This window comes from Pinus tabuliformis, chromosome Q (genome assembly GCF_031772625.1).
Source record: "Pinus tabuliformis cultivar Carrire ecotype Pingquan chromosome Q, CPIR1, whole genome shotgun sequence".
Lineage (NCBI taxonomy): Eukaryota > Viridiplantae > Streptophyta > Pinopsida > Pinales > Pinaceae > Pinus > Pinus tabuliformis.
Window position 1 is genome coordinate 902,738,005 of NC_142296.1, and position 144,179 is coordinate 902,882,183.

Genomic DNA, 144,179 nt, shown 5'->3' on the forward strand with positions numbered 1-144,179 from the left:
TGTGCACCATTTCTATTATCCAACCAGATTGGATAAACGAAGCAAGGGAGGAATGGATGAATGACGAAGAAGTGTGGGCACTCATTCAAAAGATACAACAAGATCCTAGTACATCTGATACATTTAGCTGGAAAAATGATTCGTTATGGTACAAAGATTGCTTATACCTATGTAATAATTCCCAACTCAAACAAAAGATTCTTATGGAATTGCACACTTCTCCCTTAGGAGGGCACTCAAGATTTTTAAAAACTGACCACAGGGTTAAGAAGGAATTTTTTTTAGCATGGCCTTAAATCGGATATTCAAAAGTTTGTGGTAGAATGTTTGGTTTTCCAACAAAATAAAGTTGAAACAATTAAGACCCCAGGTTTATTACAACCTTTATCCATTCCAAGCCATTGTTGGAAGGAGGTTTCAATGGATTTTATCACAGGTTTACCCAAGTTCGAGGGAAAGAGTGTTATGAAACCAGCTCAAGAAAAGATAGAAAAGATAGATCAATGCCTTAGAATTCAGCCTCTTCGAGGGGGCAACCTCCTTTACATTACATAAATGAACAATTCTTGGATGATACAAATGAAAAGACCTCCTTTCTATATATAGGATTCTAAGGGGTTATAACATAATTAGAGCCGACATAACAATAATAATGTAAGGGCATAATAATAACAATAGTGGGCTTCTATGTGGCACAATAGTAACAATATGGGCACTACATGGGTACATCAATATAATAAGTGGGTTATACTAACAACAATAGGGGGTTACACTAGTAGTATAGGGGCCTAACATGCCCCTCTCCTTCAAAAAGCGTTGTCCTCAACGCTTGAGTAGTTCTTGATGCTTCTGTATAAAATTCTTGTCCTCCCATGTGGAATATTCAGCGGGTAAGTTCTTCCACATGATGAAATACTCTAAAATTGATCGATTTCGTAGCTGTCGGGTTCTTGTTTCTGTGACTGCTCCAGGTTCCAATATGATTTTTCCTTCCTCTTCAATTTCTGACAATATTGCTTGAATTGGGATCTTTTGCAACTTTTGAATAAGTGGCCATACTTCTTCGTCCTTCTTCCATTCATCCCTTGCTTCGTTTATCCAATTTGGTTGGATAATATAAATAGCACAAAACAATGCTTCCACATCCTCATCCTTGAAGCATCTTCCCATTCGGTAAGGTCGCCATTTTTTAAGTGCATGTAGTATTGCCAACATTTCCTTCTCATAAATAGCTTGCTTGAGATGTAGCAGTAAAAATACCCAATCACTTACATCAAAACATTTTTCACTACGATGTTGATCTACCTGTTGTTTCATTTGATTTTGCACCGAAGTGGCGTTATCCTTTAAAAGTTGGAGAACTTGCTGTTGATGCTCGATATGATCTTTCTCTTCTTGAACCTTTTTCTTCTTGATATGTCCTTCTATCTTTTGAGGAGTGGTAATTTCTTCCAGTCCTTTACAAGATATGGTCAGATTCATTTCTTGATGCTCGATGTGATCTTTCACTTCTTGAACATATTTCTTCTTGATGTGTCCTTCTATCTTGATAGTTTGAGGAGTGGTAATTTCATCCATTGAATTACAAGATATGGTTGGATTCATTTCTTCTTTCTCGATGTGATCTTTCACTTCTTGCAACTTTTTCTTCTTGATATGTCCTTCTATCTTGAGAGTTTGAGGAGTGGTAATTCTTGCCAATGCTTTACAAGATATGGTCTGATTCATTTCTTCTTTCCCTGGGGTGGTGTCCTGACGTATATCCTCTTCTTTTGATGTTTCTTGATCCTTTTCTTCCTCCTCTTCATATTCTATGTAAAATAATTTCTTCTCAGCACACCTATGACCTTTAGTGCATTTTCTATCACAATTGTAACAAAGCCCTTTTTCTCTTTTTTCTTCCAATTGTTGTGGTGTAACCCTTGTAGGTTGTGGAAGGCTGGGAGAAACAACACTTCCATCTTTATAGTTGTGAGGGGTATGCTTCCTGGTTTCCATAATTTTTCTTTCCATTATGTCACAAAGCCCTTTTACTCTTTCCAATTGTTGTGGTGTTGCTCTAAAGAAGGTGTTGCTCTTTGTATCCTCATAATGTGCTATCATTTCCTCCGTGAAAATTGACCACGTAACAAGTTTTTTATGAGAACAAAGCCCTTTGTACCATAAAAATTGATCTGGTTCTAAATATGAAGATGCAATACATACCTTTTGTAACAGTTGTACACCATGTATATAAAAATATTTCTCCATCTGAAGTATCCAATTTACCGGATCCTTGCCATCAAACTTCCTCATCTTGCTTTTTCTTGATTTTAGGAGCTCTACCTTGAAACGACTGTAACTCTGTACTTTCGGATCTTTAAGTTCTGAAATTGTGACCTGTAGTAGCCCTTTGTGTACTCTTTCCAATGCCACAAGTCTGATCCAAATTGGATTCTCCAAGAAAGAGTTATGCACAATCTCCCGCAGTGACCTCATTATAGACTAGTTCAGTAGAGCGAACTTGTATGAAGTGTCACGTGTCACTGTTTCAACCTTTGACTCTGAAAAATATATAAAATGAAACTAAAGTTCGTCCTCTTTCTGTACCTTCTTACGAAATTTCAATCCGATGCTCAGAAAGAAAGTTATGACGATTTTCCCCAGGTCACCTGTTTTGAGTGTAATTCAGAAGTCTGCAAAAAGACCAACTTCCTCAGATCATATCTCCGAAAATATCATGTAAACATATCTGAAATTCAGACCCAAGGTTCAGCGTCAATTCTTCTCAAATGGGTTTTTTTTTAGACTTCTGAAACGTCACAGAAAAAAAGTTATAGCGAAAATGCCACGATGACTTGTTTGGAGCAGCGAAACCCTAGAATCCAAAGCTCTGATACCAAATGTTATGAAACCAGCTCAAGAAAAGATAGAAAAGATAGATCAACGCCTTAGAATTCAGCCTCTTCGAGGGGGAAACCTCCTTTACATTACATAAATGAACAATTCTTGGATGATACAAATGAAAAGACCTCCTTTCTATATATAGGAGTCTAAGGGGTTATAACATAATTAGAGCCGACATAACAATAATAATGTAAGGGCATAATAATAACAATAGTGGGCTTCTATGTGGCACAATAGTAACAATATGGGCACTACATGGGTACATCAATATAATAAGTGGGTTATACTAACAACAATAGGGGGTTACACTAGTAGTATAGGGGCCTAACAAAGAGTGTCATCATGGTGGTAGTTGACAGACTTACCAAGTATGCATACTTTTGTCCATTATCACATCCATTTTAAGCCAGTATAGTTTCTACTGCATTTATGGAAACAATTCAAAAGCTACATGGAAAACCAAAGATTATTGTAAGCGACAGAGATCCCATTTTCACTGGAAATTTTTGGACAAAATTATTTTCTTGTCTCAGTACTCAGTTAGCTCATAGCTCATCTTATCATCCTTAATCTGATGGAAAAACTGAGATAGTAAACAAATATTTGGAAGGATATCTTCATTGCTTTGTATATGATAAACAGACACAATGGGTCAAATGGTTGCCTTTGGCTGAATGGTGGTATAACACTTCCTTCCATACTGCAGAAAAAATGACCCCATTTACGGCACTATATGGATATCATCCACCATCCATCACATCATATTTAAGAGAAAATTCTAAGGTTCAAGTAGTGGAACATCACATCGAGCATCAACAACAAGTTTTCCAACTCTTAAAGGATAACCTCACATTGGCGCAGAATAGAATGAAACAACAGGCAGAGAAACATCGTAGTGAAAGAAGTTTTGATGTAGGTGATTGGGTATCCCTACGGCTACAACCATATAAACAAATGTCCCTAAAGCAAGCTAAGAAGGATAATAAATTATCGCCATAGTATTATGGTCTGTACAAGATGTTATAAAAGATTGGTACTATGGCATACAAATTCGAGCTTCCTGCAGCTTCTTGAGTGCACCCAGTTTTCCATGTTTCATGTTTAAAGAAGGATATAGGTGACAAGCTCCCAGTTCAAACAATATTGCCAGAACTTGATGAGGAAGGAAAAAACATCTTGGAACCAGAAGCAGTGACAGAAATAAGAACTCGACAACTACGAAATCAATCAATTTCGGAGTATCTCATCAAGTGGAAGAACTTATCTGCTGAAGATTCGACATGGAAGGATGAGAAATCTATACAGAAGCATCCAAAAGTACTCAAGTGTTGAGGACAAAACTTTTCGAAAGGAGAGGGGCATGTCAGGCCCTTATAATACTAGTGATTCCCCCATTACTATTGTCATTATATCCCCTATTGTTATTTTTGTGTGCTTATGTTATTACTGTTATGTTTGCTTGATTATATTATGACCCCTTAGATTCCTATATATGGAAGGGAGGTTTAGTCATTTGTATCATGCAAGAATTGTTCATTTGTGTAATGTAAAGGAGGTTGCCCCCTCAAAGAGGTTTATTTATAAGGTTTACGTCTATCTTTTCTATCTTTTTGTGAGCTGGTTTCATAACAGGGAGTGTGACAAAATATTGTGTAACAATTTTTCCCATTATCTATTTTATATTATTAGGCCACCATCTCATATGTAATTTGTCTTATTGTAATAAATGGTATGTAATGAAGTCCAAGGCACACATGTGAAATGTGAATAGACAGATATGAAATGTAAATGATTCATTAATAGAATATAAATAGTTATAGAAGTCAAAGAGTCATGAGGAAGCTAAAAGGTCATTGTTATTTGTTATAAATAGCTCCTGATAACTCAAGCTAGGGGTTTGAATTATTGGAGTCTTGCCTTGGCTTCTCATTTAGTGCATAGGATATAGATTTTTCTTTTGAGAAGAAAGTTGTGGCTTCATGTTCCATTACTGGATATAGTGTTTCATTCATGTAACAATGTACTTACGATATTTCATTCTTAATTAGAAGATTGATGAGCAGACACTTCTTCATACATGTATCGTAGATATAGTAGGAATCTTGTTATGTTTATGATATATGTTTCTTTAATCACATAACAATTTAATGAACTAATTCATTTCTTAGATGTGGCTATTATTGAATGAGTGTTGTTATGCTTTAATGGTTTATTTTACTATGTCAATTAATCTGCAGGTAATCAACAAGTATTTCTCTTCATTCTCGTGTCTCCCCTTTTGGATAATACTATTACTTTTCTAATTAGTGTTCGTTTTCCCTACCAGCCATGGAAGTCCCCTCTTGTACACCTTACATTGGGTGTCTCACAAATCTCATATACTTGTTTTCCCCAAAGAAGTTTTGTGTTCTCTTATGTGTAACCATAAGCAAGGCATATATTTAAAACCTTTCTGACATTGGTTGGACTGCATGACTGGCTGAAAATCCTACACCAAACGATGTGAGGTCTAATTGGGACTTCACATCATGGATATCCCCTTACAATGTTTGCAACATGCCACACCATCAACAGTACCAATGAATATCATAGTAAAAGCTCTAACGTAAGAAAGGAAATCATAACACTAGGTGTTGATTTAGAGGATGGAATTAAAAGAACAAAAAAATTCTATTCAAAATAAGTTAATGAAGAGAAAATTTGTTGTTGGTGTCCATACATTTCAACTTAATGCCATTCAATTCTATAAGTCAGATGAAGGACAATCTAAATATTAAATTATAAAGCCACAACACCTACATTTTCATAACTTTAAAACATTGATTAGGTACAATCGATATGCACATGTGGTTGATTATGTGGTTCTTGTTGATCTAGTTGAAGTTCCCAACAAAGAGGCAATTTATAGGTCAATATAATGAATACAAATATTATGTAATTAGGGAAACTATTCTTTAGAGGCTAGAAGGAAATTGATGGAGCAATATCCCAATAACTCACTTTTTGAAACAATCAAATGTATCATTTATGTTGGTTTAATAGATGACCTGCATCCATGGACTTGGTAGCAGCCTGGTAGACTACGTTATTTCCGATCTCCCATTATACAACGAAATAATAAAGTTTGACATCTTAAATGACCACGAACCTGACTCTCATCATAGGCCTTTACTTATAACTCTCAATTTTGTCATGCATAGAGTTCCCTTACATAATACTTATAGCCAACAGAACTTAATATTTGATAGAAATAAAAATGATCTCTTTCTAAGTGAATTAAAAAATAATTTTCTTCCTTTATCTAGTATAGACAACATAGAAGACCTCTATCATAATTTTACTACAACCCTCTCATATTCTATTAACAAGTTCTCAATTGAAGTTTCAAATAATAAAAGAAATAGCAAAACCAATCCATGGTATGACAAAGATTGTAAAACTGCGAGGAGAGCAATTAAGGAAGCCGTTGATGAATCTCTTAAAATGGAAAAGATAAAAATATACAAAGCCCTAACTAAAAGGAAAAAGAGGCAGTACATTCGTCAAAGACAGGAGAATCTCTTACACCTCTCTAAGGTAGATCCTAAGAAATTTTGGAGGTAGATTCTAACTAGGAAGACTAAGGATAATAATAAAATTTCTCTTCACGATTGGAATTCCTATCTTAAAAAGCTTTATGAATCTCCAAATGTCATGGATAATTTGGAAACCCTTCTCACAACGAAAGAAGTTTTCTCTTTAGAAGACATTAAATTTGGGGTTAATCGCCTCGCTAATGGGAAAGCTAAGGACATTGAAGGTTACCAAGCGGAAATCCTAAAAATTGGAGGTCCTCTCCTCATCCCCCACATCCACAAGCTTTTCAATCAAGCAGTCAAGCAAGGGTTCCCTAAACCTTGGACTGAGAGCCTCATTATCCCTATTTTTAAAAGTGGGGATACAAATAACCCCTCTAATTATCGAACAATTATGATCAGCCCTCTCTTAGCCAAGTTATATGGTAGTATTTTGGAAAAGAATTTAAGCATATGGCTTGAAAGTGAAGGTAAGCGAGCTAAAGGCCAAGCAGGTTTCAAAAGGCATCACTCAACAATAGACCACCTTGTTACGCTTAGGATCATTGTGGAGGAATGTCGTAATGATAAATCCAATTTATTTTGTTGCTTTGTGGACTTTAGAACGCTTTCGATACGGTTCCTAGATACAACCTTTGGAATAGATTAGAAGAGCTAAAGGTTCCTCTCGAGTTGAGAGTTGCTGCTATAAGGTTATACGAGAATGTAATTGCCAAGCTAAAGAGCAATGAGGGGTGGTCGAAAGATATTAAGTGTAACATCGGAGTTAAACAAGGTTGCCCCCTCTCCCCTACCCTATTTGGCATTTACATCGATAAGCTCGAAGGCTATTTAGAGGAAGCAGGATGTGATGGCATGATCTTAGCTGGGATAGTCATCATCCTTCTTCTTTATGCTGACACTATTGTTCTTTTGGCAAGGTGCCCATCTGATCTTAATAAGCAACTCAAGCTTCTTAAGGATTTCTGCTCTACCATGGGTATGACTGTTAACACTGACAAAACAAAAATTATGATTATCAAATCCAAGAAGGACACTTACGCTAATTTTATGTATGACAATAATAACTTGGAGGAAGTGTATTCTTACAAGTACCTAGGAATTGATAATCATCACAAGCTCAACTGGAACCATAGCATTGAGAAAAGGATTAATGGGGGGTGGAAAGCTTATTTTGGTCTTGAAAATAATTGTAAAATAGAAAACCTCGTAATGTGGGATAAAAAGAAGTTCCTCTTTGAAACTTTAGTCACTCCTGTTATCTTATATGGCTGTGAGGTTTGGGGTTGCAGCATCTCCAGAGAATCATGGAGAAAGATTGAGCAAATCCAGAAGCGTTTATAACTTATAACCTGAAAATTAAAAGTAATACACCCTATCCTATTCTCCTTATAGAAGCAGGTCTTTCGCCTATTGAGAGCCTAGCTATGCTTAGGTTTCTGTTGTACAAGCACAAAATCAGTAACATAGACGATCATAGACTTCCTAAGCTAGCTTTAAATTCTAGCCAAAACCACCTAAGGCTCAATTGAGGGTGGCATAAAGACACAAGGGCCTGGTTAAACTATTGGGAGATCAACGAAAATGATGCATTGCAAAACATAAATAACATTAAAGATATTGTTACCTCTAAGTTCAAAGAAAAAATGTGGTGTGAGAAAGATTTAGCGGCTAAAAGAAAATTAAGTTATTATAAGAAGGTCATCAACCCCACCCTAGAAGATCAAAAGTATCTCTCTATTTTAACTAGCTCAAAGAAGAAAATTAATATAGCAAAGATTAGAACGAATTCTCATGAGCTCCATAGTGAAACAGGTCGTTGTGCAGTTCCTAAAACGCCATGGATGGAAAGGATCTGCCATATATGTGAGAATATGAACATCGAGGATGAAAACCACTTCCTCTTAGAGTGCCCCGCGTATAACCACATTAGATCTCAGTTTCACAATCTTTGTTACAAGACCGACCTTCCTAGCCTTTTACAATGTCAAAATTATAGTGAGCTCAGGAGGCTTCTCTCCAAGCTTTTTGAGCATAGGAATAAAATCTTAAATCAAAATAAATAATTTGTTTCTTTAGGTTCGATAGACCATTGTTTGGTCTCAGCGGACGTTAACCATCATCATCATCGTCGTCATCAGGAAAAGTTATTTGCATGGGATCATAATACATACGATGAGTATAAGATGTCTATGAACTTCATCCAAAGGGTTAGATTTATTCATAGTAAATTTGAAGAAAATTGTGGTGGGGATAAGGAAAATGTTACTTTAATCTTTCAGAAGAAATGTTGTATGGAAATAGGTTATCAAATTGAAGAAAACATCAATGAAAAAGGTGGAAAAGTAAGTTATGATGCATTCATAGGTATGGATAACCTTTTCCTATTAGAATTTATAACTTAGGAGATATGGTATTTGATTGATGATATTTTCAACATGTTGGATAATATTAGCATAAAAAGTAAGAAGATGAAAAAAATCCAAACTCTTAATATATACCAGAAGTAATATAGGTCTTGAAATCAACAATCTTCCAGATGATATGACTATCACACCTTGGAGAATAATGAAATGAGTGAAGGATGGAAGACTTACCAAATCAATATTATCTCATGTGAGGTGAAGTGAATTATCATTGGATGAAATGTATGAGGAGTTTCAAAAGTAAGTTTGCTGAACTATTTTTACTTATTTTTGGATTATAATTTTCTTTTAAATATAACATATTGTTGTTGGTAGTATTTGTTATATTACTATATTAACATTTTTTTCTTTATTTATTCCATCATAAGGTTTATATGAAAACACAAAAACATATGGTTAAAATGTTGAATGGAGGGAGTTGGGATGATTTTGTATGAAACTACCCAAATTTAAGTTCTACAACAACACTAAAAGTTTTGTATCTTGCATTCAAAAATGTATGTTAATTTATACATTCATTTTATTCATATGTAAACTATTTTTATTTTATTAAATATGTCAAAGAAGGATGCAGATTCCATACCGAATAATTTTGAAACCTTTATTGAAAAAATTATGTTGGAAAGACAAAGAAAGCAACATCTTTACAATGTTGAACTTGATCCTCATCTTAATCATTACATTTGAAATGAGCTCGACACTGTCCAATATCAAATACTATTAGGTGATTGTTAAAACATTGCAAATATCATACCTAAAAGGGAATATTCTCTACTTATTGCAGATATTCATAATGGTTTCAATTTCCCAAACATTGGATATGATAGTGAGCCTTATAATTTTGAAGAATTTAATAAAGTGGCTATAGGATTTAAAGAAGTCATAACATCACCACTTTGAATATTTGTGTCATTTCATTTAGATACACAATTTGGAATGATATTATAAATCTTCAAGGGAAAATAAAACTTAAGGATGCCGCTTACAATGTAAGACATTTAAATTATATGTTTAATTAATGTTAAAAAAATATATATTTATGTACAATTTAATTGAATTTTTACTATTTCATGTTACATCCAAATGTCAAATCTTGTTGGTTACAAATATTGACCAATTATAAGTGATTGTGAGTTCATTCATGTTGAATCTTGGACAAAAGATGATAGCTATAAGCCTATTCTTTTGAATCTAGTAGATGGAAAGAGTCATAGACAAGTATTGGTTTGTGATGTTGTTGTAAGAAAAATAACATATGAGGATAAAGATGAAAAAGGAGAGATAATTAACATTTATAAAAAACCATAGGCATTGAGTAACTATCTTATAGATTTATGTTCAAATGAAGGATATTGGGTTTTGGATTTGTTCTTAGGTTCAGATAAGATTTATTATATAAAATTGAATTTCAATATTTTGTTTTTTAATTTTTATATGTTTATAATAATTTACTTAATTGTTTACTTTCTACTTGATTATTAAGTACAACACTAGCATGTTTCCTACAAAAATGAAGAAATTTCATAGCCATTAAAAAGACTTACTACAATGCATTTTTATTCAACAAAGAATTAATGTTATTCAATTTTTTCCAAACACAATGCATGAAGTTAGTTTGTGGAAAGGGAATTTTAATGAATCATGTGTGGAAAAAAAATAAAGGAACATCAGCCATCGTTAGATGGAATGTTTGGAAAGGGATACTTTTGGATATTTGCAGACATCAAAGATCCACCAGAAGAGGAAAATGTCCAAAGCGAAGAACAAAATACTATGGAAGAACAAAATAGTTCTTCTTAGAAGATAATGAGCATGGATTATATGATATTGTTGATTAAATTTAAGTTATGGTTACAAATCAAGCTCAATTTTGAGAACTATTCATTATTTATACTTTCAATGTTTTAACTTTAAGATTTTATGAAAATAATACATATTCAATTATTGTTGTTATATGTTTAATATTGGCGCTTATTTGATTTTCACTTTCATTTTTATGTGAATCATTATTTAAAAAAAAAAAACTAAGAATATTATTGTTTTCTGACCTAAAATTCATAAAAAATGTTATTTTTCTTAACTTTTTTTGTAAAAATTATCTCATAAAATCAATTTATTTGGCATGTCAATTTTAGCAAAAAAAAATTTCAAAATGTATATTTTTTTGTCAAATCTTTAAAATTATTGCTTTTTTAGTGACAATTATTTGATGTACATTGAAATATTAATTAGTGATGCATAAATATATAGAAAATACTAACTTTAAAATATTGACCTTTTTCCTTTAACTATGCAAAAGAAAAATGAAGATTTCATTACAAAAAAAATTGAAAAGAAAAATAAAAAAACACAAACCTGAAAAAACTTGAAAAATAAACATCTTAGGGAAGAAGAAGAAAAAGAAAAAGAAAAAGACTACTTATAAAATTATTAAATTTAAAAATAAATTTTCATACTTAATACATTATAAAATTTTAAGTGTCAAAAGTAAGCCCCCAAAAAGAAGGGGTTGATGTTGTTTCTGGCTTCCCAGAGTCACACTATGTCATGATGTAATGCAAAGCCTGGGAACATCTACGGGGAAAATTTTAAGAACCACCCTAAATTTATATGTATAATAAATGGGCAAATCCCCATGATACATAGGAAAAATGGAAGGTGATTTTATCAATAAAATAATATGTATATATAATTTTTTTGGTGAATCTCTCATCGAATTATATTATCTTGTAAAATCATGGAAAATCTTTCAATGAATTATAAAATCTTGTGAGATCTTGGTGAATATTTCACTAAAGAATAAAGGCTTTGTAAAGGGCTAATAAAGTTCATAATGAGTATTTCTTGTAATGGCTTCAAGCCTTGTTAAGCAATCCATCAAGAAGCAAAACAAGTATATTCCGTATATTGAATATAAAGATAGTTCTCATGGAAAGTCAATTAGGTTTATCACAGGTGGTAGGGAGAAATCCTACATATGACAATGTGTTGAACCCATAATGAGTATTTCTTGTAGTGGCCATGAGCCTTGTTGTCTAAGAAAGCCCTTGAGGACTGAATCTATATATTCCTCATATGGGATATAAACACATTTCTCATGTATTGGGATATAAAGATATGAGTGAGGAGTGGGAAATGAGCCACAATAATTCTTTAGAAAATTGACAGGAAGAAGATAAGTGAAAAAAAGGGGTGAAAAATGAAAAAAGGGAGAAGAAATACAGGGGAAAAATGGTGAAACAACAAATTCATAATCCATGGAAGGAACAATAATTAGAGATAGTGAGGAAATATTTTCCCTTAGCCTAGGAGTAACACTGGTAGACATTAGAACTCTTACTTATGCAAGTGTAGTTAAACAAATATTGAGCTCTATGCCAGTCATGAGAGGGAGGAAATCTGGGAAAGAAATGCGAAAACACGAATTTTAATGGAGCAAAGCATTGAGATTACAATCCTTTCTTAGTGAGTTTGGCTACTTCCTTTGAGGCCTATTGAAAAATTAGATATGATCTATCTATGTATCTTGTTATGTAATTGGTTTGTAAAATAGTTTCCAAGTAGCTATGTTAAAGCATGGAGTTTGTGAAAAAAAATTCACCTTCCTGGCCATCTTGATATGGAGATGGACGGATATGAGTATTGGAGATAAAATTCTCCCATTTTTTTATTGTAACAAGTTGTATAGGTAGATATAAAACCCCCTAATTTTAGTTCAAACAATATCCATTGGTGTGAGAAAAGATGTTTAAGGTTTCCACCTAGCCTTCTTTTATCCCTATCAATGTTTAATAGATCCAAGGATAAGATGGTTTTACGTTAGTTTATAGTTGCTTAAAATTTAAATATAGAAATTGAAATAAATATGATGTAATTTCATTTTTATTTTATGTTTAATTATTTAAATAAATAAGACTTCGGGTCCTTTTTTCACTTTATTATACTAGTGACACACCCACACATGGGGATCTCCCCCACCCTAGGCTATCAAGAACACTTCTTCTGTTGGCGCAAAGAATAAATATGGAATGAGAAAATTCTAGTTCTTACCCATTTTGAACTTAGAGGTAGGTTACAGTTAATAAAAAAACATTCAAACTCTTCTAGTTGATTATTTGTTTTTCATCAACATATTTGCATGTTGTAACACCCTTTCTTTACTTTTTAAGCAACCATAAAGGTCCTGACAAATTTCTATGTGAAATGAACTCTCCAAAGGTCGATGATAGGAATATTATTATAGACTATCCATACCCTTCAACGATTTAAATATTTTAAGCTGAACATAAACTTTTGATATGTTTCATTAATTTGATCTTTTTCTCCCAATATTCCATCCCTCCACTTGACATACTTCAACAGTATCCTTTATGTTGTTATAGAGTTAGGTGTTTGTGCTTCAACTTAGATAGCTAATTTTTTATTTTAAGGATATGTCTTCTTTTCAATTACATTTTTATTGTGCTCTTAATGTATTTTAGAATCTTCAACAACCTCCTTTGTAGATTTCTATAGCTAAGTGTCTGTGCTTAAACCTAGAAAGCTAATTTTATGTTTGGAGGATATGCCTCATTTTTTAATACATTTTTATTATGCTCTTAATTTATTTTATAATCTTAACAATACTTTCAACTTTACTTTCTAACAAAGAATTAATTTAATTCAAAGTATTTATTGTAGTTGGTGCTAATGTCATATTAACATCTGCATGGATTTAGAAGTTTCTTACACTTGATTTTGAATTTATATCTGTTGTAACAAGTATAAGTATGTAAGTATTTTTTTATTTCTCCCTTTTAAAAATTAATTTGTTTTACTTTTGTCTACTTGCAGTCATCCAGGACTTGTGGAGACAGCTGGAAAGACATTGATACAACACAGGTCAGAAGTGTCGTGCCAGAAATATTATTTTTTCATAGTTGATCATCTTGGTCATATATATTATTTTAGATAGACTCAAGAATTTATTAAGAAATATGACACTATAACCTAATCCCGCTTTGTAGTTCCTTGTTCGATGCATCCTGAATTCTTTGCATTTTTTAGGTAGGCGAGTTAAAGTGGAAAACGTTTGCAACTTAGACCCTAAAAATTCTGAATTTTATGAACTTTTATCAAGCATTCATGATGCAGATGGTAGGTGTCATAATGCAAAAAAAGTCAGAATATTTAAAAGGCATTTTATTTCAAATGACATCAAGTTGCAGTTTGGTGGAGTTAAATGACAATTTATACAAATTCATTGTGGGAGATAAATTAACACCTTCAATTTGAGGTTTTTTATAAAAAAATTTACAATATTGTTTGGGCATATATGGAGGTGGTATGTAATGTTTAAAAAAAAATATCTACACTGCAGAACATGAAGAGGTTAAGGAATACACGCTCAGCAGTAATTTACAATTTATGAAGACAAAAACTAGAATGCCTATCTGATTCTGAAAAAGCTTTCATTTATGTAGTGACACCCATAGTGGTAAGTTAATCTCAAAAACGTTCACTCGAGAAATTATTGCAAGGGAGAAACACTTTCCATCAAAGCTGAATCTACTCTTTTGTAGACTAGTACCCTCAATTTTGTTGGGTATTAAACAAGGAGCCCTGAAGCAAAAACCCTTCTTTTTTCCTTGCAAGATTTGTAGCCTTTAGAGGTTAGGATGCCAAATTGGTGCCTTATTTGTCCACTTGGAAAAATATCATTTGAAGATTGTATTTCGAGGATTTACATTTGATGGGCCATTGGTGGCTGGATACTTTCAATTGAATATAGGAATATGCCACCAAAAACTAATATCTCAATCAATATAATCAATATACCAAGATAGGTCACATATCCACACCATGTAAATGGTCAAAAGAAAGAGGGGTTCCATGCACTAACAAGATAAGCACAACAATTTGAAACAAATCATGGAAGGATCTAATCACTACTAAATGGACCAGAAATAATTGAGACAATTTTTAAAAGAAAATGTAAAATATCAAATATCATGTAGCTCCCTTAAGTATGAAAAAGGAACACCAGAAAACTTTATCTTTATATGTTATTTGCACATGGACAAAGTATGTTGCTAGTTGTTCCTGAAGAGACAGTTTTTTTTTTGCAAACGTGATTGTTTGTCAATGCCCATGGCAATGTCAGCCACAAAAAGCATGTCAGCAACAACATGCACTATCTCTGATGTTGAAAATCGTGTTACAGTGGGATCATATTTTTCCTTATTACAACAAAGCACAATTAGCACAACAATATGTATACAATCAAACTACTATGTGAATAATTCCACTGCATTGCAAAAAACGCCAGACAACTCACCTGATTTTGAATGTTGACCTTAATATATTCAACATTAGCCTTTCTAACACCTTGAACCCTCTGTATATGTTGGTTTCCATATATGATGAAATCTTCCCTATTTTCAACATCCATACAAGAAGAACTTCATGCTTCCATACTCCTAAATGAATTGACATTAGTTGACAAAATAATCTCAATTTTTCCTGGAGTTGTTTCTATTTTAAGTCTATACAATGCTTGACTAGGTGATGATCGCACATCCTCTAGAACTTTACCATACTTGAGCTTTAATCCTTCTTCACTTTCCAAATTCCATGCAATAAATTCCCAGCATAAAATGATCTCACAGGATGAAACTGTACTTGCATGGCATCTAATGGTATCAATTCTTGACCTATTAAACTAGCTTGGTGTAGAGAACTTCTCCAATGACCCAATGAATTCCTGCTGAGAGATGCTAACCTAAGAAGATCCAAATCCATTACTTCCATGACAATTGGTCCATTAAATAAGGTACTAATTGGCGGGCATAATGGTGAATCTAAGAGTCGGCTCACAATAACGACAAGAATATCTGAGACAACTAGGGGGCTCTCTAACCAAGATAATTTTCTTAGAGCAGTCCAGAAATTAGAGGACTCGATACCAAACTTTATTTCTCCATTCTTCAAAGAGTCCTTGTTTCATGTTGGGAACATTCAAATTTATATCAACTGATGATGGGAGCATTATAAAACGTGTATAAATAGAATGGACAAACTGTAACTTTTTTGCAGCAGATTCTAGGACTTTGGTAACATCATCATTGGTTAAATATCTTAAAGCAGGGACATGCTCCTTAAAGTTATGAATAATTATCCAAAGTACACTTTGGAATGACTGGTTGAGCATCTTGCTGGAAACCATTTTCAGAAAAAATGACCCCCCAACTACTAGCATTTCGAAAGACCAACTTTGATCAAGTTCCTATTGTAAAAAACTAACATGTAATTTAATTGCTTAACTATGATGGTTTAAACTTTAAATTACCTAGACTCTTCAAACTATAGTTTCTTATATTTCATGTAGAATGTTCCAATATCAACAAAATATAAAATATACCAAATCTTACCTCAACAACATCTGATAACTTTTTTACTCCAATTTGTACACAAAGTTCTTCAGAAAGTTGTGGATTGACAAATCGTAACCTGGACGTGTCAATTTCACTTAAAAGACAAGATCCACGAGGATCAATATAGACACAAGCTCTAGCATGTACCAATATGCATCCTTCATTAGGAACAATTGCATCATGTGCTGGGAAGAGAGTTCCATCTGATTGTGATTTCTTTCATTCGCCACATATAAATTGTAAAAGTAGTAAAATTGCACACAATTCATTGGGATTAAGATGTTGATACCCACTTTCCTACTGGATTTGTACCAAGAGATTCCTTTCATTGTCAAAAATTGGATTTTCCTATAGTCCAATCTCTCTTAAAACCCTGACACGTGGAAGATACAAACTTGGGAGTTCAAAGGAAAATGGGGCCAAGTTCACTCCAAGCCGCACATAAATAGCACTTGATGTAACAAGCCAAGTTCCATTTGCAACTGATATAAATGAAACCTTTTGTAATTCCATGATATCTACAAATAATAGATAAATATTCTAAGGATAAAGATAAAGATAAAGATACTTTGTCCATATGCACACTCATACACATGGAAAAAGTATCAAAGAGTAAAGAGGATCAAATTAAGTGATGTTATGGAAATACCATTGTATTTGCTAATGCTTCAAGCAAAGAGTCTCTGTAACAATAAGAATATCGGGTAGCCTCCAAGCATTGGTTATCAGAGCCAATGTAGTCCTTGTGGCTTGTAGAGAGTCTTCTTTCTCTAACATCAGGCTCTTCAAACCAACTCTGCACAAGGTCATTACAAATGTAAAAAATCAGTAAGACACAAATTTGGTAGTTAATATGACCAAAATAAGAACTATTTCAAACAATTTTCACAATCCCGCTTTTGAAATATTAACGAAATAGGAACATGAAAAATTAACCTTCACCTAATTGAATAGTTCCATGTGAAGAGGATTGTAACAATCATGGAGTTGAAATTGAACAAACAAAAGAAAAAATACACTCTGTTACACTATTCCATTCATAGTGCAACATCAAAACCAAAGTTACTATAACCAAGCTCAATGATGTCAAAGAGTGAGAAGTGATTCTAAGTGGCAGTTGTCTTGAGAAATTATATATATATGAGATAAAATATATGAATATGAAAACCTACAATGTCAATATAAATTCAAATTTTCAATATTAATTGATTTCAAAGTACATGATGATACTACATAATGCAAAATTCCATAAGACTCTAGACATTTGACAAGTCTGTTAGTTGTCTACTGTGAAATATGGCCATGAAAATAGGAAAAATAATTTTTTTTGGCTTTTGTTTCTTACCTGTGTTATATAGACAAGATGCTTCCTTGAGTCAATCTAATTCACTTGTGTTTGCCTTGCAAGTCTAAACCATATTTACAGGTCAAGATTGCAACTATGAATTAAATGAGCTGATTTGGCTTGGTATTCTAAAAGAACAAAAATATGAACTCTAGAGTTAACAAAGAAACCAAGAAACCAGTAACACTGATTGAACTGTTTCTGAAAGAATTTATGAGAAAAATTGTCACTCATACCTCTCAAGCCACAACAAACTCATGGAACTCAACCTATTTGCAAATATTGATCTTAACCAAAACTTGGGTGGTCAACAAGGTATCTAGGTCGCTAACTATTTATTCCTATAAGGAGATGGAGTTGTTGCAATCAGGAAAGACTGTCGGAGGAGATAAAATTCATAGACATGGATTTATAACCAAAACACCAGAGTGCTTGGAACTCATAACCTTTTATATGTAGATATAGATTGTTAACAAAAATATCATAACACAGTATTCTACAATAAACCCACCTCATTACCTTTCAATTCATATACATATAATTGTCATAATAAATAAAGACACTTTTTAAGTTTAAATAATGAGATTTTCCATTTCAAATACTAAACTATGAATGGAAAGTGGAATAGTTATTTTACATCTATTATTTCAAAGTATTTAGGAGCTCTGAAAGCATTATCACAAATTTTAAAGGTAAGATCATTACTGAATCTTTTCATGATCCCATTGACCTATACCAACTGAATGGATAAAAATTTGCAGGGAAATGAACATAAGAATAAATCAAGTACCTATGAAGGGAAACTGTAGTGGAAAGCCCTACAATTCCACCACCCACAATTACTAAGTCTTCACATTGCTCATTCCTAATATTGTTGTTGTTGCAGCATGCTTATCTTCCTACCTCCTCAAACTTAAATCTAATTGGGTATTTGAAAGGTGGGTATGAGTAAGGATATTTCTATGACTTCCTAGGAGTTCCATAAAATAAATTGTTGTTAAAATTCATAAAATAAATTGTTGTTAAATGTCTTGCGTACTTGTCATATTTGATGAGAAACATATCTAGTTATAATATTGGGTTACAAGCATAACATCTTAACTAATTCACCCTGCATCAATCGGTAATCAAGGTTGTGGGACATCTAATTTTATCCTAGGTTGTCTTCACAACTAGAGTGACAATTTTGTCCACGATATAAAAATTTTGAACATGTGAGATTTTCTAGAAGAGAAATATTGAAACAACGTTTGTAATAACTTCAAAAAATAATTTTTATTCATTTAGAGTAGTAACTATAAGTATGAGGACGCCACCTCTACTCCCAGGAGCTATGACACATGTGAAGAAAGATGAATCTCTTCATTCAAACAAAGTTGATTGCCATGGTAGAGAACTAAATTTCACAAAATGACAAAAGGCTTCAAAGTCAGCAACATACAAGGTTATTCCTGGCACAAAACCTGATAGAGGTATCAAGTACAAATACCAATCCCATGTTGGATATTGTAACATCGTTTAAAGGATATTCAATCAACCTACCTAGACTCTAGTTTACAATAGTCACCATATCAACAATGCTTCTAAACATTTAAGTATGTTCTAATGATTAAATCTAAAGGCAGGAAAGGAATCGATGAAATTGATAGAAAATGGTCTCAAGTATACATGAAAAAGGGAAACATGGGAATATTTTAGCATACAACCTCTGAACCCTTCTAGATCATAGAAAATCTCTTTAAATGATCAAGTTCTTAGAAATATAGATAAATTTTCAAATCAGGGTTACATTCATTACAATTAATTGTAGGATGAATGCACTCATTTTTAAGGAGAACCCATAAGTATAGATCCATCAGGATCAAACAAACCACAAGTCAATGGTTTAGTGCAACAAGCTATCTTTACTGCACGTTTCTCTCCATTACGAGGAAATGCAAATACAAGCTTCCTTTGTAAAGCACTAATCAATTCCTATTACAAATATTAGAACCAGTGATACCCATAAAGTCAAGCAGATCAATTGGAAATGAAGAGATTACATCATATGTCATGTAAGATGGCCCATTAGAAATGTGGTTCACAACTTCCTTAGAAATCTGGTCTTCAACAAGCACAACAAAATTTTGGTTCCAAACATAAAAGAATAATGCTTGGAGTAGACATAGAGGGAATATTAGTAATGTTGAATGATTCATAAGAAAAGGTATCAGACCTATACAAACATAAATACACAATGGTGTCCAATATCAATGCTCTTCAAGTGACTTCAACTTTAAACCAACACCCCACCAATTGTGTTCTAAGAATGGTATGGTAGGTGTGCAATCGAATATGTCTTCAAGGGCAGTGTTGATATGAAATATGTTGTTGTGGGAAAAGAACTAGTTTTCATGAGTTGTAATGGAGACTTTCAAGAATTTGTACTCCCTACAGTGCTTAACATTCATGAGGCCTGAGAAAAGGAAAACCTTGCTAGCAATACTTACTGATATAAGGAAGTTTAATGAGGTAGTTCAGCCATGCAATAGAAAGTTTCTACAAAAATGGTATTTGTTATGTTTGATCCTAATGAAGAAATGGATGATTGACATGTCTTAGTTTCTCATAAGAACCAATTTTTTTCCCAAGAATTACAACCAACTACACCATGTAATTTACAAATAAAGACCTTTGATTGTTAAGGTGATAAGCCCGTGGTTTCAAGTTGTTTGCTACCAGTTAGAGGATGGCCTCTTTCAACATTATTTTAAGGATCTACTTGCTCACTTTTCTTTCAGTTGAACATAATGGTACATGTTGTTTTCACTTAGAAATCTTCCTTGGAAGTTTTCAAAAGAAGGAAAAATCCGAGGTAACCACAAACCAATCTTTAGACTCAGGTTCTAGCCAACCTAAGTCTAGAGAGGGCTCTCTCTTTATAATTTAACTTTGTTTGGGTGGGATTTTAGGCTAGTTCTTAAAGCTCATGAGGATTTTGATTTTGATTTAAAGTTGGGTGGTGGAATTCTTGGAACAGATGGATAGAGCTAGGTCTTTAAGTCATTAGGCTATGGATTCAATCAAAGGATAGCTTAACTAGACCAGGTCATTAAAGGGATTGTTTACAGGGTAGACTAGCAAAGGAAAAGGCAAATCTTCAAAGGGATGATGAATGGAATGATTCCAACCAGGGTGAAAGGGCAATGATGAATCCTTAGACTTGGATGAGAATGAGGAACAGAGGGTGATCATCGACAAATAGCAATTAAGAATTATTTGCTACATATACCACAAAGAGAAACTACGGAAGTAAGGGAGCATTTAAGAATTCCCTAACTAAAATAGTTTAGCAGAAGACATTAAGAAGGTAAACAGTCAAAACAGAGTGCATTAAAGCAAGTTCTGAAATATCATTCCTAGTTTACCATTCAGATTTAATAGAAAACACATATGATTATTAATAAACATAAGGAAAAATAATAATACACATGAGAGAATACTTATCTGATTTTCACTTTACACAAGAATCCTGTAAAATGTCTGAATTTTATTCCATGATCCAGCAAGCCAATCCAGTCTTGATACAATAACACTTTGATTTTAGATACAAGTCTACAGAAATGTCTTTGAATCCACCCTAAATACTTCGAAATGGGAAATATTTGTACAAAAAATATTACAAAATATCTCATAACAGTTTGAGATTTAATTAAGAAAATAAAAATATCTTCAAGCATGAAGATAGAGACAGATGGAAAACTGCATCATGGTGTCCCTCTTATTGTGGTAGTGCTAGTTGTTGTAGTTGAACTTGAGCCCTTTTAATCTAGCTGATATTTGTACGCTGAAATCATCTTTGTCTTTCATCTTTCACTGATACTCTTTAACCTGTCACTCTTTGACCTTGTTCACCTATTTCATCTGGCTGCCATTCAGATTTACTGTGGTAGCTTACAGTAAATCTATCATTGTTTTCCACCATTCATCCTCAGGTAACTTTACCTTGACCATTCTTTTATAGATCTCATCAACCTCAGTATATTTGGAAAAATTAGGCTTGGTGACAAATAAATGTTTCACCTCATGCTCCAGAAAGAATAGATCTTCTAAAGTATCATACAATACTATTCCCATTGGCAAGGCCTTGATACCTGAAGTGCTTTATTGATCTTTGGACAACTTCCTTAATCTATCAACATAGTCCAATTGGCTCATAAGTTTGTCATGGATAACCATAGGACTTGGAAGGCATTTATTCCTCAAAATTTGAAACTTTTCCATGAATCTGTCAATGCCCACCTGCATGTTGTGGCATTTTTCCTCCAAGTTAAGCATAACATTTCTTTTAGAAAGAAACTTTTTGACTTCTATGATGGCTTGAGTTCTATCCTCTACACCAATCTCATTAAGTTCATGCTTGTTCTTGCTGTTCAAGAAATGGATGAGTTAATTAGCTTCCTCGGGCTAGTATCCTAAAACTTCTTTTACTTTCTTAATAACCTCAGTGGCTGCTTTCACCAGTTTTGTTTGCTCAAATATTGCTTGAATTGATGGCAAAATATCATTGACGGAGTCAATGATATTAGCCCAGAGCATCTCCTTAGTCTTTCCTAGTGGCTTTTGTAGAGTAAGATCTTTTTCTAGGACCTTAATCTTCTCACCCATCCTTAAGGCTTTCTATGTTTCTCCTCTTTGTTGTATTTGGGCAAGCCTGCAACTAGTTTCTAAGCTTGCCAATTTCTCCTTAAGCCTTTTGAGTTCTGTTTCCTAGATGGACATTTCCTCCATGGCTTTCACTAACTCTGCTATCTTTTCTATTGAAGTACCTAGTGTTGTTGACTCAATTGTGACTGGTAGTGTTGTGGCAGGTGGAGCTGTTGGTGCCAAGGATGCTGCCAGTGTTGAGGGAACTGTAGTTGTTACTATGGGAATGGAAGTTGTAGAAGTAGTGTCCAGTTCACTTTGCTTGGACTGAATCAATGTGTCCAATTCTTTCTCTGTTTCTTTCAATTGGTCATTTAGATTTACGACCAAGTCCATAAGCTCCTCTTGTCCTTTTCCGGTTTCTAGGACCCCTGCTGTCTGTGGGTGATGCAGTGGTGGAATCTTAATTTGCTTCTTCAAAGAAGTTATGTCATCGTTTTTCTTATTGATCAATCTTTCAGTGGCCTTCACATCTTTGGGATTGTGTCCCAACTTAATGATTAAGCCCCCCAAGGACTTGATTTTGGTGTCCTTTTCCTTTGAAGAGGTTTTTTCCAATTGAAATTGAGCTGATATATTATTCAGCGAGTTCTGCAATTGGTGGGCTACGATGGCTTTCCCTATCAAGTTGGAGTAAATCATCTCCCTTGTTTGTTTGTGCAACTCAATCTAGTCTATAGGATGTATGTCCTTCACCAGTACTTCAAAGTCTATCTTTTTATAGTTAGCTGCTAATCTTGGTTGCTATGTAGTGGGCTTCATAAATGTCATCTACATTTTTCCTTCTTTCACATCATAGGCTGACATCATCTTGGTCTAGTTGGTAGGTGCCATCTTTAAGTATTGTGCGTAAGTTTGGGCCTTTAGCCTCTCATTCCTAGCTTTGATGTCCTTGTACCTTTCTCTGATATCTTGATCTTTTTCTGCTGGCATCCTAAATGAGGGCACTTCGACACTCTATTGCCTTTCCAACATCTGAGTATGAGATGTGGAAGGTTCTAGTGTGTCCCGAGAAGGAGTAGCAGGCCTACTTCCTTCTCTTTCTGTGCTAGTGGCTCCTACTATTTCTTTTATGAATTCCTACTCAGAGACAAGATTTAACCTTTTCCTTTTGACCAGGCTGGTTTTTGCATATGTTTGTATGGTTGCTTTATCTAATGTAGTTGCCTCTTCCCTATTTCTTTTCAGGCTTTTCTCCTCATTTAGAGGAATTTGCAAGTTAGGGGGAGTACTCATTGTGGGCTACTGTATACCTATTTGATTCAATTCCTCTGATAGGTCTAGTTGCTCTGACTCTTCTTGCACTTGGGATTCTTCTTCTATATGTGATTCACTTGGTGCCTTAGATTCTCCCCGTGCTTGTGATTCATCTTGGATTTGGGACTGTCCTTGGACTTGAGATTCTCTTGGCACCTGCAGGAAAAGAACCTTCATCAAGCCTTTTCTCTAAATCAATTAGATCGTTTTCAACTGCTACTTCAGTGCTATCCCTTTCTATTAGAGTATTCTGAACCCATTCCAATTGGTTTGCATATTTATCTATCTCAGGGATTTGGTGGTGAATGTAGGGAGACATTTTGTTTTTCTGTCTCCTGTTGCATATGAAGTCCCAGGGGTCATATCTCCACATGAAGCTTTGTTTTAGTTTAAGTCTCTGAAGGATTTCCTCTGCTTCTTTCCCAGCTTCTTTGCTATTACATACAAAGGGGCCTAGTTGATCTTTGATTCTAAGTTGGGCCTTCATTTTGGCCTTAACAAAATGAACCTCATCTGAGTTGATTATCTACCTGTAGTACTCCAGAGCAAATAACTTGATTGGGAGGTATCTGGGTAACTTATATGGGGCCAACTCACAACCATATATCCTAATTTTTGTGTGATTTTGATACAAGTACCAATCTCCCACTTTGTGTTGTTTTGATAGCTATAGGATCCTCCTGATATCTGCACTGATTCTTGGAGGAGGACTTCCTAGCAGCATGGTCATTATAGGATGTACAAAAATATCTATGAAATCTGTGTATGGATATGGGGAATCATGTTTATGTATCAAATGAGTCCATAAAATGACTGACCTAGGATGACCTTTAGTGTCCAACTTTTGTAGAGTGAAAGGGAACTTGTCAGCTTGGTAATATAAGAAAAGGTGGTAGAAAACTGAAGAATACTTAAATACTCTTTCATTACTCATTCTAAAAAATTGTTCATGCATCCTATCAGCTATGTACTTGGCATAATCATACGTGACAACAGGGGGTTGTCTTGGAGTAAAAATGGACATGAAGACTAAGATGATTTCATCTATGTATTCACTGGTTGTATAGCCTAAGATACAAGAGAACATTGCTACTATATCCTAACCAAATGGGGAAAATATGGTAGCCACATATGGGGGAGGGTCCTTTGGGATGTGCTTTTCCTCCCTGATGAAGGTTTGGAGCATTTGAGCAAGCTTGGCAGTGGTAAGCTTGGGAAATTTTTCTAATAAGTCTCCAATGGAAATAGGGGTTAAGTTCTGCCCTGGTTGTAGTTGCATCATTTCATTGATTGACTCAGCAGTGATGGTGAAAAGGATGGTTTGGTTAGGGGACATCGCTGCTCTTTGATTGGGAATGTAGTTTGCATGGAAATAACATACAATCTCTCAAAAGATGTGCACCTCAGGGAACTGATACTTGGGAAAATTAGACTCCCAAAGACCTATTTTGTCAGCATGGTTTAGGTATTGGTCTCTGTATCAGCAGTATAACTTAAGGGGGGATTCATGGACAGAGGTGTCCTTGATTTGGAAGTATTTATTAGCAAGAGGAAGGTGGTCCAGGTCCAGGTGAAGAGTAGTAATTGGCCTGACATCCATGGCAATTACGACAGCTATTCTTAGTTCTTATGGATTTAAGAATGGGGAAAGTAAACTTTCAGTCTTTGAGGTAATGGAGGTTCAATTCCAGGTGGGTTTTATGTTATTAAAGTTCCCTTTAATTTCAATTAAGAAAGCTTAGAGACTGGTTCAGAATTAACAGGGCTTTCAATGGATTCTGGCTTAAATACCTGGAATTGAAGAAAACGGGGTGTGAACCAGGTAACTGGAAATTCTGAACAGTTGAAAAGGCTTCAATCAGGCTGGAAGGCAATCTGGGAGCTTTTGGCATCTTCAGAGTGCAGGTGTACATGGGTTGACGTCTTTCAATGTTCATAGGCATGTGCATGGAAAATTATAGTTAAAATGATAAAAAAATTATTTGGGGCTTTTTTGGATTTATGCACAAAAAATCAATTTGGCAGGTACGGGTGAATAGTGATCGTTTTGGTGGGTAGCAGGCTGGTGCTAAGTGGTTTAATTTGTACAACCTTTGGCCGCTTGGCGGTATTGGGGGGAGGCCACCTGATTCCATTCATCGAGCGCCACATAGCTTCAAGGGCCCAATGGAAAACAACCCATTTTAGGCGAGTAAAGTTCAGATTTTGGGCCCTTCTAAAATCAACGTGAGTCATTGGATGGACAGGGGGGAGATCGTGCGATGGTCAGACGCAGGAGTTGCATGGACGATAATGGAGGGGCTCGACGGTCGTTTAAATGCGATGGTTTGAGTTTAATGAGCTGTTAAGGCGGGGATTAATGCATGGGGCATGATTTGATTGGTTTGACTTTAATTAATCATGGATTGATTAATTATGTCTTTTGTCGGGTTTTGGGTGACATAAAGTTTATATTTCAAACTTGGGGTAAGGGTTAATATTAAGGGATTTAATAAAATATACGGGAAAAGGGGTTTTTTCGGGAATTAAAAAATATAAATAAAATTAGAAGTTAATATGAAAAAAGGCAGAAAATGGATTTGCGCTAAGTATAATGTGTTTTTAAATTTATTTACTTTTCACATGGAAACATTATAAATTAGGCTAAGTGAATTTTTGTGGCTTTTCATAAAAAAGTGTATTCATGGGGGTGATGGCTTTTCCTTAGGAAAAATAGAGTTTTAACCTTGGGAAAGGGGATTTATTAGGGAAAATGAATGAACTGAAGGGCAGTAAATGTTTAGGAGGGGATTTTAGTACTTAATATCTATAAGTCATTCGGCCGAGGGTTCGGTCCCTCCAGAAGTCAGAGAAATTCTTTGAGCCCCTTTGACTTAAGATTTTGGGTACTTTAAACTTATTGTGGGAAATTAGTTAAGTAAAGGGTGAAATGAGTGAGGCAAAATTAGTTAATCTTGACTTTGTGAATTTTATGCCAGTCCCATTTCTCATTCAAACAGAGAACTTTCATGATCAGGGTGATAAATATGTTTTTGTCTAACAATAATCACAATTCTGCAACCTTTCTTCTACTTACCCATCTACTCATCCTACCATTTTCACTTCTCTTTATTAGGGTGCATTTAAGCTAGCAAACCATTATCAAAACATTTTTCTTTTCTTTACAATGGGAATCTAACTAAATCTAACCTTATTACATCCAGGGGCTCAGATTAAACAGTTGAGCTCCTTTTATTTACTCCACCTAATCTACTTATATTCCAAGGTTAAATAGTTTGGTCAGATTTTATTCTCTATCTATGAACATGAAATTGAAACATGAAATAACCAAGTTTAAACACTTTGACTATCATGGATTGTGGCAAATATTACAAGCAACACACAATCATTTATTTTGCACAAAAAAGTAAATAGTAGTGGCATTTTGACTTGCACACTTTCATGGTCTTTTCTTTTCTTTGGGTTCATATTTTTCATATTTTATGACCTTTTTATTCTTTTTGTCCTTTTATTTTTCTTTTAGGACATACCCTCTTTACATTTTTTAATTTTTTGATTATGGAAAACATTTTCAAAAAGCAAAGGTATGTACATATTACAAGTTTAAACTCAGCTGTTCAAAAATTATGAATCCTATTGGTATAGGAACCTAATAGTGCCTCCACTTGGGGATGGCATTTCCTAGTGAAATTTCAAGAACTTGTAGATCAATGGCCTTTTGAATTGCTGTGATGTTCTGCTCCAACTTTTCCCTTTTCACTTTTCTGCATTATTACTATTTATGACAGTAAAACCTTTGAAGCTTAGGGCCTTCTCTTCGGCTTCAACTCCAAAGAATCACTATCCAATCAACTCTTAAACTTTGAAAAAAAGAATATGTAAAAATGATTAGTAGAATCAATAACTAGGTTCAATGTAGTGTTTAATAATTCTACCATTAACTGGTCCTCCTTCTGCTTCTGTGCCATCCATCTCTTTGAGGAAGAAAGCATTATTACCTCTAACTGCATAGATGACATATGGGCCTTTCCATAGGAAATCAAATTTCTCGTGTTTACCTTTATCCTCTCTTCTTGGGTCCCATTTCAAAAATTTGTCTCCTAGGTAAAAATCTTCTACCTTATTCCTTTTATCAAAAGCCCTCTTGATCCTTTCCTGCACAACTTGAGATATGATGTACACTTCTTCCATGGTTTGCTATAAATGAATTGTTTGGTTGATTCTTCTTTGGATGTCATTTGGTTCAACCTGCAACTCTTGGAGTAGCTTCATCACTGGTGTTCCCAAGGGAGATGGGAAAACAACTTCCATTCCATAAACTAATTGATAAGGACTAGTACCAATGGAGTTTTTTGGGGTTAGTCTGTCTTATAGGAACAAGACTATAAACTAAACTCTGGTTAGTCTGTCACTAAACTCTTGTTTGATGACTCTACTAGTCCATTTCTTTGGGGGTAATAAGCTGTGGAATGGCCCAAAGTTATATGGTACTTATTACAAAAATCAATCATTCTCTTAAATTTGAAGGTTGTTGCATTATCAGTGATGCTTTTGGCTGGGCACCCAAATCTATATAGGATTTTGGATTCAATGAAGGTTATAATAACTGTGTTAGTTGCTTGCCTTGATGGTATGGCTTCTATCCATTTCGTAAAATAATCTGTAGCAGTGAGAATCCATTTGTGTTGTGCAAAGGAAGGTGGGTGGATTTCACCAATAAAGTCAAGACCCCATTGTTGAAAAGGTGCTTCAGAAGATATTGGTTTCAGGGGTAGTGGTAAAAGCTTTTTCTTTCCTTCAAAAATTTGGCATTTATGACATGAGGTTGCAAATTTTTTTACATCAGAAAACAAAGTGAGCCAATAGAAACAGGCTCTAAGAATCTTGTCAGCAGTGGTTTTCTAGGAAAGGTGTCCTCCACAGTCACCTACATCAAACTCTTGTAACACCTTGTTAGATTCTACTTTCAATAAACAATTGAGAAGTATACCTTCATGATTCCTCCAAAACAAAGCATGGTCAAGTATACAAAATTTTAAAGATTTCATTTTTAAAGACCTGCTTTTGTCCTAGATAATTTAGGAGGAGGTTGTAAATTTTGTGAAACATATATGATATCAGCATACCATGGTGATTCAATAAAGGCCTGGCTAATTGGTGGAGTCACCATCTCCTCTCCATTATCCATTTCTGTAATAAAATATATGTCTAAGGCCTAACAGTTTTATTCAGCCATGAGCTTGGCTAAACCTTGGCCTTTGATTAATTTTGTTGGCTTGATTTCTAGGTCATATTCTAATATAGTAGTAATCCATTTCCCTCTTTTTCCGTCTAGACCATCCTGAGTTAGGATATCCTTGACTGCTGAATTGGGGACATAGGCTATTATATGAGAATATAAAATGTAAACTCTAAAATCTTTGATAGCTTTGACCAGAGCAAAGGCTTGCTTTTCCATTATATTGTATTTTAAAGGGGCATCTCTCAAGGCTTTGCTAAAAAAGGCAATAGGTTGTTCATAACCCTGATCATTCTTCTACAGTAGGACAGCAGCAATTGTATGTTCTGACGCAAAGGAAAATATGATGAAATCCATATTGAACTTTGGACTCACCAAAATTGGTGTCTTTGCTAAGGCTAGCTTTATATCTTCAAAGGATCTATTAGCTTCAATGGTCCATTTTATGGTCGAATCTTTTTTCAACATGTTATTCAATGATCTAATTAGTTCTGCCAAGTTAGAAATAAATCTTCTAAGAAAGTTTATTTTTCCTAAAAAGGCTTGTAATTCTCTGATGCTCCTAGGATGTTGTATCTGTAAGATGGCTTCAGTTCTTGCAGGGTCTATTAGGACACCATCTTTAGAGATTATGTGGCCTAGCAGTTTACCCTCTTCTAACCCAAATAAAGATTTTTTAGGGTTCAAAGAAACTCCATACTTCCTACACTTGATGAAAACCTGCCTTAGATGATCTAAGTGTTGTTTATCAGATTTTGAGAATACATTGATATCATCTAATTATATTACTAGGAAGTCATGGATTTCCTTAGCAAAAGCTATGTCCATAGCTCTTTGAAAGGTGGCCCCTGCATTCTTTAATCCAAAAGGCATTTTCAAATAAATGAATGTGCCCCAAGGAGTAGTGAATGTTGTTTTATCCTGGTCATCTAAGTGAACTAAATTTTGATTGTAACCAGAAAACCCATCCAATAATGAAATTCTGGTTGACCCTACTATCCTTTGTAATATGTGATCCATTTTAGCAAGAGGGTAATTGTCTTTGAGTGAAACTTTATTGAGATTCCTAAGGTCAGCACAAAGTCTAATCTCACTAGTCTTTTTCCTTGTTAGCACCAAATTTGAAACCCAATCAGAGAACCTAATTGTTGTTATTATCTTGGCTTCATAGATTCTTTTGATTTCCTTTTCAATAGAAGGCAATAGAATAGGATTAATCCTTCTAAGCTTTTGTCTAAAAGGTTTTGATTTTCTTTTATGGGGATAGTGTGTTGTATTATGCTGGTGTCATAGGACTTGAGGTCCTCATAACTCCAAGCAAAGACATCTTGGAATTCCTTTAGAAGTTCAATGTATTTTACCTTTTCAGTAGGAGTTAAAGACTTTGAAAGTTTTTGCCAATGTTGGATTTTCCTCAGTCCCTATGTTGCACTCCTCTATATCAAATTTCAAGAGTTCCATCTTTGGTTTTCTAGGGACATCATTTGAATCATACAAGTCTTCCAAAGGAGTTAATCCTTTGGGAAAAAAGTTGTTGTTGAGATTAATGATTTCAGAATCTTTGTTAATTATCTCTTCGATTTCAACTTGCTTTAGGTTTTGAATATCTGATTTTGTAAACTTTGTGGGATGGAATCTATCTATATCTTCATCTTCTAATTTGTTAATCTTTATTTTATCTGTAAAACAGGGATCTAATGTTATGTCAGTGTCTATATTGCTATTTACAAATTCTTCCTCTAAAGTTAAAAAATTATTTATCTGTTAGTTATTAGTGAATACTTGCTAGTTCTTTAAGTTATCCGAGATAGCAGGTCTGTGCCTAACCTCAGCAGTGTACTGATGGTTGGGTTGGAATGGTAACTTACAAGTGCTGACAAACATTGCTAAACTATGAGCCTGCATATTATGTTTTCTTGGAATGAATGCAATTTTAGTTTCTAGAAAAGTGTTCAATATTTCTATAATTTTTCCTCTATAAAAACTTAATCTAGGGTCTTTGGTCATATATACAACATTTATTTGTTTTATAACCAACTCAGAATCTCCCATAATAGAAACTCTTATAGCTCCTAACTTTTTAACCAATTTGAGACCTAAAAGAAGTGCTTCATATTCAGCCATGTTGTTGGTGCATTTGAAATTCAATCTGTAAGTGTGGCCCTTTGAGCAATCATTCTCTAAATTATAAATCCATACTCTTGCTCCTGCTCCCAACTTGTTCACTGATCCATCAAATTCAAGATGTCATAATATTTCATGTTCATAATTCTTACTGTCTGGGGGGATAAAATCCTCTTTAATTAAGGTATCTTGATTATCTTTTTTATCTGAAAGCTCTTGGGTTTGGACAATTTCAGTTTGAGCCGTAACTGCTTTTGGTTCTAAAATAATGTTGTTTGAAGCAATTTCTTGTGTTTGTTCAACATTGTACAGAATAAAAGAATCAATGTCAGAATGCATGGAATAGATAGGAAAGTTTTGAGGCCTAGCCTGGCTACTCACTACATATTTCATTACAGTCTCTCTGTATAGTTTTTTAGGATGTCCAAAGACTGAAATTGTGGCATATGACATGTCAATTTGTAAAGGTCCTTGGAGTTTAGACCCCCATGATCTAGACAATAGCATGCCATATTTAGGTGGTATATCAGCAACAACTATGTCCATGAGAATAGTCTTATATCATCAACAACTATGTCCATGAGAATAGTCTTAGCAGGGTATTGTACTAGGGAAACACAGAGGTCTTTGATCAGCCCTAGGCACTTGACTCGAATTGAATCAAATGAAAACAAATCCTTGTAAGGCCTAGTGATATCTAAGTTCAATTTTTCTATAACATATTTAGGCATAAAATTGTGTGAAGCCCCAGAATCTAACATTTCATTGTGTAAAACCTTATCATGAATGTTAAGGCTAATATAAAATGGTAGTATCCCTCCTTCTAATGGTTTTCCATTAACATCAGGACTGAATATAAGCTCAGGTTGATCATCAAACAAGTTAACAGAATCTTCATTCTCAACAAAGTTTAAATATTTACTTATTTGAGATTTATAAGTTTCATTTTTAATCAATTCTGTTAAGGGGACTGAGATTTTTAGCTTAGCCACCTCTGCTCCCAGATTGAAATCCAAAGGGGTCTTCTCTATTTGAGGATTTGGTATTTTCATAGCAGGGTTTGGAGTAGGTTGGTCTTCTTTTTCTACATCTGAAGTCTCTTTCTGAGGATTTTCTACTGTGATGTTTGGAGATTCCTCCACTGTCTCCTTGGAGGGGATTGAAGTGGATGGTTGATTATCAGGGGGTTGGTCATTGGTTATATCTACAATGGTGGGACCAGAAGGATTCTTATTTGGTCTAGAGAGGATTTGGAGAGTTTTTGTAACTGGAACTACTTTGATTTTCTTCAGTTGATTTGGTATTGCTTTCTTGTTTTGTTTAGGAGGATCAATGTTCTTTTTACTTTGTGCACTTTGAAGATAGTAGAATCATAACCTTACTTGTAATCAATTGATTCTCTAGATTGGGTCTGTAATCGCTGAAGCATATGTAATTACTGATCATCTTGAGTCAAGAAGGCAGTTTGCTCCTCATCTAATCCCGTTAAGTTAATTTGTGTGTCTTGTTCAGGATCTTCTGAATAGGAAGTTTCAACATAGTTTTCTTGAAAAGGAGGCCTAATATTCTAATCAGGTCCATTTTTTCTAGTGTTTTGATTTTGATTCTTTCTAAAGTTTGGATTTATCACTGGAGGTGCTTGCTGATTATCCCAGTGAGGCTTCCTTTCAATATTCTCTATTGTATCCATCAATTTTTCCATTCCTTTGGCTAGGGCATCTATTTTAGGGTCAGAGGTTGAGGCTTCATCTTTCAAGGGTACTCTCCTTTCATTCCTAACCCTAGCTCTTTTTGCTAGCAAATTAGCTTCTACACTAACTGCTACACTCTGCATGTTTTCTAAGGTTGGAGGATTTCTCTCTCTCAGTTGAAATGCCATATCAGTATCAAACCCATCAAGAAACTTTATCAAAGCTAATCCAGGTGGGGCTCTGAGATTGACTAGTATTGCATTGTATATATTGTTGAATCTAGTATAGTAATCCTGAACCATTTCATTTGGTCCTCTCTTGATTTTTTCATATTTTGAAAGGATCTGCAGAGGGTTCTTTTTCTTTTCCCATCTATTTAAAAATTGCTAGTAAAATACTTTGAAAGTGTCTATGCTATTAGCAAGTAAAGATCTAAACCATGTTCTTACATCACCAGCTAGAGACTTAGCAAAATGTCTCATTTGGACATCTCCAATATCAATTTCATGTAATTCAAAGAAGTCTGTCATTTTGTTTGTGTGCTATTGTGCCGTGTAGAACTATGTAAACTTTGAAACGGGAACTATAAACTCAAAACGGTAACTCTGGCCAAAAAACCCCGAAAAAACATCAAAAACAATGCTAAAAACGAAAAGTGTTGATGCTGGAATAACACCTTTTTTTTCTGGGGTAAATTTTCAACATGTTTTAAAAATGGCAGTGAAAACCAATTTTTTGTACAAAAAATGTCCAAAAAACACCTTCAAAATGAAAAGTGTTGATGCTGGAATAACAAAGTTTTTTTCAAGGGTAAAATTTCAACATTTCAAAGTAATAGCATAAAATATTTTATCATGACCCTAAAAAACATTAAAATTTCAAATAAATAATGAAAACATAAAATAAAAATAAAAATTAAATAAAATAAAATAAAACAATGAAAAAACACAAAAAAAAAAAAACAAAACATAAATAAAAATATATACTAAAAACAAAACATAACAAAACAAAACAAAATTAACCTATAAGAATTAGAAACTAGAAAAAAATTACAAATTATAAACAAATAAATGGTAAAAAAAAAACATATTAAAAAAAAATTGAAAAAGAAAAAAACAAATATGTGAACCATAAAAAAATTTAGGAAAAGAAAAAAAAAACACATTAAAAAAAACTATAAAATTAAATAGGTAAAAATAGAAAAACTAAAAAAAAAGCATTAACAAAAAACTAAAAAAAATATTGAAAATTAAAAACAAACTAGATTTTAAAAAAAATGGAAAATTAACAAAAAAAATTAAAAACCAGTGAAATTAAGATAAAAATGATGATTACTTAAAGAAATTGATGTAAAAATATATATATATAAAAGAAAAAAAATAAATAAAAATTGTTTTAAAAAAAATTGTTTCATAAACATAAAAGAATTTGAGAAAAAAAAAAACCAAATTAAAAAATTTATATATATAAAATTAAGGAAAAATAGAAAGATTAAAAAAATCATTAACAAAAACTAGAAAAAAAAATAAAACAACTAGATTAAACAAAAATAGAAAATTAACCAAAAAAAAAAAAAAAACTAGTAAAATTAATGTTAAAAACATTTAGAAAAAACAAAAAAGAAAAAATTAAGCTTAAATTATTAAAAAAAGAAAAACTAAAAAAATATGAAAATTTTTGAAATATATGTTTTTTCCAATTAAAAAAAAACAGTTTAAACTTACCAAAAAATAAATTTTAAATATAATTTTTTTTTTAAAACGAAATTTTGTTTTTTGATTTGAAAAAAAAATAAATTATTAAACAATTTTAATAAAAATTATTAAACTAAATAGAATGTATTTAATAATTTTTAAAAAACATATTTATAATTAAATATTTAATTAACATATTTAATAATTTAAAAATATATATATATTAAACAATTTTATTTTTAAGGAGTTTAGACTTCTGCGATCCATAACATTGTATAGATAATCTTCGGCAAAATCACATAATCAATATTTTGTCGACGCATTTCGAACCAACCAGTGTGGTTCATCGTCAGGACAAGTTGAAGACCAATCCGGCTTAGCTTGATTAAATAGAGTGTGCAGAGACTCCAACAGCTATAATGCTAACGGCAGTTAGGAATAACCGAGGAATCTCTGCAACGCTTAAGAAATACCAGATCAGACTTCAACTTAGTAACCTGCATGCGTGACCGCTCGAATAGATGAACCTTCTTAGCAGCGGCTTCTCCGTGCAGGGAAATTATTAAGGAGTTTAGACTTCTGTGATCCATAACATTGTATAGATAATCTTCGGCAAAATCACATAATCAATATTTTGTCGATGCGTTTCGAACCAACCAGTGTGGTTCATCGTCAGGACAAGTTGAAGACCAATCCGGCTTAGCTTGATTAAATAGAGTGTGCAGAGACTCCAACAGCTATAATGCTAATGGCAGTTAGGAATAACCGAGGAATTTTATTTTTTATTTTTATTTTGTTTTTATTATTAAAAAAAAATTGGCCCACGGCAGCCCCAAATTAAACATTTTTAATTTTTAATTATAAATATGTTTTTTAAAATTGTTTTTATTAAATATTTTTTAATAATTTTAAAAAAAAATTATTAAACAATTTTAATTTTTTTTTAATTATATATATATATATATATATATATATATATATATATATATATATATTCATTCAGCCCACGGCCGTGCCACCACCGACTGCTCGCCATCCGGTGGTGGTGCAGCAGTGGACTGAGGGCTATGTAACGGCCCGCCTGCCGCCCGGTGGTGGCGCGGCCGTGGGCCGAGGGCTGCGTGCAGCACCTCCGACCACAGCCGCGCCGCCACCGGGCGGCGGGCGGGCCATTGGGCAATTCCGGGAATCGCCCAACGGCTCGCCCGCCACCCGGTGGTTGGCCGAATTTTTTTATTTTTTTTTTTTTTATAAAAAAAAAATTTAAAATTGTTTAATAATTTCTTTTTTTAGTTATTAATAAATACTTAATAAAAACCATTTTAAAAAACACATTTATAATTAAAAATTATAAAGGGCTACCATATATATATATAGATATTTAATTAACAAAAAAAACTAAGATTAACTTTAAAAAAAAATTTAATAATTTTTTAAATTTTGAATTAAAAAATTAAATTTGTTTTAAAAAAATTAAAATATTTTTTTATGATTTTTATTTTTCAATATTAAAAAAAAAATTATATATATATATATATATATATATATATATATATATAAATATTTTTTAATAAAAAAAATTGTTTAAAAAAAATGTAATTTTTTTTTTCTTCAAATATAAAATGTAGGTTTAATTATTTTTTTATTTTAAATATAAAATGTAGGTTTAATAATTTGTATTTTTAAATTAAAAATAATAATAATAATAATAATTTAAAAAAAAATTATAGTTTTCTTTTCAATAAAAAAAAGATTGTTTAAAAATAATAATAATAATATTTTTTTTATTTTTATTTTTTTTAAATAAAATATGTAGGTTTAACAAAAAATAATTACATTTTTTCTTTATTTAGTAAAAAATACGCATTGTTTTGTTTTGTTTTTTTTAAATTTAAATTTATTTTTGTTTTTTTTTATAATATTAATTTTACCAATTTTGTTTTTTTTTTTGTTATTTTTTTATTTTATTATTTTTTTTTAACTAGTTTGTTTTTTATTTTTTTTTTTCCGAGTTTTTGCTAATGTTTTTTTTTTTTTTTTTTTTAATTTCTCTATTTTTACTTCGATATATATATATATATATATATATATATATATATATATATATATATATATATATTGCCGAATTCTTTTATGTATTGTGAGATAATTTCTTTTTAACATTTTTTTTTAATATTAATTTTACTATTTTTTTAATTGTTTTCGTTAATTTTCTATTTTTTTCCTAGTTTTTGCTATTTTTTTTTTTTTATTTCTCAATTTTTACTTATATATATATTTATATATAATTTTGTTTTTGTTTTTTCCAAATTCTTTTATGGTTTATGAGATAATTTATTTATTTTTACGTTTTTTATTTTTTATTTTTGTCTTTTTTATATATATTTTTATATTTGTTTTTTAGAGACAATTATTTCATGTGGATTGAAAAATTAGTTAACTATGTATAAATATGTAGAATATCTAAAATTCTAAATATCGATCTTCTAATTTAAAAATGCAAAACAATAAAAACCTCACTAAAAAAAAATTATGAAGAAAACGACCACTTCAAAAATTATCAAATTTACAAAATAATTATTTACATTTTATACATTAGAAAATTTAAAGCCAAAAAAAAGGTTTTTTAAAAAAATGGTGTGATGCAGAATATCACTTTTTTAAATCAGCATGAAAATCACTACCATTCTAAAATGTAATGTACATAAAAAGAATTCAAGTGCCAAAAACTATGCTCTAAAAAAAACATGTGTGTTTTGCATCACCCCTTTTCAAAATCAGGTCACTTTTTTGCTATCTCTACGAAATGGGTAACAGTATCAGTTCCCGTTTCAAAGTTTACATTGATGTAGGTTCCCACGCCATCAAATTGGACAATTTTGATGTTCTGGTAATCATGTGGCATGCCACCTCATGGAGAAGGCAACATAAGAGGAGCATATCTATCTGCCATGGCTCTAAGTTGGGTAGGACTAAGAAGTGGGGTTTGGGTACCGGGAGGTGATACAGTGGGTGATGGGGAAATGGGAGTAATGGGTGACTGATGTGTAATGGTAGGTTGGTGGGGAAGTAAAGGTATAAATGGAGGTGAGGAATGAACTTCAGAGATGGAAGGGAATAATGGTGAACTAAAGGGAGTTGAAACTGTTTCAGAAAGCTTAGGAATATTAATAGTAGTAAGGGATGACTGAGGGGAATTTAGAATGTATTGATCAATTGACAAGTTTGCAGACTTCAATTTCTGCTGTAAATTCTAGATCTAAAACTATGTCATCGAGTGCACTCTCCGACTTGGTTCTAAATAGGGAAAGGTCAAATGACTCGTCAAAGGGGAGGTTTTCTAAAAAAAACCACTCATTAGGGTATGAATATACTTTAATTGAAGGTGTAGGACTGACTGAACTTTCTTGTCTTCTAGATATTTTGGAAATTAGATTAGGATTATCAAATACTTGGGGAGGATTTGGATCAGGGTTGGCCCTAGTATAAGGAGTTCTCCTTGAAGCCAAAATTTCAAACTTCTCTAGTTACTTTCTTTTTATGAAATTGTTATAGATAACTTCTAATAAACCCTTCAAGAGGATTGAAATAAAGATTTGAAATTTCTCAAAGGTTTATTAAGACTGAGGATTTGAGTCCCCAGTATGGTCACCACTATGTTATCACTTAGAAGTCTTCCCTAGAAGTTATCAAAAGAAGGAATAATCTCAAATAACCACAAACCAATCTTCAGACTCAGGTTCTAGCCAACCTAAGTCCAGAGAGGGATCTCTCTTTATAATTTAACATTGTTTGGGTCTGATTTTACAATGGCACGGAACTGTTAACTTCACTGAAACAATCCATGTCCACATATATTTCTGAACATATTCACGAATAGCAACGTAGAAGGCGTTTAGTGAAAGTTTTCATTCTGGATCAAATTTTAGCGGAATGGTTCATTAAATCATTGTTACCTAAAATCACTGAAGATGTAGCTAAGGGAGGAGTTGTTACTGAAGAGCAAATCATTTCTCAAGCTCAGTACCTTGACCTCGTTTATACGCAGTCAGGTACTTTACATGAAAAAATCCCTGATCTTCCAAAACAAGGTCAAATGACTACAACTCCTTCAGGGTCTAACAATGTAAACTTTGAAACGGGAACTGATATTGTTACCCGTTTTGTAGAGGTGGCAAAAAAATGACCCGATTTTCAAAAGTGGTGATGCAGAATACACATGTTTTTTTTAGAACATGGTTTTTGGAACTTTAATTTTTTTCATGTGCATTAAGTTTTAGAATGGTAGTGAATGGTAGTGATTTTCATCCTGATTTTAAAAAGTGAGTATTCTGCATCACACCCTTTTTTTAAAAGACCTATTTTTTGACTTTAAATTTTCTAGTGTGTGAAATGTAAAAAATTATTTTCTAAATTTGATAGTTTTTGAAGTCGTCATTGTATTCATATTTTCTTGTTCTCTATCTTATTTTTATTTATTTTTAGTGGGGTTTTTATTGTTTTGCGTTTTTAAATTAGAAAGTCGATTGTTTGAATTTTAGATAATCTACATGTTTAGACATCCTTAATTAATTTTTCAATCCACATGAAATAATTGTTTCTAAAAAACAACATTTTTTAACAATGGACATAAAAAATAACCATTTTTAACATAAATATAACAAAAAAACTAAACGTTTTGATAATTTTTTGCTAGAATTAACATGTCAAAATCACAATTTTTATACAAAAATATTAACTAAAAATGGTCAAATAATAGTTTTTTTTATGAATTACATGTCAAAAAGATAATAATAACTACTTTTTTTTTCAAAAAATAATGATTAACTTAAAAATCAATGCAGAAATCACATATTACCAATATTGAACATATAACAACCCTAATTGAGTGTTTATTCTTCTCATAAAATGTCAAAGTCAAAACATTGCAAAGCTTGATTTACAAGCATAACTTAAATTTAATCAACAATGTCACGTAATCCAAATAAATACCCTCTAAATCATTCTAAGTATATGTGAAAACATCTACAAACTCAAAAAAGTTTAGGATTGCCTCAAACTTAGTCTTACAAATCTTATTGGCTCAATTTTAGACCAGGGTTCACACTAGTGTCCAATAAAAAGCGTTTTTGTAATATAATCGTTGGAATATTCATTAGACACCTTTCACCCTAACATATTATGCAAGCTCTGTTACACCGAAACACATACCCCAATATAGCTCTGTTACACCGAAACACATACCCCAATATAGCTCTGTTACACCGAAACACATACCCCAATATGAATGTTGCCTCTGACCAAAGAAAGTTGTCATATAGTCTGCTACAGGATCATGAAAAGTCTTGAACAAAATATTGTCTTGGTTTTGAAATAAAATAGGACCTTTGGGGTTAGTTTGCAGTTAAACAATTACTTTATTTTTTAGGACAAACTTTTTGGAAATGTAAATAATGTCATTTTAAAACCTAGAAAAATATAATGCTCAAGGGTGAAAATAGAGAGGTGAAAATGTCATCGTGAAGAATCAGCTCTGAAATTTTATGAAAACCTAGTGAAAATTTTCAACTTCGTCCCCATCCATGGCACCAATTGATGTTGACATCTACAAGAACTGATGAAGATTTTAAATATATGGTTCATAAACCTATCATTCAAAACCAGATTGCACCAATGAAGATTACAGGGTTTTGAACTAAAAAGTTGACTAGAAGAAAAATAAGGAAGGAAGGGGTTTAAACTTGGGCATTTAAGAATCTGAATTCAAAGTGTGAAAAGACTAAAAATGTGTATAGATTCCTAAAAGTAGAGTGCCCATTAAGGAATTTAAACTAAAAGATGACTACTATTTATGAATTAAATTCATACTCCCAATTTAAAAATCTTTGCTGCTACATACATTTATCTAAATATAAGAAAACTTAATTAAAATGACAAACGAGAAACAATACTACAATTTACCCAAAATCTAAAATCAAAACTAACTTTCTTATTCAGTCTCCTAGAAATTTCTCCGGTCTTCTCGGTTCTCATAATTTGTGGACTCCAAACCCTTACAAAATGTTTATTTCCTATTTTTATTCTCTACCCTAACCTAAGTGTTCTCTGATCAGTTACAAAACTAATTCTTGAGATAGTTACGAATATTTTTCTCCCTTTTCTTTTTAAAACTGAGTATAACTAAAATTACAATACATTTTTAAATAAGCTCTCGCGAAATAAAATATGGAATTTCAAAAAGTTTTAATATCATATATATATAAGTGAAACCACACTCTGCCAGTTACAAATTTTAGAATTGTTCCGAGCTTTTCTAGGAATGTAGAGTGGCTATATTAAAATGGATCAATGCGCTGGTTTTCGTATTAAGACAATGGGAGGTTTTCAATTTTATAACCGATATAAAAATAATATGTGAAATTTATATGGAGGTTGTACGAGCCCAGGCTTCTCTCATCCATATGCCAAAAACCATTTGTAGTTTTGGGAAACTGCAAACCACCTCCAGCCACTTCCTAGCGATTTCTGGAAATAGAAACCATTTGTGGTTTTGCTAAACCGCAAACCACCTCCTGAAACTTTCTCTAGCGGTTTCTGGAAATAGAGTGGGTATCTGTCAGGATAAATCGTGGTCGTAGATCACTTGATAGCCAGTTTTAGGAATCTGCTTCCCCCACAGCTCCCTTCAGCATAACCTTCGTTCACTTCATATTGTCGAGACTAAGTTAATTTGGGCAAAGAATATTCCAAGTCGTCGATTGCTAGTCAAAGTGTTATTCTATATAAGCAGAGTAATTAAGTCAACTCCAGTCCTTCCAGCGACTCCTTTTTCTATAACTCTAAACTGTCCGTGCATGAAAGGACTCCCACCATGTAAAATATTCAAAGGCTTCCTCCTAAAATAGCTAAAGGGACTGCGCATTAGGTATATTGGTAGGGACATACCATCTACATGCATCTCACTAAGTTCTCGACTAAGACCAACTGCACAGTTTCTTTGGATTTCAATTACTGGTTCTTGATTGACAAGTTCATTAAGCTTAAAGACTTCGTGAGATTTACAGAAAAAGTCTGACACTGACCTTCCGTTCTTAAATTACCATGGGAAGAAATACTTTGAAAATCCTTACCATACTTGAAGCATTTATAAAAAGATACTTTTCATTATCAGTCCAATCTATGTTAATGTCTTCATAGCATAATGTTATGGAAATGCAGGTCTCAAAATCAGTTTCATATGTTTAGACCTGCGCAGCGCCACCCCCGGGCCGCCCCGCCCCGCCTGAGGGGCGGAGCGTCGATTCCAGGAATCGATGCTCCGGCAATTTTCTTCGTGCTGCAGAGGATTTAAGTATTGGATATGGACCGGAATCGACGCTCCGGCAATTTTCTTTGTGCTGCAGAGGATTTAAGTATTGGATATGGACTCTGTTGGCACATTTACAATGTGCAATGCTGCATTGCAATATTTAAAGAAAGGTGGACTTGGAAAGTCTCCTTCAGAAGCTGGTGTTATTTTGAACATAAGTGTGACATTGCATTATACAGCAGGATGGTATCAAATTCATGTCTCTCCGCCGGCACAGGGCCACCCCCGGGCCACCTCGCCCCGCCCGAGGGGCGGAGCGGGGCGGCCCGGGGGTGGCGCTGCGCGGGGCGCCGCCTTATAATAGCACCATGTTTATTCCGCTCCTTACAAACGTCTCTGGATGAACATGGCGGCCAAGTGACTTAAAGCGCATTTGTCATTGTTTTGAGTGAGATACCTAACGTGTCCAAGCTGGCCTATCTTTATGTGGGCTCTCCAGCCGCGTCTCTGCTTTCGGTAACATCAGGGATCTGCGAGCACGTTGATGCTGATCCCTCGGATCGAGACTTGGAAGACCTGTTATGTTCAGTGACAATGACGTCAACCCGGCCCGATTATTCTTGCTCAACATTGAAACAGATTTAGGCGTATACGCATATGGCTGGTATACGCATATTGGAATAGGCTACATTTAGGATTCTAAGACATGTGGAAAAGAGTTTTTCTAACCCTTTGAGGCATGAGCAATTATCACTGGGAAAATCAGATAAAAGAAACACTAAAATCCCAGCTCAAATTTATATAACGATCTTGACTACTTTTTAGCGTACAGGATTTGCAGAGAGAGCGCGTGCACTGGGGTGTTGTTTCTTGCCACGTGAAAGACATGTCATCCAGTGCTAAAGGTACAACCAGAGGAATTGGATCCAGAAGGGCCTTTATTAAGGACAACATGGTAATAAAAAAAACCTTTGCGACACATGCTCCAAGAAACAAGTGAGTGTAAATGACGAGTAAGGCGAATCATTTAGTGTCACACTACGCCTTCCACAGTGATCTTGTGCGGTAAGTGCTAAAATGCCTACATGCAGGTGAAGTAAGAACCAAATCTGGAGTATGAATCTAAAATACCATAACTAAATTCATCTTTGAAGGGGGTTTTTGTAAATGAGTCCTTCAAATCCATTTATTGTGAATCCAAGAAAGTAGAAGAGATCACATTATTAATTTGTTACGTGGCTTTAATGTAAAAGGTGTATACGATTTTATCTAATTGAGTAATGAGTTTTTGAAAAGTAAACATGGTAGTTTTATTAGCGGTTGTGTATTTCGTTGGATATTTAAAACTGCGGATGGCTCATTAATTTTACTTTTAAATTGGTTTTAATTTGTTTTTAGATTTCTTAGATATATTGCCACTCTATAAATACTCGAAATTTTAATGAACTCTTATCACGTTTCATATGAAAGTATTCATATATCCATTCTATGCTATTATATTGTAGAAAGAGTGATCTAGGGTGCCAAATCCATGGTATCTCTCTCTCTCTCTCTCTCTCTCTCTCTCTCTCTCTCTCTCTCTCTCTCTATATATATATATATATATATATATATATATGCCATATCTTCCACTACTTCTTGGCAGGTTTCCGGATGGATGAACATTTCAGAGCTTTCACACATAGATATGGTGTAGGTAGTCAAATATTATGATTAGAGTATGCAATATCAAGCTCGGTAATTTAAAGGTGCTTATTAGATATTTCTGGGCGTGGGGGGCGGGTGGAAAATAAAAAAAATCTAGTCTAAATTACCCTTTGTTATATTCATTGAATATTAAACTTAAAGTTTTCTGCCAAAATAATGAGTAAAAGTTATTGATTCCCAATTTATTATAATGCATCATCAATTGTGCGTTGTAATAATTTTTAGAACATTGGTGTTCTCAAGTATCATGCATTCACTGGCACAATAATTTTTTAAAATATTATCTCATGGTGTTTTTTTTATGTCGTGGAGCACCACCAGTAGTGCATCATAGAAATTAAGGGCACATCAATACGGCCATGAAATTTGTTTATTAATGTACTTAAGATCTATTGGAGCATTGTTAAAGGTGCATTACTACATTTAATAATAATAATTGACCGACAATTGCAGGAAATTTTAACTCAATAGCGAGTTAAGATGTACCAAATCACCATAAATGGTATGTCCTTTCTTTCTAAGTATACTAACAAGCATAATAAACCAACAATATGGAAGAATCATTTATTTATTCACTAGTGATGATATTATTATCATCAGAATCAGAATTGTGGGATATTATTATCAGAATTGTGTAGATCTAATTTTAACCTAGTATTTTGGGACAGGTTATAGCTTCTATTATAATCTTTATAAATCTCATACTCCATAAAATCTAAACTTATAATTCGGTAAAAACTAAATTTCATATAAATCAAATTCCCTAGAGACTAAATCCCATATAAACCTATAAATCAAATTCCCTAGAGACTAAATCTCATATAAACCAATTGATCTACAGCTCAAGCCATTTCTTAAAATTTTAAATCCCATATAAACCTATAAATCAAATTCCCTAGAGACTAAATCTCATATAAACCAATTGATCTACAGCTCAAGCCATTTCTTAAAATCCTAAATTTTCTAGATAATTTTCTAGATCTTCTAAAATGCAAAAGCCGATGATATTAATGCGCGAGATTGAAATTCAAAACCTCGATTTCAAAGGCTTCGATTTGTAGACCAAAAGTAAAATCCCTGCGCCGGTTATTATTTTCCAGAGGCTTTATACTTCACTCTTCTCATCATAACTTCGAACGAGTACGATTGGTACATTGCTTCCACAGATCCGGAGTTCGAATTACCTGGAAATAAAGTCGCCTCCTAATTTGTATGTAGCTCGGTCAATTCCATTAATATAAAATGTGGGATGAACTAGAGCTCACAAGCTCCGAAGCCGGTACGGGTCGATTCCCGGAATCGACCCGCCGCCGGTCGGGCGGGGCGAGGCGCGCGGGGGTGGCGCAGCGCCACCCCCGCGCCGCCCCGCCCCGCCCGACTGGCGGTGGGTCGATTCCGGGAATCGACCCGTACCGGCTTCGGAGCTTGTGAGCTCTAGTTCATCCCACATTTTAAAATCCAGCACCAATTTCTACCAATATTGATTATAGTGATGACTATTAGTCCAATTGATTATAGTGATGACTATTAGTCCAATTGAACACCCGTAGTTTTCAAAGTTGCTGGTAACAATGATTCCTGACTACGATTGTTTGGCGCTTGATTGTTGTTTTTATTGATATCGACGATAACGATCCTTCACTTAAAGGTGATTATCAAAGCTGGTCGAAGCCATTATTCCAGAAATTGATTTTTATGCGCATTAAGCCAAATTACATCCTTGACCAGGAAAATTTTGATTACTTTCACAAAGGAATATTTCAATGATTTGTGCGCTACAGAGTTCTTCCGTCGAAGGTGCGCTCCACGACCACCTTCTGTCAATGGTTAGGACGTCTCCTGTTTTATAACAATTTCTTTCGTCGACGTGCAGGCGTTGGGATCGACTCGAAATCACTAAATCTCTTCTCTGACATATTTTTTGGCTGAATGCAGGGAACTGGCTGCTTCAATTCGACTGAAATTTGTTGAGATGGATACAGATAAGGATTTGGATTGATTCGGCTCCATGCCTACGGAAAGCAGTGGTCGTTTTTAACTCGTCATCTGTCGTTCCAAAAAAGCGGTGATTTTAGAGGTCGGCTTTGGAGGCTTTCATTTATCGAAGTTTAAGTTCAATTGAAACAAAATTTCCGACGAATCTTCTTTGTTTTTCCAGCGAACTTCTTAGAATCCCTGAAAACCTATAATCTCAAGAGTTGACGTGGGAAGCTTTCTTAGGTCTCGAATTCGAAATTACTTCAAACAATTTTCTCAAACAGTTAATGAGGTCTGGCTCAGTATCGATATTGATGGAAGAATCATTTATTTATTCACTAGTGATGATATTATTATCATCAGAATCAGAATTGTGGGATATTATTATCAGAATTGTGTAGATCTAATTTTAACCTAGTATTTTGGGACAGGTTATAGCTTCTATTATAATCTTTATAAATCTCATACTCCATAAAATCTAAACTTATAATTCGGTAAAAACTAAATTTCATATAAATCAAATTCCCTAGAGACTAAATCCCATATAAACCTATAAATCAAATTCCCTAGAGACTAAATCTCATATAAACCAATTGATCTACAGCTCAAGCCATTTCTTAAAATCCTAAATTTTCTAGATAATTTTCTAGATCTTCTAAAATGCAAAAGCCGATGATATTAATGCGCGAGATTGAAATTCAAAACCTCGATTTCAAAGGCTTCGATTTGTAGACCAAAAGTAAAATCCCTGCATGAGAGAATTCAAATAGGAGGATTCTCATAGATATGATTGCGCTTAGTTAAAAAACAACCGTGCATATTCATTGAACCCTTATGCTTTGGAACAATACAAATATTAGGATTGGATAAGTTCTTTAGTGATGCATACGCCCTTTGGTTGGAAGTCCTCACATGTATAGTGTATTTCAAGACCATATTACACTTCATGGACTCTTAAAGACTATTGTAATATATTGTATTTTATTATATGATACTGTGAAGGATGCCTCTTAGGTCAGCAATGGTCCAAGTAGCATGTTTTTGAAAAATTAATTGTATATATTAAATTTGTTATTTATTATGTGAATGTTTGAGCAACGATATCTATATTTGTTCGAGCTCTATTATTTTTTCTGTACTCCAATTATATATAGTTAGCATTATAGTTTTGATGAAAATTTTAAGGTGACGTTAGGTTGCCTTCGCATCCCCGACTACAGGTTTCGAGGGTGGACGTCAGCTTGTATGTGCGATACAACGGACAGAGAGACAGTACGCGACAGAGAGACTCGGCAAAGTGAAAAGATGCAGACATTCTCCATTGACGGGCAGCTTGGGTTTTACCAATTCCACGCATCAAATGACGATCCACATTACCAATTCCACGCAGCGGCACCCTTGGGCCGCCCCGCCCCACCGGACCGGTGGCGGGTCGATTCCAGTATCAACACTTTCGTTCTGAAGCTATATTTTGCAGGAAAATTTCGTAGAAAATTTCGTAGTCACTGCCATTTTTAAAACAGCCGCAAAATTGACACCTAAAAAAAAAAAAACATCGTTCCAGTATACACACTTTTCGTTTTGAGCACTGTTTTTGTGGTTTTTTTGGGGTTTTTGGGCCAGAGTTCCCGTTTTGAGTTTATAGTTCCCGTTTCAAAGTTTACATTGTTGTCTCATGCCGCTGATGGTATGATTGGTTCACTTAGCACTAAAAGTAAGAAGAAATCTTCAAAGAATTCTTCTTCTATAATAACTTTTCTTGATTCCCCGACAGGAGAGTCTTCCGCTGAAATTTCTACCGACATCCATGTCGTAGAATCATCTACGGCCAAAACAAAATCTGGTAGTAAAAAGAAGAGGAAGAAGAAAAACAAACAAAATTCAAAAGATAAAATAGATAAAAATGAATCTACTGACAAAAAATGCAAACCTCGATATCCTTGTTTCATTTGCGACGAGGATCATTTTACCAAACAGTGCCCACATCGAGCAGAGGTTTCGAAAATCGTTAAAGGTTATCAAACGCCTATTATCTTGAAGGATCTTTTTCCTACTCAAGATAGTAAGATGACTGGTTCTTCCTCAAATGCCTCAGAAGAACCCGTTATGATGATGTCTCATGTTAGGATTGTGACGCAATCACAAGATTATGGTAGTAAAAATCTTGTTGGTGGTAAAGAAGTAGAATCTTCTAATTCAAACACATCAACTACACCTCCTCCTAGTTCTGGTCCACTACAGATCGAGAAACCCAACCCTGACTTAGTAATCAAACCGCCTGCTAAAGGTATACTTCGAAAATCAGCTTTCAATCCACATGTGAGAGCTGCTCAGAATTATAACATTGTTGAAGACTTAACTACTTCCCCTTCAGCAATGTCAGCTTTGGAAGTGTTGCAATCATGCCCAGCATAGTGTAAATTACTATTGTTTGCTATAGGAGCTATCGATATTCAAGATTCAAACCTAATAATCTTTGAATTAGAGAATAGTACACCCCACCTCCCTCATCAAATGGCTTTTCAGATTCTAGTTTTAGTAAAAAACAAACCTTGCTTTCGGACTGTGATTGATGAAGGGGCTTCTATATGTATTATGTCGATCTAGTGTTGGAAATCGCTTGGTTCTAACACACTCAATCTGTCTCTGACAATTCTAAAGGGGTTAGCTCCTTAAGGTATGGAGTGCATGAACCTTAGAAGAGCGAACTTGCCACCTCAAGATTCCTTCCAGAAGCTTCTAGAAATGATTGAAAGTGAGTTTTTTAGAATGTACTCGCGCCTTTTTAACTTTTACAGGGGTCCACACCCATAACACAGATATAGAGCGGTCAGGTGCACAGGGGACATGACCATTAGGTGCGGGACCGCAGGTAATGCAAAGAGAAAGTGTGGAACCAGAGCTTTAAAGACTTTTAGGGCTTTTCTCTTACTTTCAAGGCTTGATATGAAGAACTGAGGCTTTAGACTTGCAAAGGAGGAAAGTATGAGTGGTAATGGACTCACATAGATTGCAGAATGTCAAGGTGACAATTTTTAGTGCAACACCCTTCAAGAGGATTGAAATAAAGATTTGAAATTTCTCAAAGGTTTATTAAGACTGAGGATTTGAGTACCTGTATGGTCGCCACTATGTTATAACTTAGAAGTGTTCCCTAGAAGTTATCAAAAGAAGGAATAATCTGAGGTAATCACAAATCAATCTTCAAACTCAGGTTCTAGCCAACCTAAGTCCAGACAGGGTTCTCTCTTTATAATTTAACATTGTTGGGTCTGATTTTGGACAAGTTCTTAAAGCTCATGAGGATTTTGATTTTGATTGAAAGTTGGGTGGTGGAATTCTTGGAACAGATGGATAGAGATAGGTCTTTAAGCCATTGGGCTATGGAGTCAATCAAAGGATAGCTTAACTAGACCAGATCATTAAATGGATTGTTTACAACGTAGGCTAGCAAAGCAAAAGGAAAATCTTCAAAGGGCTGATGGATAGAATGATTCTAACTAGGGTGAAAGGGCAATGAAGAATCCTTAGACTAGGATCAGAATGAGGAACACAGGGTGATCATCAACAAAGAGCAATTAAGAATTCTTTGCTACGTAGACCACAAAGAGAAACTATACAAGTAAGGGAGCATTTAAGAATTCCCTAACTAAAATAGTTTAGCAAAAGACATTAAGAAGGTAAACAGTCAAAACAGAGTGCATTAAAGCAAGTTCTGAAATATCATTCCTAGTTTACCATTCATATTTCATAGAAAACACATATGATTATTAATAAACATAAGGAAAAACAATAATACACATGAGAGAATACTTATTTGATTTTCGCTTTAAACAAGAATCCTGTAAAACGTCTAAACTTTATTCCATGATCCAGCAAGCCAATCCAGTTTTGATACAATAGCACTTTGATTTTAGATACAAGTCTATAGAAATGTCTTTGAATCCACCCTAAATACTTCGAAATGGGAAGTATTTATACAAAAAATATTACAAAATATCTCATAACAGTTTGAGATTTAATTAAGGAAATAAAAATATCTTCAAGCATGAAGATAGAGACAGATGGAAAACTGCATCATGTTGTCCCTCTTATTGTGGTAGTGCTGGCTATTGCAATTGAACTTGAGCCCTTTTAAGCTGGCTGATATGTGTATGCTGGAATCATCTTTGTCTTTCATCTTTCACTGATACTCTTTAACCTGTTACTCTTTGACCCTGTTCACCTATTTCATCTAGCTGCCATTCAGATTTACTGTGGTAACTTATAGTAAATCTATCATTATTTTCCACCATTCATCCGCCAGTAACTCTACCTTGACCATTCTTCTATAGATCTAGTCAGCCTCAATATACTTGGCAAAATTAGGCTTGGTGAGAAATAAGTGTTTCACCTCATGCTCCAGAAAGAATAGATCTTCTAAAGTATCATACAATACTTTTCCCTTTAGCAAGGCCTTGATACCTGAAGCGCTTGCTTGATCCTTGGACAACTTCTTTAATATGTCAACATAGTCCAATTGGGTCATAAGTTTGTCATGGATGACCATAGGACTTGGAAGGCCATTATTCCACAAAATTTGAAACTTTTCCATGAATCTGTCAATGCCCACCTGGATGTTGTGGCATTTTTCCTCCAAGTTAAGCATAATGTTTCTTTTAGAAAGAAAATTTTTGACTGCTATGATGGCTTTAGTTCTATCCTCTACACAAATCTCATTAAGTTGATGTATGTTCTTGCTATTCAAGAAATGGATGAGTTGATTAGCTTCCTCAGGCTGGTCTCCTAAAACTTCTTTTACTTTTCTAATAGCCTCGGTGACCACTTTTACCAATTCTATTTGCTCAAACATTACTTGAATTGATGGCCAAATATCATTGACAGAGTCAATTATATTGGCCCAGAGCATCTCCTTAGTTTGTCCTAGTGGCTTTTGTAGAGTTAGATATTTTTCTAGGACCTTAATCTTCTCACCCATCATTAGGGCTTTCTGTGTTTCTTCTCTCTGCTGTATCTGGGCAAGCTTGCAGTTAGTTTCTAAGGTTGCCACTTTCTCCTTAAGCCTTTTGAGTTCTTTTGCCTAGATGCACATTTCCTCCATGGCTTTCACTAACTCTACTGTCTTTTCTGTTGAAGTACCTGCTGTTGTTGACTCAGTTGTGACTGGCAATGCTATGGCAGGTGGAATTGTTGGTGCCAAGGATGTTGCCGGTGTTGAGAGAACCGGAGTTGTTACTGTGGGAATGGCAGTCATAGAAGTAGTGGCCAGTTCACTTTGCTTGGAATTAATCAATGTGTCCAATTCTTTCTCTGTTTCTTTCAACTATTCATTTAGCTTTAGGACCAAGTCCATAAGCTCCTCTTGTCCTTTTTGGGTTTCTAGGACCTCTGCTGTCTGTGGGTGATGCAGTGGTGGAAGCTTAAGTTGCTTCTTCAAAGCAGTTATGTCATCATTTTGCTTCTTGATCAATCTTTCAGTGACCTTCACATCTTTGGGATCGTGTCCCAAATCAATGATTAAGTCCTCCAAGGACTTGATTCTGGTGTCCTTTGCCTGTGAAGAGGCCTTTTATAATTGAAATTGAGCTGATATATTATTTAGGGAGTTCTACAATTGGTGGGCTGTGACGAATTTCCCTATCAAGGTGGAGTAAATCATCTCCCCTGTCTGTTTGTGCAATTCAATTTGGTCTATAGAATGTATCTCCTTTGCCAGTACTTCAAAGTCTATATTTTTATAGTCAACTGCTAATCTTGGTTGCTGTGTAGTGGACTTCATAAATGTCATCTAAATTTTTCCTTATTTTATTTAGAGGAGTTTGCAAGTTAGGGGGAGTACTTATTATGGGCTACTGTATACCTGTTTAATTCAATTCCTCTGATAGATCTAGTTGCTCTGACTCTCCTTGCACCTAGGATTCTTCTTCTATATGTGATTCACTTGGTGCTTGAGATTCTCCCTGTGCTTGTGATTCTTCTTGGATTTGGGACTGTCCTTGGACTTGAGATTCTCCTAGCACCTGCGGGAAAGAACCTTCATCAAACCTTTTCTCTAAATCAATTATATCATTTTCAACTGCTACTTCAGTGCTATCCCTGTCTATTAGAGTATTCTCCACCCATTGCAATTGGTTTGCATATTTCTCTATCTTAGGGATTTGGTGGTGAATGTAGGGAGCCATTTTGTTTTTCTATCTCCTGTTGCATATGAAGTCACAGGGGTCATATCTCCACATGAAGATTTGTTTTAATTTAAGTCTCTGAAGGATTTCCTCTGCTTCTTTCCTAGCTTCTTTGCTATTACATACAAAGGGGCGTAGTTGATCTTTGATTCTGAGCTGGGCCTTCTTTTTGGCCTTAACAAAATACACCTCATCTGAGTTGATTATCTCCCTATAGTACTCCAGAGAAAATAACGTCATTGGGAGGTATCTGGGTAACTTATATGGGGCCAACTCATAGCCATAGATCCTAATTTCTATGTGATTTTGGTACAAGTAACAATCTCCCACATTCTGTTGTTTTGACAGCTACAGGATCCTCCTGATATCTGCACTGATTCTTGGAGGAGGCTTTCCTAGAAGCATGGTCATTACAGGATGTACAAAAGATATATGAAATATGTGTATGGATATAGGGACTCATATTTATGTGTCAAAGGAGTCCAGGAAATGACTGGCCTAGGATGACATTTAGTGTCCAACTTTTGGAGAGTGAAAGGACACTCGTAAGCTTGGTAATATAAGAAAAGGTGGTATAAAACTGAAGAATACTTAAATACTCATTCATTACTCATTCTCATAAATTGTTCATGCATCCTATCAACTATATACTTGGCATAATCATACATGACAGTAGGGGGCTGTCTTGGAGTAAAAATGGACATGAAGGCTAAGATGATCTCATCTATGTATTCACTGGTTGTATAGCCTAAGATACAAAAGATAATTGCTACTATATCCTGACCAAATGGGGAAAATATGGTAGCCACATATAGGGGAGGGTCCTTTGGGATGTGCTTCTCCTCCCTGATGAATGTTTGAAGCATTTGAGCAAGCTTGGCAGTGGTAAGCTTGGGAAATTTGTCTAGTAAGTCTCCAATGGAAATAGGGGTTAAGTTTTGTCCTGGTTGTAGTTGCATCATTTCATTAATTAACTCCGCAGTGATGGTGAAAAGGATGGTTTGGTCAGGGGACATCACTACTCTTTGACTAGGAATGTAGTTTGCATGGCAATAGTGGACAATCTCTGGAAAGATGTGCACCTCAGTGAACTGATACTTGGGCAAATTAAATTCCAAAGACCTATTTTGTCAGCATGGTTTAGGTATTGGTCTCTGTATCGACAATATAACTTGAGAGGGGATTCATGGATAGAGGTGTCCTTGATTTGGAAGTGTTTATCCGCAAGAGGAAGGTGCTCCAGGTCCAGGTGACGAGTAGTAATTGGCCTGACATCTATGGCAATTAGGGAAGCCATTCTTATTTCTTGTGGATTTAAGAATGGGGAAAGTAAACTTTCAGTCTTTGAGGTAATGGAGGTTCAATTCCAGGTGGGTTCTATGTTATTAAAGTTCCATTTAATTTCAATTAAGAAAGCTTAGAGACTGGTTCAGAATTAACAGGGCTTTCAATGGATTCTAGTTTAAATACCTCGAATTGAAGAAAACGGGGTGTGCACTAGGTAACTGGCAATTCTAAATAGTTTAAAAGGCTTCAATCAGGCTAGAAGGCAATCTGGTAGCTTTTGGCATCTTCAGAGTGCAGGTGTAAGTGGGTTGATGGCTTTCAATGTTCACAGACATGTGCATGGAAAAGTACAGTTAAAACAATAAAAACAATGATTTGGGGATTTTTTGGATTCATGAGAAAAAAGTCAATTTGACGGGTATGGGTGAACAGTGACAGTTTTGGTGGGTAGCGGGCTGGCGGTAGGCAGTTTACTTCGCACAACCTTTGGGCGTTTGGCGGTATTTGGGGCAGGCCACCTGATTCCATTCATCGAGAGCCACGTAGCTTCGGGGGCCCAGTGGAAAACAACCCATTTCGGGTGGGTAAAGTTTAGATTTTGGGCCCTTCTGAAATCAACATGAGCTGTTGGATGGAAAGCGGGGAGATTTTGCAGTGGTCGGGCGCGGGAGTTGCATGGATTGTAATGGAGGGGCCCGATAGTCGTTTAAATGTGGTGGTTTGAGTTTAATGAGGGGTTAAGGCAGGGATTAATGCATCAGGTGTGATTTGATTGGTTTGACTTTAACTAATCATGGATTGATTAATTATGTCTTTTGTCAGGATTTGGGGGACATAACGTTTATATTTCAAACTTGGGGTAACGGTTAATATTAAGGGATTTAATAAAATATATGGGAAAAGGGGTTTTTTCGAGAATTAACAAATATAAATAAAATTAGAAGTTAATATGAAAAAGGAAAAAAATGGATTTGTGCTAAGTATACTGTGTTTTGAAATTTATTTACTTTTCACATGGAAACATTATAACTTAGGCTAAGTGCATTTTTGTGGCTTTTCATAAAAAAGTGTATTCATGGGGGTGATGGCTTTTCCTTAGGAAAAATAGAGTTTTAACCTTGGGAAAAGGGATTTATTAGGGAAAATGAATGAACTGAAGGGGGGTAAATGTTTATGAGGGGATTTTAATGCTGAAGATCTATAAGTCATTGGGCTGAGGGTCCGATCCCTCCAAAAGTTAGAGAAATGCTCTGAGCCCCTTTGACTTAAGATTTTGGGTACTTTAAACTTATTGTGGGAAATTAGCTAAGTAAAGGGTGAAATGAATGAGGGGAATTAGTTAATTTTGACTTTGTGAATTTTATGCTAGTCCCATTTCTCATTCAAACTTAGAACTTTCATGATGAGGGTGATAAATATGCTTTTGTCTAACAATCATCACAATTCTGCAACCTTTCTTCTACTTACCCATCTACTCATCCTACCATTTTTACTTCTCTTTATTAGGGTGCATTTAAGCTAGAAAACCCTTATCAAAACATTTTTCTTTTCTTTACAATGGCAATCTAACTAAATCTAACCTTATTACATCCAAGGGCTCAGATTAAATAGTTGAGCTCCTTTTATTTACTCTACCTAATCTACTTATCTGGGAAGATTAAACAGTTTGGTCAGATTTTATTCTCTATCTATGAACATGAAATTGAAACATGAAATAGCCAAGTTTAAACAGTTTGAATATCATGGATTGTGGCAAAGATTACATGCTGCACACAATCATTTATTTTGCACAAAAAAGTAAATAGTAGTGGCATTTTGACTTGCACACTTTCATGGTCTTTTCTTTTCTTAGGGTTCATATTTTTCATCTTTTTGACCTCTTTATTCCTTTTGTCCTTTGATTTTTCTTTTAGGACATACCCTCTTTACATTTTTAAATTTTTTGAATATGAAAATCATTTGCAAAAAGCAAAGGTCTATACATATTACAGGTTTAATCTCAACCATTAAAAAATTATGACTCCTATTGGTATAGGAACCTAACACATGCTAGGCTGATCATTTCTATGCTTCAAGCTATGAGGAGATCAGTAAAGAGGATCAAATTAACTGAGTTATGGCCATACCATTGTATTTGTTAATTCTTAGAGAGAAGAGACTCGGCAACACCAAGAACATGAAGTGCCCTCCAAGAATTGGTCATCAGAGCTAATGTAGTCCTTCTGCTTTATAGAGAGTCTTCTCGCTCTAACATGAGGCTCTTCAAACCAACTCTGCACAAGGTCACTACAAATGTTAAAAATCATCAAGGCACAAATTTGGTAGTCAATATCACCAAAATAAGAAGTAGTTCAAACAATTTTCACAATCCTTCTTTTGAAACCAACATTCTAATCTCCTTAGCATTATGATCAGCTTCCATTGTTCTTCCCAAGTCAACGAACTTAGCTATGCCTTGGAATCGAAGGTGTAATTGCATAAAAGAATGTCACTCTCATGCCAATAAGTCTCCTATAGTGAATGCATAGGAACCTAGTACATAGACCATTTTTCTCTTCGCTTAGCTACCCAGGGCTTATTTCCCTTTCCAAATATCAATAATTACTTTCCAAAAAAACATCAAATAAGAATAATATTTTACTATATTCTAAAAGGTGAAGACGTTGAAAGCATGCCACAAAGTGAAAGGAAATAAAATATTTCTCCTCAAACCACCAAATATATAAAGAAAATAAAAAAAATTATAAAAATAAAACTATATCTATCGATCTATGCATGAAATGAGAACTATAAGCATTCAAGGGAATAAAAAAATCTTTGACCAAAACAAACCAAAAATTTCAAACTTCACAAAATCCTCTAAACAAGAAGCAAACAAACCACTAAAATTTTCTAAGATATCAAAGCTAGACATCAACACAATTACATGTACTTGAATAAGCCCATTGTTGCTTAACGTTAGACTGCTTAAATTGCTTAACTGTCATCTTATCTCTAGTTTGATAAATTAGATTTGCAAGCTTCTTTTACTTCCTGTAGTTGGCCATTCATATGTGTTTATATATGCATCTACTGGTATAGTCGGTATTCTCCATCTATTCATTGAATTTACAAACTATCGTTCATTAGTGGTCTAAAGCCTTGTAAAGTTGAGGGTGTTCATGCATGTCTTGAGTGAGAATAGAGCTGAAATGGTTATCTGACTTGATCCAAACAATCATCCATTCCAATATTTCAGAGAAAAATATTGAAGATTATATGTTACCAGGCATCTCCGAGCTGCAACCTAGGACAGTTTCCTAGAGTGATAACATAATTGGCATCATTGCTGGGGAGAGGAAACTGAAGCTCAGCTTACCTGGGAAATGACATAGATCCAACTTTGATGATAGACAAAGTATGGGTACCTTTTTGGTTGTAATCATCTATTTGGCAACTCTACTGGAGGCAAAACCTCTTGGCAACTCCACTTCATAGTTCTAGCTTAGTTTGTGAGCATACTCAGATAAATCCTTAGAAATCACAAGCTGATCCAGTATCTAACCCTAAAAAAATCATCAAAGAAAGAAAGGCATTATAGAAAGGAGCATTAAGTTTAGGTAAACCTAAACAATATTCTATATCTCTTCAAGAAAATCCTGCAATAGAACAAATACATGTTGAGAGTATAGCATCTAATACTAGCAGTGAAGAAAAAATCTCAGAGATTCATGAAGCTCCTTATTCTTTAGGTTCTCCTTTTGTTGTAAGCCCAAAGGAAACCTCACCTCTTATCCATCATACTCCTTTAGTGTTGTCAGTCACTCCTCAGCCCTCTATCATTCAGACTACTAGTACTCTTATAGCCACCACAACTATGGAAAGTCCACAAGAACCTACCATGGAAAGAATCATCGCTGCTAGGTATGGACCTCTAGTACTGCCCACTCCTTTGAATGCCATGCCTACTAGAGAATATCAGAAATATAGGCCTAAGTTCACTGCGACTGAAGGTGTTACAGCTGAAGAACACCTTGAGTCATTCTATAGCTATGCTGATAACCTGGACATTAGTGAAGATGATGTGTGGATGAGAGTATTTATCCAAAGCCTAGATGGAGAGGCTAGAAAATGATTCAGAGAACTGACCCCAAGATTTATAGCAGATATTGAGGCTTTAGATGATGCATTCCTAAAGCATAGGGGGGATAAGAAGGATCTCCTCTACTACCAAATTGAGTTTGGGAACTTAAAAAGGGAAAATGGTGAGTTGTTGCCTGATTTCAAGAAGAGATTTAACCGCATGTACAACAAGATACTAGCTGAAGTAAAACCCACCACTACCTCTGCTAAACTCACCTATGCCAGTGCTTTTGATTCTGACTTATTCCTACTGTTGAGGGAGAGATGATGTGCTACTTTGGCTGATATGCAAGATGCAGCCTTGGACGTGGAATCAAACATCATGGATGAAGAGAAGGTCAAGGGAAATGTTGATAGAAGAAGATAGAGGGGCGAGTCTTCATCATCTTCAGATCCCAAGATAGATAGAATGACCAAAATGATAGAATCATTAACCTTTGAAAACTCCAAATTAAAGGTTGAGAAACACCCTGGGAAAGGAATGTTAGGTAAACTTGACTCAGGATAGAGTCAATTTGACCAGGTTAAACAGTGATGGTTTTTTGGCACATGGTATTGTGCACTCATAGTATTCTGCCTGTGGTATTATATGTAATGGAGCTTATAAAAGGCTGGAAGGACTTCATTGTAATGCAAGACCTAGAGGTGAGCGGTGAAGGCTCATTTGGTCTAATTGGCCAGGGTTTTGGCCAAGGATAATGAAATTCATTATGGTTGGGTTTTTCCCCGGATTTGGGGTTTTCCCGGATAAACATTTTTGTTTATGGTTGTTGTTGGTTATTTTTATATTTATTCCTCTCAGTAATTCTCAATGACTATTTATGTTATGTTATGTGAGGCCACCGGTGCTGGAATATTCCCCCTTTAAACTTGACTTGGGGTTCCTTGACTAACTCCAGCCAAACCTGTTAAGTGAGACAATCTCTATCACTCTAGCTCTTACCCCCCTCAGAGTTTTTACCCGGGTTATTGTTAACCTGACATCCCCCTTATCACCCAGGTCTAACCCAGACTTTACTAGTGATCACCAAGGGGTACACATGCCTTACCAGGTCTTACGGTAGTATGCCCATTTACATGCAATAATTTTGATTTCATTAATTTTTTTTTGTTTATTGCAATTGCAATTCTAATCCATCCTCTCTAAATTTGATGTGCTCAAAAAATTCTATCAAACCACTCCAACTGTGAGCCCATCGAGAACCTTGTAGATTCCAGCACCGTTGGACTCATGTAGCAGAAAATGAACAATTTTTGAAGACGCATGAACAATTTTCTTTTGTTGACCTTCTTTAAATAGCCGCATGAATCCCAAACAATTCGTCAGCGTGTTCCAAACGAGTAAATATCGCAAATGCACTGCGATCCCTGACAGTTATGACACTATCTTCCACACATTCTCCTCGAGGTTCTTCCACCATTATTTTCAGACCCAGATCTGTAAAAAGGCTGCATTGATCTCATCAGGCACTATAAACCCTTGGCATCAAAGAATCCCTTTGAAGCCAATATCTGGCTCTGATACTAGTTGTTAGTAAATTTACTGCATAACATAAATAATTACGGAGAATTACTGAGAGGAATAAATATAAAAATAACCAGCAACAACCATAAACACATAAACACACATGTTTATCTGGAAAAACCCCAAATCCAGGGAAAAACCCAACCATAATGAAAATTCATTATCCTTGACCAAAACTCTGGCCAATCCATCCAAGTGAGCCTTCATCGCTCACCTCCAAGATTTTGCATTACAATGAAGTCATTTCAGCCTTTTATAAGTTCCATTACATATAATACCATGGGCAAAATACTATGGGTGCACAATACCATGTGCCCCAAAACCATCATTGTTTAACTTGGTCAACTTTGACTCTATCCTGAGTCAAGTTTATCTAACAAGGAAGAGTTCCTAATACCTTTGATCCTAGAAATCCAAATCCAAATCCATATAGAAGAGCTAATGAGTAGTTGTAGATTTTGCAAAGAAGCAAAGATGCCAATGAGGACCAAAGGGTAAAGACCACTTTCCAGAATGTAGTCATGGAAGAAGAGAAGTTTGAAGAAGATGATGAGATCCATTGTCTAGAAGACAAAGGCAATGCCTCCTTTTTGACCTTAGCTGCGTATGAAAAGTCATTATTCAATGGCTAGATTAACGAAGAATGGGATGGTGAAGTTGCTCTGCAAACTGAATATCAACACAGATATAATCTGAGGTTGAAGATGAATAATGCTAAGGAAACTCCTATTCAAAGAGTTGTTGTCCCTGTAGTATAGTAAGCTAAAATCCAGAAGCAATTAGCAGTTGATCCTATCATCCTCAAAGCTCCAGCTCACGAGGCAAGATCCCTTGATAAGTCTCCTTCTCCTTTCAGTTTTCAATCAGAAATCCAGAAGCTAAGAATACCTATGCCTCTGATTGAACTAGTGAAGAATGAGTCCTTCAAAAGATCCATCCTCGAGGCCCTTCCGCCTAAAGCCATCCAAGCCTCCACTGACTATGTAAATCTTCAAGATGACAAGCTGACTATTATTCTCAGCCCAATGATTGAAAATTGTGAAGACAACTCCCCATCTTTCTATGTCTCTCTCACTATTCATAATAAAATCCTTCACAACTGCCTTCTGGACACTGGATCCAGCCATAATCTAAAGGCCAAGGCTGTCATGGATGAGTTGGGTCTTGACATTACCAAGCCTTATCATGACCTGTTTTCTTTTGACTGTAGAAAAGTGAAATGTCTAGGATTAATCAAGGACCTAGCCATCACTTTGTCTCAGTTGTCCATGAAAAGCATGATGATGGATATTGTGGTAGCAGATGTACCCCCCAAGTTTGGCATGTTGCTTTCCAGAGGATAGGTCAATAGGTTAGGTGGAACATTGAAAAATGATCTGTCCTATGTTATTGTCCCAGTTTTTGGAGGTCAAAATAGGATATTGTACAGAGAGGCTCAGTTGGCTTATATCATCGGTGATGAGAAGAATCCCACTAATCATCCCATATATGTTGTCGACACTGATTTTGGAATGTGTATTCTTCAGATTGAAGAATCTCAGATGCCCTCTTTGGTCATATATACAACATTTATTTGTTTTATAACCAACTCATAATCTCCCATAATAGAAACTCTTATAGCTCCTAACTTTTTAACCAATTTGAGACCTAAAAGAAGTGCTTCATACTCAGCCATGTTGTTGGTGCATTTGAAATTCAATCTGTAAGCATGTCCCTCTGAGCAATCATTCTCTAAATTTTAAATCCATACTCTTGCTCCTACTCCCAACTTGTTCACTGATCCATTAAATTCAAGATGCCATAATATTTCATGTTCATAATTCTTATTGTTTGGGGGGATAAAATCTTCTTTAATTAAGGTATCTTGATTATCTTTTTTATCTGAAAGCTCTTGAGTTTGGAAAATTTTAGTTTGAGTCATAACTGCAATTTCTTTTGGTTCTGAAATAATGTTGTTTGAAGCAGTTTCTTGTGTTTGTTTAGCATTGTACAGAATAAAAGAATCAATGTCAGAATGCATGGAATAGATAGGAATGTTTAGAGGCCTAGCCTGGCTACTCACTACATATTTCATTACAATCTCTCTGTACAGTTTTTTAGGATTTCCAAAGACTGAAATTGTGACATATGACATGTCAAGTTGCAAAGGTCCTTGGAGTTTAGCCCCTCATGATCTAGACAATAGCATGCCATATTTAGGTTGTATATCAGCAACAACTATGTCCATGAGAATAGTCTTAGTAGGGTATTGTACTAGTGAAACACAGAGGTCTTTGATCAGCCCTAGGCACTTTACCTGAATTGAATCAAATGAAAACAAATCCTTGTAAGGCCTAGTGATATCCAAGTTCAATTTTTCCATAACAGATTTAGGCATAAAATTCTGTGAAGCCCCAGAATCTAACATTGCATTGTGTAAAACCATATCATGAATGTTAAGGATAATATAAAACGGTGGTATCCCTCCTTCTAATGGTTTTCCATTAACACCAGGACTAAATATAAGCTCAGGTTGATCATCAAACAAGTTAACAGAATCTTCATTCTCAACAAAGTTCAAAGATTTGCTTATTGAGATTTATAAGTTTCATTTTCAATCAATTCTGTTAAGGGGACTGAGAGTTTTAGCTTAGCCACCTCTGCTCCCAGATTGAAAGGAAAAGGGGTTTTCTCTGTTTGACAATTTGGTATTTTCATGGCAAGGTTTGGAGTAGGTTGGTCTCCTTTTTTTTTATAAAAAAAAAAAAAAAAAAAAAATAAAATTGTTTAATAATTTCTTTTTTTAGTTATTAATAAATACTTAATAAAAACCATTTTAAAAAACATATTTATAATTAAAAATTATAAAGGGCTACCATACCATATATATATATATATATATTTAATTAACAAAAAAAAAACTAACATTAACTTTAAAAAAAAAAATTAATAATTTTTTTAAAATTTAAAATTAAAAAATTAAATTTGTTTTAAAAAAATTAAAATACTTTTTTATGATTTTTATTTTTCAATATTAAAAAAAATAAAAAATATATATATATATATATATATATATATTTAATAAAAAAAATTGTTTAAAAAAAATGTAATTTTTTTTCTTCAAATATAAAATGTAGGTTTAATTATTTTTTTCTTTTAAATATAAAATGTAGGTTTAGGTTTGTAAGAGGGCAAAATCGGTGAAGCAACGGAGGAACGATGGCTAGGGTTTGGAGGCGAGGGTTTCGGGCGGAACCGCGTTCAGGTCACGGGTAGGAAGACTGCAGTCAGGTTCCGTGCACAGGTGCAGGCGCTGGAAAGCTTATCCCGGTTGACTGGCAGCTGGAGGTTGGCGTCGTTTGGCTTAAGCGCTTAGTTAGGAGATAATATCATCGCTGAAGCTGCAGAACTTCTGTTTTTTTTTCCGTTTTCAAGAGATTAGGGTAAGGGCGCTTGACATCTTGACTGTTTGCTGTCGCTTTTCTCGGAACGGCTCCCCTAACCATGGTTAACCCTAACGAATTGGTGGATCTGGACCCGGAATTGGAAGATATTCTCTCAATGTGGGGAAAGGAACCCACAGTCCAAAACGTGGAGCAGTATTTTGGAGCATACGAGTTGTCGAGGCTGGAGTCTTTTTCACAGGAGGTAAAACCATCCCTTCAGCATCAAAGCAAGGATTCAGGCAGAGAAGCCACTAGACTTCGAAACCAGGCTTCTTACAAGCAGGTGGACAGGGAGACTGCGGCGGATGGGTCGACAGTAGGCGCTCTTTTTTCTGATATCAAGGGTAAATCAGTGTCAAGCCGGAATTTTCCTTCAAAGGGCTTTGAAGACATTGCAAATTTGGGGCTCTCTTCAGGTTTCGGCATAACAAGGGGTTCTGGAGGGTTTCCTCCACTTTCTAGGGTTTCTCTGCCAAGAGAATCCCCTTTTCCAAAAGAAAGCTTAGCAGGAGGTTTTGTAGGTCAATCTGACAGCCTAGTGGGAGAGCGGGGAGGTCTCGATGGTGCATCTGCTGGTCATCATTTTTCAGGGAACCCCGCTCCCGTTTTCTCTGCTCATGTTCAGACACAGCCGAAGGTAGAATTCCCTGCGGATACGACTCAGGAGGAACCAGAATGGATCGATGGTCTCGGGGAAACTAGGGCCTCTGCGGAAGAGTTAAGGAAAAAAGGGGAGAAAAGAAAACCCCAAAGGCCGATTGGATCTCAGGAGCTAGAAGGGAACTTAGTCCTAGGTATGGAGGTCTCTATAGAAGAAACCCTAGAAGTAGCAGAATGCACCCTAGTCGGAAGGGCGAGAGGTAAGAAACTTTCGTCGGAATTTCTTCAAGCTTGGGGAGAATAGCGTTTCGTCTCTGACAGACCTCTTCGGTTCGAGGCTCAATTCTTAGCTAAAGGGTGGTTCATGTTCCGGTTCGAGGATAAGGAGGCGGCAGAGTGGGTGCTTGATCGAAACTGGAATATAGGGAACATTCCGGTTCTGCTGAAAAAATGGAGTCCCCTTTTTGATGCTATCAAAGAGAAAACTGATGTGTTTTCGGTATGGGTGAGGGCCCCGGGTCTCCCCTCGTTTCTATGGACAGAAGCTGTGTTTAAAGCCATCGGAAACAGAATGGGATCCTTCTTGGAAGCAGATATGTCATTTCTGGAGACGAAGAACAGAGCGATGGCCCGCATTCTGGTGAGCCTAAATCCGAGCAGAGGTCTTGCCCAAAAAATTAATTTGCAATACAAAGATTATGTGTTCGAACAGATCTTGGATTACGAGCACTTGCCCTTTAGGTGCCACCGCTGTCATGAGTATGGGCACCTTGCTAAGGATTGCCTGCTGTTCAGGAGAAGGAGACGTTTTCGGAGGACCTCAGTATTCAGAGAACCAGTTTTCAATCACTCTCAAGCTCCTCAGGAGAAAGAAGGTATGGCGAAGCAGACAACAGAAGAAATGGAGATTGAGGGGACTCTGAAAGAGCCAGCGCCTGAAGACCCCCATATCCAAGAGGCGGCACAGATCCCTGAAACGCATCCGGCAGAAGCAGAGGAGGAGAATGCTAAGGTCGCATCCGCGGAACAAAATCCTCTCAACGATCCTGAAAAGGGTATGTGCTCAGGTCCCCCTCTTTCTTCTCTTCAAATTCCTGAGCATGATTCAGTTTCTATGCATATTTCGCCTTCAATCAAACCCTCTCATAACATAGGCATAAACGAGATCATGGAACCTGCAAAGAACTCTCCTGATATAGACTCTATTTCGGCTGCCATGCCGTCTCTTGATTTGAATTGTGAAGATATGTGGCCCCCTCTTGCTCCCCCGGTTCCTCACACCCCGTGCCCCTATAACCTTAGATCTATGGGAGGAAAGTCTGGGTTGCCCGATGTAGTTGGAAGCTTATGACAGTCAACCTCTCAGGTTTCTGCCAAAAACAAGAGAGGTAGAAAATCGGACCTTTCTAAGGAAAAATTAAAAGCCAAGTTGGACGTAGCGGATGGAAAACAACACTCTATCCCTGGGGTTCTTAGAGCAGTGCAGACCCCTGATTTTGTTATCAAATGATTATGTCCTCCTGGAATTGTAGAGGTTTGGCCAGTAAACCTAAAAATTGGCCCTGAGATATTGGATCCTCAATTCAAAAGCTGACATTCTTTTTCTTCAAGAAACTTTGGGGAAAGCAACCGAGGTAGAAACAATGCTAAAGGCTCTCCTACCAGGATGGAACTTTTCCGCAATAGATTCATCAGGCCATTCAGGCGGTATTGTGGGTTTAAAGAAGGTCGAATTAAGGTCATCAATCAATGGGGGACGAAGCTCGTTATGGGCATGGAGGTTATTTCTCCTTATTTTTCCCATCCCCTTTCAATTGTAAACATTTATGGCCCTTGTCAAGGAAGGGAGATATTTTGGGTCGATTTGATGGCAAAATCTTTGATGAAGTCTTCTCTGTTGATTGTGGGGGGCGATCTAAACTTCTCTATAGGAAGAGCAGAGGCATGGGGTCCATTAGCCAGGGAAGACCCTCTGTCGGATTTCTTCCTCAATCTACTCTTGGATAACAACCTCATAGATCCCTCCCCGATCAAACTCAAGCCAACCTGGAGGAACAGAAGAGCAGGGGAGGATCAGATCACCAAAAGATTAGATCTTTTTCTTCTATCTGAGGACCTAATCTCAAAACCTCCTATTCTCAGGTAGTGGGTTGAGGAGGTAGGCAACTCAGATCACTTCCCTATTTTTTTGGATCTCTCTTTCCCTCCCCCAAAGCCTCATGCCCCCTTTAAATTCAACTCTTCATGGCTTCAAGATCCATCTTTCAATAAACTTTTTAAGGAAACGTGGATCCATCCGGACAAAAATGCAAGAGAGGACAAAATCTTCCTGTTCATGGAGAATCTCAAAAGATTGAAGAAAGCGACAATATCCTGGGCAAAGGACAGGAAGTTGAAACAGAATGAAGAGCTGTTTAGAATCAGGGAGGAGTTGAAGAATTTGGAGAGCATTGAGGAAGATGGATATATCTCGTAGGCTTCAAAGGACAGAATCCTTCATCTGGAGAAGCTTCAAAACCAAATCCTCTTAGACAAGGAAGAAGAATGGAGGCTTAAGAGTAGGGCAATATGGTTAAAATCAGGAGATGAAAATACTAGTTTTTTTCACAACTATGCAAAAGGAAGAAAATCTGTAAATACCATTTGGAGCCTTAAAGATGAAGAAGGAAGGGAGGCCAGTTCTTTTTCAGATCTCTCTGGTTTAGGACAGAGACATTTCCAGAAAATTTTCTCAGATCCGGGAGAGGCCACCATAGCAGAAGTCATTAGAACAACTCAATGCTTCCCAAGATTCGTTGAGGAGGAAGAAGCAGAAGAGCTATCAATCCCTGTTTCCAAGGAGGAGGTTGAAGCAGCTATGAAACATATGGCCAAAGACAAAAGTCCAGGACCTGATGGCTGGACTATTGAACTCTTCCTCTCCTTCTTTGACCTAATAGGCTCTAAAATCACTGATGTAGTAGAAGAATCAAGACAGAAAGGAGAAGTCTACAGGCCTTTTAATTCAACATTTATTGCTCTCATACCAAAGAAGGATGACCCAGAGAACTTTGAAGACTTCAGGCTGATCTCCTTGTGTAATTGTATTTATAAAATCATTGCTAAGGTGATAGCTATCAGAATTGTTCCTATCCTGTCAAGAAACATCTCAATGGAACAATTTGGTTTTTTGGATGGAAGACAAATTCATGAAGCCATTGGAGTAGCCCAAGAGGTAATTCACAGTGTCAGACAAAAGAAAAATAAGGGTGCGGTTCTTAAAATAGATCTCTCCAAAGCATATGACCGAATCAACTGGCTCTATCTTCGGATGTTGCTAACTCATTTGGGCTTCAACTATTCTTTCATCAGCTGGATAATGGGCTGTATCACAAATGTCAGTTTTGTTGTTCTGATCAATGGAGCAGCCTCCCCTTTTTTCAAAAGCCAAAGAGGCCTTAGGCAAGGCTGTCCTTTATCTCCTCTCCTGTTTCTTCTAGTGGCAGAAGGGCTAAGCAGATTGATTCACAAAGCTAGAAGAGAGGAGAAGGTAAAAGATATAGAGGTAGCAATTAATCTTTTCATCACTCATCTGCTTTTTGTTGATGACATTTTGATTTTCACTAATGGATCATATAATGAACTTAAGAAGTTAAAATGCATTTTCGATCTATTTCTGAAAGCTACTGGAATGCAGATAAACTCTAGGAAATCTCAAGTTTGTGTGGCAGATTTTGACAGAAGAGAAAGATCCATGATGGCTAATCTTTTTCCCTTCCACCATCAACCACTGGACTCCCCCTTCAAATATCTGGGGTTTTGGCTAAAGCCGACAGCTTATAAGAAAGAGGATTGGAACTGGCTCATAGCAAAGCTAGAAGCCAGAATTTCTCATTGGAGTTTCAAGTGGCTCTCCAGAGCTGGCAGATTGACCCTCATCAAATCTGTATTGTTAGCCATTCCAGTATACTGGGCAGCTTTAACCTGGGTCCCCAAAGGAGTGATGGAGAAAATCAGAAGGATTTGCTGCAGATTTCTATGGGCAGGATCAAAAGAATCTTCCGTTCTTCCCTGGGTGGCATGGGATAAGTTGGCTAGACCAAAAGAATGGGGAGGATGGGGAATAAAAAGGCTCCCTGAGTTCAGTCTTTCCCTGGCAGCTAAATCAGTCTGGAGATTAATCTCGATGGAGAATCTTTGGACAAGGGTGGTTAAAAGGAAGTATATAGATCCAGTTCCTTTGGAAGATTGGATTCGGAGCCAGGAAAAGAAAAAGAAGAATATCTCAGTCATTTGGAAGGCCATGGTGGAGGCTTTCTCTGTGATTGAACAAGGTTTGGCATGGAAAGTGGGAGATGGAAGACATATTAGAATTGGCAGGGACCCTTGGGTAGGTTGTAATGAAGCTTTTTCCTTGTCACCTGGCTTTCTCAGACATCTTGATAGTAAAGGAATTTCTACTCTAAATCAGGTGGAGAAAGTAGGCCACTCTACCATATGGGGTCAGGCTTGGAAAAATGATGAAGAATTAGGAATTAACATCAGATGGAAGAACGAATGGGTTTCTTTCATCCAAGAACTGCATCGTTCAAATGTCAGGCTTAAAAACGAACCTGATCTGCTGATTTGGGCGCAGGGGAAAACAGGTGAATACTCCCCAAAAGATGGATATACCTTCTTAATGAAAAAGAAAGGTTGGGGAATACCAGATTGGTGGTCGAAAAACATATGGAAGTTAAAATGCCCAGCTAAGGCCAGGATTTTCCTATGGTGCATGCTAAAAAGAAAAGTCCCAACGTGGGACATTTTACAAGCCAGATACTTAGCTGGGCTAGGGAGGTGCCCCTTATGCAAATTAGAAGAGGAATCAATAAGCCATCTCTTTACATCTTGTGCAGTCTCTCTAAAAATATGGGAGGAGTTAACCTGCTTGCTCAACGTAAAGGTACAGTGGGGATTAGATCCTTTGGAAGAAGCTTGGAGGAAATGGTGGCAGAACTATCCGGAGGGAAACATGAGAAATCTACCTCTTATATTATTTTGGGGTGTATGGTTAGCGAGAAACAAAAGTTTGTTTCAAGACAAGGACACTCCCACATCCGCCACAGCCATAAATTGTGCTGCCATTTACTCTGCCATCCCGATCCCTGAAGCTAAAAATACTCAAAATCATCAAAAGCCTGTTACTATCCTGGAGGGCATTCCTTGGGCCTATTTTGACGGAGCATCCCAGAATAACAAGGCTGGAGCAGGACTGAGCATTCACTTGAATCCTGATCACTCTTTAAAAGCATCTGTAGGGCTAGGACCTGGTACAAATAATTATGCTGAGCTGTCTGCCTTGCGCCTTCTCCTTTGCTGGTTACTTCAAAGAAACATCTTCACAATTCAAATCTTCGGAGACTCTCTGAATGTCATAAAATGGGTTAATGGGAATGCATCATGTCAAAACCAGATTCTGAAGACACTTTTAGAAGAAATTATGTTTTTAAAGTCATCTTTTAACAGTTTTACCATCTGCCACATTTACAGGGACAAAAACGAGGAAGCAGACCAGCTTTCTAAGGCTGGTTTACAGCAAGATATGGGCAGCTGGTCAATAGTAGAAATCAGTCAGGGGCAGTCATCCACCTCACAACAGCCCCCTTTTGCTCCTCCACAGTGAACGCGGCTCGTCTTTTCTTTTTGTCTGCAGTTTCATGGGCACAATGATTTTCTGTTACAACTTTCTCTATATATTTGTAAATTTTCTCTTGAGCACTTCAAACAGAAAACTCAAAAACTTTTTGTACATTTTCAGTTGTCTCAAAGGTTTATTTACAGTCTTGTAAGGGGTTGTTTTCCTTCTCTGAAGGAGACCCCAGAGTATGCATAGTATAATTTGTACTTAAGCCTCCTGAAGGGAGGAAGTCTAGACAGTTTTATTTTCAGCAGTATCAGGACATATCTTATCATCCACAATCAGTCAAAAAAGGACTGAGATTTTTGTTTGTCTTACTTACAAGAAGATCAAAACAGCAATCATGTGAGCCATCAGGTCTGCTCAAAGTTCTAACAGAATGTAACTTTTTATATGCTTAATAAAAAGTTTCGCTTTTTTCTTCGGAAAAAAAAAAAAACGTAGGTTTAATAATTTGTATTTTAAATTAAAAATAATAATAATAATATTTTTTTTATTTTTTTTTTTTTTAAATAAAATATGTACGTTTAACAAAAAATAATTACATTTTTTCTTTATTTAATAAAAAATACGCATTGTTTTGTTTTGTTTTGTTTTTTTTAAATTTAAATTTATTTTTGTTTTTTTTATTATTAATTTTAAATTTAATTTTTTTTTTTATTTTTTTATAATTATAACTATTTTATTTTTTACAGTTTTTGCTAATTTTTTTTTTGTTTTTTTTTAATTTCTTATTTTTTTCGTATATTTTTTTATTTTATTATTTTTATTTTTTTTTTAACTATGTTTGTTTTTTAATTGTTTTCATTAATTTTCTATTTTTTTTCCTAGTTTTTGCTATTTTTTTTTTAATTTCTCAATTTTTACTTATATATATATATATATATATATATATATATATATATATATATATATATATAATTTTGTTTTGTTTTTTCCAAATTCTTTAATGGTTTATGAGATAATTTATTTATTTATTTATTTATTTTTACGTTTTTTATTTTTTATTTTTGTCTTTTTTATATATATTTTTATATTTGTTTTTTAGAGACAATTATTTCATGTGGATTGAAAAATTAGTTAAGGATGTATAAATATGTAGAATATCTAAAATTCTAAATATCGATCTTCTAATTTAAAAATGCAAAACAATAAAAACCTCACTAAAAAAAAAAATTATGAAGAAAACAACCACTTCAAAAATTATCAAATTTACAAAATAATTATTTACATTTTATACATTAGAAAATTTAAAGCCAAAAAACAGGTCTTTTAAAAAAATGGTGTGATGCAGAATATCACTTTTTTAAATCAGCATGAAAATCACTACCATTCTAAAATGTAATGTACATAAAAAGAATTCAAGTGCCAAAAACTATGCTCTAAAAAAAACATGTGTGTTCTGCATCACCCCTTTTCAAAATCAGGTCACTTTTTTGCTATCTCTACGAAATGGGTAACAGTATCAGTTCACATTTCAAAGTTTACATTGATGTAGGTTCCCACGCCATCAAATTGGACAATTTTGATGTTCTGGTAATCATGTGGCATGCCACCTCATGGAGAAGCAACATAAGAGGAGCATATCTATTTTCCATGGCTCTAAGTTGGGTAGGACTAAGAAGTGGGGTTTGGGTACTGGGAGGTGATACAATGGGTGATGGGGAAATGGGAGTAATGGTGACTGATGTGTAATGGTAGGTTGGTGAGGAAGTAAAGGTATAAATGGAGGTGAGGAATTAACTTCATAGATGGAAGGGAATAATGGTGAACTAAAGGGAGTTGAAACTGTTTTAGAAAGCTCAGGGATATTAACATTAGTAAGGGATGAATGAGGGGAATTTAGAATGTATTGATCAATTGACAAGTTTGTGGAATTCAAGTTCTGCTGTAAATTCTAGATCTAAAACTATGTCATCAAGTGCACTCTCAGACTTGGTTCTAAATAGGGAAAGGTCAAATGACTCATCAAAGGGGAGGTTTTCTAAAAAAAACCACTCATTAGGGTATGAATATACTTTAATTGAAGGTGTAGAAATGACTGAACTTTCTTGTCTTCTGGATATTTTGGAAATTAGATTAGGATTATCAAATACTTGGGGAGGATTTGGATCAGGGTTGGCCCTAGTATAAGGAGTTCTCCTTGAAGCCAAAATTTCAAACTTCTCTAGTTACTTTCTTTTTATGAAATTGTTATAGATAACTTCTAATAAACCCTTCAAGAGGATTGAAATAAAGATTTGAAATTTCTCAAAGGTTTATTAAGACTGAGGATTTGAGTCCCCAGTATGGTCACCACTATATTATCACTTAGAAGTCTTCCCTAGAAGTTATCAAAAGAAGGAATAATCTCAAATAACCACAAACCAATCTTCAGACTCAGGTTCTAGCCAACCTAAGTCCAGAGAGGGATCTCTCTTTATAATTTAACATTGTTTGGGTCTGATTTTACAATGGCACGGAACTGTTAACTTCACTGAAACAATCCATGTCCACATATATTTCTGATCATATTCACGAATGGCGACGTAGAAGGCGTTTAGTGAAAGTTTTCATTCTGGATCAAATTTTAGCGGAATGGTTCATTAAATCATTGTTACCTAAAATCACTGAAGATGTAGCTAAGGGAGGAGTTGTTACTGAAGAGCAAGTCATTTCTCAAGCTCAGTACCTTGACCTCGTTTATACGCAGTCAGGTACTTTACATGAAAAAATCCCTGATCTTCCAAAACACGGTCAAATAACTACAACTCCTTCAGGGTCTCATGCCGCTGATGGTATGATTGGTTCAGTTAGCACTAAAAGTAAGAAGAAATCTTCAAAGAATTCTTCTCCTATAATAACTTTACCTGATTCCCCGACAGGAGAGTCTTCCGCTGAAATTTCTACCGACATCCATGTCGTAGAATCATCTACGGCCAAAACAAAATCTGGTAGTAAAAAGAAGGGGAAGAAGAAAAACAAACAAAATTCAAAAGATAAAACAGATAAAAATGAATCTACTGACAAAAAATGCAAACCTCGATATCCTTGTTTCATTTGCGACGAGGATCATTTTACCAAACACTGCCCACATCGAGCAGAGGTTTCGAAAATCATTAAAGGTTATCAAACGCCTACTATCTTGAAGGATCCTTTTCCTACTCAAGATAGTAAGATGACTGGTTCTTCCTCAAATGCCTCAGAAGAAACCGTTATGATGATGTCTCATGTTAGGATTGCGATGCAATCACAAGATTATGGTAGTAAAAATCTTGTTGGTGGTAAAGAAGTAGAATCTTCTAATTCAAACACATCAACTACACCTCCTCCTAGTTCTAGTCCACTACAGATCGAGAAACCCAACCCTGACTTAGTAATCAAACCGCTTGCTAAAGGTATACCTCGAAAATCAGCTTTCAATCCACATGTGAGAGCTGCTCAGAATTATAACATTGTTGAAGACTTAACTACTTCCCCTTCAGCAATGTCAGCTTTGGAAGTGTTGCAATCATGCCCAGCATAGTGTAAATTACTATTGTCTACTATAGGAGCTATCGATATTCAAGATTCAAACCTAATAATCTTTGAATTAGAGAATAGTACACCCCACCTCCCTCATCAAATGGCTTTTCAGATTCTAGTTTTAGTAAAAAAACAAACCTTGCTTTTGGACTGTGATTGATGAAGGGGCTTCTATGTGTATTATGTCGATCCAGTGTTGGAAATCGCTTGGTTCTAACACACTCAATCTGTCTCTGACAATTCTAAAGGGGTTAGCTCCTTAAGGTATGGAGTGCATGAACCTTAGAAGAGTGAACTTGCCACCTCAAGATTCCTTCCAGAAGCTTCTAGAAATGATTGAAAGTGAGTTTATAGAATGTACTCGCGCCTTTTTAACTTTTACAGGGGTCCACACCCATAACACAGATACAGAGCGGTCAGGTGCACAGGGGACATGACCATTAGGTGCGGGACCGCAGGTAATGCAAAGAGAAAATGTGGAACCAGAGCTTTAAAGACTTTTAGGGCTTTTCTCTTACTTTCAAGGCTTGATATGAAGAACTGAGGCTTTAGACTTGCAAAGGAGGAAAGTATGAGTGGTAATGGACTCACACAGATTGCAGAATGTCAAGGTGACAATTTTTAGTGCAACACCCTTCAAGAGGATTGAAATAAAGATTTGAAATTTCTCAAAGGTTTATTAAGACTGAGGATTTGAGTACCTGTATGGTCGCCACTATGTTATAACTTAGAAGTGTTCCCTAGAAGTTATCAAAAGAAGGAATAATCTGAGGTAATCACAAATCAATCTTCAAACTCAGGTTCTAGCCAACCTAAGTCCAGACAGGGTTCTCTCTTTATAATTTAACATTGTTTGGGTCTGATTTTAGACAAGTTCTTAAAGCTCATGAGGATTTTGATTTTGATTGAAAGTTGGGTGGTGGAATTCTTGGAACAGATGGATAGAGCTAGGTCTTTAAGCCATTGGGCTATGGAGTCAATCAAAGGATAGCTTAACTAGACCAGATCATTAAATGGATTGTTTACAAGGTAGGCTAGCAAAACAAAAGGAAAATCTTCAAAGGGTTGATGGATAGAATGATTCTAACTAGGGTGAAAGGGCAATGAAGAATCCTTAGACTAGGATCAGAATGAGGAACACAGGGTGATCATCAACAAAGAGCAATTAAGAATTCTTTGCTACATAGACCACAAAGAGAAACTATAGAAGTAAGGGAGCATTTAAGAATTCCCTAACTAAGATAGTTTAGCAAAAAACATTAAGAAGGTAAACAGTCAAAACAGAGTGCATTAAAGCAAGTTCTGAAATATCATTCCTAGTTTACCATTCAGATTTCATAGAAAACACATATGATTATTAATAAACATAAGGAAAAACAATAATACACATGAGAGAATACTTATTTGATTTTCGCTTTACACAAGAATCCTGTAAAATGTCTAAACTTTATTCCATGATCCAGCAAGCCAATCCAGTTTTGATACAATAGCACTTTGATTTTAGATACAAGTATATAGAAATGTCTTTGAATCCACCCTAAATACTTCGAAATGGGAAGTATTTATACAAAAAATATTACAAAATATCTCATAACAGTTTGAGATTTAATTAAGGAAATAAAAATATCTTCAAGCATGAAGATAGAGACAGATGGAAAACTGCATCATGTTGTCCCTCTTATTGTGGTAGTGCTGGCTATTGCAGTTGAACTTGAGCCCTTTTAAGCTGGCTGATATGTGTATGCTGGAATCATCTTTGTCTTTCATCTTTCACTGATACTCTTTAACCTGTTACTCTTTGACCCTGTTCACCTATTTCATCTAGCTGCCATTCAGATTTACTGTGGTAACTTATAGTAAATCTATCATTATTTTCCACCATTCATCCGCCAGTAACTCTACCTTGACCATTCTTCTATAGATCTAGTCAGCCTCAATATACTTGGCAAAATTAGGCTTGGTGAGAAATAAGTGTTTCACCTCATGCTCCAGAAAGAATAGATCTTCTAAAGTATCATACAATACTTTTCCCTTTAGCAAGGCCTTGATACCTGAAGCGCTTGCTTGATCCTTGGACAACTTCTTTAATATGTCAAGATAGTCCAATTGGGTCATAAGTTTGTCATGGATGACCATAGGACTTGGAAGGCCATTATTCCACAAAATTTGAAACTTTTCCATGAATCTGTCAATGCCCACTTGGATGTTGTGGCATTTTTCCTCCAAGTTAAGCATAATGTTTCTTTTAGAAAGAAAATTTTTGACTGCTATGATGGCTTTAGTTCTATCCTCTACACAAATCTCATTAAGTTGATGCATGTTCTTGCTATTCAAGAAATGGATGAGTTGATTAGCTTCCTCAGGCTGGTCTCCTAAAACTTCTTTTACTTTTCTAATAGCCTCGGTGGCCACTTTTACCAATTCTATTTGCTCAAACATTACTTGAATTGATGGCCAAATATCATTGACAGAGTCAATTATATTGGCCCAGAGCATCTCCTTAGTCTGTCCTAGTGGCTTTTGTAGAGTTAGATCTTTTTCTAGGACCTTAATCTTCTCACCCATCCTTAGGGCTTTCTGTGTTTCTTCTCTCTGCTGTATTTGGGCAAGCTTGCAGTTAGTTTCTAAGGTTGCCACTTTCTCCTTAAGCCTTTTGAGTTCTTTTGCCTAGATGCACATTTCCTCCATGGCTTTCACTAACTCTATTGTCTTTTCTGTTGAAGTAACTGCTGTTGTTGACTCAGTTGTGACTGGCAATGCTATGGCAGGTGGAATTGTTGGTGCCAAGGATGTTGCCGGTGTTGAGAGAACCGGAGTTGTTATTGTGGGAATGGCAGTCATAGAAGTAGTGGCCAGTTCACTTTGCTTGGAATTAATCAATGTGTCCAATTCTTTCTCTATTTCTTTCAACTGTTCATTTAGCTTTAGGACCAAGTCCATAATCTCCTCTTGTCCTTTTTGGGTTTCTGGGACCTCTGCTGTCTGTGGGTGATGCAGTGGTGGAAGCTTAAGTTGCTTCTTCAAAGCAGTTATGTCATCATTTTGCTTCTTGATCAATCTTTCAGTGGCCTTCACATCTTTGGGATCGTGTCCCAAATCAATGATTAATTCCTCCAAGGACTTGATTCTGGTGTCCTTTGCCTGTGAAGAGGCCTTTTATAATTGAAATTGAGCTGATATATTATTTAGGGAGTTCTACAATTGGTGGGCTGTGACGACTTTCCCTGTCAAGGTGGAGTAAATCATCTCCCCTGTCTGTTTGTGCAATTCAATTTGGTCTATAGAATGTATGTCCTTTGCCAGTACTTCAAAGTCTATATTTTTATAGTCAACTGCTAATCTTGGTTGCTGTGTAGTGGGCTTCATAAATGTCATCTAAATTTTTCCTTCTTTTATTTAGAGGAGTTTGCAAGTTAGGGGGAGTACTTATTGTGGGCTACTGTATACCTGTTTAATTAAATTCCTCTGATAGATCTAGTTGCTCTGACTCTCCTTGCACCTAGGATTCTTCTTCTATATGTGATTCACTTGGTGCTTGAGATTCTCCCTGTGCCTGTGATTCTTCTTGGATTTGGGACTGTCCTTGGACTTGAGATTCTCCTAGCACCTGCGGGAAAGAACCTTCATCAAACCTTTTCTCTAAATCAATTATATCATTTTCAACTGCTACTTCAGTGCTATCCCTGTCTATTAGAGTATTCTCCACATGAAGATTTTGTTTTTCTATCTCCTGTTGCATATGAAGTCACAGGGGTCATATCTCCACATGAAGATTTGTTTTAATTTAAGTCTCTGAAGGATTTCCTCTGCTTCTTTCCTAGATTCTTTGCTATTACATACAAAGGGGCCTAGTTGATCTTTGATTCTGAGCTAGGCCTTCATTTTGGCCTTAACAAAATACACCTCATCTGAGTTGATTATCTGCCTATAGTACTCCAGAGAAAATAACGTCATTGGGAGGTATCTGGGTAACTTATATGGGTCCAACTCATAGCCATAGATCCTAATTTCTATGTGATTTTGGTACAAGTACCAATCTCCCACATTCTGTTGTTTTGACAGCTACAGGATCCTCCTGATATCTGCACTGATTCTTGGAGGAGGCTTTCCTAGAAGCATGGTAATTACAGGATGTACAAAAGATATATGAAATATGTGTATGGATATAGGGACTCATATTTATGTGTCAAAGGAGTCCATGAAATGACTGGCCTAGGATGACCTTTAGTGTCCAACTTTTGGAGAGTGAAAGGGAACTCGTAAGCTTGGTAATATAAGAAAAGGTGGTATAAAACTGAAGAATACTTAAATACTCCTTCATTACTCATTCTCATAAATTGTTCATGCATCCTATCAACTCTGTACTTGGCATAATCATACATGACAGCAAGGGGCTGTCTTGGAGTAAAAATGGACATGAAGGCTAAGATGATCTCATCTATGTATTCACTGGTTGTATAGCCTAAGATACAAAAGATAATTGCTACTATATCCTGACCAAATGGGGAAAATATGGTAGCCACATATAGGGGAGGGTCCTTTGGGATGTGCTTTTCCTCCCTGATGAATGTTTGAAGCATTTGAGCAAGCTTGGCAGTGGTAAGCTTGGGAAATTTGTCTAGTAAGTCTCCAATGGAAATAGGGGTTAAGTTTTGTCCTGGTTGTAGTTGCAACATTTCATTGATTAACTCAGCAGTGATGGTGAAAAGGATGGTTTGGTCAGGGGACATCACTGCTCTTTGACTAGGAATGTAGTTTGCATGGCAATAGTGGACAATCTCTGGAAAGATGTGCACCTCAGTGAACTGATACTTGGGCAAATTAGAATCCCAAAGACCTATTTTGTCAGCATGGTTTAGGTATTGGTCTCTGTATCGACAGTATAACTTGAGAGGGGATTCATGGATAGAGGTGTCCTTGATTTGGAAGTGTTTATCAGCAAGAGGAAGGTGCTCCAGGTCCAGGTGAGGAGTAGTAATTGGCCTGACATCTATGGCAATTAGGGAAGCCATTCTTATTTCTTGTGGATTTAAGAATGGGGAAAGTAAACTTTCAGTCTTTGAGGTAATGGAGGTTCAATTCCAGGTGGGTTCTATGTTATTAAAGTTCCATTTAATTTCAATTAAGAAAGCTTAGAGACTGGTTCAGAATTAACAGGGCTTTCAATGGATTCTAGTTTAAATACCTATAATTGAAGAAAACGAGGTGTGCACTAGGTAACTGGCAATTCTAAATAGTTTAAAAGGCTTCAATCAGGCTAGAAGGCAATCTGGTAGCTTTTGGCATCTTCAGAGTGCAGGTGTATGTGGGTTGATGGCTTTCAATGTTCACAGACATGTGCATGGAAAAGTACAGTTAAAACAATAAAAACAATGATTTGGGGCTTTTTTGGATTCATGAGAAAAAAGTCAATTTGACGGGTATGGGTGAACAGTGACAGTTTTGGTGGGTAGCGGGCTGGCGGTAGGCAGTTTACTTCGCACAACCTTTGGGCGTTTGGCGGTATTTGGGGCAGGCCACCTGATTCCATTCATCGAGAGCCACGTAGCTTCGGGAGCCCAGTGGAAAACAACCCATTTCGGGTGGGTAAAGTTCAGATTTTGGGCCCTTCTGAAATCAACATGAGCTGTTGGATGGAAAGCGGGGAGATTTTGCAGTGGTCGGGCGCGGGAGTTGCATGGATTGTAATGGAGGGGCCCGATAGTCATTTAAATGTGGTGGTTTGAGTTTAATGAGGGGTTAATGCAGGGATTAATGCATCAGGTGTGATTTGATTGGTTTGACTTTAATTAATCATGGATTGATTAATTATGTCTTTTGTCGGGATTTGGGATTTAGGTGACGTAACGTTTATATTTCAAACTTGGGGTAAGGGTTAATATTAAGGGATTTAATAAAATATATGGGAAAAGGGGTTTTTTCGAGAATTAACAAATATAAATAAAATTAGAAGTTAATATGAAAAAGGAAAAAAATGGATTTGTGCTAAGTATACTGTGTTTTGAAATTTATTTACTTTTCACATGGAAACATTATAACTTAGGCTAAGTGCATTTTTGTGGATTTTCATAAAAAAGTGTATTCATGGGGGTGATGGCTTTTCCTTAGGAAAAATAGAGTTTTAACCTTGGGAAAAGGGATTTATTAGGGAAAATGAATGAACTGAAGGTGGGTAAATGTTTATGAGGGGATTTTAATGTTGAATATCTATAAGTCATTGGGCTGAGGGTTCGATCCCTCCAAAAGTTAGAGAAACGCTCTGAGCCCCTTTGACTTAAGATTTTGGGTACTTTAAACTTATTGTGGGAAATTAGTTAAGTAAAGGGTGAAATGAATGAGGGGAATTAGTTAATTTTGACTTTGTGAATTTTATGCTAGTCCCATTTTTCATTCAAACTTAGAACTTTCATGATGAGTGTGATAAATATGCTTTTGTCTAACAATCATCACAATTCTGCAACCTTTCTTCTACTTACCCATCTACTCATCCTACCATTTTTACTTCACTTTATTAGGGTGCATTTAAGCTAGAAAACCCTTATCAAAACTTTTTTCTTTTCTTTACAATGGCAATCTAACTAAATATGACCTTATTACATCCAAGGGCTCAGATTAAATAGTTGAGCTCCTTTTATTTACTCTACCTAATCTACTTATCTGTGAAGATTAAACAGTTTGGTCAGATTTTATTCTCTATCTATGAACATGAAATTGAAACATGAAATAGCCAAGTTTAAACACTTTGAATATCATGGATTGTGGCAAAGATTACATGCTGCACACAATCATTTATTTTGCACAAAAAAGTAAATAGTAGTGGCATTTTGACTTGCACACTTTCATGGTCTTTTCTTTTCTTAGGGTTCATATTTTTCATCTTTTTGACCTCTTTATTCCTTTTGTCCTTTGATTTTTATTTTAGGACATACCCTCTTTACATTTTTAAATTTTTTGAATATGAAAATCATTTGCAAAAAGCAAAGGTCTATACATATTACAGGTTTAATCTCAACCATTAAAAAATTATGACTCCTATTGGTATAGGAACCTAACACATGCTAGGCTGATCATTTCTATGCTTCAAGCTATGAGGAGATCAGTAAAGAGGATCAAATTAACTGAGTTATGGCCATACCATTGTATTTGTTAATTCTTAGAGAGAAGAGACTCGGCAACACCAAGAACATGAAGTGCCCTCCAAGAATTGGTCATCAGAGCTAATGTAGTCCTTCTGCTTTATAGAGAGTCTTCTCGCTCTAACATGAGGCTCTTCAAAACAACTCTGCACAAGGTCACTACAAATGTTAAAAATCATCAAGGCACAAATTTGGTAGTCAATATCACCAAAATAAGAAGTAGTTCAAACAATTTTCACAATCCTTCTTTTGAAACCAACATTCTAATCTCCTTAGAATTATGATCAGCTTCCATTGTTCTTCCCAAGTCAACGAACTTAGCTATGCCTTGGAATCGAAGGTGTAATTGCATAAAGGAATGTCACTCTCATGCCAATAAGTCTCCTATAGTGAATGCATAGGAACCTAGTACATAGACCATTTTTCTCTTCGCTTAGCTACCCAGGGCTTATTTCCCTTTCCAAATATCAATAATTACTTTCCAAAAAAATATCAAATAAGAATAATATTTTACTATATTCTAAAAGGTGAAGATGTTGAAAGCATGCCACAAAGTGAAAGGAAATAAAATATCTCTCCTCAAACCGCCAAATATATAAAAAAAATAAAAAAAATTATAAAAATAAAACTATATCTATCGATCTATGCATGAAATGAGAACTATAAGCATTCAAGGGAATAAAAAAATCTTTGACCAAAACAAACCAAAAATTTCAAACTTCACAAAATCCTCTAAACAAGCAGCAAACAAACCACTAAAATTTTCTAAGATATCAAAGCTAGACATCAACACAATTACATGTACTTGAATAAGCCCATTGTTGCTTAACGTTAGATTGCTTAAATTGCTTAACTGTCATCTTATCTCTAGTTTGATAAATTAGATTTGCAAGCTTCTTTTACTTCCTGTAGTTGGCCATTCATATGTGTTTATATATGCATCTGCTGGTATAGTCGGTATTCTCCATCTATTCATTGAATTTACAAACTATCGTTCATTAGTGGTCTAAAGCCTTGTAAAGCTGAGGGTGTTCATGCATGTCTTGAGTGAGAATAGAGCTGAAATGGTTATCTGACTTGATCCAAACAATCATCCATTCCAATATTTCAGAGAACAATATTGAAGATTATATGTTACCAGGCATCTTCGAGCTGCAACCTAGGACAGTTTCCTAGAGTGATAACATAATTGGCATCATTGCTGGGGAGATGAAACTGAAGCTTAGCTTCCCTGGGAAATGACATAGATCCAACTTTGATGATAGACAAAGTATGGGTACCTTTTTGGTTGTAATCATCTATCTGGCAACTCTACTAGAGGCCAAACCTCTTGGCAACTCCACTTCATAGTTCTAGCTTAGTTTGTGAGCATACTCAGATAAATCCTTAGAAATCACAAGCTGATCCAGTATCTAACCCTAAAAAATCATCAAAGAAAGAAAGGCATTATAGAAAGGAGCATTAAGTTTAGGTAAACCTAAACAATATTCTATATCTCTTCAAGAAAATCCTGCAATAGAACAAATACATGTTGAGAGTATAGCATCTAATACTAGCAGTGAAGAAAAAATCTCAGAGATTCATAAAGCTCCTTATTCTTTAGGTTCTCCTTTTGTTGTAAGCCCAAAGGAAACCTCACCTCTTATCCATCATACTCCTTTAGTGTTGTTAGTCACTCCTCAGCCCTCTATCATTTAGATTACTAGTACTCTTATAGCCACCACAACTATGGCAAGTCCACAAGAACCTACCATGGAAAGAATCATCGCTGCTAGGTATGGACCTCTAGTACTGCCCACTCCTTTGAATGCCATGCCTACTAGAGAATATCAGAAATATAGGCCTAAGTTCACTGCGACTGAAGGTGTTACAGCTGAAGAACACCTTGAGTCATTCTATAGCTATGCTGATAACCTGGACATTAGTGAAGATGACGTGTGGATGAGAGTCTTTATCCAAAGCCTAGATGGAGAGGCTAGAAAATGATTCAGAGAACTGACCCCAAGATTTATAGCAGATATTGAGGCTTTAGATGATGCATTCCTAAAGCATAGGGGGGATAAGAAGGATCTCCTCTACTACCAAATTGAGTTTGGGAACTTAAAAAGGGAAAATGGTGAGTTGTTGCCTGATTTCAAGAAGAGATTTAACCGCATGTACAACAAGATACCAGCTGAAGTAAAACCCACCACTACCTCTGCTAAACTCACCTATGCCAGTGCTTTTGATTCTGACTTATTCCTACTGTTGAGGGAGAGATGATGTGCTACTTTGGCTGATATGCAAGATGCAGCCTTGGAAGTGGAATCAAACATCATGGATGAAGAGAAGGTCAAGGGAAATGTTGATAGAAGAAGATAGAGGGGCGAGTCTTCATCATCTTCAGATCCCAAGATAGATAGAATGACCAAAATGATAGAATCATTAGCCTTTGAAATCTCCAAATTAAAGGTTGAGAAACACCCTCGGAAAGGAATGTTAGGTAAACTTGACTCAGGATAGAGTCAATTTGACCAGGTTAAACAGTGATGGTGTTTGGGCACATGGTATTGTGCACTCATAGTATTATGCATGTGGTATTATATGTAATGGAGCTTATAAAAGGCTGGAAGGACTTCATTGTAATGCAAGACCTAGAGGTGAGCGGTGAAGGCTCATTTGGTCTAATTGGCCAGGGTTTTGGCCAAGGATAATGAAATTCATTATGGTTGGGTTTTTCCCCGGATTTGGGGTTTTCCCGGATAAACATTTGTGTTTATGTGTTTATGGTTGTTGTTGGTTATTTTTATATTTATTCCTCTCAGTAATTCTCAATGACTATTTATGTTATGTTATGTGAGGCCACCGGTGCTGGAATATTCCCCCTTTAAACTTGACTTGGGGTTCCTTGACTAACTCCAGCCAAACCTGTTAAGTGAGACAATCTCGCTCACTCTAGCTCTTACCCCCTCAGAGTTTTTACCCGGGTTATTGTTAACCTGACATCCCCCTTATCACCCAGGTCTAACCTAGACTTTACCAGTGATCACCAAGGGGTACACATGCCTTACCAGGTCTTACGGTAGTATGCCCATTTACATGCAATAATTTTGATTTCATTAATTTTTTTTTGTTTATTGCAATCGCAATTCTAATCCATCCTCTCTAAATTTGATGTGCTCAAAAACTTCTATCAAACCACTCCAACTGTGAGCCCATCGAGAACCTTGTAGATTCCAGCACCGTTGGACTCATGTAGCAGAAAACGAACAATTTTTGAAGACGCATGAACAATTTTCTTTTGTTGACCTTCTTTAAATAGCCACATGAATCCCAAACAATTCGTCAGCGTGTTCCAAACCAGTAAATATCGCAAATGCACTGCGATCCCTGACAGTTATGACACTATCTTCCACACATTCTCCTCGAGGTTCTTCCACCATTATTTTCAGACCCATATCTGTAAAAAGGTTGCATTGATCTCATCAGGCACTATAAACCCTTGGCATCAAAGAATCCCTTTGAAGCCAATATCTAGCTCTGATACTAGTTGTTAGTAAATTTACTGCATAACATAAATAATTACGGAGAATTACTGAGAGGAATAAATATAAAAATAACCAGAAACAACCATAAACACATAAACACACATGTTTATTTGGAAAAACCCCAAATCCGGGAAAAAACCCAACCATAATGAAAATTCATTATCCTTGACCAAAACTCTGGCCAATCCATCCAAGTGAGCCTTCATCACTCACCTCCAAGATTGTGCATTACAATGAAGTCATTTCAGCCTTTTATAAGTTCCATTACATATAATACCATGGGCAAAATACTATGGGTGCACAATACCATGTGCCCCAAAACCATCATTGTTTAACTTAGTCAACTTTGACTCTATCCTGAGTCAAGTTTATCTAACAAGGAAGAGTTCCTAATACCTTTGATCCTAGAAATCCAAATCCAAATCCATATAGAAGAGCTAATGAGTAGTTGTAGATTTTGCAAAGAAGCAAAGATGCCAATGAGGACCAAAGGGTAAAGACCACTTTCCAGAATGTAGTCATGGAAGAAGAGCAGTTTGAAGAAGATGATGAGATCCATTGTCTAAAAGACAAAGGCAATGCCTCCTTTTTGACCTTAGCTGCCTATGAAAAGTCATTATTCAATGGCTAGATTAACGAAGAATGGGATGGTGAAGTTGCTCTGCAAACTGAAGATCAACACAGATATAATCTGAGGTTGAAGATGAATAATGCTAAGGAAACTCCTATTCAAAGAGTTGTTGTCCCTGTAGTATAGTAAGCTAAAATCCAGAAGCAATTAGCAGTTGATCCTATCATCCTCAAAGCTCCAGCTCACGAGGCAAGATCCCTTGATAAGTCTCCTTCTCCTTTCAGTTTTCAATCAGAAATCCAGAAGCTAAGAATACCTATGCCTCTGATTGAACTAGTGAAGAATGAGTCCTTCAAAAGATCCATCCTCGAGGCCCTTCCGCCTAAAGCCATCCAAGCCTCCACTGACTATGTAAATCTTCAAGATGACAAGCTGACTATTATTCTCAGCCCAATGATTCAAAATTGTGAAGACAACTCCCCATCTTTCTATGTTTCTCTCACTATTCATAATAAAATCCTTCACAACTGCCTTCTGGACACTGGATCCAACCATAATCTAAAGGCCAAGGCTGTCATGGATGAGTTGGGTCTTGACATTACCAAGCCTTATCATGACCTGTTTTCTTTTGACTGTAGAAAAGTGAAATGTCTAGGATTAATCAAGGACCTAGCCATCACTTTGTCTCAGTTGTCCATGAAAAGCATGATGATGGATATTGTGGTAGCAGATGTACCCCCCAAGTTTGGCATGTTGCTTTCCAGAGGCTAGGTCAAGAGGTTAGGTGGAACATTGAAAAATGATCTGTCCTATGTTATTGTCCCAGTTTTTGGAGGTCAAAATAGGATATTGTACAAAGAGGCTTAGTTGGCTTATATCATCGGTGATGAGAAGAATCCCACTAATCATCCCATATATGTTGTCGACACTGATTTTGGAATGTGTATTCTTCAGATTGAAGAATCTCAGATGCCCTCTTTGGTCATATATACAACATTTATTTGTTTTATAACCAACTCATAATCTCCCATAATAGAAACTCTTATAGCTCCTAACTTTTTAACCAATTTGAGACCTAAAAGAAGTGCTTCATACTCAGCCATGTTGTTGGTGCATTTGAAATTCAATCTGTAAGCATGTCCCTCTGAGCAATCATTCTCTAAATTTTAAATCCATACTCTTGCTCCTACTCCCAACTTGTTCACTGATCCATTAAATTCAAGATGCCATAATATTTCATGTTCATAATTCTTACTGTTTGGGGGGATAAAATCTTCTTTAATTAAGGTATCTTAATTATCTTTTTTATCTGAAAGCTCTTGAGTTTGGAAAATTTTAGTTTGAGCCATAACTGCAATTTCTTTTGGTTCTGAAATAATGTTCTTTGAAGCAGTTTCTTGTGTTTGTTTAGCATTGTACAGAATAAAAGAATCAATGTCAGAATGCATGGAATAGATAGGAATGTTTTGAGGCCTAGCCTGGCTGCTCACTACATATTTCATTACAATCTCTCTGTACAGTTTTTTGGGATGTCCAAAGACTGAAATTGTGACATATGACATGTCAAGTTGCAAAGGTCCTTGGAGTTTAGCCCCTCATGATCTAGACAATAGCATGCCATATTTAGGTTGTATATCAGCAACAAATATGTCCATGAGAATAGTCTTAGTAGGGTATTGTACTAGGGAAACACAGAGGTCTTTGATCAGCCCTAGGCACTTTACCTGAATTGAATCAAATGAAAATAAATCCTTGTAAGGCCTAGTGATATCCAAGTTCAATTTTTCCATAACAGATTTAGGCATAAAATTCTGTGAAGCCCCAGAATCTAACATTGCATTGTGTAAAACCATATCATTAATGTTAAGGATAATATAAAATGGTGGTATCCCTCCTTCTAATGGTTTGCCATTAACACCAGGACTAAATATAAGCTCAAGTTGATCATCAAACAAGTTAACAGAATCTTCATTCTCAACAAAGTTCAAAGATTTGCTTATTGAGATTTATAAGTTTCATTTTTAATCAATTCTGTTAAGGGGACTGATAGTTTTAGCTTAGCCACCTCTGCTCCCAGATTGAAAGGCAAAGGGGTTTTCTCTGTTTGACAATTTGGTATTTTCATGGCAAGGTTTGGAGTAGGTTGGTCTTCTTTTTCTACATTTGAAGTCTCTTACTGATGATTTTCTATTGTGATGTTTGGAGATTCCCCCACTGTTGCGTTGGAGGGGATTGAAGTGGATGGTTGATTATCAGGGGGTTGGTCATTGGTTATATCTACAATGGTGGGACCAGAAGGATTCTAATTTGGTCTAGAGAGGATTTGGAGAGTTTTTGTAACTACAACTGCTTTTATTGCTTTCTTGTTTTGGTCAGGAGTATTAGTGTTCTTTTTACTCCTCAAGTTGTAATGTTTGTGCACTTTGAAGATAGCATAATCATAACCTTGCTTGTAATCAAATGATTCTCTAGATTGGGTCTGTAATCGCTGAAGCATATGTAATTCCTGATCATCTTGAGTCAAGAAGACAGTTTCCTCCTCATCTAATCTCATTAAGTTAATTTGTGTGTCTTGTTTAGGATCTTCTGAATGGGAAGTTTCAGCATAGTTTCCTTGAAAAGGAGGCCTAATATTCTATTCAGGTCCATTTTTTCCAGTGTTTTGATTTTGATTCTTTCTAAAGTTTGGATTTATCACTGGAGGTGCGTGTTGATTATGCCAGTGAGGCTTCCTTTCAATGTTCTCTATTCTATCCATCAGTTTTTCCATTCCTTTGGCTAGGGCATCTATTTTAAGGTCAAAGGTTGAGGCTTCATCTTTCAAGGGTACTTTCCTTTCATTCCTAACCCTAGCTCTTTTTGCTAGCAAATTAGCTTCTACACTAACCGATACACTCTGCACATCTTCTAAGGTTGGAGGATTTCTCTCTCTCAGTTGAAATGCCATATTAGTATCAAACCCATCAAGAAACTTTATCAGAGCTAATCCAAGTGGGGGTCTGAGATTGACTAGTATTGCATTGCATATATTGTTGAATCTAGTACAGTAATCCTGGACCATTTCATTTGGTCCTCTCTTGATGTTTTCATATTCTGAAAGGATCTGCATAGGGTTATTTTTCTGTTCCCATCTATTTAAAAATTGCTAGTAAAATACTTCGAAAGTGTCTATGCTATTAGAAGGTAAATATCTAAACCATGTTATTACATCACCAGCTAGAGACTAAGCAAAAAGTCTCAATTGGACATCTCCAATATCAATTTCATGCAATTCAAAGAAGTCTGTCATTTTGTTCGTGTGCTATTGTGCTGTGTAGGTTCCCATGCCATCAAATTGGACAATTTTAATGTTCTGGTAATCATGTGGCATGCCACCTCATGGAGCAAGCAACATAAGAGGAGCATATCTATTTTCCATGGCTCTAAGTTGGGTAGGACTAAGAAGTGGGGTTTGGGTACTGGGAGGTGATACAATGGGTGATGGGGAAATGGGAGTAATGGTGACTGATGTGTAATGGTAGGTTGGTGGGGAAGTAAAGGTATAAATGGAGGTGAGGAATTAACTTCATAGATGGAAGGGAATAATGGTGAACTAAAGGGAGTTGAAATTGTTTTAGAAAGCTCAGGGATATTAACATTAGTAAGGGATGAATGAGGGGAATTTAGAATGTATTGATCAATTGACAAGTTTGCGGACTTCAAGTTCTGCTGTAAATTCTAGATCTAGAACTATGTCACCAAGTGCACTCTCAGACCTGATTCTAAATAGGGAAAGGTCAAATGACTCGTCAAAGGGGTGGCCTTCTAAAAACAACCACTCATTAGGGCATGAATCTACTTTAATTGAAGGTGTAGGTCTGATTGAACTTTCTTGTATTTTGGATATTTTGGAAATCATATTAGGATTATCAAATACTTGGGAGGATTTGGATCAGGGTTGGCCCTAGTATAAGGAGTTCCCCTTGAAGCCAAAATTTCAAACTTTTCTAGTTACTTTCTTTTTATGAAATTTTTATAAATAACTTCTAATAAACCCTTCAAGAGGATTGAAATAAATATTTGAAATTTCTCAAAGGTTTATTAACACTGAGAATTTGAGTCCCCAATATGGTCGCCACTATGTTATCACTTATAAGTCTTCCCCAAAAGTTATCAAAAGAAGGAATAATCGAAGATAACCACAAACCAATCTTCAGACTTACGTTCTAGACAACGTAAGTCCAAAGAGGGATCTCTCTTTATAATTTAACATTGTTTGGGTCTAATTTTACAATGGCATGGAACTCTTAACTTCACTAAAACAATCCATGTCCACATATATTTCTGATCATATTCACGAATGGTGACGTAGAAGGTGTTTAGTGAAAGTTTTCATTCCAGATCAAATTTTAGTGGAATGGTTCATTGAATCATCGTTACCTAAAATCACTGAAGATGTAGCTAAGGGAGGAGTTGTTACTGAAGAGAAAGTCATTTCTCAAGCTCAGTACCTTGACCTCATTTCTATGCAGTCAGGTACTTTACATGAAAAAGTCCCTGATCTTCCAAAACAAGGTCAAATAACTGCAACTCCTTTAGGGTCTCATGTCACTGATGGTATGATTGGTTCAGTTAGCACTAAAAGTAAGAAGAAATCTTCAAAGAATTCTTCTTCTATAATAACTTTACCTAATTCCCGGATAGGAGAGTCTTCCGCTGAAATTTCTGCCGACATCCATGTCGTAGAATCATCTACGGCCAAAACAAAATCTGGTAGTAAAAAGAAGGGGAAGAAGAAAAACAAATAAAATTCAAAAGATAAAACAGATAAAAATGAATCTACTGACAAAAAACACAAACCTCGATATCCTTATTTCATTTGCGACGAGGATCATTTTACCAAATACTACCCACATCGAGTAGAGGTTTCGAAAATCGTTAAAGGTTATCAAATGCCTATTATCTTAAAGGATCCTTTTCCTACTCAAGATAGTAAGATGATTGGTTCTTCCTCAAATGCCTCATAAGAACCCATTATCATGATGTCTCATGTCAGGATTGCGACGCGATCGCAAGATTATGGTAGTAAAAATCTTGTTGGTGGTAAAGAAGCTGAATCTTCTAATTCAAACACATCAACTACACATCCTCCTGGTTCTGGTCCACTACAGATCGAGAAACCCAACCCTGACTTAGTAATCAAACCGCCTGCTAAAGGTATACTTCGGAAATCAGCTTTCAATCCACATGTGAGAGCTGCTCAGAATTATAACATTGTTGAAGACTTAGCTACTTCCCCTTTAGCAATGCTGGCTTTGGAAGTGTTGCCTTCGTGCCCATCACAATGTAAATTACTGTTGTCTGCTATAGGAGCTATCGATATTCAAGATTCGAACCTAATAATCTTTGATTTAGAGAATAGTACACCCTGCTTCCCTCATCAAATGGCTTTTCAAATTCCAGTTTTAGTCAAAAACAGACCTTGCTTTCAGACTGTGATTGATGAAGGGGCTTCTACGTGTATTATGTCGATCTAATGTTGGAAATTGCTTCGTTCTCCCACACTCAATCAGTCTCCGACAATTCTGAAGGGGTTAGCTCCTTAAGGTATGGAGTGCATGAACCTTAGAAGAGTGAACTTGCCACCTCAAGATTCCTTCCAGAAGCTTCTAGAAATGACTGAAAGTGAGTTTTTTAGAATGTACTCGCGCCTTTTTAACTTTTACAGGGGTCCGCACCCATAAAACAGATACAGAGTGGTCAAGTGCGCAGGGGACATGACCATTAGGTGTGAGACCGCATGTAATGCAAAGAGAAAATGCGGAACCAGAGCTTTAAAGACTTTTATGGTTTTTCTCTTACTTTCAAGGCTTGATATGAAGAACTGAGGCTTTAGACTTGCAAAGGAGGAAAGTATGAGTGGTAATGGACTCACATAGATTGCAGAATGTCAAGGTGACAACTTTTAGTGCAACACCCTTCAAGAGGATTGAAATAAAGATTTGAAATTTCTCAAAGGTTTATTAAGACTGAGGATTGGAGTACCTGTATGGTCGCCACTATGTTATAACTTAGAACTCTTCCCTAGAAGTTATCAAAAGAAGGAATAATCCAAGGTAATCACAAATCAATCTTCAGACTCAGGTTCTAGCCAACCTAAGTCCAGAGAGGGTTCTCTCTTTATAATTTAACATTGTTTGGGTCTGATTTTAGGCTAGTTCTTGAAGCTCATGAGGATTTTGATTTTGATTGAAAGTTGGGGCGTGGAATTCTTGGAACAGATGGATAGAGCTAGGTCTTTAAGCCATTGGTCTATGGAGTCAATCAAAGGATAGCTTAACTAGACCAGATCATTAAAGGGATTGTTTACAAGGCAGGCTAGCAAAGCAAAAGGAAAATCTTCAAAAAGGCTGATGGATAGAATGATTCTAACCAGGGTGAAAGGGCAATGAAGAATCCTTAGACTAGGATTAGAATGAGGAACAGAGGGTGATCATCAACAAAGAGCATTTAAGAATTCTTTGCTACAAAGACCAAAAAGAGAAACTACAAAAGTAAGGGAGCATTTAAGAATTCCATAACTAAGATAGTTTAGCAAAAGACATCAAGAAGGTAAACAGTCAAAACAGAGTGCATTAAAGCAAGTTATGAAATATCATTCCTAGTTTACCATTCAGATTTCATAGAAAACACATATGATTATTAATAAACATAAGGAAAAACAATAATACACATGAGAGAATACGTATTTGATTTTCTCTTTACACAAGAATCCTGTAAAATGTCTAAACTTTATTCCATGATCCATCAAGCCAATCCAGTTTTGATACAATAGCACTTTGATTTTAGATACAAGTCTATAGAAATTTCTTTGAATCCACCCTAAATACTTCGAAATGGGAAGTATTTATACAAAAAATATTACAAAATATCTCATAATAGTTTGAGATTTAATTAAGGAAATAAAAATATCTTCAAGCATGAAGATAGAGACAGATAGAAAACTGCATCATGTTGTCCCTTTTATTGTGGTAGTGTTGGCTGTTGCAATTGAACTTGAGCCCTTTTAATCTAGCTGATATGTGTATGCTAGAATCATCTTTGTCTTTCATCTTTCACTGATACTCTTTAACCTATTACTCTTTGACCCTGGTCACCTATTTCATCTAGCTTCCATTTAGATTTACTGTGGTAACTTATAGTAAATTTGTCATTATTTTACACCATTCATCCTTAGGTAACTTTACCTTGACCATTCTTCTATAGTTCTCTTCATCCTCAGTATATTTGGAAAAATTGGTCTTGGTGAGAAATAAGTGTTTCACCTCATGCTCTAGAAAGAATAGATCTTCTAAAGTATCATACAATACTTTTCCCTTTGGCAAGGCCTTAATACTTGAAGTGCTTGCTTGATCCTTGGACAACGTCTTTAATATGTCAACATAGTCCAATTGGGTCATAAGTTTTCCATGTATGGCCATAGGGCTTGGAAAGCCATTATTCCACAAAATTTGAAACTTTTCCATGAATCTATCAATGCCCACCTAGATGTTGTGGCATTTTTCCTCCAAGTTAAGCATAATGTTTCTTTTAGAAAGAATATTTTTGACTTCTATGATGGCCTTAGTTCTATCCTATACACCAATCTCATTAAGTTCATGCATGTTCTTTCTATTCAAGAAATGGATGAGTCGATTAGCTTCCTCAGGTTGGTCTCCTAAAACTTCTTTTACTTTCCTAATAGCCTCGGTGGCCACTTTCACCAATTCTGTTTGCTCAAACATTACTTGAATTGATGCCCAAATATCATTGACAGAGTCAATTATATTGGCCCAGAGCATCTCCTTAGTCTGTTCTAGTGGCTTTTGTAGGGTTAGATCTTTTTCTAGGACCTTAATCTTCTCACCCATCCTTAGGGATTTCTGTGTTTCTTCTCTCTGCTGTATTTGGGCAAGCTTGCAGTTAGTTTCTAAGCTTTCCACTTTCTCCTTAAGCCTTTTGAGTTCTATTTCCTAGATGCACATTTCCTCCATGGCTTTCACTAACTCTATTGTCTTTTCTGTTGAAGTACCTGTTGTTGTTGACTCAGTTGTGACTGGCAGTGTTGTGGCAGGTGGAGTTGTTGGTGCGAAGGATGTTGCCAGTGTTGAGAGAACTACAGTTTTTACTGTGGGAATGGCAGTTATAGAAGTAGTGGCCAATTCACTTTTCTTGGACTTAATCAATGTGTCCAATTCTTTCTCTGTTTCTTTCAACTGGTCATTTAGCTTTAAGACCAAATCCATAAGCTCCTCTTGTCCTTTTTGGGTTTCTAGGACCTTTGTTGTTTGTGGGTGATGTAGTGGTGGAAGCTTAAGTTGCTTCTTCAAAGCAGTTATGTCATCATTTTGCTTCTTGATCAATCTTTCAGTGGCCTTCACATCTTTGGGATCGTGTCCCAAATCAAAGATTAAGTCTTCCAAGGACTTGATTCTGGTGTCCTTTGCCTGTGAAGAGGCCTTTTCTAATTGAAATTGAGCTGATATATTATTCAAGGAGTTCTACAATTGGTGGGTTGTGACGACTTTCCCTATCAAGGTGGAGTAAATCATCTCCCTGTCTGTTTGTGCAATGCAATCTAGTCTATAGAATGTATGTCCTTTTCCAGTACTTCAAAGTCTATATTTTTATAGTCAGCTGCTAATCTTGGTTGCTGTGTAGTGGGATTCATAAATATCATCTGCATTTTTCCTTCTTTCATTTAGAGGAGTTTGCCAGTTAGGGGGAGTACTTATTATGGGCTACTTTATACCTGTTTGATTCAATTCCTCTGATAGGTCTAGTTGCTCTAGCTCTTCTTGCACCTAGGATTCTTCTTCTATATGTGATTCACTTGGTGCCTGAGATTCTCCCTGTGCCTATGATTCTTCTTGGATTTGGGACTATCCTTGGACTTGAGATTCTCCTGGCACCTGCAGGAAAGAACCTTCATCAAACCTTTTCTCTAAATCAATTAGAGCATTTTCAACTGCTACTTCAGGGCTATCCCTATCTATTAGAGTATTCTCCACCCATTCCAATTGGTTTGCATATTTCTCTATCTTGGGGATTCGGTGGTGAATGTAGGGAGCCATTTTGTTTTTCTGTCTCTTGTTACATATGAAGTCACAGGGGTCATATCTCCACATGAAGATTTGTTTTAATTTAAGTATCTGAAGAATTTCTTCTGCTTCTTTCCCAGCTTCTCTGCTATTACATACAAAGGGGCCTAGTTGATCTTTGACTCTGAGCCAGGCCTTCTTTTTGGCCTTAACAAAATGCACCTCATATAAGTTGATTATCTGACTGTAGTACTCCAGAGCAAATAAACTCATTGGGAGGTATTTTGGTAACTTATATGGGGCCAACTCACAGCCATAGATCCTAATTTCTTTGTGATTTCGGTACAAGTACCAATCTCCCACTTTCTGTTGTTTTGACAGCTACAGGATCCTCCTGATATCTGCACTGATTCTTGGAGGAGGATTTCCTAGAAGCATGGTCATTACAGGATGTAAAAAAAGATCTATGAAATATGTGTATGGATATGGGGACTCATATTTATGTGTCAAAGGAGTCCAGGAAATCGCTGGCCTAGGATGACCTTTAGTGTCTAGCTTTTGGAGATTGAAAGGGAACTTGTCACCTTGGTAATATAAGAAAAGGTGGTACAAAACTGAAGAATACTTAAATACTCATCCATTAATCATTCTCATAAATTGTTCATGCATCCTATCAACTATGTACTTGGCATAATCATACATGACAACGGGGAGCTGTCCTGGAGTAAAAATGGACATGAAGGCTAAGATGATTTCATCTATGTATTCACCGGTTGTATTATCTGAGATACAAGAGATAATTGCTAATATATCCTAACCAAATGGGGAAAATATGGTAGCCACATATAGGGGAGGGTCCTTTGGGATGTGCTTTTCCTCCTTGATGAAGGTTTGGAGCATTTGAGCAAGCTTGGCAGTGGTAAGCTTGGGAAATTTGTCTAGTAAGCCTCCAATGGAAATAGGGGTTAAGTTTTGTCCTGGTTGTAGTTGAATGATTTCATTGATTGACTTAGTAGTGATGGTGAAAAGGATGGTTTGGTCAGGGGACATCACTGCTCTTTGATTGTGAATGTAGTTTGCATGGAAATAGTGGACAATCTCTGGAAAGATGTGCACCTCAGTGAACTGATACTTGGGAAAATTAGACTCCCAAAGCCCTATTTTGTCAACATGGTTTAGGTATTGGTCTCTGTATCGACAGTATAAATTGAGAGGGGATATATGGACAGAGGTGTCCCTAATTTGGAAGTCTTTATCAGCAAGAGGAAGGTGGTCCAGGTCCAGGTGAGGAGTAGTAATTGGCCTGACATCTATGGCAATTGGGGCAGCCATTCTTATTTCTTGTGGATTTAAGAATAGGGAAAGTAAATTTTTTGTCTTTGAGGTAATGGAGGTTCAATTCCAGGTGGGTTCTATGTTATTAAAGTTCCCTTTAATTTCAATTAAGAAAGCTTAGAGACTGGTTCGAAATTAATAGGGCTTTCAATGGATTCTAGTTTAAATACCTAGAATTGAATAAAATGGGTTGTGAACCAGGAAACTGGCAATTCTGAACAATTTAAAAGGCTTCAATAAGGCTGGAAGGCAATCTGGGAGCTTTTGGCATCTTTAGAGTGCAAGTGTATGTGGGTTGATGGCTTTCAATGTTCACAGGCACGTGCATGGAAAAGTACAGTTAAAACGATAAAAACAATGATTTGGGGCTTTTTTGGATTTATGAGAAAAAAGTCAATTTGACGGGTATGGGTGAACAGTGACAGTTTTGGTGGGTAGCGGGCAAGTGATAAGTGGTTTACTTCGCACAACCTTTGGGCGTCTGGCGGTATTTGGGGCATGCCGACCGATTCCATTCTTTGAGAGCCACGTAGCTTCGGGGGCCCAGTGGAAAACAACCCATTTCGGGTGGGTAAAGTTCATATTTCAGGCCCTTCTGAAATGAACGTGAGCCATTGGATGGAAAGGGGGGAGATCATGCAGTGGTTGGGCGCGGGAGTTGCATGGATGGTAATGGAGGGGCCCGATGGTCATTTAAATGTGGTGGTTTGAGTTTAATGAGGGATTAAGGCGGGGATTAACGCATCAGGCTTGATTTGATTGGTTTGACTTTAATTAATAATGGATTGATTAATTATGTCTTTTGTCAGGTTTTGGGTGACATAAAGTTTATATTTCAAACTTGGGGTAAGGGTTAATATTAAGAGATTTAATAAAATATACGGGAAAAGGGGTTTTTTCTAGAATTAACAAATATAAATAAAATTAGAAGTTAATATGAAAAAATGCAAAAAATGGATTTGTGCTAAGTATAATGTGTTTTGAAATTTATTTACTTTTCACATGGAAACATTATAACTTAGGCTAAGTGCATTTTTGTGGCTTTTCATAAAAAAGTGTATTCATGGGGGTGATGGCTTTTCCTTAGGAAAAATAGATTTTTAACCTTGGGAAAAGGGATTTATTAGGGAAAATGAATGAACTGAAGGGGGGTAAATGTTTATGAGGGGTTTTTAGTACTGAAGATTATAATTCATGTTAGTGCCTAGATTTACCTCAAGATGAAAAGGTAGGATCCAAGGCCAACATCAAACCACGCTCAGCCTCGTAGCAAGCCCTACGAGGACAGGAGAGGGCTCTTTCTGGGTCTATCTCAACAAAAGATAATCGATGGGGCTTGAGATGACTAAAATATCTTCTGATTTTAGGCTAGGTACGAAGTGCAAGGATTTGATTTGATTTTTTGGGAGTTTTGTTGGAATCAAGGGAAAGGCAAATTTAGGTTCGGGGATGAAGGCCAGTTTTGCAGAGTTCTAATTGGGACAAGAAAGGCAATTGTTTTGATGCTTTGATTTGTAAAGATGGAGGGCTCAGACTGGTGAGAAGCTGAATAGGGTGAGAGGGTATCAAGGATCCTCTTCAAACTGAAGAAAACATTGAAAATTAAACAAAACTATAAGGCAGAGCACAACAAGCTAATGAATTCTACCTTTGTCACTCATTTGTTTAATTTTAGAAGCAAAAGAGAAAGGAAATGGTACACATAAATATCAGTGATCTCAAAAATTACATAGAGAATAACACCATCAAGACACAGAGCCACAAGGGTCCCAAAAAGTGTTGCAAACCCTGGTCTTTCCTTTGCCAAAAATGTAGAAATCAGATGTACAATGGAGCGCCAAGCAATCCCAAGTGTCCAACCCTGAAAATGACTGAGAGATTACATGATATAGACAAGCCTAACTCCTTCCCATGCCTCTAGGGGTCGAGCTCATCATTCTAGGAGTTGTTTCAACCATATCTAAACAAGGAACTGAAAAATAGGCAATGAAACAACTTGCCTCTATATAAAAGGAAATTGATTCATTCACTATCTTTTTACTTTTTAGTGAATGAATCTACATGGATGGGTAACAATGTGCCAAAATTACATCAAAGCCATGAATGTACATCAAGATATGTCAAGATTTATATGAAAAAGTGAAACTAGTCAAAACTGGGTGAAATCCTGAGCTACTGAGTGAAAAAAGGCCAAATTTCGCTATGCGCCACGCCTAAAACCTATATGCGTAACACAACTTTGAGGCTGATTTTGAGGGCCTTCCTGAAGTCCAAATTGATCTCATGATAGTTTGTTGGAAATACTTGCCCATCTACTTTCCAACCCAAGTGGAATTTCTAGATTTGGTGTCCATTTGCCCCTCCAAAAATTCAATCTCCCAACCCTGCTTCCTGTAGGTGCAAAATGTGGCAGAGAGGTCATTTTTTGTGTGTTTTTGACCCTTTAGGCAACCCAGAACTTGATGAAATCCTTAGGTAATTCATGAGAATGCATAAATTTTCATTAAAAATCTAGAAATATAAAGTTTTCCTCCAGAGGATCTCCCAATTATAAGCGTGTGCCAAGTGGCACTACGCGTTGGGCAGGAAAATCTGTTTTGAAGCCAAAAAAATTCAAAGTTGACAAAATTTTCTCCAAATTTGCTGAAATTTGCACTGAAGGTCCATCATCAAGTATCATGCTCAGCCAAAGAAGCTTTGGCCAAGATTTGGAGCCTATCATTCCTTTTGCATCGTGTTAGTGCCCTCCTTAATGCTCTTTTCACCTTTGCTTTCAAACTCCTGATTCTCGCTTTGCACACTAAGTTCCGAGACAAGTAATGATATGAAAAATTTCTGAGTATATTATTTTCACTGATGTCCTTCTCCAGCTTCCTCTCCAAGTGGGTATTGAATCTTTCAAGCCATGACTCCTGATCGACATTGATTTCTTGCTCTAATGAAGTGAACTCTATCCTCCTCCTTTGGGCAGCTTGGCGGTTTTGTCGAATGTTTTGTGACTCCATGACTATATGTTGATCCTCCATTTGTTTGTTTCACTGCTCCAAATAGTTTATGACCCATTGAGCTCTCTGCAACTTGTTGGTCAATGCATCTATCTCGGCCTTTTGCTCCTGAATAATCTCCCTCAGCTTTGAACTAGGAAAGCTCACATCATCATCGATGAGTATGAAATCAATGTCTTGGCCTCCTGGAGGGCCCTCATCCTGCATAGGATTCTTGCCTTTGTCCTATACCTGTAACTATGCTACTAATGATGGCAACGAGACGCCTTCCACCCCAGGTGGAGATAATACTCGTCGGACTACTGCAAACAATCCTCTCATGCCTCTCTGATAGGTGACATATGTCGGCACACTAGTAGTCTCCACCTCCTGACCTCCATACTGATGTGAAGGTTCACCCACATCATGGAAAACCTCCTGATGAGCTGCTGAGGCTGTGAAGAACTCATGGGAAATGAAGTTTCCCCATGTGATACCCTGCAAGCCAAGTTGATGTACAACAATGATCTTGATGAGTGCATAATGGTAAATGCTATTGTATTGTTGTTCAGGAGTCTTCTTTTGTACAAGAGTAGTCATCCTCTCGATGTTTCAGCACATGAAATATGGAATGTTCTTCATCTTCACTCTCGTGAAATGCATCAATAATCTGATATGGTATGCATATAGGCGTGAGAAGCGGCCCTCACAGCTGAAGTATCTGATAATGAGTCTCATCAACGGCGCATAGGATTCTTTCAAAAACCGGAATGGGAGAACCCTGCTGAGCTATTTCACATGGCTGGACCTGATGCATGGTTCATAATGTACTTTTTCTACCTGTTGTCTTTTGTTCCACTCCTCACCTACATTCGGTATTCCTGTTGCTTGAGAAATGGTCTCTGGTGTCAAGGTGAAATTTACAACAGCAAGAGTTACCTGACCATTATGCAAATGTAAAACAAACAACCGAGCCAACTTGTGATGATGCTGAATCTGAGCAATCATTTCACAATACTGAAAGCATGACTACTGTTGGAAACAAGCCATGGCAAGTGGGCAGGCCTACAATTCAATCAATGAGGTGGGCTCTTCTCTGACATGTCTGCCACCCTTACGAGGCCTCCTCGGTGCATGAAGTTCTGTGGTAGAATCATTGTCTTGTTCATATGATGACTCAGTGTTTGTCATGGTGTTACAAGTCTATGCCAAGTGAATGTTTGATTTGTTGAAAATGAGAATTTGGTGCTTTGTTTCCAATTGCCAAATGTGTGCCAAATAGGAAAGGACTGTGGGAAATATGGACAGTGGGTGTAGTGGAGCTTTGTCAAGTGAGATTTAAAATGTAATTACAGTCAAATGTAATAACAGTCACTTGACTGTATTTAGGAATCTGGGGTTTGGGGATTTAGGAATTTAGGAGCTTTTAATGACATGGGAGAGTGATGATGATGGGGAATTGTAGGGTTTAGAGATAGGGATAATAGGAATGAGTGATAAGTGTTTTGGGATGTAGAGGAATAGGGGATTAATAGGAATGATAGGTTTAAAGTGAGGGAAGAAATCAACAAGGTGGAGGGGAAAAGGAGTCTTTAGCACCAAACTGATTTAAAACACCAAAACACAACCCTAAAGAGCAGTTTTGACCAAATGGTAGGGTTTATGTTTTCACCACTCAAATTCTTATAACCAATCTTAAAACAACTCCAAATACTGACCAAAGGTAATAGCAAGATGATATACACTTACACAGAGCAATAGAGATTGAGCCATTTTGATTTATTCAGAAGCGGTGATGAAATTTTAGCTTGGCCCTGTGCGCCACACTGTGTGAGTGCGCTGTGCACATTCAAAACAACATTGCGAATGGCGGCTCTATGTGTCACGACCTCCCAGTGCATCGCGATTACCTCCCAACATGCTGCGCAACACTCCAATACACAGTCCCAGCCTCAAACACAAATTTTCGATCCTCCATGATTTTCCTTTGGGTCTTTGACAACTTCTTGTGTGCAAATGACATTTGAATGGTGAAAATATCTTGTATAGTCATGGATTTGATTTTTGTTTTGCAACAAACCACTCTCTTATGTTTTGAATTTGGCACTTTTCACTTTTACTACAAACTCTGTTTTTTTGTTTCCATTTTGACTTTTTTGACTTGAATGATGAAACTTTGTCAATTTTTGTAGGGATGGTTGGCATTGGATTTCTACAAAGGATGACCAGGGCTGCGCCTGAAATAATCCATGACTGAAAAACTTTAAAAATTACATATTTATTACAAAAAATAAATTTGCCGATTTCTTCTTCAAAACGGAGTTTTGAAGAAGAATCATTCTCAAGCATTATTGATAATGAAACTTTTGGAATGGAAACTTATTAGGAACATCCTCATGTGCCTGTTGGCATTATTCTACACTTTGAAGACAAAATTTGTGAAAACCTAGACCTAATAACTGAAATGACTCTTGGCTGACCAAAAGACCATCCATAATGACTGTAAAATTGACTTTGATGAACTTTGATGATCAGACACGAACCAACAGGTACATGACATGAGGGAAGTATGGAGACAAGACCCCTCCATCAGAAGATTAATGCTCCTAATGGAATGCAGATGATCAAGCTGAATGAGACACCAAAAATGAAATGCAACAAAAGAGGTTTTGATCTCTGATGGAGGGTTGAACAGACCGACTCTAACAAGTCATTGGGCCGAGGGTCCGATCCCTCCAAAAGTTAGAGAAATTCTCTGAGCCCCTTTGACTTAAGATTTTGGGTACTTTAAACTTATTGTGGGAAATTAGTTAAGTAAAGGGTGAAATCAATGAAGAAAAATTAGTTAATTTTGACTTTGTGAATTTTATGCTAGTCCCATTTCTCATTCAAACTTAGAACTTACATGATGAGGGTGATAAATATGCTTTTGTCTAACAATCATCACAATTTTGCAACCTTTCTTCTACTTACCCATCTACTCATCCCACCATTTTTACTTCCCTTTATTAGGGTGCATTTAAGCTAGAAAACCCTTATCAAAACATTTTTCTTTTACTTACAATGGCAATCTAACTAAATCTAACCTTATTACATCCAAGGGCTCAGATTAAACAGTTTAGCTCCTTTTATTTACTCTACCCAAGATAGTTATCTACTAAGATTAAACAGTTTGGTTAGATTTTATTCTCTATCTATGAACATGAAATTGAAACATGAAATAGCCATGTTTAAACAATTTCAATATCATGTATTGTGGCAAAGATTACAAGCTGCACACAATCATTTATTTTGCACAAAAAATTAAATAGCAGTGGCATTTTGACTTGCACACTTTCATGGTCTTTTCTTTTCTTAGGGTTCATATTTTTCATCTTTTTTGACCTTTTTATTCTTTTTGTCCTTTGATTTTTCTTTTAGGACATACCCTCTTTACATTTTTAAATTTTTTGAATATGAAAATCATTTGCAAAAAGCAAAGGTCTATACATATTACAGGTTTAATCTCACCCATTCAAAAATTATGACTCCTATTGGTATAGGAACCTAACACATGCTAGGCTTATCATTTCTATGCTTCAAGCTATGAGGAGATTAGTAAAGAGGATTAAAGTAACTGAGTTATGGCCATACCATTGTATTTGTTAATTCTTAGAGAGAAGAGACTCGGCAACACCAAGAACATGAAGTTCCCTCCAAGAATTGGTTGTCAGAGCTAATGTAGTCCTTCTACTTTATAGAGAGTCTTCTCGCTCTAACATGAGGCTCTTCAAGCCAACTCTGTACAAGGTCACTACAAATGTTAAAAATCATCAAGGCACAAATTTGGTAGTCAATATCACCAAAATAAGAACTAGTTCAAACAATTTTCACAATCCTTCTTTTGAAACCAACAATCTAATCTCCTTAGCATTATGATCAGCTTCCATTGTTCTTCCCATGTCAACGAACTTAGCTATGCCTTGGAATCGAAAGTGTAATTGCATAAAGGAATGTCGGTCTCATGCCAATAAGTCTCCTATAGTGAATGCACAGGAACCTAGTACATAGACCATTTTTCTCTTCGCTTAACTACCCAGGGTTTATTTCCCTTTCCAAATATCAATAATTACTTTCCAAAACAATATCAAATAAGAATAATATTTTACTATATTCTAAAAGGTGAAGATGTTGAAAGCATGCCACAAAGTGAAAGGAAATAAAATATCTCTCCTCAAACCACCAAATATATAAAGAAAATAAAAAATAATTATAAAAATAAAACTATATCTATCAATATATGCATGAAATGAGAACTATAAGCATTCAAGGGAATAAAAAAATCTTTGACCAAAACAAACCAAAAATTTCAAACTTCACAAAATCCTCTAAACAAGCAGCAAACAAACCACTAAAATTTTCTACAATATCAAAGCTAGACATCAACATAATTACATGTACTTGAATAAGCCCATTTTTGCTTAACGTTAGACTTCTTAAATTAGTTATCTATCATTTAATACTAGGACACTATCTACGTGGAAAGAAATAGGTCCCAGTTTCATCAAATACGACTTCATTTCTAGTTAAAGATCAAATCCATATTCATTTCTAGTACTAATATAAAATCACGCCCTTTATAAATCTTAGTATCTAACCCCTTATTCCCCTCATATAATCCTTTTCCTAGCCCAAAAAAGAGATATCCCTGACAAGAATTGAACTTTTAAAAAATATAACATGATCATGTAAGACATGAAATACTAAATATGAACACTACTAGATCGGCAACAATTCAATTCCAGTTCAATCAACCTTCATGCAACAAAGAAAAATCACTAACTCCTTTTGCAATATTGAATGCCACATTCTTGTAATCAATAATTATGTTGACACTTGAGTTTCTAGTGTTGTGTCAAAGTAACCATTTCTCACTACCTACAAATGTTGAAATACAGGATGGTGCTAAAGTTAAAGACACAAAATAACAAAAAATAAAGATATGACAAAAAATATACGTGCAAGACTATATTGATTGAGTGTGATAGGGACACCAATAACTAAGACTAGAGAGATTTATAGAATGTGGTAGTTACTAGTGTGTGTCTATTGTGCGATTAGTGGTATGGTGGAGAGACCTACCAAGAAGGGACGTTAGTCTCGAGAAATTATAGTAGGGAGATCCATAGAGAATTTATGTAAAAGGAAGATGAGAAGTGTTATCTTCAAGTTGGGTTATGTTATGGTAGAATTTTGTTGGTGATAAGAAGTGGTAACAAAACACTTACATCAATAGGTAAAGGTATATTCGTTTAATGAGTTGGACTAACTCATGCTATCTCATCCCTTAATGGTTCTATGGACATGTGGGAACCTGAACAACTTAGTACGTGAAAGACTTGAAAGCATGGCTGACAAATGATTGACAAGACTATATAAAAGAATGTTGGTCTCATGTCAATAGGTCTCCTACAATGGATGTGCAAGAACCTAGTATATAAACCATTTTTCTCTTTTTTTAGTTACCCACGATTCAATTCCCTTTCCAAATATCAATAATTATTTTCCAAGAAAATATAAAATAAGCATAGTAGTCTACTAGATTCTAAAAGTGATGATGCTAAAGTCATGCCACAAAGTGAAAGGAAATAAAAACAACTTTCTTAAAACCACCAAATATATAAAGAAAACAATAATAATTATAAAACTAGATCTATGAATCTAAGCATGAAGTAAGAACTAAAAGAATTCAATGGACTAACATAATCTTTGATTGAAACAAAACTCAAAACTCAACAAAATGCCCCAAACACAAGCAACATATAAACCATTAAAATTTTCCAAGATATCAGAGTTAGACATCAAGGTAGTTTCATGTACTTGAATGAGCCCATTGATGCTTTGCGTTAGTCTTGTTAAATTAGTTATTTATCATTTAATACTAGTCAAACACTATCTATGTGAAAAGAAATAGGTCCCAGCCTCATCAAATCCAACGTCATTTCCTGTCACAGATAAGAAACAAACAATGTAATGATTAAATGTGAAACAACAATCTTAAAATAAAATGCATCAAATAAATGTAGTTGCAATGTTACAATGAAAAATAAAAATATAGAACCTATTTTTACCTGAATTTGACATATAATAATCTTGTATGATCAATGAAACATGTATACCAAAATAAGAGTCCTAGGGTATTTCTACAAATGAACATGATCTCATCTTGGTCCTCATTTTCTACATTTTGAACATGATCTTCTCCAAATGAACTATCATTATGAGCCTCCAAAACATTATGTTTTGTATCAAGTTCATTAGAGAAATTTGTTATTTTGTTTTCTCCCCTTCTATCAGAATCCTATCACCAAAGAGTTAGTGCTCTTTCCTATGAAAAATTGTTAATGTCATACCTTGTTACATATAATCTTAAACATGTATCCATATGTTTATCAAGTTTGTTCCTCAACTTTGACTTCAGGAATGATAATGCACTAAACATTCTCTCATCCTCCACTGATCCCAAAATCATGGTTTGACACAAATCTGCTAATTTGAAATATTCTTATATGTTTTCTTACAAGTATTGGCTAGCACTTAAAATAGTCCATAATCTTGTTACAACACCAGTTTCATTAGGATTCTCCAAAAAAGGATATTGCTTTGACCTTGTTTCAGTAAAGTGTCCACCTTGTTGATACAATTTTGATGGATCTAAAATATCTTCAATGTTTTCTCAATGTATCGAGACTTTCTTGCAAACGTGATCTACAAAACATTTTAATCTCTTTTGAAAATCGGCTTTTAAAGTTCCTGGACATCGACAATTGTTCCAATATTGAGGCTATACCACACACATGGCCTCCAAAAATTCATCTCAAGGAAATCGTTCTCTTATCTCTAATGATAGTGATATTGTAATTTCTATCAAATTTCATCTCACTAAAATCAAAATATTATAAATTTAGTCTCTTGACACGAGGAAATATTTGGTGAGTTGTCTCGTCTTACTAATATAATGAAAGGGAACCATATATCCATGCATTGTGATACATATTATCTCTTTTTCATAAAACGTAAAAAAAATAAAAAAAATAAAAAAATAAATAATCATTATTTTCTATATTGATGATCTTAGTCTAACTTGTAAAATCTGGACCTGTAAAAGAGTCTGGCATCATATATAAATTATCCAATGCAAGGCATGTTGACTTTATCACATTTGTGTATTCTACAATATACATTGTACGATTCTGAGACATTTTCACAAGGACATTCATTTCATGTAACATAGGAAGAATTCCAACCAATGTAAATAATTTCTCTATATTAGTTAGTCAAAAAAGAAGATCTTGAGCTTTGTCTACATTGTAGCAATTTTCATACATCAACCCTACCAAAGATTTGAACTCACTAAATAGTCATTTAGTTGGTCCATTTAATGAGATCGGTCTTGTATCAACATATTTCAGTAGTTTTTTTTCCATCTGTAACACCATCTACAAATTGTTGAAACTCTAAATATAATTTGGGACTACGAGAAAAGTATGCATGAGTCTCACATACAAGATCTTCAACTTTTGAAATTGATGGAAACTTGCTTACTATTTTAAATGCAAGATTCATCCTATGAGACATACAATGAATATTAAGCATATATGGAAAAGTTAATAGTTGTAGTCTAACATAAAGGCCATTCCTATGTCCTTACATTATCATTGCTCCATCTACTCCAACACATACCAACTTCGTTGCAATCATTAAATGATCCATACCGCTTTGCTTCAAACTATTAAGAACAAATTCATAAATATTTTCAGTTGTAGAAGTCTCTCCCATCTTTTTAATCCCAAGTATATAGGAATGCCTAATATGGTCATTAACCATATAAATTCTCATGCAACCCATGAAGTATTATCTATAGCCGTAACCTCATCCAAAGACAATGCCAAAAACCCATCATTTGCAATATTCTCTTTCAAATCATCCTTTTCTACTTGAGCTAGATATCTTGCCCATTCCCAACCACTGGTTACAGACCAATGAGAAGATGGAAATTTTGACACTTGAAGAAAAGATAGAAATTTCATGTGATCTAGATAATCTATCATAACACAACCTTTAGATAAGATGTGAAATACAATGCTTGATTTTATTGTCTTGGATAACAAACTTCTTTCCATAATCGTTTCAAATAGAGATATGATGGTTCCTCCACTTGCCTCAATTTTCCTCTTACTTATTAATATTTTTTATATTCTTCTGCATATTTGATATACCGACATTCCTCAGAAGATTTCTATCTGACAATAGATTTCTCTTTACCATTTACAATTTTCTTTTCATACACCTTTCCTGCATGATTTTGTATTATATCTAGCTTCATCGAAAATTTCACTACCTTTCGAGTTTTCCAACAACATGCATTACATTTAACTTCTCGGGAAACCTCGTCTCATTTGTAGGAGGTATTTCTTCAATAAATGGAAAACTTGAGGTCCAATCTCTCTAGAATCATATCCTTATGGTCCATTGACCTTTCTTCCTTTTCCATGAATGGATTGTGTCACCTTCTAAGGAAAAATCCTTAAAATTTTCATCACCAATTTATGTTGAAACTACAGTTATCTCACCCTGATCACTTTAGAAACCTATTATTTCATCCATCATGTAGATTTCAAATGCATTTCCACAAGAGTTAAAATCTCTCTCAGTAAGATATTGTTGAAAGGACCTTGAAGCATGAAGAGAATGTGTATTTTTGGATGGAGGAATTTGAAAGTATGATAATACATGGATTTTCCTTGATGGTTTCTTCCCATGATTATATTTTGATATCTCACTGAATATTCCACAAGTGAAATTTCAAATCGATCTACAAACCCGCATCAATAGTTTCCAAGAGTTGAGAATTACTAGATTTTTGGGTAGTATTCAATGTATACAACATGGCATAGTTCAAAAGTACGTATGAATCAAAAAGGATTTAATCATACCCAATAAAATTAAACATCAATTAAAGGGACAATATATATTCTATGGCCTGTTTTCTTTTTTTCCTTGAGCTCACTTAGGGTAGAACATATTTTTACTATTTCAAAGATTTTAGAGCAAAATATTTACATTTTCCCTTCATAACTATGTCTACCCATTTGTACCCAAATTTCTTCAATGAGATATGCTTCATATAAATTCACTTGTTCATAGAAAATAGAATTGTACTTTGCAAAATAATTGTTGAGTAAACATTGAAAGAACATATATCAGAAATTGAATTTTGAGGCAAAATGGAATTTCACAAAAAAAACTTGTTTAACAATGGTAATGGGAAACTACTATGAAATAAAATATAATAATTCATTTGTATAACATTGAAAAAACATCATCCTTGCAGGTCTATCTCAATCCTTTTGGTTTACTAGTTTGGCTTGGGTCGATATCCATGCTAGATATCTATGGACGGGCTTTGAATCATTCCCATTCCCATGTAGTCCACTTTTTGGACGAATTCTACTAGAAATATTAGTGACTCTTTGGATTCTGTGCAGAAAATAGAATATTAATCCTCATGGATTTGAATGTAGGCATGATTTAGCATGAAATCCATTGCTAAATCGGTAAATCTCATAAGGATTTGTTGTAGAATTCCCTTGCTATTTTACATTTTTGTAGCCATATAGCATGCTAAGAAGTGGGTGAATCAATGAAATTTTCATGTGTTAAATGTGAATTCTATGTGAGAATTTGTAACTCCATCTGTAGTTTGCATTAGAACTTTATTGAATTTTGGGAGCACAAAGTTGAAAAGTTCATCTCCGAAAGAGTATGAGATAAAATATAGACATAGAAGTGCCATAAGAAACCCTAATTATCATAGGTTTATAATTATAAGTACATTCTCAAAGTAGGAATTGATTGTAAGTAAAAGGAACAGTCAGTTCATCCTTGAAGCCAAAAAATGCAATGTCCACTTTCAGAGCTTGTCTCCCAATGTCTCTTTGAGAATGGCTTGGGCTGATGGGTCCCCTGCGGAGTGATTCATGGTAGTATTTCAATGTTTCCACTAAGGTTTGAATAAGAGACTAGATTTGAAGTGATGCTAGGGTGGAATCTCTCCTAGCTTCGAAGGAAAATAGAATAAATTAGTTATCGGTTTAACTTGGGGGTCAGGTGGAGCATGTGGTGTTAGGATATCATCAAAAAAAGGAGTTCAATATGTGAAAATCACCTCAAGAGCTACATATTAATTCCCTAGAGATTGTTGAAGGAATTTTCATCTCATATTTATTTATCTATTTATTTTGCATTATATATTCCATACAATTTTTGAAATGTACTTGAAGAAGAAGATTGATTTGAGAGGAAACACATTCATGTTTAGATTCATTTTATCACTTAACAGACTTAACATCAATAGTAAAGTAAACATCAAAGGATGAAAATAAATCAAAGAGATGAAAATGTAAATAAGCATTGCCCATCCTTAAATATAGTTTTCTTGTACTACAGTTTCTTTTATATCTCAATCCCCAACCCCCATAAGAAATATTCTCCCAAGAGTCAACTATTGTAGTGTGTTTAAAAACCAACATATTTCCCTTTACTTCTATCATGCAATGAAGGGGATCATTGAAGAGACTTATGAGAAAGTTAATGTTGAAGGGCACACCTTTCTCCTTTCTCTATCCTCTATCATCTACATTTGTTTTGACTCCTAGATCTTAGCATTTCACTCACAGAAAGTTGTTAACTAAAATTATATTCATGCATATAATTTAGATCCCACTACCTCCATAAAGGAAAGATGCAACCACATATATTGTAGGAACAATATTTTTAGCTACAACAAGTCATCCCATGGATTCATTACTATAACTCCAAGTATGGAATGGGTATGTTTCAAGTGAATAGGCATAGTATAGGAAAATTAGACTTGATTTGGTTGAACCCCAAGCTTCAAACGTCACAGTGTTGCATGTCCTCAGGAATGCACAAAGACACAATGTTTCAAGAAGGTCCTTTGCTTGTCTTGCAAACTCCTTAATGGAAGCAAAGATTTCCCATATTCACTAATGGTTATTCAGAAGGTTGCAATAAATGCAAAACATAATGACAAAGTAGGTCACTCCTATATCATGAATAGTTGTATCCCATATTTGTTGAATCCTTCATTTTCACCCTTTCAATATTGGTCTTGCAAGTTATGTTTGAACCCTGTGACTTACAAGCTCAAAATCAAGATCTATAATGATCTCACAAGGCGTTGCAGAGTCCCTTGTTGGTCTTTCAAGCTTCTTAATTGCACAATGGTTATTCAAAAATGTTAAATTACTTGCACAATATTGTTACAAAGAATGTTATATGTCGCTCCTATACCACGAATACATGTATTTGTTGAAATTTGCAACAAGAAATGTTAAAAATAACATCTGGAAATTCCAATTTAATTTGTTCTTGAATTAAATTGTAATTCTATTCTCATAACAACTTTTAATAGTTAATTAAGTTAAATTTACTTAATTGACTTAGGAAATTAGAGTTGGAAGTTTATCTATATTCCTGTAGAGTGATCCATAAATTTTAGGGGCCTAGGTTGAGTTCTTTTGAGTCGTAATTAGATAACTCAGTCTAACTGAGTTATAGTCAGTTAAACTAGTTCTAACTATTGGAGGAACTAGTAGTGTTCTATTAGTGTAGTAGTGCACTAGTGCATCACCAATACCAGACCAGTTAACTAAATATTCACTCATAAATAACTCATGTATGTCAGTTCAGAGGAAGACCTAGTTGAGATTAGAGTTCAAGGAAAGTGTTCTATCAGTTGTATAATTTTCTAAGTTGTACAGATAGTGCATCCAATCAGTTGAGAGCCTATGTTTGGATTGCATAGTTATGGAGAGGGAATTTCCCCATTAAATAGAGGTTAATTATCTTAGGGATTGTGAAAGGAAGTAGGGGCTTGTAATGCTAGTAAATTGGCTAAGTGTTGGCCAGACTCAGCGTAGGAAGTAGAGAGTTATATTGTATTAGTGCAGGAATTGTTCGGGTTGAACAAGCATTGTATTTTGTTATTAGATCTTCTGATTAATGAAATATAGATAGTTTGAGTTTTGAGAAAAATAATTTCCCCAGAGAAATATTGTGTTATGTGCGATTGATATTCTTCCTTTTTTGCTTATTGTTTTCATCGATCAATTTTGGTTTCCGCTGAAGAGTAAAGTAGATTCTTGTCTTGTGTTTTAGCAAATCACATAAGTTGTTGAATGTACAATAAAAATATACATGGTGTTGGAGCTTAAGACAGTATAGAAAAGAAGAATTCAAGTTTGGTGTGTAGGTGAAGTCAAATTTGCAAGTTCATACTTCTGAATCAAATATATGTCATTCTACAACTTGAGACTTGAGTATGCCTTGGAGGGAAGATCAAATTGCATAGCTTGGAAGGATAGGATGGAGGTAGTGCTAGAAGACAATGACCTTAAGGAATTGATAGATCATGAAATTCCTAAGCCTCCAACATTGGATGCTAAAGATCTAGTTGAATGGAGAAAGTGTGTGGCAAAAGCGACAAGAATTATCTTGGAAGGAGTTCGAGACCACATTGTCTCGAATATCCATGGTAAGGATACTCCACAATCAATGTGGAAGGAATTGATAGACCTGTTACAGAATAGTAGTGACCATAGAAAGTTTGCACTCAAGGACAAACTCAAAAATATCAATATGGAGAAGGGCGACTCAATTCTGAATTAACTGACCAAGTTCACCCATTGTCAGGGTGAGCTTGGAAGTGTCAAGATTATTGTTACCAAAGATGATATGGTGAGCCTATATCTTCTAAGACTTACCAAGAGCTAGCATAGTTACCAAGACTCTATTAATGGGAGGGAGAAGCTACTAGATTGGGAGCAGTTGTGGTCGGATTTGGTACAAGAAGAGTTTCAACGAAACACTAGAGATGGGACCTCTTCCAAATAAGTGTAAGAGGAATTTGCATTAGTGAGAAAAGAGAATAAATCAAAGGGAATGAAGTTCCAAGACAAGGAAAGTAGCAAGAAGAAGGACTTGTCAAAACTCAAGTGTTTACACTATCACGAGTACAGGAACTTTGCCATGAATTTCCCATAGAAGAAAGAAAGAAAGAAGGATCATGCATTTGCAGCAGCAGGTGAAGCTCTAGCTTCAGAACTCGTACTTGATTTCACTCTCATTGCATACATGTCCAAAATTGTAATGGGAAGCGTGTGCTATCTTGATAGTGGTGCCTCGTTCCATATGGCAGGGAATAGATATCTCTTCACTGACTTTGAGGAGAAAGACCTTAAGCAAAACATAGAATTTGGAGATGAGGGGAGGTATAGTGCTACCAGAATTGGTACAATTACTTTTCAGAGGGAGTTTGGCTCCCCTCTTAGAATCACAAATGTTTTGTATGTTCCAGGACTAAAGAAGAATAATATTTCTATCACGGTATCGGAATACTGTGGCTATGCTGTGATTTTTAGTAAGGGAAAGGTTTTCCTTAAACACATTGCCATGGGACAGGTGAAATAAATCAATGTGCAAGTCAAGAACCTGTATTCACTTAAGGCACAAGATGCATGAAAATCCTTGAGGAGCAAGGCAAAGGTTAGAGACTTGGTGGTTGATAGGGAGCATGAATTACCTCTCAACATGCATCCCTAGGAGCAACCTCAGAAGCAGTCTCAGAAAGTTATGGAGCAACCATAATTATAGAAGCAGAGAGGAGACCAAGTGGAGAGATCCACTAAATTAGAGAAGAAGCAAACTCAGAAAGTTATGGAGCAACCACAATTGGAGAAGTAAAGATGCGACTGAGTGGAGAAATCCACTCAAGCAAAGACCTCCAGTAGGGGGGAATTTCGAGCCAACCGGGCAGAGGGAGCACATGCAGCCATACCTCCAGGTTAGAGGTGGGGCGATGTGAAGTATTAGTCCCAAAAGTGCAGAAATTTAGACAGGATCCATTGAGAGGTTTTGTCTCATGGATCATTGCCTTGATATGGGAACCCATAGTACACAGTAGCAATATGGATAAGTGGAGGTGTTAGAGTCGGTCTAGTAGCCCTCCATCAGCGATCAAAACTCTTTGCATTTGCATAAGTAGGTGTCTCATCAGTGTCATTTTTGCATTCCATTAGACATGCCATAACCCTGATGGAGGAGCTGGTGCCTTTGTCCCCCTCTTAGCATTGCTGGATCAAGGTTGTTTCAGTCCTTAATCTCTTTCAAACTCTACTTGTCTTGTCTTGAAGTCAAATTCTAGGTCTAGGGTTTTGGTCAAGATTGTCTTCAAGGTCATGTCTCTGAAGGTCAATAAGTGCCCAGCAAGCCAGAGGGATGATTTTCAAAGTATTTCTTCGAAAGATTCTATCTTGTACAGTTAAATTTCACCTTGGATTTAAAAACCCTGTTTTTAAAGCCAAGGTCATTTATCAAAATTTTGTAAAAAATGGTAAAATTTCAAAAGGCTTCAAAGGACAGCATGTAACCCTGGCTCCCTTGCCAAGATCCCTCAGATGTTATCCCTGCAAAAAGTATCGAGCAAAAGCATCAAATTAGTCAATTTCAGGATAAAAGGAAATCAAAAACATCAAGTTTATAAAGTGTCAAAGAAAAACACTATAAAGTGGGTTTGGGCATGAAATTAATTCAAATAAGGTTATAAAAGCCCCAATCTCCCTCCATCGAGCCTCATTCTGCATCTAAGTCATAGAGCAAGTGATTGCAAGAGAGATTGGGCGAAATTTGTGAGCTGGACAGGCGCGCGACCCGTTAGTGGCGCGCGACCCGTTGAGCGCCCTCTGCCATTGCAAAATTATAACGGGCGTGACCCGTCAGAGGCGCGCGACCCGTTGGGTGAGGCACGCGACCCGTCAGCGCCCTCTTTGTAAAACCGCCTGCAAATTCACCACAGAGCCACAAATCGCCAAACTTTGTAAGGTAGGCCCTCAATCTTAAACAATTTGTTGCTTGTTATGGTTAAAAGAAATCATGAGTACATTCTCAAAGATCTCCATGTGCAAGAGAAAAGCTCCATGTTGTTGTAGTTTGAAATTGTAAAAGTGGCTAGGGTTTTATGCTGTTTTAAGGTATTCCCTTGTAATCATTTTTTCCCCATTCCCATTTCTTTTTCCTTGACATTCCATGTAAATTTCCCTTGCAAAATCAGTGAAAATCCCTAAACCCTACCCCTCTTCCCTAACAAGTAAAAATCAAACCCTAACCCTACCTCTAATAATATCCATGTTAATAAGTTTGTATAATGGTGTATATGCAATGATTTTGCAATGATTTTTCCCAAAATCCCTGTTTTATATATTTATTCCCATTTTCCCTTTAAAGTGTCCCTCCCCTAACATTCCCCTCGTGCTCCTTGTCCCCTTGAAACAGCATTTTAATCAGCATTTTACCAAGCAGAAACAGCAGTACATTTCAGCCACTTTGCTCCTTAAACAATGCCAGAAACCGAAACCTATGAGCAGAGTGATGACCAGGAATCAGCTTCAGAGATTGAGGTACAGAGGAGGCCTCATAAGGGTGGAAAGGGCGGTCATCATAGGCGAGAGGAGCCCACCTCTTTGACAGATTTACAAGCTTGTCCTATGGCAGTCTCATGTTTCCAGTACATGTCTTGCTATGAGTTTTGCGAGAGGATCTCTCGGATTCAGCACCACAGAGAGTTGGCTCACCTATTTGTTTTACACTTGCATGATGGACATGTCAACCTTGCTGGGGTGGACTTTACATTGACACCCGAGATGATTGCACAGGCCACAGGGATACCTAATGTCGAGAGGTATGGAATAAGCGCAAGGTGTTGGACAGTGTTCATTTTGAGCCTTTCGTTAGACCAGCACTCATGAGACACTTGACAGGATTGTTTCCCTTCATATTTCTCAGGAGTGAGTATGCTCCCATGATGAGGCTCATCATGCTCTATTTTACCTGTGAGGGCAGATTTTCACAGGTATATTCGTACCATATTCACCTATTGATGCACTTCACACGGGTACGGATGATGAACATCCCTGTTTTCTTCTATCAGAACATTGAGAGGATGGTGTCCATGATGCAGAGGAAGATCCTGGCACAGCAGTATAGGAGCCTTTACCATTATGGTTTGATTCAGCTTGTGGTGTTACATCAGTTGGCTCAGCAGGGCATCTCGTGGGAGGAGTTCATCTCTCGTGAGCTTTTCACAGCACCACCACCGCCACATCCTGAGGTTATTCACAAGGGGGGAGGACCATCACAATAGCATGACATCCCCATCACTAGACATATCATCTCCTCACCTTTAGTTACTTATCAGAGAGGCCAGAGGGCCTTATTTGCAACAGCTCAGCGAGTACTTTCTCCACAGCATGTGGAAGGGGTCTCGCCTTCTTCATCAGCTCAGCGAGTGTTATCTCCACAGAAGGTGGAAGGGGCCTCGCTTTCTTCAGCAGCACAGGCAGCACAGAGGGGCAAGCAGCCCAAGATTGATGAGGGGCCATTAGGTGTTCCAGCTATCGAGCTTATTGATCTTGATGTTAGTTCTCCTAGCCTAGAGTCGAAGGAGATCATTCAGCACCTTAGAGCTGAAAATGATGCATTGCAGAGGAGATTAGAGGGGGCACAATGGACAATCTCATATCTAGAGTAGCGCAACAAACAGTTGGAGGATGAGCAAGCTCTTGATGAGTTGTGGAGGACTTGTGGAGACCGCATCTTGAATAGAAGAAGACCCGATGATCTATTGCCCGCTGAGCGAGAGTCCATGCTTATCCGGCTCAATGCTCACTTGGAGAGGTTGTTGGCTAAGGCCAACCAAGATAAGAAATTGTTGAGAAACATGAAGAACCATTATTGGGCGCGGATGCACGTGTGCAAGGCGAAGATGAAGGTGCTTCAAAGGCGGTTGGCCAAAGCACAAAAAAGGAGAAAGAGGCCCGATCCCCTCCATATCTTGGCCGAGGCCTCACTGAAGGACCAAGGCACTAAATAGCCTAGCCACAGCACAAATCCCAAGAAATGTTTGAGCATTTTTGGTAAATTTTGGTTTTTTCAGGCAATTTACAGGTTTTCTCCATTAACGGGTCTCACCCCCCGCACGACCCTTCATCCTGGCAACTCCATTTTGCAAAAACTCAGCATTTCCAGATTTTTCATGAGAATTTACATATGCTCATCCATGGCCAAGAGATTTTATGAAGTTTTGGGCCTCCAGAAAGTCAAAAAACAAGCAAAAAATGACTTTCTGCAACATTTTTGAGACACAGAAAGCAGTCTTGGGAGATTGCAATTTTGGAGGGACAAATGACCACCAAATTCAGAAATTCGAGTTGGGTTGGAAAGTAGACTCACATAACTTTCCAAAAAGCCTGCTCTTGCTCAATTTGGACACCTGGAAGTGCCCCAAAATTTCCCTCAAAGGCGCGCGACCCGTCAGGCAAATTTCTCCAAATTTCAGTGTACAGCTCAGAAAAACGCAGTTTGACCCTGTTTGACTTTTTGGGGTGGATTATTATCCTCTTTGATGTAATTAATGTACTTTTATGACACTTTTACACTTATGTACCTCTTATAGAAGATTCATTCATGAAATAGGTGAAAATTAAATGAATGAATTGGTTTCCTAGCTTATAGAGGCAAGTTGTTTTGACTGCCTAGTTTTCTGTGCTTAGTTTAGAAGTGGTTGAAATAGCTCCTAGGATAGTGATATTGACCCATGGAGGCAGGGAAAGAGGTTAGATGATCTATATTATGTACTCTCTTGCTCATTTTCATGGTTGGACTCTTGAGGGAAAAGCTATCATTGTATTATTCACTGTATTTCTGCAATTTTTGGCTAAGGAAGACCAGGGTTTTGCAGTCCTTTTTGGGATTCTTGTGGTTACATGTATTGATGGTGTGTTTCTCTATGTACTTGTAAGTGTGTTATGTGAATCATTTCCTTACTTTTCCTTCTGAACATTAAACAAATGAAGTGTTAAAGTAGAATTCATGACTGTCATGCTCTGCTTTTAAGTTTGTTTAATTTCAATGTTTTCTGCTGTTTAAGGAGAATTCAAAGTTATTGTTTGCTCTCCTTAGCTCCTCACCTGTATTTCTCATCCATTCACCTCAATCTAAGGCATCAATACTGTATCCTATCTCGCCCCCAAAGAACCCCTTGCAGAAACTGTGTCCTATCCCCGCACCCAAAATTGCCACTCCTCAAATTGCCACCAAAAACCCTAAAAATTCCAAATCAACCCTTTTGATCAGTTTACTAGCCTAAAATCAGTGTTACCCTATTGTTTATCTCGCCCATTGAATATCTTTATCGAGATAGACCAGAGAGAGCCCTCTCCCGCCCCTTAGGGCTAGCTACGAGGCTAAGTGGTTTGATGTTGCCTTGAGGTTTACCTTTCTCAGCCTGAGGTGAAATTTCAAGCGCTAACAGGAGGTTCATGCAGTCAGATATCAGAATAACAGAGGTAGAGGCTAGCAACAGCTAGATACTAGAGAGTGCAGAGTAGGGTTGATAGTAGTGCAAATGGTACCAAAGAAAATTTCAAGGATGGAAGTTTATCTTAAAGTTTATAAACCTTGGCGAATGTTACTAGTCCCTAATATGCACATTTTAAAAAAATTGGAAATATTTTTGTAAAAAAAAATAGACTTTTTATGACTTTATATTATTCTATATAATTTTTTGGTGATTTTTAAGGTAAATAAATTTATACAGTAAAATGTGGGCGAATCATTTGTAAGAAAAATGGAAATTGGTGAATCTTTTTTGTTGGAAAAAACATGGCATCGAATCGACATAGATTTTAATTCCTTTCTTGTTGAGAGGAAGTGTTGAAATTTGCAACAATAAATGTTAAAAATAACATCTAGAAATTCCAATTTAATTTGTCCTTGAATTAAATTGTAATTCTATTCTCTTAGCAACTTGTAATGGTTAATTAAATTAAATTGACTTAATTGACTTAGGAAATTCAAGTTGAAGTCTATCTAGAGTCATGTAGAGTGATCACTAAATTTTAGGGGCCTAGGGTGAGTTCTTTTGAGTTGTAATTAGATAACTCATTCTAACTGAGTTATAGTCAGTTAAACTTGTTCTAACTATTGGAGGAACTAGTAGAGGTCTAGTAGTGGAGTAGTGCACCAGTGCATCACTAGTACCACACCAATTAACTTAATACGCATTCATAAATAATTCATGCATGTCACTTCAAAGGAAGACCCATTTGATATTAGAATTCAAGGACAATGTACTATTAGTTGTATAATTTTTCGAGTTATACAGATAGTGCATGCAAACAGGGTGAGGGCCTATGTTTGGATTGCATAGTTATGGAGAGGGAATTTCCACATTAAATAGATGCTAATTCTCTTATGGATTTCACAAGGAAGTAGGGGCTTGGAAGGCTAGTAAATTGGCTAAATGTTGGCCAAAGTTAGTTTTGGCTTAGTGGGCCCTGACCCAGGTTCAACGTTAATTAGCCAAGAAAATCACTACACTACTAGCCCTTTCGGCATCAATCCATGGAGCGTGGACTGATGTCTCACCCGAAGTAGTATGGGAGGATGTAGGAGCCAAGTTTCTACACATAGAAATTGTAGTGATTTCGTTTTATACCCTAACCCTGCCTTCATGAAGATCGATAAGCCTTTTAAGTCTTATCGATATGCTTCTTTTATTCAGCTTCTAGACCTTCGTGAAGGTCTACGATCATCCTTTGTAGACCCTAAACAGGTGATTTATCTACTTACATGGTTTTGTAAATTTTCTTACCTCTATATTTACCCCGATTGGCTTAAGTATATGATAACTTCAACATGCATTAAGATATTCTTCCCGTAAACAGATATTATTACTTGTGTTCATATAACAAAGTAAAACATATAGATTTGCACATCAATATAGCATTAGATCATAAACCCAATATTCTTCATAACATAATCGCATGCATTCATTACAGAAGTAAATAGATCAAACACATGTAATTCCAGAATAATCCTCTTTATTAATGCTTTAGATCTTCTCTACAAACTCTAACTATCATGTGCATAGAGCTACAGGAGTTTGCGCGCTCAGCTGCGGATGTCTACCCTAGGCCTTTCCGCACATAGCTGCAGAGCCCCTTTCCTATGCTAAGACTCTTTGCTCTTAGCTCTTACTTACCCATTACATTCACATCGAAGAACTAAACTACCTTAAACCCTTCTAGGACTTCCCTTTTTTATAAAATCCTACTGTCCGCAGACCATGGGTAGATCTCCTAAAACCAACATGACTTACATAAATGAAGGGCAGAAGCCCTTTATGACACTTTACATCTTCATGCTCCGTGACCACAAAATGCGGAGACTTTACACTTTTTATACAAAAACTTGGGCTTTCTTCCCCAAAACTTGGGCTTTTAACCCCAAAAAAGACCCTAGGGGACCCGTTCCCAATAGGCCCCCAAAATAAATATGGTGACTCACTGTCAAGTCACTCTGAAGGTGCGGAGATATTATCGTGAAGACCTCCCATCTCCACTTGAACTACTAACACTTTGGCGGTACAGTACATTGTCGCCTGCTTAACCTTCTCTACTAGCCGCTCTGTTGTTGGTCTTGCACTATCTACCTTTATTTTCTGTTGTGTTTCCTGCAGGCTAGCCAAATTTCCCTCAATGGTGGCAGTGAGAACATAGGCTTCATCCAGCCAAGGACTCAATCTAGCCTTTAGTACTGGCTCTCTTTACTATGCTGTGTCCGCTTGTTCCTTCAGATCCTTTGCTTCCTGTGGCTTTTTCAATCTCTATGTGATAGCAATGGTGCATGCCTTCGCTCTAACCTTTTCATACCGTTGTTGTAATTCCCTCACCTTTGTTGCTAACCTATGTAGGTTGGGATCTTCCTGCAAACTAGTAAGTACCTCCAGTGATTGCTCAAAGAGCAAGGTGAAATCTGTTACTGCGGCATCTACTGCAGTGATTGCATCCTTGATAGCTACCTCACACTGTTCTTTGACCTCTGATGGAGTCGAAGGCTGGGCCTGTTAACCTTGTTGGCAAATGGCCCAAAAATGGATCCAAATATGCTCTTTAAATTCTCCATAAGCTAGCAAAATAATGCCAATGGATCCAAATATGCTCTTCAAGTCTTCAAAAGCTTCTTAAGATCATCCAAAGATCAAAACCATCACATGCTGAGAGCCCTTGGAAGGGTGGAAAAACACTATGGGAGGCTAAAACACTCAAAAACAATGAAAAAATAGAGTATTGCAGGCATGAACATAGAAATGCACAGCTGTCGTTAGATCTGGCCGATCAACAGCGCAAATCTAAGCTGAAAATCGAAATCGGTGCTGCATAGAGGAGGACTTAATATTGGGTGCAAGACACCCCTGATCAGCGATCTCTGATGATTGGATCGACGGGTCACAATCGGTGGAGGCAGGTCGACGGAGTAAGGGCAGACCAAGTGGGACTAGCAATTGTGATTAGCAATGCAATATGGACCGTCGATCAAGCGACGCAGATCGACGACCCACATCGCATCACAAGATCGCTATCGGGAAAAAGAAAGAGCGCTAAACGTGGTCCTAGGGCACGAGCGATATGTGATTGCAATCAGATTGCATCGTTGTATCGTAGCGGAGCAGCACCAAGGGGCGGGGCTTATGCACAAGTATATGTGCAACCCGATGAGCAAGAACCGACAGAGTTCTAAATGATATTGCATAATATTTCAGGTCCGCAGGAAGCTAATTTTTAATGCATTTTCAATATATTTTGTTATTTAATGAAATACAAAGGGAAGATTGGGTTTGCGATATGAGATAAGACGTAGACCCAAAAGGGTCTGGGAATGGAAATATATAATATTTGAGGTCCACGGGAAAGCCTCCTTTTCAATGCATTTTTGTGTATTTTTGTTATATAAAGGAATACAAAGGGAACACAGGTACAGGCCATCTGTGACTTGCTATAGTGACCCTAAGGGTGGACCCAATAGATGAATAGGCCATATTTAAGTACTTTTAAAGTCCAGAAGAACATAGATGGGCAGGATTTTTACAGTGTTACATCGTTTTCTGTATTAAATAGGAAAAAAATCATTGTTCACATTTAAAGGGAAAACAAGAGGCCCAAAGACCCATTCCTTCACAGAGTAGAGGCCAAAAAGTGATTATGGAGCCACAGCACAGCGCAACATAGGAAAATCAACCCAAAGCAATCATAAAGGTGATAGCACAGCTCATCCAAAACCAACAAATGATCATGGAGCATCACTTGCACGAGCGATCTCCCAGACAGTGCAACAAACTAACAGAATACAGTTACCCTGCTGTTAGGAAAGGAACCTCCGAACTCATGTGTGCCTGGTCATAGCATCAGGTTGTTGAAAAGACAAGGAGGATAGATTAAGACTTCGAGCCTTTAAGAGCTCAGGAGCATTGTAAAAGGCCTATAAAAGGCTGAAAGCTAAATGTATGAAGGGTTCAACTTTTGGAGATTGTTCATACTCTGTTCCTTCAAGCTTCTCATCTTCATTCTAGTGAATACAAGCTTCTTTTGCTGTTATATGTTCAATGTCCATTTTCTCTTCTGTTCTAAGCTTGCACTTGAACAGGTTGTTCATGTTTTCTTTTGTGTCTAAGGCCAGATAACTATTATCTTATCTCTACTTTGATAAATTAGATTTGCAAGCTTCTTTTACTTCCTATAGCTGGCCATTCATATGTGTTTATATATGCATCTACTGGTATAGTCGGTATTCTCCATCTATTCATTGAATTTACAAACTATTGAGCATTAGTGGTCTAAAGCCTTGTAAAGCTGAGGGTGTTCATGCATGTCTTGAGTGAGAATAGAGCTGAAATGGTTATCTGACTTGATCCAAACCATCATCCATTCCAATAGTTCAGAGAACAATATTGAAGATTATATGTTACTAGGCATCTACAAGCTACAACATAGGTGTTGTGGGGGAAAGTATCCAACTCGGAATGACCCTAACCCACTCTAAGGGTGACAGTTCCTTAGCAACAGCTGAAAGCAAAGCTATCTAAAGTTTCTTCTTTATGACATGCAAGAGATAAAAGGAAGAGATCCACTTACCGATGTCTTGCGCAAATGGTCGATCCAATCTCCTTTGATTGCCGCTTGCTCCCAGCTCCAAGTCTTTTCACAGGCCCAGCTACACGAGATCCTGCAAACAAGACAAATAAAGGAAACTACAAGAAGCATGCATTCATAATCGATTCAAGGATTAGCATAAATCAAAGACGCAAGTAAGACAATACACCATTGAAACACATGCGAATAGAAGAACCTCAAAAGCTTTATTAATATATGGAAGTAAGGTTCAGGCGGTGATACAACCATGAGAGGTCCAATCCAGCATCACCTTCCCGACGGAGAGAAATCTCTTCTTCACCTCCCTCAAGCAATCACCCAATGCTCACAACTGTAAACCAACAACAATTCTTTGCACTAAATTCCGGCCTCTTCTAGATCCCATGGGATGAGATCCTTATATAGAGTTTTGGAGTGAAGATAAGTCAGCTTGATGTGTGACTTGTTGTCCTCTTCAACTCCAGTTGTTCTTCAGTTCTTCACTTGGAGTTTCTGTCTTCCACTTGGAGTTTTAGAAGCTCTTAACTCATCATTAGGCGAATCTTATCATCAAGTGTCTTTTTAGAAGCTTCCTGGGCACTGGCACTTTGAGAAAAAGATTCCTCCACATGTCCAAGTACGCCCAACGCAGGTAGCCTTTGTTCTACTTGCTATGCAACACAGGTAGCCTTTGTTGTACCTGCTATGCAGCGCAGATGCCTAGTGGAGCAGCTGCAATGATCCAAAACTGACCTGTTTTTGAGTGTTTTTCAGTGGAGAACTGACTTGCAGTGCTGTGGTTTGCTGACCTTGTTCCTCTAAGGGTAAGAACAACCTGTTTAGGGACTTTGGATCCCTTAGATTATTGACATTTCATGCTCTATGCTGTAAGGCACAAAAATGTCTATAACAGTTGCCCCCTAAAGTATGAGGTCGTTTATCGGGTGAAATGCTTTATTAGGAGGATCCGAAGTTCATTCAATCGCCGGGAGGTGACCTGTAACAAAATACAATACAATATATTATCTTTTCATACTTTCTTTTCATGATCTAGCTGATGCGGGCATTTCCCATGCTCAGCTTTATAAATACATTTGTTGTACATAAACAGACGATCGTCTGATAGTAGACTGATAATTCTCTGCTTTTAATTATCATCCTTTTAGTAGGATGATCATCTGCTGCACATGTCTATGTTTTTATCTCCTGAATATATATCGCAGCCCGGATGGATGAAACTAGATCCGGGGTCTTCAAACTTCCGATCTTCACACTAAGTACAAGTCGATCCATGTGAGAATTTCTTGGAGTCGAACATGGAAAGACATCGCTTGATTACCAGTCAATAATGTAAACTGTTAACAAGCGCGAGAGGAATCACCGATAATGATGATGACCCTCAAGGTACTGCAGCACAATTCACGTGGCGTGAATATAGGATCTGACGTCGAACACCACGCAAAGTCTCCCGGTCGAAGGTCATTAATGTATACCTATCGCCGGAAGTGAGAAACTTGCCATTGAGGCATGCAAGCTTCAAAGTACTGAGGGGGTGTTCCTAGATCAACTTCTTGGATAGTGAGCTGATGTCGACAAGAAGCGATCCGTCAAAGGAGGGCCTTAATGAATCCCACATCAGTGACACGGAACGGAACTAGTGATGATGGTGAAAACGATCTGTGAAATATGATCCAGGGTGGCGGTCATGGAAGGATGAAAGATGATGTATGGTAGTGGATGGGACCCGGTTGACACTTTCTGAATGACATCTCTTGAACATATCTCGACACTGATGTGATGGATCGGTAGCATTACCCCATTTGGATGGTATGGCGAGACCATGGTGAAGGGACCGGTGAATGATAATAACCCAACCCGATATTTACGGAGGCAAAAGTGTCATGTTCAAGAGCGACTTGCTACCATTAAGCTTTGAGGTTCTTCCCAATTTTCCCCAGTCATTTCTGACCAGTACCTCTTTATTTTTGTCAAGCTTGAGGAGGATAACATATGCTTGTTCTATAACCTGCCCTTCGGGCAAGCCCATCGCTATGTTTTAACGAGCCTAACGATGGGGAAACTCGTTCTCGTCTAAAGACAAGTTTGTCGCTATCTAATATTTTTAACGAGCCCATCGACAAAGACAACTCGGTCCTTTTCATTTTTAGAGAGTCTGAAAAGGGTACATAAAGTGGACTCCAGGGGTCCTTTTTCGTCATCTAATCCCTTAAGTCCGAAAAAGTATAAAACAATACAGAAGGGATGAATGTTCGATATCTTTATCGAGCCGAACCAGACAAGCGCTCGATCTTTTTGTGCAATAATCCCTCAGGTCCAAAAAGATTAAAATCTAGAGGAGGGATAGCTCTTCCGGTCCTTTTAACGAGCTGGAAGGCCAAAACTCGGCAAACTTTTCATTTTTTACGAGTCAGTGAAAAGAGCTCAAAGAAGACTCGTATTCTGAGGAACGAGTGATAAACAGGGATAGCAGCAGATTCCAGGTACAGGTTGGAATTTTCCAATCACGGCAGTATTACAAGGATGGCTAAATGGGATCACTCTTCGCAGCTGTTCCTCAAAATAGGTAAACAATCAAGTGGATGTGAATGATCGGCCAAAGGAAAAGTGGAGGTGACGGTGCACAAACACGACCAAGGCTTTTATGGCTAATGAATTTACGGTCTCAAATGGTTATTTACCGGTTCATTTTTTCTGAATGAGCTTGAACACTGGGGGGGAAGCCTGCTCACATGTGTGTTTATTTTTTAACGAGCATGAACCCTTGCGAAAACTGCTCGGTTTTGCGTTTATTTTTTAACGAGCATGAACTTTGCCAAAACTGCTCGTTTTACCAGTCATAAAGTAGGAAGGTCTCGTGTGAGATAGCTATTTTTTATGGAGCTTTATCTCACGAAGCTATGCTCCATATCCTCTCTTTATGCAAGCTGGGTATCAGCTAATCCTACGAGTTTAACGGGTTAGACCTACAGGTTTAAAGGGAGGACCTAAAAAACTAAAAAACAAAATAGCCGCCCATGCTTGCATTCCAAGAGGTTTGCATGCCCCCAGGTGTAAGTCTAATTTCAAGGTTATCCCTCAACTTGCAGGTAAAACATTTGTTTTACCGGGAGAGGCCTACCTCTTTCTGGTTACCCAAAGATTGTTCTGTTAATTATTTTAAACAGAAACTCTCTTCGGCGATGTCTATCATTAGGTTATCCAAAGATGGTTACAATTTGTTGCAACAATAGAATCTCTTTCTTTGGAGGCTGCCCCTACTTATCCTCTAAAACATTTGTTTTAATGGGTGAGGCTTGCCTTTTACCCAAAGATGGTTACTACTTGCTGCCGCAAATGGATCCCCTTCTTTGGTAGAGCCTACATATCTAGACAAAGGTGAATGACCTTTGTCAAACAAGTAACCTTGACAAAAGAATCCTATTCTAGAACAACCCCACTCCTAACAGCCCCTTCTGAGATTCCCAGTCTCTCTTTGTCTTCTTGTCCTTCTTCTCCATGAAGATGGCTCAGAGGAAGATTCTCAAAGATGAAGGGGGGGATGGGGTACGGACTAGTCATATTCTCCCGCGGAAATTCTACTTTACACCCAAGGTTTTTTCTGCCTCCAGAGCAGACCAGGATGCATGCCCCCTGGGCTCCTGCGTTCCTTTCCCGAATCACTCGCATTCATCAGGAAGAAGAACCGGGGGAAGAGACCTTTCTTGATCGAAAAGACCATCGAGGATAGGTATGTGACTATTCGCGATGCGTGATCCCGGAAATGAAAGTTGGTCTACGAGCTTGACCATTCTTCCTTCGTGTGGAAAACACATTATTCGAAAGAGTGAGGAGACTATTGCTTCCATGCAATATATGTAGTCTCGTCCAAGGAGTATGTTATAATCCAAGGGTCCTTGGACGACCATCAAATTCATCTTGACGGCCTTCCCCTTCAAGGTAATAGGCACATTAGGTAGAATCCCTAATGGTCGACTGGTTCCCCTGTCAAAACCCGAGAGACGCCTTGTCTCGGGCAAAAGCGCCGGGCAACCCAGTGCTTTCCAAGCAATAGAGGACAGGATACTCACAGATGCCCCTTCATCAATGATAGTTCCAGCCATCACCATTTTGTATATTTGGACTATAATTCTAAATGGTATACTGGCTGGTAACAGGGGTCTGCCTAGTTGGTTCCAATCAAAGGACACAACTAGGTTGCTTGGTGGTGGGACCGAATATACGGCCGGATATGATCCTGACGATGCTCCTTCCTGCGATAAAGGAGTGGGCGCTTTGCCCAGATGCTCATCAGAATCGGAGTTGACGAAAAGAATATGGACGGTGTCATCCTTATTCTCTTCGGCGGGGGTGTCAACTGAAGATGAATCCTCAGCGACTGTGGTATGTGAAGATGAAACTTCTGAAGGGAGAACCGGGTCAACTGCCGTTTCGACCTTTGGACTTTCGTCCAGTCCGGATTCAGTAGGTTCACTTTCAGCGACTGACACTTCAGCTGGCCCTATGAGCGGGGCAGCTGTATTTTCGACCAACGAAGGACTTGGCACGAGTTTTTGATATCCAGGAGGAAGTAGCACCGGTGCCACCGGTTGATCTTCCAAAACTCTCTTGGCTTCGTCTAAAAAGGGACAACGGTGAAGGGTGTGATTTCCTTCACACAGTTCGCAGGGGAATCTCATTCCCCTTCGTCGTCTAGGACCTTCACTTTCGCTGGTCGACGGTAAGCATTCAACCTGGTTGTCAGAGGTTGACGCTTCCGAATCGTGCAAACGAGGGGACCAGTCCCTTAGTATCCGGGGAATACTGGACAATCACTGTGGAAGTGGTTCCCTCTACATATGACACATGGCGATTTGGGCCCGGTCCGTGCGGTGTGTGGGTTTTCGTTAGATACCTTCTGCTTGCCCCCAGGCGCCTTTGGCTCCTTCTGCTTCTTTTCTTTCTTCTTCTTTTCCTTCTTCTCTCCTATGGGAGCTCCGCTTTTGGCGGCTTGACCTTTCGAAGAAGAAGGATCGGAGGAAGGCTCACAAGAAGTGGAAGGCTGGAGGGTAGCTCTAGACTGGTCTAACTGTTGAATCGACTGTTCAGGAACCGTGGTGGTCTGAACTACAGCGGTTGAGAATAGCCAAATTGGCAGGCCAATTGTCAGTCCTGGAAGCGACAATGCGGCCATGTGGGGCGCACCAACTTCTCCCCAAGAGGAGAAAGGGCTAGGGGTCCCATGCTGTGGAATCCCTTGGTTGGTGTGTTCCATGTTCTCAACCTTAAGATCAACGTAGGAATTAGGGGTGATTATGTTCCGTTTAGAATGAATTTTATATGACGACGCTTTTTAAGACACAACTTGCTTTTTCACTTTTTAAGAGTCGAGAAAAAGCTAAAGATGACTCTAGTCTCCTTCGATGTATTAACGAGCCCGAAGTGACAAATGCTCGGATGGACTTTTTCAGTTATAGAGTTTGAAAAAGGCCAAAAGAAACTACTCTGGAGTTCTAGGCAAGGGTGTGCCAAACCTTTCGCGAAACCACAGAATACGTTTTACGGTACGAGTGGTCGATCTTCGTGAATGCTGTGTTCACTGCATCGCGATCAGTAGGGCGGCCGACACGGCTTCCTATGGATAAAGGCTTTGTTCCTATAGGGGTCCCCCAATATACGCGACGGTACGCGGGGGCACAAGTCCGTATTAGTGCTATCGTCCCTCAGGAGGAATCACCCACCTTCGTAGAGATCAACAGTCACTATGTTTAACGATGCCGGTTCACGTCTCTACCTAGACCTCTACTGTGTTTCGTTATGTTTCAAAGTGTTGTTAGATAAATTTAGTTCTTTTTAGGTTGATCTTGCTTAGCAGTTTGCCTTTACGGATCACCACGTGATGTATGATACAACTCCTAAATGCAGTCTAAGAATGATAAGCAAGCTTTTTCAATTCTTTCAACTTATGAAAACCTTAACTACTGAAGGAAAAGAAAGACATCATCTTTTCAAACAGATCATAGAGCACACACTGATGCACTTTTCCTAAATCGACATGCAAACTGTCAAAATGCACATGCACAATGCAAGTATTTCTTTTCTTCTTCCTTAATGTTGATGTATTACAAAAAGAAAGTTGTTGTATAATTTCGAATTCAATTTCAAGCGAACGCAACAAGTGTTTGTCCAACAATCAAAAGAACACCTTAAGATTCACTCGTTTCAACACAAAAAATACTAAAATTCGAACCATATAACGAAAGCAAATGCTCAAGCAGCTATGAACAGCAATAAACTAACTCTTAGAATCACAACGACACTTTCTCACAGGTCTAGATTCAAGAGGTCATAGCAAGACTAGTTCACTTTCGCTATGGGAAACTGTGAATGACAGCAAGAAATACAATAAGAACAATCACGGTTTCTTCATACAACTGAGGCAGAATGAAGGCAAAGAGAAGTGGTTTCAGCTGGGTATACAGGTTGACAACAGGCTGCAAAAACAATACTGAAAACTGGGCAACAGACAGTGGGGAATCCCAGTTGCACAAGGCAAAACTGGATCAGCGCAGGTGCTGCACTGTCAATCTGAGATGCAGCGCAGGTAGCCCCTTCAGGACCTACGTTGCAGTGCAGGTAGCCTTTGTGGCAGCTGCACTGATGAGACAAGTCACGTCTCTCTCAGATTCCGGGTCACAGTTTGCTCAAAAATGAGCGGTTTTTGGCCAAATCAGAGGCTGTCAGTCAAGTATACACTAGAGGATGATTAAAGGAAGATGAACACTATCACAAAGAGCTAAAAAGAGTCCTTGTGGATCTGCTCTTCGAATCATAAACAGGCCCAGCACTGGGCTAGAGTAGCTGCCCTCTACTTTGCATTCGAAGGACTCGCATGCAGTTCGATTCGGTACTCTTGTTTAAGAAATGAATAGCAAGAAACACAAGATACCAACAAGACACGCTCCCCAGCGGAGTCGCCAGTCTGTTGTGGGGGAAAGTATCCAACTCGGAATGACCCTAACCCACTCTAAGGGTAACAGTTCCTTAGCAACAGCTGAAAGCAAAGCTATCTAAAGTTTCTTCTTTATGACATGCAAGAGATAAAAGGAAGAGATCCACTTACCGATGTCTTGCGCAAATGGTCGATCCAATCTCCTTTGATTGCCGCTTGCTCCCAGCTCAAAGTCTTTTCACGGGCCCAGCTACACGAGATCCTGCAAACAAGACAAAGAAAGGAAACTACAAGAAGCATGCATTCATAATCGATTCAAGGATTAGCATAAATCAAAGACGCAAGTAAGACAATACACCATTGAAACACATGCGAATAGAAGAACCTCAAAAGCTTTATTAATATATGGAAGTAAGGTTCAGGCGGTGATACAACCATGAGAGGTCCAATCCAGCATCACCTTCCCGACGGAGAGAAATCTCTTCTTCACCTCCCTCAAGCAATCACCCAATGCTCACAACTGTAAACCAACAGCAATTCTTTGCACTAAATTCTGGCCTCTTCTAGATCCCATGGGATGAGATCCTTATATAGAGTTTTGGAGTGAAGATAAGTCAGCTTGATGTGTGACTTGTTGTCCTCTTCAACCCCAGTTGTTCTTCAGTTCTTCACTTGGAGTTTCTGTCTTCCACTTGGAGTTTTAGAAGCTCTTAACTCATCATTAGGCGAATCTTATCATCAAGTGTCTTTTTAGAAGCTTCCTGGGCACTGGCACTTTGAGAAAAAGATTCCTCCACATGTCCAAGTACGCCCAACGCAGGTAGCCTTTGTTATACTTGCTATGCAACGCAGGTAGCCTTTGTTGTACCTGCTATGCAGCGCAGATGCCTAGTGGAGCAGCTGCAATGATCCAAAACTGACCTGTTTTTGAGTGTTTTTCAGTGGAGAACTGACTTGCAGTGCTGTGGTTTGCTGACCTTGTTCCTCTAAGGGTAAGAACAACCTGTTTAGGGACTTTGGATCCCTTAGATTATTGACATTTCATGCTCTATGCTGTAAGGCACAAAAATGTCTATAACAATAGGTGAGTTTCCTAGAGTGATAACATAAGTGGCATCGTTGTCGGGGAGAGGAAATTGAAGCTCAGCTTCCCTAGGAAAAGACACAGATCCAACTTTGATGATAGACAAAGTATGGGTACCTTTTTTGTTGTAATCATCTATCTGGCGACTCTACTAGAGGCCGAACCGCTTGGCGACTGCACTTCATAGTTCTGGCTCAGTTTTTGAGCATACTCAGAGAAATTCTTAGAAATCACAAGCTGATCCAGTATCTAACCCTGAAAAAATCATCAAAGAAAGAAAGGAATTATAGAAAGGAGCATTAGGTTCAGGTAAACCTAAACAATATTCTATATCTCTTCAAGAAAATCCTGCAATAAAACAAATACATGTTGAGAGTATAGCATCTAATACTAGCAGTGAAGAAAAAATCTCAGAGATTCATAAAGCTCCTTATTATTTAGGTTCTCCTTTTGTTGTAAGCCCAAAGGAAACCTCACCTCCTATCCATCATACTCCTTTAGTGTTGTCAGTCACTCCGCAGCCCTCTATCATTCAGACTACCAGTACTCTTATAGCCACCACAGCTATAGTAGGTCCACAAGCACCTACCAAAATGGAAAGAATCATAGCTGCTAGGTATGGACCTCTAGTACTGCCCACTCCTTTGAATGCCATGCCTACTAGAGAATATCAGACATATAGGCCTAAGCTCACTGGGACTGAAGGTGTTACGGCTGAAGAACATCTTGAGTCATTCTATAGCTATGCAGATAACCTGGACATTAGTGAAGACGACGTGTGGATGAGAGTCTTTTTCCAAAGGCTAGAAAATGGTTCAGAGAACTGACCCCAAGATCTATAGTAGATATTGAGGCTTTAGATGATGCATTCCTGAAGCATTACGGGGATAAGAAGGATCTCCTCTACTACCACACTGAGTTTGGGAACTTTAAAAGGGAAAATGGTGAGTTGTTGTCTGATTTCAAGAAGAGATTTAACCGCATGTACAACAAGATACGAGCTGAAGTAAAACCCAACACTATCTCTGCTAAACTCACCTATGCCAGTGCTTTTGATTCTGACTTATGCCTACTATTGAGAGAGAGACGATGTGCTACTTTGGCTGATATGCAGGATACAGCCTTGGAAGTGGAATCAGACATCATGGATGTAGAGAAGCTCAAGGGAAATGTTGATTGAATAAGATAGAGGGGCGAGTCTTCATCATCTTCAGATCCCAAGATAGATAAAATGACCAAAATGATAGAATCATTAGCCTCTGAAATCTCCAAATTAAAGGTTGAGCAGCACCCTAGGAAAGGAAGAGTTCCTAATACCTTTGCTCCTAGAAATCCAAATCCAAATCCATATAGAAGAGCTAATGAGTAGTTGCAGATTTTGTAAATAAGAAAAGATGCTAATGAAGACCAAAGGGTGAAGACCCCTTTCCAGAATGTAGTCATGGAAGAAGAGTAGTTTGAAGAAGATGATGAGATCCATTGTCTGGAAGACAAAGGCAATGCCTCCTTTTTTACCTTAGCTGCCTATGAAAAGTCATTATTCAATGGCCAGATTAACCGAGAATGGGATGGTGAAGCTGTTCTGCAAACTGAAGATCAACACAGATATAATATGAGGTTGAAGATGAATAATGCCAAGGAAACTCCTGTTCAAAGAGTTATTTTCCCTATAGTACAGCAAGCTAAAATCCAGAAGCAACTAGCAGTTGATCCTATCATCCTCAAAGCTCCAGCTCACGAGGTAAGATCCCTTGACAAGTCTCCTTCTCCTTTCAGTTTTCATTCAGAAATCCAGAAGCTAAGAATACCTATGCCTCTGATTGAACTAGTGAAGAATGAGTCCTTCAAAAGATCCATCCTCGAGGCCCTTCAGCCTAAAGCCATCCAAGCCTCCACTGACTATACAAATCTTCAAGATGACAAGCTGGCTATTATTCTCAGCCCAACGATTGAAAATTGTGAAGACAGCTCCCCATCGTTCTATGTCTCTCCCACTATTCATAATAAAATCCTTCACAACTGCCTTCTGGACACTGGATCTAGCCATAATCTAATGGCCAAGGCTGTCATGGATGAGTTGGGTCTTGACATTACCAAGCCTTATCATGACATGTTTTCTTTTGACAGTAGAAAAGTGAAATGTCTGGGATTAGTCAAGGACCTAGTCATCACTTTGTCTCAGCTGCCCATGAAAAGCATGATGATGGATATTGTGGTAGCATATGTACCCCCCAAGTTTGGCATGTTGCTTTCCGGAGGCTAGGTCAAGAGGTTAGGTGGAACATTGAAAAATGATCTGTCCTATGCTATTGTCCCAATTTTTGGAGGTGAAAATAGGAGATTGTACAGAGAGGCTCAGTTGGCTTATATCATCGGCGATGAGAAGAATCCCACTAATCATCCCATATATGTCGTCGACACTGATTTTGGAGCGTGTATTCTTCAGGCTAAAGAATCTCAAATGCCCTCCACGTAGCTTAAGAAACCAACTTGCTAGATCGTTGAGGAAGAAGGCCCACAGATTTGGGACATGTTCTTTGATGGGGCTTGCTCTAAGGAAGTTGCAGGGGTAGGTGTAGTCCTTGTGTCCCCCACACAGGAATACATTCATTTATCTTTCAAATTAACCTTTCAGGTCACAAATAATATAGCAGAGTACGAAACCTTGATATTGGGCTTAAGCGCTGCTAAAGAAATGGGCATCAAAGGCTTGAAAGTGTTTGGAGATGCAGACCTCATCATTTAGCAGGTCAATAAAACTTTCCAAGAAAAGCATCCAAGGCTAAAAGCATACAGAGATGAGGTATGGAGGCTCAAGGATTCTTTTAATAATTTCAACATTCCTTACATTTTGAGAATGAATAATCAACTTGTTGACTCCCTTGCTGTGTCTGCTAGCACATGTATTCCTCCTTTGCCTCCTAAATTGACGTATGAAGTTCAGGTAAAATACACACAGTCTCTGCCTGACAATGTCAAATACTGGAAAGTTTTTGAAGACGATGATGAAATTAATAGGTTTTTACAAGTTGTTGAGGAATTTTCTGAAATGCACATCGACCAAGAAAATGAAAATAGGGAAGAATGCAGTCAGTCCAAGCTAAAGGATGAGATCGGTAGAGGAAGCACAGTCCAGCTGCCTAGTAACCATATACCCAAGGGATTGGTGCCTCTACAGAAGTTGTTCGATCATAACGATGTGCCTTATAAGCCTATCGAAAAAGAAAATGAGTCTGTTGTTTGTAAAAATAATATAGGGAACCCAGCCCATCTGAAATACATAAATCTGTCCACTCATTTGTCTTCTGCCCAAAATTCTGAGTATTGCACCCTCATGAAGCAATTCGTTGATATTTTTTCCTGGGAATACAGTGGTCTTAAAACCTATGACACAAACATCATTCAACATAAGATTCCACTGGAAAAGAACCCCATCCCTTTTAAGCATAAATTAAGACCTATTAGCCCTCTCTTATTGCCTTTGATTGAAAAAGAAATCAAGAAGTTGTTGGATGCCAAAATCATAGTTCCCCTAAGGTATTCAAAGTCGATAGCTAACCTTGTGGTAGTAAGAAAGAAAAATGGAGAAATCAGGCTTTGTGTTGAATTCAGAAATCTGAACAAGTTCTCTAAAAAAGATAACTACCCCTACCTAAGATGGAACACTTTCTGCAAAGAGTTTCAGGGGCTAGAGTCATGTCTTTCTTAGATGGATTTTCAGGTTACAATTAGATTGTTGTACATCCAGAAGATTAGGAAAATACTGCCTTCACTACTCCTTGGGGAACTTTCATGTACTCCAAGATGCCTTTTAGATTGATGAATTTTGGGGCTACTTTTCAGAGGGCCATCAACAAGACCTTTGTGGGAGAGAAGGACAATTGTGTCCTTATTTACCTTGATGACATAACAATCTTCTCCAGCAGTCACAAGGACCATTTGTAGCATTTGAAGAAGGTCTTCCTAAAGTGCAGACAGTTTGGAATTTTGGTGAACCCAAAGAAGTCACAATTTGCTCTAGAAGAAGGCAAACTTCTGGGTCACAAGCAATTCAGACATTGTCCATCCCAAGGTCAAAAAGGGACATTCAATCCTTCCTAGGTAAGATTAACTTTGTAAGGAGGTTCATTCCAAACTTTGCAGAGCTAGTGTAGCACATCACTTCCATGTTGAAGAAAGGATCAGAGATAAAATGGATAGATGCTGCAAGAAGCTCTTTTGAAGCCATCAAACAAGCTATCATGGAAGCTCCCACTCTAATTAGCCCAGATTACACTAAGGAGTTTTGTATCTTCTCTTTTTCCTCTTATGATACGCTTGCAGTAGTTCTGTTGCAGAAAAATGATGAAGGCATAGAGCACCCTGTGGCCTTTTTCAACAAAACTCTAAGGGATGTTGAACTAAGGTATGACCTTATTGAAAAACAAGCTTATGCTATCATAAAATCTTTAAAGGAATTCAGAATTTATATTCTGCATTCCAAAGTGGTGGCATATGTACCTTCAACCTCAGTAAAAGATGTCTTAATTCAGCCAGATATTGATGGAAAGAGAGCTAAATGGATTGCAAAATTTATGGAGTTTAACATAGAGATGAAGCCCACTAAGCTTGCCAAAGGCTAGGGCTTAGCTAAACTTATGGCTAAAGAAAATTGCAGCTTGTTAGACATAAATTGCATGGGTCCAAATTCAGATGATGAGCAGAAAAAGGAAGCAGAAAAAGAGCAAAAGCGGAATCATTCTTTGGCTGAAAATCTAGCCACCTGTGAATCGTATTCCAACATAGTTCATTTTTTGCAGAAGCTAGAAGTCCCTCCAGGGCTTAGCTCAAGTCAAGCTTGGGCCATTAAACTTAGATTAGCCAAATTCTGCATTAATAAAAATCTAATTTATTAGAAAGACCCATCAAGAATCCTCTTGAGATGTCTAGATAAAGGACAATTTATGGAAGTTATGCACCAGTTTCATTCTAGCTTTTGTGGAGGGCATCATTATTGGAAAACCACAACCCACAAAATCCTGAGGGCTGGGTATTATCGGCCTACTCTGTTCTCTGATGTGTTTTCTTTTGTGAAACCTTGTGACAAATGTCAGAGGTTTATAGGAAGACAACAACTAAGATCTCTTCCCTTGAAGCCAATACAAGTCAATGGTCCCTTCCAGCAGTGGGGTTTGGACTTTATAGGTGAGATCAACCCACATTCTAGCGGCCAACGCAAATGGATTTTAGTAGCCACTGATTATTTCAGCAAGCGTATTGAGGCTATACACACTAAGAATGCTAATAATCAAGTTGTCATAAAGTTCTTGAATTAGAATATTTTCACTAGATTTGGTTCCCCAACCAAACTAGTCACTGATAATGCAGCAGCTTTCAAGGAAAAATAATTGGTGGACATGACTGAATCCATGGGCATTCGATTGGTGCATTCTACCTCATATTATCCTCAAGGAAATGGCCTCGCAGAATCATCTAACAAGAGTCTAGTAAGGGTAATCAAAAAACTGTTAGAGGACAACAAAAAGAGTTGGGATTCCAAGTTGAAGTTTGCACTATGGGCTGACAGAGTTATCGTCAAAAGGTCCATAGGAAATTCTCCATTTAAGATGGTTTATGGTGCGATGTTGTTTTCCCTATCCAGTTGATTCTCCTTGTGGCTAAATTCTTGCAAGAAGAAAAATATTAAGAGAATGACCTAGTAAGAAGAATGAATAACCTGGTTGAACTACAACAGATCAAAGAGAAGTTGGTTGAGAAGTCAAAAGCTCATAAGAAGAAAATCAAATAAACCTTTTACTGGAAGGAAAAAATGGAAAATTTCCAAGTTGGTGACTGGGTTCTTAAATGGGATGCATTTAAGGAAAAGAAAGGTAATCATGGTAAGCTTGACTCCTTATGGATAGGTCCGTTTGTCATCGCTCAAATTCAGCAGAACAATACCTTTATTTTTCATAGTCTGGAACGAGGAGATGTTTCTGATAGCCCAATCAATGGGCGTTTTTTGAAACTTTATTTCATTTAAGGCTTTAAAGCCTTGGTATTGTAAATATGCTTTTTTCTAGCTTTTATTTTCATTGCAAAATAGACTCCATGCCCAATGAAATACTAGGAGGAAGATTTAATTTTGTTGTTATAGGAAAGGCATTGGTCTAAGGTTCTTGAAACCTCATAGGGAGGATTTCATCCCCAGAAGGAGCTAGTGTTAACCTTGTTGGAAAATGGCCCAAAAATGCATCCGAATATGCTCTTTAAAGTCTCCATAAGCCAGTAAAATCATTCCAATGGATCCAAATATGCTCTTGAAGTCTTAAAAAGCTTCTTAAGATCATCCAAATATCGAAACCATCACATACCGAGAGCCCTTGGAAGGGAAAAAAAACACTATCGGGAGGCTAAAACACAAAAAAATAGTGAAAAAACAAAGTATTGCAAGCATGAACATAGCAACGCACAACTGCCGTTAGATGTGGTCGATCAACGGCCCAGATCTAAGCAGCAAATAGCAATCGGTGCTACACAGAGGAGGACTTAATATTGGGCACAAGACACCCCTGATCAGTGATCTCCAATGATTGGATCGGCAAGTCGCAATCGGCGAAGGTGGGTCGGTGGAGTAAGGGCAAACCAAGTGGGACTGGAGATTGCGATTAGCGATGGAATGTGGACTGTCGATCCAGTGACGCAGATCAATGGCCCACATCGTGTCACAAGATCACTATTGGGAAAAACAAAGAACACTAATCGTGGTCTCGGAGCATGAGAGATATGCGATTGTGATCAGATCGTATTGTTGTATCGTAACAGAGCAGCACCAAGGGGCGGGGCTTATGCACAGGGATATGTGTGACCCAATGGAAATGAGCTAGACCCGATGGAGTTTTGAATGATATTACATAATATTTAGGTCCACAGGAAGTCGATTTTTCATGCATTTTCAATATATTTCGTTATTTAACGAAATACAAATGGAAGCTTGGGTTTGCGATATGTGATAAGACCCGGAACTGAAAGGGTCCAGCAATGGAAATATATAATATTTGAGGTCCATGGGAAAACCTTTTTTGAGTGTATTTTTGTGTATTTTCATTATATAATGGAATACAAAGGGAACACAGGAACAGGCCATCTGCAACTTGTGATAGAAACCCTAAGGGCAGAACTGATAGATGAATAGGCCATATTTAAGGACTTTTAAAGTCCAGAAGAACAGAGATGGGTGGGATTTTTACAGTGTTACAACATTTTCTGTATTAAATAGGAAAACAGACATTATTCAAATTTAAAGGGAAAACAAGGGGCCCAAAGACCGATTCCTTCATAGAGTAGAGGCCGGAAAGAGATTATGGAGCCACAACATAGCGCAACACAGGCAAATCAACCCAAAGCAATCATAAAGGCGACATTGCAGCTCATCCAAAACTGACAAATGATCATGGAGCATCACTTGCACAAGCGAGCTCCCAGACAGCACAGCAAACTAACAGAATACAATTACCTTGCTGTTAGGAAAGGAACCTTTGAACTCATGTGTGCCTGCTCATAGCATCAGGTTGTTGAAAAGACAGGGAGGATAGATTAAGACTCCGAGCCTTTGAGAGCTCAGGAGCATTATAAAAGGCCTATAAAAGGTTGAAAGCTAAATGTATGAAGGGTTCAAATTCTGGAGATTGTTGATACTCTGTTCCTTCAAGATTCTCATCTTCATTCTAGTGAATACAAGCTTCTTTTTCTGTTATATGTTCAATGTCCATTTTCTCTTCTATTCTAAGCTTGCACTTGAACAGGTTGTTCATGTTTTATTTTGTGTCTAAGGCCAGATAACTTTCATCTTATCTCTGCTTTGATAAATTAGATTTGCAAGCTTCTTTTACTTCCTGTAGCTGGCCATTCATATGTGTTTATATATGCATCTGCTGGTATAGTCGGTATTCTCCATCTATTCATTGAATTTACAAACTATTGAGCATTAGTGATATAAAGCCTTGTAAAGCTGAGGGTGTTCATGCATGTCTTGATTGATAATAGAGCTGAAATGGTTATTTGACTTTATCCAAACCATCATCCATTCCAATAGTTCAGAGAACAATATTAAAGATTATATGTTACCAGGCATCTCCGAGCTGCAACCTAGGAGAGTTTCCTGGAGTGATAACAGGGCCTTCAACTCAAGCTTGGCAATCTTAAGGTTCAGCTGAAGCTGAACCTTGGTCATCTTGTTCTTTGCATCATGCACACCTGTAGCCAACTTCTGAATCTTGGCTTCCACCTACTCTTCTTCTGGGATATGCAGTTTTGGAACAGTTCTGCATGCTTGAGCAACTACTGTCGTAGTGTGCTAATTCTTCTATTGAACTTTATTCCATGTGAAAATTGCTAAAGTATTCTCAACAAACATCTACATAGTATTTACCTTTTGTTCACTGATCACACTCATCACGCGTTACTCTCAAGTCTGAAGTTCTACGATCACACCCGCTTGCAGGGTGTGAAGGGCTTCACTTGGAAGCGAGGCCAAGTTCAACCCAATATACTTTAGTGCACTAATAATAGCCTTGCCAGCTTCTGCTTCTACAGTCAAAGCTCCATCCAGCAGCGTGACGGCTAGGGGATCCAAAGAGCAAACCATCTTTGTTGCTTCAGAGGTACCTGGTGCCAAACTAGTCAACGCCACGCTGCTTTTCCCTACACTGATATGTAGTTGAGAAGTTTGGATCTACAACTCACGCAAACGCGTTTGAGTGCCAACCAAGGTTTTTTTTCTCTACTGCTGAAACTATTGTAGTAGTTTTGTAGTCGCATTCCTCACCTTATCACCAATGTCATCTAAGTCACCTTATGTCAAGGTGATTGGTTCTAGCGATGATTTATTGGTCATGGACTTCCTCCACGGCCCTTCTTTCTCCTGCTCTCGAGTTCACTTTATCTGGAAGGGGATGGTTTCCTTATCTCCACCACCCTATTCAAATTGCTACCCATCCTCTCTCTGTTGCAAAGGAGACTTCTGACTCTAGTCAGAGTCACGCTCTTCCTCCTCCTCCTTTTTTTCTGCATGCTCCTTAGTGGTGCGCTCTACTTCAGCTTTGGCTTTCTCCTCTGCTTCCATTTTCTGTCTTTCAGACATCTGCTGCATTTTCAACCAATTCTCCTCCTTCTTCTGCTTCCCCGCGGACTTACTGGATCCCATGAACAAATCTTAGGCCATGTGCCACTCTTCTGGCCAAAGATCGAGGACTTCTACTATCACATCATCCGTTGCAAGGTATGGGACTTCATATCATTTCTGTTTAGGGTCCTTCCACACCCGAATGGATATATAGTGGTAGTCTACCTTGAACTCTGCGTATCCCAAAAACTTCTCATAAACAGTTGGTGACAATATTGGCTTGAAGTTGATGGCCATATTGATGCTCATCTCCATCAAAACCTAGAAAACATTTCTCTCGCGGACCCTCTCAGTGCCATTCATGGCCCATAGCAAAACAAACTTCGCTGTTTCTAGCAAATTTGTCACGATCAGAGGAAACTGAATGTCCTTCGGCAACGGCCTTGTGACCAACACAATTGATAACAATGAACTTGCTGCAGAGGTAGTTCACCCAATTAAATTGTACGCCCTTCACTCACTAGGCTTCTAATGAGACTACTGGTGCTGGCACCTTATTTGCGCGACACTTTTGCATTATCTTCCCAACCAAGATCTGGGTGGCTACCTTCACCGCGGGGTTGGTTGTGCTTGAAATTGAGTATCCACATGGCATTTTGACAAGCTTAAACTTGTCCTTCATTCACTTGGCAAGGTCGTGCTCACCCAAATTTCTGCCAAATGCCTTGGCCAGATTTTTCCTTGAATGGGGTAGCCGGGTGATCCTATGGATCAACATATCAATTTTCAGGATTAGCTCCTCCAACCAAAGGCATTGGTCGTGCACTAGGCACAACAACTATTTGATAACTATCGAGTTTATGGGCACGCGGTGGTAATGCGACACCCAGAGTAGGTTCAACATTCTTGCCTTCTCCACCCCATGAATCCACTTCACTGACTCTAGTGCGATGACACCCAAATCCTTATATAATACCCTCTGCATGAAAATATCAATATCCAGGTGGGGGAATCATTCAGTATCTGTGAGGTCCCAATCCCCTAACTTCAGATGTGGGACACGTGCCAAGCGCAAGCCTTCAAATGTGATCTGATTGAGTAGCAGAGGTGTATTAAGCATAAATTTTCCCACATCTAGGTCCTTCGAGACCTTCACCTTACCCTGGCACATAGGAATGTATTCTGGTAGCTTTGAGATAGGGTCTACACCCTTGATGTCAATGTCCTCTGCACCTTCATCTACACCCTTGTTGGATTCTAGGTTTACCACCTTTCCCTTCTCTTGTGTGGTGGGATTCTCTTTCTTTTGGTGCTTCCTTGGCAACTTGTGCACTAGCTATGTCACTTTCTATTTGTATTTCTTCGTCTTAGGCCCCTCTCTTATCGACTTAGGCCTCGGCCTCGGCGACCTCGGTGACTTTGGCATGTCTACGGGAACCTCCACACTTATGACCTCAGGGGTAGCTCCCTCAGAGGCCATCGATCCTCCAACACTTGCAATTTCCATGGGAACTAACATCAGACTATTAAGGGGCTCCTGAGTTTCCTTAAGCAACCTGTCAAACACCGAACTAGCCACCAAAGCCTCAAAACTCTCAGGGTTCATGCGTAACCAATAGCTCAACACATCAACTCTCAAAATGAAAAGTGTTTTTTGTTAGGCAGTCATCTGTAATTTATAGGCAAATTCGAATTCAAATCCAACTATTGCCCCCAAAATATGTTCATAAATGCTAGATTGGCGGCAAATTTTCAAAGATCTCGCATTTAAATTCTGTCTTAAATGCCACCCCCCCGCTCCTCTTAATCATTTCTTCACTATCAAGTCGTGAACAGTGACTGTAATGGTCACTGTCTGGCTGCCCTGCACAGTCTCTCCTTCTATAGCACAACTCCCTTCGTGCTTCTGCTAGTACTATGACATTCTTCCATCCTGCGCAATCCCCCAATCACATAGCCCTACAACCCAGGCAGTGTAGTTTATAGTCTCATGCCTCCTTTTAGCTGCCTGGAGTGCTAATACTGTGCTTCCATCATATAGTCATCTAGCCCGATCCTCGGTGTATGGCTTCAATCAGCTTCCATTTATCTTCCTGGGAAATGGATCTCCATTCAATTTCACCAGCTGAACTGCTCCACCATCAGTAGTCTCCTTGATGACATAGGGCCCTAGCCAATGCATTTGAAATTTTCCTAGAAATTTTTCAAGCTTGTTTTCATATAATAAAACCAAATCATTTACCTTGAAGGTGCACAGTTTGATGTGCCAATCGTGCCATGCCTTTTCACACTCCTTCTGAACTTGCTGATGGAATCCAACCAAAAACCTATCTTCCTCAAGCTCTGTCAACTGTGCGAACCTCTCTTCTCGGGCTCCGTAATCCTCCATTCCTATGAACGCTGCCATGCATAGACTAGGTACTATATACTCCATTGGCATCACATCTTCTACGCCATAAACCAGCCTGAAGGGTGTCTGTCCAGTGAGTTTCTTGCAAGTAATTTTATAAGCCCATAGCACCGTGGGAACACGCACATCCCAATCATTCCTTTATGCATTAAAAACCTTTGTCAATGCATTCTCCAATATCTTATTAAATGCTTCAACTATCCCATTAGCCTACAGGTGATATGGCGTGGCCTTTTGATGATAAACTTGTGATTCCTTCATCAGCGCGCCGATTGTTTCATTAAGGAAATGTGTACCACGACCGCTCATAAAAATATTTAGACAACCAAACCTAGTTAGCACATATTCAAAGAGGAACTTTGGAGCCGTTTCCCCTATATAGTCCTTCATGGGCTACGCCTTCGCCCATTTGGTCAAATACTCCATCGCAGCGATGACATACCACACACTCATCTTCTTTCTTGGAGGCTGATTCGGTCCTACAAAATCAATCACCCACTTCTCAAATGGTTGTAATGGCACTTGTGGATTTAGAGGTAGCTCATCCCTTCGTGATGGCCTTCCCATCCTCTGACATGCATCACATGCCTTACAATAAGCCTTGGAATCCTTATGTAGCGTCGACCACCACAACCCAGCACATAAAATCTTTTGCGTTGTTTCCTTTCCTACATAATGTCCTCCTGTAGCTCCTCCATGATATTTTTTGAGGATGTTGTTCCATTCAAACTCCGGCACATAACATCACAGTATTTCATCCAAACCCATTTTATATAAATGTCCTGCAATGATAGAAAAGCCTTCCGTGCACACCACCAGCTCCTTCTTTTGTTGACTAGTGTACCCTTCTGGAGTCATCCCTGTCATTAGGAAGTGTATGATATCTGCAAAGTGATTGTCTACGACACGTACTACAAAGAGCTGCGCGTTAGGCAGTCCTTCCTCCAAATTAGTGGTCTCCTCTCTCATTGCAATGTGTGAAAAATGATCTGGCCCTACATTCAATCATCCTGGCTTCACAATGAATTTGAAATCATATTCCTGAAATAGTAGCAGCCATCTACATATCTTCCCCCCCAACACAAGATTGTTAACCAAGTACATTAATTTAGAATGGTTTGTATACATCTTAAAGTGTCTACCTAGCAAGTAGTGTCTAAACTTCTAGAGCATGTACACCATAGCCAAACTTTCACGCTCTGTTGTTGAATAGTTCTTCTCAGCTTTAGACAAATTCCCACTTGCAAATGCTATAGGGTGATCCAGCTCTACCTCACTGGCTTGTGTTAGTACTTCCCCAAGTGCAATACATGATACATCCACATGCACATGAAATTCCTTCCTCCAATCCGAGAAGACTAGGATCGGCACGATGACCATATTTTCCTTTAACACATCTAAGCTTCACTAACATTCTTTATTCCAATAGAATGTAGCATCCTTCTTTAGTAGCTTCTCCATCGGCGCGGTAATCTGGGCATAACTCTTGATGAACTTCCTATAGTATCTTGTATGCCCCAACATTGCACGTAGCTGTTTCACACTTCTTGGTGCCTCCAAATTAATTATAACTGCTATCTTAACAGGGTCCACCATTAATCCTTGTCTGCACACCAAATGGCCTAGCAAGATTCTGAAGGGAACACAGAACAAACATTTCTTCAGATTGGGCACGATTTGATACATTCGGCATGTATCGAGCATCAAGCATAGGCTAGGCACATGGCATTTCACCAGCCCAAACACTGTCCAATTGTCAAAGTATACTTCCATAAACTTGTGAATGAAGTCCTTGAATGTCATGATGATTAGGTGCGAAAACATCGTTGGCGTTCTTCAATCCAAAAGGAATTATAGTATACTAGAAGCATCCCCATTCGATTGTGAAAGTCATCTTACCTCTATCCTTCGGCACGATCTTGATATGATGGTACCCCGAGAACCCATCAGGGAAGGAATATGTTTCTTGTCCTCCTACATTATCCAACACTTCATCGGTGAATAAAGTCGGAAAAGGATCATGCACGCAAGCATCATTCAGCTTCCTGAGATCTATGCATATCCTTATTTCATCATTCTGCTTCTTTTCCTAAACTACTATTGGTCTCACCAATCAGACTCTTCCACTGGTTCAATAATACCCGCCGCAAGCATTTTATCCAACTCTAAGTGGACCCTTTCTTTATACTTCAGATTGAGGTTGTAAGGCCTTTGCTTGATTGGCTTCGCATCTAGTTTCAAAGTATTTTTCATTCATAATTCCTAAGTCCCGTATTCTCCCATTTAGGTATGAGAACTTTGTAGGAAACAAGTCCTGGTATTCATGGAGAAACTGAGAGACCTTATCCACTGTAGCATCATCCCAGTAGTCCCCTATCTTCGTAAACTTCAGCTCCACCTCTATCCCGATGTTCACTTGTCTTGTTTTCAATGGCACAGTGATCTGGGTTTTCTATCTGCATCCCCTCAACTTTGCAGTGTCCTTCCATTTCCAGGATATTAATGTTCCTCGGATCCTCATCTTCCTCTTCAAAAATCACATTGTAGCACTCTAGTGCATGGCGCAGCCGGGTGGTCCAATCCGGTTGAATCAAATCCAAGGGATCCTGTGGTATTCTGAAGATCGTTGCTTTGACCTCCTAGAGTGATTCATCAATGCTCTCAAATCCATATTCAAAACTGAACATCATCAAAAATCCCTGTCTCAAAATATCCCATTCGTCCATGCCATGGCGAAGCTCTGTCTCCAAGTACCAATTCATAGGTATCATGTCCAAGGTGTGACAGAACAGATACACCCACTTCGGTTGCGGCTCTACTCCATAAGCGTTGGTCCATTTGGATAATTGATTGCACGGGTCACTCCTTCCATCATATTTCTCTGTCAATCGTACCTTTGGGTGACCAAGCCATACCCTCATCATTCTTATATATTCATGCCATCCATCTGTAGGCTTTAACCCTGTACAGAAATTACCTGCATACGAATTCTAAGAATAGAAAATAAACAATGTGAGAGCATAACACATAAAACTCATATACACAAACCTTTTCCCCTGCATCCCAAAACCGGGACTACCAGCTTGATTTTTCATTATATTCCTTTCAATGTTACAATACATATATATACATGTCGAAGCATCCAATACCATGGACCAAAAATCATTGTTCCCAAAACCATGTGTGAAAACCATGCACAAAACCATAGGTAGGTCCGCCCACCTAATATAAGGTCCAAAAAAATTTCCCGGGGGCACTGCCCCAGACCCCATAGAGGGGGGAAAATTGACCCCTTCAAACCCCCTGTGACCCCCTCACTACGTAATTTTCGCAATGAAGGGGGGGCTTTGTGCCCCCTCTAACTACCCTGTTAACTAGGTGGGCTAGTCGTGGAAAGAATATAACACAACCCAACATTCTCCCACTTGTTCTTTTATTTCCATAAGGGGCCATAGGAGAGCTTAGTCATTTATCCAACCCTGCAATGCCCATTGTTTATCTACACCAAGAGAACTTCTCAGAGCTCACAGATTTTGTCAATGCATATACAGTATTCTTCAAAATGTCTACCTTTACCAACAACACCTTTTTGTCTTCTATAATATCCCTCACAAAGTGATATTGAACATCAATTTTATTTGTCTTTGAATAATAAGCAAGGTTCTTTGCCAAGAAAATTGCACTTTAGCTACCATAGTCTATCCTTATATCTCCCTATAATAAACCCAATCTTGAACACAATCTCTACAACCAAACTGCTTCCTTGCTTGCATGAGTGGCTGCCATGTATTCTGTCTCTGTAGTTGATAGTGCCACTATAGATTGTTTCTTACTCATCCAACTGACTGTACCTCTAAATACATTAAACTCATACCCACTTGTAGATCTTCTTTGATCCAGATCTCAAGCCCAGTCTACATCAACAAAGCCAGAAATATCCAAAACTATGTCCATTCCTGGTCTTCCTTGGTAGCACAAACCATAATCACTAGTGCCACACAAATACCTGAAGACCCACTCCACTGGTGTCCAATGCTCCTTCCCTACTTTTGACATAAACCTACTCAATACTCCGACTGCATGTGCAATGTCTGGTCTAATATAGACCATCGCATACATTAGGCTATCGACTGCACTTGCATATGAAACACGGGACATGTCCTCTTCCTTTTCTTATGTCTTGGGACACCGTTCAGCAGATAAATTTACACCTACAAGAATAGGAACCTTCACCGGTTTACTATCCTGCATACTAAACCTCTACAATATTGTCTCAACATACTTCCTCTGGTTTAACCAGAGCTTCCTCTTTACCTGATCTCTTTTAATTTCCATGCCCAAAATATAGTTTGTAGCACCAAGATCTTTCATGTCAAATTTGGAGGACAATTGGATCTTCAAATCCTAGATAATTTCTTTGTCATTTCCAACCAGAAACATATCATCCACATACAAGACCAGATAAATAACACGGTCGCCAATTAATTTAAAATACACACAGTGATCTGCTTTGCTTCTGGTGAAACCAAGTCCCTGTATAAATGTATCAAATTTCTGATACCACATCCTTGGTGACTATTTTAACCCATATAGAGACTTTTTAAACTTGCATACCAGTTATTTCTTACCCTTCACCGCAAATCCTTTAGTTTTCTTCATGTAGATCTCCTCTTCCAGATCCCCGTGAAGAAATGTTGTCTTCACATCCATCTGTTCTACCTCAAAATCAAAAGCAACAACAACAGATAAAAGTAATCTAATAGAATAAACCTTGGCAACAGGAGAAAAAATATCACCAAAATCAATTCCTGGCACCTAGGAATAACCTTTTGCTACCAACCAGATTTTGTATTTCTCCACCTTTCCTTCTGTATTTGTCTTCTTCTTGAACACCCATTTGCTTCCAATGGGTTTCCTTCTAGCTGACAACTCCACCAGATCCCAAGCCTCATTTTTGTGCAAAGATGTCATTTCATCAACCATGGCCTCTTTCTAGAGTTTTCCATCCTCTGAATCTACTGCGTCCTTCACAGTTATGGGAACATCATCAATAATAGATAAAGAAAAATTTGAACAGAAAGCAGATGGACTATACCTTTCTAGCTGCCTTCTTTCTCGAACTGATCTTCTCACAACCGGAGTTTGTGGATGTTCATATTCTGATTCCTCTTCTAGTGTAGACTTTGATTCTTCTTCCTTTAGCTCAAACTATATCTTCTCAAGTTCCTTTTGTTGGACTTCATGTTCAATAAAATATTTCACCTCTCTGAACACCACATCTCAACTGTACACAACCTTCCTT